Consider the following 128,596-nt stretch of genomic DNA (forward strand, 5'->3'; position numbering starts at 1 on the left):
TGGCTCCTCCTCCAGACACCCATGTAATGTGGATACAAAAATAAATTAAATGGATGAATATGGATTGAAAATACGATTGAATATGATGCACAGTGTAAGAATAAGTGAGTCTTGCACTCCAGTCTTGCAAAGTGCTTGGTGCAACATCATAAGTGTTCTCAGAAGTCTCTTTCCAAAGAAAATTGCAGAATATAAAAGCCCATCTTTCATACGATTGAAATAGCATAAATATTGCATTTTACATAAATATGAAATATGAAATCTTCCCATTTGGAAATCCTCAAGATTTCAAATGCTTTTCAATCATCTATTCAGCCTGTTTGATAAAAACCCCTCTTCAACAGTATGAATCACTAAGTAGTAGATTGCAGCACAACAGCAAAGTGTGATTATTGACCTTTTGCCTCGTGACTCAGATGTTACCATTTAAGTTTGGATTGGGAACCTGTAGATCAAACCAAGCAATGTGCCAAGCCATTCTCACACATTATGATTGATTGGCGTCAGAGCCCTGTGTGGAAGGTATTTTCTTTTACATAAAAATGAATAAGGTCTTTTTAATAGAAGCCCTCTATACATTACACCAGGCACGTTTTGTGTGTCACTGTATGTTATCTATGATATATTTCAGTTAATATTTTAGTTGTAGTGGAGCACAGCCATCTTGATGATTTAGATGATTCAGTTCCACTTCAGTACTGTTCAAAAACAGCAATCATCTACAAATGTGTTATACGTGTTATCAGCAAGTAAAACTAAATATGAGATACTGTTTTGCTGGAAAAATTACGGTATACAACTCGTATCAATAAATGAATGTCACCATTTCACTCTGGAAACATGATTACATAGTGCGTTATGAGCACCGTAATCATTTCTAATAATCGAGACAGTGATATTAGTTTAAAGCAATTCCAAAGTTATAATTATATAACCCCCATTTCCTCCCCACTGCCTTGCAAAGTAATTTAATTACACAACAATTATTGGGCTATTAAATATGGATATTACTGAAGTGACTCCCATTTAATGTATCTGTTTTTCTATGGCCTCTTTAATGATATCTTGTCCTTTGAATTAAAGCAAACAGTAAAAAGAATATTTTTCCTCATACACTCTCAGCCAACATCCCAACATCAAACAATTCTCCCTGTTCTTTTTTTTGTCAGCGCTGTGTAGAGCTTTATTAATATCTTATTCATTTAAGTCAGAAAAAAGCCTAGAGCAGAGCTTGCTGATAATTAGCCATCATAATTACACACAAAAAAGAAGACACATTTTCTCACCGGAGGCGGACCTGTGTCAAACAATAGAAAACAGGAGATGAGGACAAAAGGGAGCTGTTGGAAAAGAAAAGGAAGGGGATACATTAAACATCACATGCAGCAGGGTGTGTGCAGTAGACCTACATCGGTGAGAGCTTCTCCCCTCGTTCACGAGCTCCTCTCGGAGCCGTTGCTTAAAAGAATGGCTGCTTGAGGAGGTGATCATTAGCATCAGTATGATTGCAGTGCCAGAATACAGCCTCAGACTCACTGTTTCTCTTGTCATTGTTGCAAAAATACTCGTTTTACCTGTTTGTATATAATAGGTATATCACAGTAAAATATAGGGCCTTTTGACTGACAATCAGGCAAAAGTTTACTAATGTCATTTTACTTCAAGAACTGCAATAAGTCGCAAAACTGTTGCACTCAGATTGTCCCTGGCATGTTAAAATTGCATGCAATGTATGCATAGATATGGCATTCTAAAATGCTAAGCTTTTTTTCTTGACTTCTTGATGTATTTACTCTCTACTACTACTTTAGGTGTGTACATTCATGAGATATTAAATTTCACAATGACCATTTGCATAAGAGTGAGTAAGAGCTCTTTACTTTTTTTGTGAGCATTCACATTTAAATTTCAGTCCATAATATTCCAAAAGGTAAATAGGTTCAAAGAGAGGCCTTGCCTGTGCACATATAATGGCTGACCTACGACCTGATGTGTCTTTTCCTAATCCAAATCAAAGGGCAGATGTGTCTGCCTACACATGGCACAAGATCTCTGTATGTGTGTTCACCTATCTCTGGTGTCTCTGCTCTTATTCATACCCCATTTGACACCTTTGTTTACAAATTATTTCTGTAAGGAAAACTTCATAGAGCAAAAAAATAATAATCAGGTGGCATCAAAAGGTTCACCGTCTTTTTTTAAATTGTATGATTGGGTCGTTACATAGGTTCTCTGACACTGAGTGGAAGCCCCAGTTCTGGAAAATGCTTTTATAGCCCATTGTAGGATGGCCGGCCTCGCGGCGATGTAACAAAGAACTGGAGGCAGTGTCTCCGACGTGGTTTTGTAAAAATGGCAAATGTTTAATCCGTTTGTGGTTGGCCAACATGCCAGAATGGAGAAAAACATCTCGGTTATAGATATAACCTCGGTTCTCTGAGTTAGGGACCAGATGTGATTGACGGGAAATTACCTGTTCATTGACCAATCGAAGTACTTTCTATTCACGCCGGAAGGCCGAATTGCAGCAAATCACCACCCTGAGCCCACCCCCTCAGGTGCCTATATATTGAAGGTGACTTTGCCGCTTCCACCTCTGAAGACTCTGAGCCTTTGAGCCTCCAGAAGAAACACACGCACTGTGCACGCAACCTTATCACATCTGGTCCCTAACTCAGGGAACCGAGGTTATATCTATAACCGAGATGTTCCCTATCGCAGTGGGACTGCGATGTGATTGACGGGACCGTGTCTAATCCCGCGTGCAACAGTGTCGGCCAATATACATATACACACGCCAACCCATTCGCCTTACCCTCATAGAGGTTCATGTGGCGGCGGCAGTGTGTCTTATAATGGGAATGAATTCAATATAAGAGAAACGGGACCACCAGTCCCATGCTTATGAATACTTACACCCATCTGCGCCGTCCGCCTTTAATCCATAAAGGGAGACAGTTGTGCAGTTGATAATACATCGCATGTTGCATATGATCACAGATCACTCGCCTGCAACACACTCTGCAGGAAACCGGGCTCCGCCACATCCAACATGTAGTAATTAATAAAGGTGTGGCGAGAGCTCCAGCTTGCAGCTTTGCAAATGTCATCCACTGACACCCCATTAAACAGGGCCCAGGATGACGAAACCCCACGAGTAGAATGCGCAAGAAGCTTCTCCGGGGGTTCCAATGACAAACTTGTATAGGACAAAGTGATAGCCTCCACCAGCCACCGGGAGAGGCTGGACTTTGCCAGGGGTTTGCCTTTGGCGCTTGCACCAAAACATACGAATAACTGATCCGATTGCCTGAATAAACTTGTGCGCTCTACATAAAAACATAGAGCGCGCTCTGGGCAGAGCTTGTGCAAGCGCTCCTCCTCCGCTGAAGCGAAAGGAGGGGGCGAGAATACAGCCCGAAACGGAGTTGTCACTACTTTGGGTGTATATGCTGCTAGGCCGTAATACTACCCTGTCCCCGGCAATCGAAAACTGAATGCACGATGGGCTGACAGACAGCGCTTGCATGTCACCAACGCGCTTCGCTGACACTAGTGCCAGGAGCAGCATGGTCTTCAAGGAAGCAAACTTTAAGTCCACCGTTTCTAGGGGCTCGAACGGAGGACCCGTGAGCGCCCGTAACACCACTAGCAAATCCCAAGAAGGCAATAGGTGCCTGACAGGCACTCTAAGGCGCCTTATTCCAGCCATAAAGCGCGAAGCCAATGGATGATTACCCGGAGATTTGACGTTAATGCCAATATGGCAGGCGGAAATAGCAGCTAAATACACTTTGATAGTAGAAGCAGCTTTTCCTTCATCAAACAATTGTTGCAAGAATTCCAAGATGATGCCCAAGGCGCAATCAATAGGGTCGTGCTGACGCACAGCGCACCATCGCTCGAACATGCGCCACTTGAGCGTATACAGGGATCGGGTAGACGTCGCCCGAGCGTTCTGTATAGTATTCACCACAGAATCCGACAGGCCTGACGCTAAGAGCCTGTTCCTCTCAGGAGCCAGGCCCTGAGCTGCCACAGCTCCGGCCTGGGGTGCCAACCCATCCCGTGAGCCTGTGAGAGGAGATCCCTGCACAGAGGGAGCTCCCACGGAGGCTGCACTGACAGTCTGATTAGATCCGCCAACCATGGCCGATTGAGCCAATGGGGCGCCACTAATATCAACTCCAAACCCTCCTCTTCCACTCTGCGGATTACCTGATGTAGCAGAGGAATCGGAGGGAATGCGTAAAGACGCATGTTGGGCCATTGCTGGCTCAGCGCGTCTACGGCTAACGGAGGGTTGTCGCCTCCCAGCGAAAACCACAGAGGGCAGCAGGCGTTTTCTCTGTTCACGAACAGATCCACCTGTGCCCTGTAAAACCGAAGCAAAATCTGGTCGATCACCTGACGGTGAAGGCACCAGTCTGCTGCTTGAGGGTTGCCCCTCGACAGAAGGTCGGCTCCGTAGTTGAGATGACCTGGTATATGCACTGCTCTGAGAGAGCGAATGCGCTTCGCTGCCCACAGGAGTAGACGGCTCGCCCAATGATGAAGCGCAGGGGAGCGCACCCCTCCTTGGCGATTTATGTAGGCCATGGCGGACATGTTGTCTGTTCTGACGAGAACGTGACGCCCGCCCAGAATGTGAATGAAATGTCGAAGCGCTAGGAACACCGTTCGCAGTTCCAACACAATTAAATGTGACGTGGCTTGCGTTGATGACCAGAGCCCGTTCACAGAATATCCTTCGCATATCGCACCCCAGCCTGTAGTGAAGGCGTCTGTGGTGACGATAACGCGGCTCACTACTGCACCGAGCGGAGCTGCTTCCGAGAGGAAATGCGGGGATCGCCATACGGCCAAGGCCTGCCAGCATCTGCGATCCACCGTGATCAAGCGAAACTTGTCTCTGGCGGAGTCGAGTTTCAATGACAGATACCATGCCTGGAATGGATGCGCCTGAAGCATCCCGAGGGGGCGTGCCACTGCTGCGGCTGCCATCAGTCCCAAGAGCTTCTGACAGCGAAGGGATGAAACCTTCTGTCCTAGTCTGAACATCTGCACGCATTCCCTGATAGCCTCTATTCGTGCTGGCGACAGACACAACGTCATTGAAACAGAGTTTACTGTCATGCCCAGGAAAGGCACTGTCTGCTGAGGACGCAGCAAGCTTTTCTCTTTATTCAGAACAAATCCGAGGTGGTACAGGTGTGCCACCACAAGATGGCACTCCCGCACCGCCTCTGCTTCTGAGCGAGAAGCGAGAAGCCAATCGTCCAGGTAGTTGAATAAGCGAATGCCTATTTTTCTCAATGGAGCGATGGCAGCCTCTACGCACTTCGTGAATACTCTCGGAGCTAGGGAGAGACCGAATGGAAGTGCGTGGAACTGGTATGCTACTCCACCGAATGGGAATCTCAGATACCTGCGGTGTCTGGGATGAATCGGAACATGGAAGTACGCATCCTTGAGATCTAACGTGATCAGCCAATCGTTCGGCTTTATGAACTGAATCAGCCGGCGTGGAGTTAACATTTTGAACTTTAGCGGCATGAGAGACTTGTTCAGTATACGTAGATCTAATATAGGGCGATAATACCCGTCCTTCTTTGGGACGAGGAAATATTTGCTGTAATGCCCTAAGCTTTCATTCTCTGGCGACACTACGCTTATAGCCCTTTTCACGAGTAACGCATCTATCTCCTGTTGAAGGAAATGTGCAGATCTCGCGGCACCCGTGATTGAATTACACTCGTGAACCTGGGCGGAGGCCTGGCGAACTGAAGTGTGTAACCCTTTGAAATCGTTTTCAGCACCCAGGGTGAGACTGCGCATGCGCGCCAGCTCAAAACGCAGTCTGCCAGCCTGGGGCTTATATTGAATTTGTCGGCTACTAAGCCGCTCATCACCAATCTGTCTAAACCTTGATCTGACCCCACTCCTAGAGAGGAGGGTGAGATCTGGGGTTTCCCCCTCTTGGTTTGAATAAAAAATTGGTTTTGCGAATGCAACGGGTGGATCGTGGGAGGGGAAGAGCAAGCTTGTCTTGTGTCTGTGCCTAACCGGACAGTATCGAGAACATGGGAATGTAGTGCTTGTGGGAACATTTTCGTCGTGCTGGACATGGGGTTTACATGAGCGCATCTGGCGACTTTCCCAGGTGGTGGCGGGCACACCACCTCCCCACCCTTTCGCTTCAGGGGGCGGTGAACATCAGGGCACCTGCGGTCTGCCTCGCCCTCTCGTACCATGTCGTGTGGGTTTATGCGTGGCCCGGGAGCTTGTCTGTGCCGCTGGCTGCTGCTGCTGTTGCTGCTGTGGCTTAGCAGGCTGGGCCGGTGGGTGGAACGGGTTCTTGTTCCAGCCGCGGCGCGCGGCCACCAGCTGGAGGAGCTGGGGATCGGAACCCACTCCGCTTCACGCCCTGTGCCGGTGTGGTCTGTCCTGAAGAGGACATCGGCTCTGAGCTCCTCGACCGAGGCATCCACGACTGAAAAACCTCGCGGCTCTTCTGCTCAGCCTCGAACTTTTCGTTCATGGCCCCCACCGCATCTCTGAACACGCCCTTGATGCTGACCGGCGCTCTTGGTGGGTAGCACGGGTTTCAAGTCTCATCGTGAGGGAAGCAGGGGAGAGTTACCCTGCCACGGTGTCCTCCACCGGCGGAAAGGAGAGGTAGCCCTTCTCTTTCGCGCGGTCAACGCGGAGGTACTCCGCAAACCCCGGGACCGGAGCGCGCCCTGAATACAGCGCAGCCCATGAGGTCTCCAACTCCTCGTGTACCTCTTCAAAGAAGGGGATGTTTGAGGAAGCTGGCTGGGGTGGGTCACCATAGTACTCTACCTCATGTAGCTGGTGACCCAGGTTCCGGGAGAGTGCAGTGGGCTTTGTAGCCCTCGGCGCGTCACCCATCACCATGTCTGTGTCCTCAATCCGTCGACCTCGAACGAATCATCCAGCAGACTCTCTCCACCGGCGTCGACGTCCAACTCGTCGAGCTGGACGTCAAGCACAGACAGCGGCTCGGCGGCCTCCGCAGTCACCGCGACTGGGGCCACTGAGCGCGCTGAGGAAGAGCAGGAAGACCCAGCGGCTACCCGAAGGAAACCACCAGGTCCACTTCTGCTTCCAGGGCGAGGGGAGCCTGTAAGCAATAGTGAACTAGCAAGTCGAAGACGAGCGTGGTCACCTGCTAGACCGCAACTTGCTTAAGCGTAAAATATCCTTGCAGCACTCAGAGCTAGTAAGGAATAATCCAACTCACCAACTCGAAGAGTAATAATGCACACAAAGATAGAAAGGATACGCAAGCATGTAGAGTTCTTTGTCGATAGGCCGTGACCTCAAAGGCGAAGGGTCGAAAAGAGGTGGAAGCGGCATAGTCACCTTCAATATACTGTATAGGCACCTGAGGGGGCGGGCTCAGGGTGGTGATTTGCCGCAATTCGGCCTTCCGGCGTGAATAGAAAGTACTTCGATTGGTCAATAAACAGGTAATTTCCCGTCAATCACATCGCAGTCCCACTGCGATAGGGAACCTAAAGAAACAAAACTCCAAACAATAGCTCTCAATAAATAACTAAGTCCCTAAACAATTCAGCTTCAAACTGCACAAGTACACTCTCAATTATTCTGAGTAAACTTCACAAATTTGTCGCACTCCAATCTAAACAGTGAACCCCCAGTCGTAAGGGGTGGGAAGTTGTTCCCCTCTGACTCGTTGCTCTCAACTTCTGTTCTGTGCATTTTATGCAGCCAGCCTGAACCATTGCACGTATCGCAAAAATCAATAATAACAAATACTCACATTCCGACTAATTAACTTCTTAGACGGATTAACCCACAGACAATAATATATAATTACATAGCACTCTTTTTACCACACTAGTTAACACAGACACACCCCTCTTATTCCACCAACTTGGCGTGGGCACAGAGTTCAAAGGTTCTTTGCGACTTCCCATCGGGTCGGTCCTCTGTGCTGCATCTGGACGTCAACCTGCCAACGCACAGCAAGCACTCTGCCACCGTCCAGCCCTGTACAACACCTGCCACGCGTTGAAGGGAAGGCCTTTCAGTCTGGGTATGTTCAGTGTGTGGATCGCGGTGAAATATGTTGCTAGTGTTTGTGTGCCAATAAAACGTATCTTTGTACCCCACGCAGTCCAGTGTGTTCATTTCAGCCCAGGATTGTATCTCCGTAGCGGTAACCGGCAGCCGCACCGTTACACCCATGTGAAAAAGGATGATGTCTGATGATATGTGTTATTAAGTTACACCAAATGTTTCTCATACTTTGCCAGTCAATAACAGTGTGTTTGTGCAGTGTTCAGCCATTTAAATGAAATTACACGAAGGTTATTGCCTGGCAAAGGTTATTGCCTTTTCACTGAGGTGTATTTGAACCAGCATCTGTCCCTCATAATCATAAAGAGTCAGCATGACGGCCTCTAAATAGCTTGCAGTCCAGAGCAGTAACAACACATATTCAGCAGGATTCTCTCTCATCCAAGGTGGACTTGTTCAATGAGAGATACAAAGCTGTCTGTACCTGCAAGGCAAGGCCACATCTATTCTGCTTTCCCCTTACATCACTTCTCTCTCTCGCTCTCTCTCTCATTGAGAGGTTAGGTTTTCAGTTTTTGGTGATAAGTCTTGTTTGAAGCTAAACGTATTTTGGCCTAGCTGTGTGTGCCCCTGAACGATAGCGTGTGTCTGTGTGTTGCTATGTGAGTATGCATGGTCACAGCCATGCTTAATGTTTTCTTTTATGTGCTTTCAAGATGGCTCTGCATGTCCTCCGCCCTCATCACAACAACACTTTCAGCAGTTTTCCCTCTGGCAGCAAAGATGGAGGATGTGTACGGAAAACATGGATTTGCTAAAGCTGTTATTTCAGTGATACTTGAAAGCAGATATGCAGGACTCAGAGCAGGGGTCTTATAGTCTATGTTTCAGCTGTAAGCCCCTGTAGATTGGCAGCCAATGACATCAGGTCTTACCTTCACTCACAGAAACGGTCAATAGTAAAATGTACTACTCCTTGACAGTTCCTGAACAAGAACTGCATTTTCTTACATTTAGCTGACTTTTTACTTTCTTTCTTTTTTCTAAGTTACAGTTTTAGTGAAACTGCTTTTCTCATTCCTTTTATAAACTTTGACAGCTGATCTTTATGTATGTTAATCCTCCTTCTGCTATTCACAACAATATGTGAGGAATCAAAACAGAGTGAGGAAATGGCTCTGTTGGTTTAAAACAAAGGCAGAGCAGGTGTGTAGAATGTGATTGAGCTTTTAAAATGCTCCAGGTTTGATTGCAATTGCACTTCAAACAGAGAAATCTGTGGTTTCTTGTGAATATCCCCAAGCAAGGCCAAACCTCTGTAATTGCAAAATCAAAATATGGAGACAGAAAAATTGAAATGCATCCAATTTGAAAATAAATTATTGATATTCTTTCCCTTAGAAGAGTTAACTTTGGAGGCACTGGAGCTGCACAGTGCAAAAATGTATCCCTTTACATGAAGGTTCCCATAACTAACATTAGTTAGTGTGTTAATTGAAGAGAATAAACAGTGTACTTAAGTATTTATCGACCATAAGTAATGCAACATTCTGAAGTATATGGCTAATGAATTGTGCTTTTACACCCAAGATGTCTAACCAACATCATTTTTTGTTTACACACACAAACCTCTCTGTAATTAACAAAAATGAAAAGGACACAAAACTGGTGACTTGTGTTTGGACTGAGAGTTGGATAATGAACTCCAGGCTAGATCTACTTGCAATACTGTTTGCATAGCAACAGGGTAGGCATTATTGCCCCTTAATGTTTTCAAAAAGGACAAATATGATCAATAATACCCTCAGGGTGTAGCTTGCTAGAAATACCCCAACACATCCTTTTCCACCCAAGGCTATTCATTTCCACTCATGGGGGACTTGAGAATTATGGTGAGCTCACCACAGAGAGACACCAATCCCTGCAGGGGTGTTGTCAAGAATCTGGGGATCTGTGGGATGAATTTATGAGGTGTGCTTGTCTTTGCAAACGTAGGCATGTGACTACATGTGGTGAGATGAAACGCATCCAGACACCTGACAAGCAGGTGCACTTGGACTCTACAGATGCCTCTGCCTTGGGTGTGAGATGGACTTCGACCTCTTCCTAATTACCCCCACCATTAGCAATAAAAACACGCCTCACACCATTTCGCCATCAAACACACCGATCAAAGCGCACAGCACGTAGAGAGGAAAAGGTGATTCATTTTGTTTGATAAGTCCATTAAAGGAAAAAAATTATCAAACAACCTCCCTTTTGATATGCACCACACAGAGAGACTGGGGAAATGGGGGGAAACACTAATTAAATACATCTGCATAAAGGTGAAGCAAAGAGGGGAATACTCCCCCCTTCCCTTATAATGAGTTTACTCTTTTTTTCAGGCAGATTCTGCATTTGCAGCTTGATAACTATGGAAAGAGAGGATGATTGCGATAATGATGCTAAATATATGATAATGTGGGAGTGTTGAATGTTTTTTTTTGTTATTCCCTGAGCTGGGAAGCAGAACAATTACTCCCATTTAAACTGCTGAACTGATGAGCTTGTAATCAAGACTAGAACCCCCCCCCCCCCCCCCACCCCCCCCCCACCCCCACCCCATTATGCTACTAGCATTTCTGTCTAACCAAACCATGGTAATCATGCGAATGTGGTTTAATTGTGCAAATCTGTCAATGGGAAGCATACTTTAGGAGAGCAGTCCAGAAAGTATCCGTTTGTCAACGAGTGAAGACCAAAGAGCGAAGCTGAAGTGGCGCCGTCTGAGGACGAATGCACTCCTCATTTACATTTCAAGCTGTGCCACTGTGTCACTATATGTCAAGCCTCCATGGCAACAGCTGGCGCAAATCAAAGGAAATGTAATAGGCGTGCAGTATGGTAAATATGCCCTGAGAGATAGATAAAAAGAAAATGAGAAGAAAAAGCAATTTCACAAACACACAGTCGCAACAGGACTGCAGACCAAAATATGTGAGCCATAGGTGCTGTGTGCTTCTGATACAAGGAAAAAAACAACGGCATCAATCACTGTTAGAAACTGTGATAAGCAGAAAAGAAGAGAGATTTTACAGTTAGTCACTGAAACATCCTAGCATTGCAGAGTACAACAGCATTTGAATTGTGAATTGTGGCCATTTGAATAGGAAATCCTGACTGGAAACGCTTGAAATAAACTAATCTGAGTCAAATATGAAATGTATTTGCTGGAAGGGGGTGGATTAATTAATATTAGTTTGGATTTGTTGCAATTTGATTAGTGTGTTTCCATTAAATTTGCCCTGCCAATCTTAAGTTTTATCCAACAGCTGTTTTCAAGTCATCTTTTAATTAGGAGAGTATCCATTCATTTGTGTAACACAGCAGACTTGCATTGTCTTTAGCCACATTTTCATGAATACTTAAATATGCAAATAAGTTGAATAGAAACCCAGCTAATGAATGGCCATCCTGGTTTATGTTGTTGTTAGTAGTAGCATTAAAGGCACCCAGAGCAACTTTATATAAACATTCAATGAAAAATCGACATTCAAGGAGCAAAGATGAGACGTCGTTGTGTGGTGAGAACTGATAGAAAATCGTAAACAACAACAATCGCCGGTGGGGAGAGGCCATTTTTCCATTGACTGGAATCCTGCTTTATTTATTTTAGGTCACAAAAAATAAAGAAAATGGCGGCGCTTGTTGTTGTTATCGATTTTCTATCAGTTCTCACCACACAACGACGTCTCATCTTTGCTCCTTGAATGTCGATATGTAACGGTATGGAGTTATTGAAACGTACTACGTGTAAAAAAGACTAGAAATTGAATGTTTATTTTTAAGCCTCGAAAGTTGCACTGGGTGCCTTAACATTGTTGTCACTATTATCAACCAAAACTTGTGAGGCTCCTCACAATAGAATCCACCTGTGTGAGCGGCCTGATAGCTTGATCTTTGCTTCTAGCCAATGGGACTCTAAGGAGAAAAATAGGGGTTTCATTTCAAAGTTAAATTAGAATACTCAAACTGTCATGTAGCTCATTACAAACTAAAAAATATCACACCTCGAGCCACACTGTCTGATCAAAACTTTCCAATCCACTTTTTTCGAACACACAAATAACCTAATGGATTTGGTAATTAGAACTTTTAATGTATTAGTTATCATTGCCTGTGTCTACTGGGATAAAGCATTGAGCTCATTATTCAATAATTGCTCACAGTTTAAAGCTCCATTTCACAGCTGAGCAGGTTGCAAAGCTCTGCGACGTCGCTAGCCTCCTGTGTTGTTTGTGGCTTTACTGCTGACAAGTAGTGGGAAGGCAGCGGAGTCACCGATGAGGCTCATTACGGAGAGTTACGAGAGATTATGCCCATGACTGGATTTTACTACACAAGTTTTAACTGGGTTGGGTCAGCCTGTGATCAAGGCAAAATGCACTACCTGGAGGTGAAATGGTGCCAATTCATGGAGAGGAGAGGGGTGAGAGAACCTATGTGGCGAATCAAAATGGGCTCTTTTGCAACCCTTACATATGGTAAACAATAGGACTAAAAAAGCACTGAAAACAATAACACAGCGACTTGGAGATAATGCAATAAAATGTCAATTGGTGATTTGTGGGTTGTCAGGCCTCCGATCCATAGTTCAGAATCTTCTACACTATGTGGGGAAACAGAAAGTACTGATTGCAGACCAGAAGTACCTTGTGAATCACCACGCATGCTCATATATGCCTGTTTGTCAGACAATGTATGTATCTTACCCAAGAACACAATCAAAAACAGATACAATAATAATAATAATTTACAATATTTAATCATATCTAAGGGCACGTGCTGGCCAATATGGAAGGGGTTTTAGAGGAGGCACAAGACTGTCCAATCCAAGGAAAAACTCTTGACCAATTGAGGAATACATGTTGACCCACGGTGTGAAATGCACATTTCCCCTAGCAAACACTCCCAGGGGATTAGTCACCATGGCAACTAATGGCTCTAGGCAGGCCCCCAAACACGGTACATATGCAGGGGCATTCCAGTCTGTGCAACAGGACCGTAAACTCACAGATACATCTGATTATATGTGGAGTATACAGGACTTTCTAGTCCAGATACACTTCGGATACACGCTGTGTTGCAGGTCTCAAACTTTCCCCCATAAGATACACTATGGATTCCACCCATTTGATCCAGGGATTTCAATGGCTGCAGCCATTTCTGTCAACCGTTTTTCCTTCTCCACTCCATCATGGCAAAAATGGGAAGACACGTCAAAGAGACACTCTTACAACAAGAGAAACTGTTGACCAATGGAGCAGAAACAGAAGCAGCTGTCCTTGTATGCATAGTGGTTTGTTCCAGTGACTTCAAGGGGCTGCAGCCATTTCTGTACACCATTTTTCCTCCTCCACTCTATCATGGCACAAATGCAAAGACACGTCAAAGAGACACTCTCGCTCACTCACAGTCCTACAGAGCCGCGCCTTCCAAGGCCTCCCCGGTGTCTCCTCCATGCCTATCTACTCGCCAGAGATGTTCCTGTATCCGCTTTGCTGCTTTCTGTTTAGTGCTGGAGAGAGCTCACCTATTGGCTGCTGACAATAAATGCATGAGCCAAGACCTAAAACGGATGATGTTAAAGTCAGTTGTTTATCTCAGAACATCAAGACAAGAAAAAGACTGACCTGAGGTGGCCGGATGACCACTTTACACCAAATGATCGAGATCGCCACAACCCTATAGCAAAACTCTCATGATTTTATTCCGACATTGGAAATTTTACTGACAAGAAAATCACTTGAAAAGTCGTTAGGTAACAATGCTTTAAATATATTCGTATTTCTTTAATTTAAGTGTAACATTCTTTATTTGATTATTCCTAAGGTTACTTCTGAAATGTAACAGGGGAAAGGTGGTGCAAATTCAAACAAGAGAACTGCATACCTGTCAAGTGAACATGACTGAAATCCATGAGGTGAGTGATAGAAATGTCCCCCGCCCACACCAAGAACATAAAAGACAACATGTACAGAGATAACTGTACGGCAAGTTTAATGGTTCTATGCTATTGGGAGTGAAAATCTGTGAGATTTTGTGAAAGTTCAGTGAGGTGCAGTGTCATGTCCGTGAGACATGGGAAATGTTGAAAATCCACAAGTCTCACTGAGACTTCACAGGTATGGAACCCAATCAAAAACAACGCTCAAAATTATAAATTCATATCTTACCGATTTTCCTTTCTTTAGAATAAGGGGGATATGTTAAGGATATGCAATATGCAAAAGAACTGGTAGAAATCCAAGGTCAAGAACAATGTACCAGACGTGTCTTCAAACACTCCCATAACAAAGGCTACATTGGCTCTGGTCTTGTAATCCTTACAAATTGGATAGGTATAGTGGGAGGCTACAATATTGCAGCCAAGAAATGCAGCTCCCTTTGATACAGTTCACCCTTTGTTTCTCTCATCCAGCTGTACCTCACTCTGTGCCAGCCTACTGAAGTGAGAGGGGCAGGAAATTAAGCTTAGATTTTGGAATTAAATTAGATTTATTTAAAATGCAAATACTAGCAAACAATGACATCTATTAGGATCCATCAGTGCGTATCTCCAATCCATCAGTAAGTATCTCCAATATAACTCTTTGCACTTCTCTGAATTACACTTTTGTGGTCTGGAACACTCAACTTCCTTATTATTCTAGATTTCTCTTCTGATGCACTTCACTCCAAAGACCAAGGTCTTGGTTTTCCTAAATTAGTAGATTTTTCATCAATATTTTTTCTTTTTTTAATAAATGATGAAAACCACCACTGACAGGAGAAATTGACCTGGAATGTACTTCTTCACTTGAGCTTGGCTTGGTTATAATAGTAATAATAATAATTAAAATACATTTTCACAACAAACTAAAAGTAGTGATGCAACAATAATCATAATAAAGCAACAAAACAAAAAATGAGCAGGGTGCTATTAAGGAGAAGCAAACAGAATGGCTCGGGAGGGAAGGAGAGCGGCAACTGCAGTAGCTTCATTTGTGGGTGACCTGCCCAAAGTTAGAAGGAATTACAATTCTCCTTGAACGCCAACTGACTTCCAGAACCTCAATGCACTGACCTAGGCAGAGCCTCCCAGTCTCAATGCACTGACCTAGGCAGAGCCTTCCAATGCGCAGAGGTGGATGATGTCGTAGCCAAGATTGACTACTGTGGTAAAAATTCAGCTGCTGAACACTGTAGGATCTTAGTGGGTCAACCTGATAATGGGTCAACCTCCTCAGGTGTTTGTTGTTCGCAACGCAACATAAATTAAGATGGACCAGGATAATCAGTGGCATTACCCAATCAGCTTTAACAAACCCTCTTGCATCATTTTAATGTGACCCTCTACAGAAAGAGTGGGCAAATTCAAAAGAAGGAGAAGGAGTCATTCCCCTGTAAGCAAAATTACGTCCCCTCGACGTCCTGTAATGGTCTCTCTGAACGTTCTAAAAACGTAAATGTGTATGGTTCCCTTGACAACTCAAGGACGTTTTGCACGACGTTCCAAGACCGTCCCGAGGACGTTGCGGTGACAACTGGGAAACGTTTTCTATAGGTCCTGGGGACGTTATGCAGGACGTTGCAAGCACCTCCCGAGGGCATTGTGGTTACGTCTGGGGAACGTGTTTCCATAGGTCTTGGGGACGTTCTGCAGGAAGTTGCAAGAACGTCCTGAGGGCATTGTGGTGACTTCTGGGAAACGTGTTTTAGACGCATATAGACATATATATGTCTATGTTTTAGACGTCGTGGGGACGTAATTCAAGGACGCACCTCAGACGTAGCAGGTACGACCGTTTTTGCTGAGCTAAATGAAGAAAATAAAATAATAATAGATCGCAGAGCGGTCATTTTGCTTACAGGGTGCACACACACACAAGTTCAAGTTCATTTATATTACACATTTCATATGATATGCATAGACACACACACAGACACACACGCTTACAAACTTGATTACAGACATGGGAATTGAACCGTAAACCTTCCTATTACTGAACCACATCACTACCTACTGTACTTACGCTGTCTGATTACTATTGTGTCACTTTAACAAGTTTATCACAGTGTGAGACAGCCAACAAACTTAGTCATTTTTTTCCGAGGGTTTGAGGAAAAGCATATTGTAGCGATCTCAGTCACTATGCATTGAGTGTTTTCCTTAATGATTCCTTTTTTAATTAACATCCATGGCAGGTCACGGACGTGCGGGCAGGGAGGCAGAATAACTAGCCAAACTAAGAATAATGAAATAAAATAAATATGAATGCTTCTCTACTGATCTGTGCTATAAATGTAATGTCTGCATGATTCCAATACAATGCATACATAGGAAGGTATATCAAGTGTCTAGCTTTAACATTGAGCTTTCCGCAGGCCTTCAAAGATGCTGCAACAGAACGTAGGCTAGAGCTTACCGGTCAAATTGTCTGATTGGAATTTCTTAAAAATCCCGTCTAGCAAACACAATCTGGATTTGACAACAATCCTAATATTTAGGCCTATAAAGCAAACGTGCACTGCCCTTATTATGTTTTAAAGGAACAGGCTAATCTGCCGTTAGAAAATTATTTAACAACATGCATGCTGCATTTTAAATAAAGCGCAAACCCTCGGTTTCAAACGAGGAGCGAACTGAGTGACAAGGATCCAACATGGCCAAGCAGACTAGCCTTAAAAGCTTTTTTTCAGAGGCCAAACACAACTGATGAGGGTAAACCTTTTGACGAGGATGAACCTGTAATACCTGTAGTGTTGAGTCTGAATTGTATTATACTGTCTATGCCTGTGCGTGAGCGCCCCGAAGTTCGAGCCGAGAGTCAGAGATTTGGAAAAATTATAGCTCGCACTCGCAGCATATTGAAAATTAGAGCTGTGAACTTAGTTCAAAATTTTGAATTATGGACAATGAACTGAATTAGTTCATGTAGAAAGTGAACTTTCCAAACACTGAATAGCCTACCTGAAGCCCTAGATGTTCGAACAGCTTCACCAGAGAAAAAAGCCGAAATGTCGGGCGTTTCTGTCGTTATGGAGTGACAAGTTCTCTTGGCTAAGGTGCGGGGTAATTGATAGTCACAGTAAAATGTTCTGTTAGCACTGCGAAAAGGCGACGCAAAGGATTCACAAGAGGGTCGTATCATTTAAGAATCTCTTCTCTCATTGAACAGAGCAATGACCATGTTGCAGCGCTCATTTTAACGCCACAGCAGGTTGCGATTAAACGCCACTGATTGACACTCATCCGACATTAATGTTTTTGTTTCCCATTGTAAACTAAGGAAAATAAACATGTTGCTTTCTAAACTACCTGATTATGTTATAATTTAAGCTACGCAGGCCGTCAGTTTTCTTCAATAGGAGCAGAAATAGATATTTGCCCGGCTTATCATTAAAATGTCGGGCAAATGAAAAACATTTTTCTCTAGCGGAACCTCAGAGAGGACCATCAGAGGACGTCAAGGGGACGTTTTGGAAGGACCGAATGCGAACGTCCCGCAGAGGACCACAGGTAAAGGTTACGGGGACGTTTTTAAAGGACGTCCTGGGGAGGTATGCTGACAGACCAAATAAGATCGTTCCCTAAAAGTCTGTTTTAAGGCTCATGCGAACGTCCCGCAGTGGACCACAGGTAAAGGTAATGGGGACGTTTTTGAAGGACGTCCTGGGGACGTATGCTGAGAGACCAAATAAGAACATTCCCTAAAAGTCCGTTTTAAGGCTCATGCGAACGTCCCGCAGAGGACCTGCAGGTAAAGGTTATGGGGACGTTTTTAAAGGACGTCCTGGGGACTTGTGCTAACAGACCAAATTATAAGGTTCCCTAATAGTCCGTTTTAAGGCTCATGCGAACGTCACGCAGAGGACCTGCAGGTAAAGGTTATGGGGACGTTTTTAAAGGACGTCCTGGGGACTTGTGCTAACAGACCAAATTATAAGGTTCCCTAATAGTCCATTTTAAGGCTCATGCGAACGTCACGCAGAGGACCTGCAGGTTAAGGTTACGGGGACGTTTTTAAAGGACGTCCTGGGAACGTGTGCTGACAGACCAAATTATAAGGTTCCCTAAAAGTCCGTTTTAAGGCTCATGCGAACGTCACGCATGAGGACCACAGGTAAAGGTAACGGGGACGTTTTTGAGGGACGTCCTGGGGACGTGTGCTGAGAGACCAAATTATAATGTTCCCTAAAAGTCCGATTTAAGACTCATGCGAACGTCACAGAAGGATCAAACGTAGACTTGCTACAAACGTAACGGCCTCTAGCGAACGTTGTGACGGGGACCAATTGGGGACGATTGGGGACCTTGCCAATGTCCTGTTAACGTCCTGGGGACGTTCCCTGTTTGCGGGGTCATGACTTTCATTGGCAACAACTTTTCAGTTCTCTGTGGATTTTTTTTTTTTTATGTGGTAAGTGCACATACATGTCTCCGATATCCTGTCGACTGACCTTTGGTGACACCAGCAGGCAAAAACTCTGTGAGACTGTTTTTAATGGCCAGGACTGCAGCAGACAGTCACAGGAGGTTCACCACATGCCACGCAGCATGTCTCTCAACACAGCCCAGCAGTACGGCAACCGACCATTCAGCCACTGGAGGTAATGATCAGGAGTAGGAGGAATGTGTCCAGTCTTCCGACAGCTGAGCAGAACACCATCCACCATGGAGTCAGGAAGCCAAATAGTCGATGTTTGATATTGTCTTGAGCAGCGGGACATTAATAAATCGCCATATGTACTATTTTAGCTCTTCAGCCCAGTGCAGTTTCTCATGCAAAAATAAATAATGAAAGAACACCACTAAATGCAACAGTGTAACTAAATCACACTATTTAACACAAAACATCAAGACATATGTAAATAAGATCAGATTTTAAAATTAGGGCACAAAAACAACCTAGACAGCAGTGCCGGCGTCCTGTTACTAGGCAACTGGAAACAGAACAGTGCAAGTAATGTCTGTGCTACTAATAGACATTATCGACATCTGCACAAATGACAGGCAAAACAACAACACATAATACACACATAATGAAGAGAAGAAGATTGAAGGGCAGCCAAAATGTTGCCAATGATGGAAAACACCAGGCTAAAAGGTTTTATAGGTGTCTGAACCTTATAGGACAGTAGAGCATTAGAGTGATAAATACTGCAGAAAATACAAATAATCTGACTCCATTAAATGTTAAATTACCTACAACATTATCAAACAGTATGTACACTTATTGTGAGATCTTAATTAATGTTATGGCGATGCACAAGAGAAGTTATATGAATGGTTAATGAATTAACAGTTTACAGCATATGGTTAGGCTTAAATGTTACAAGTGTCAGTCCAACTGAATGTAATTTACAACCCAAATGAAGTACAACTGTAAACTGCAAGTGAATATACAAATTGGATGCCAATTAGACCAGATGCCCTTAATTTACCAAATGAACCTGAATACCTGAATACCCGAATAAACCTGAAATAAATGGGTGACACATATGGTAAGGATCAATTCAAGACCAAACATGAATATGTTACATTTGCATATACTTGGAAATCCCAAACTCTCACTATGGAGGTTAATCAAAAAGATCCAAACGGAATGCAGCATGTGGCAACTTTTGACCCCCTGTGAACACTGTGAATGATTGAATCCAGAAAATGGACATTGTCAGAGTGTATTTTGTCTTACAAGATTTTTTCACCAAAGCCTAAAACCAACACCAGGGCATGAGATTGACATGTTTAGTGTATGTGTATGGGATTTGTTTGTATAACTGTGTAGGAAGTGACAGGCCCAGGATCAATAATAACAGTGTGCCGAGGGTCTTAAAAGCTTCAGCTGTCGGAACTGGATGATATGGATTGCTTGTTCTATCTCTGGATATCTGAGCTTCTTTCTCCCATCATCCATAGACTGCCTTTGACAGCAATCATACCCCACGTCTTCAGAGTTCAGTTATGGTACTGAGTCACATCATTCTGTCATCACTAGCTTCAAAAACTCAGAAAATAAAATAGCATGCCATTCAATCCATACTGTGCTTCTGCTGCCGCATCCTCCAACAATCACACAGGCAAGGGTTACAGCAGATGTGTCATTCACCGATATCATCCAAAGCACAATGTGAAGCACTGGCTTTAGAGGTCTGTCAAACTCCAATTCTTTCCTTGGCGGATTCTGGTTCAGCTGATATAATCTCCAAGCACTTACAGGTCAAACAGTCATACAAACTCAGCATCTGTATCTTGTGCCATCAGGTAATTTAGGTGATTCGATCTCCTCCCTGTGTAGACAAGGCAAAGGCTTGCAGAGACAAGATAGCCAAAGAGAGCCAGACCTGTAAGATTCATCAATATGCCAAGGAGCTCCGATCTATAATGGCGTAGCTGAAAGTTTGTAACACAAACTCATGTTCTATGGTAGGTGATTTGACAAAAGTGCAATATGTACCTGCAACTCTGTAGGCACAATACATATGATGAACATTTCATACGGTTGTTCAATAGTTACCAGGTCACATTGAAAGTACCCACGAGAAAATAAAAAAATGAATGCATTCAGTTCTAATTAAAACTGAGACACGATATATGGTGGTCAGCAATGATACTGGACGAAAGCAGTCACTTAGACTCCTTTACATAATATGTCTCAGTCCACACCAATGGTCTTTGATTTTGGGAGAACCAGGATTAAGTAGAACACTATTTCCATCCTGGGAGAAGAAAGATACAAATACCTGGGTTCACCTTGACAACAGACTGGACTGGAAATGCAACACTGAGGCTGTCTACAAAAAAGGACAGAGCAGACTCTTCATGTTGAGGAAGCTTAGGTTCTTTAATGAATCTGACAAGATGTTGCATATCTAAAACCATCTGTTGGGGCAGTTGCATCGGAGCCAGTGACACTACGAAGTTAAACAGCCTGATTAACAAGGCTGGCTCTGTGTTAGGGACTTCCCTCGAGCTGGTTGTGGAGAGAATGATATTGCACAAATGGCTTAACATACTTCACAATACTGCACAACTCCTCTCCTCATACTGATCAGACAACAGGCAGTCAACAGTCGAAGGATCCTTAAGCTTTTTTAGAATAAATCATTCCTGCCCACAGCAATCACCCTGAAATAACTACCATCTGTGCCGAGTAAGAAGACTCCTTCTCTCTCTTGCTCTCTCTTTCTGTCTGTCTGTCTATCTATCGGGATTATCGGTAGACAGTGTGGTGCACGAAAGGGCCCATATGGACTATACCAACAAAAGAAAAAGGATTAGACTTGCCATTGGTTGGTATATCCAGATTGTGTTGTCTGCACTGATTTGATGTGATTGCAATCTGTAGCTACAGAGTGTTTAGAGTGTGTAGGCAGGAACATCTATGACTTTAAGAATGGGCTGGCACACTGATAACCCAGCATCATGAGTCTTGATTAGTGTTTTTCTCCCTCGCTCTCAGATCTCAAGGTTGGAAGTTTAATAGCAAAGAAATCTCAGCTAAAATTCATCTTCTTCTCCTGCCAGTATTACATTTCCTTATCTTCTTAAACCCTGCACTTAATGAGATTCAAGTGACACTAGGTTTAAATGGGGCCTAATATTCCATTAGCACTCCAACTAGCAGTCCAATCAGAATGAAATGGCCTCATGAAACCGCCGCTATCCGAATGACCTTGTCTAATTGACCCCGATCCAAACAAAAATGTAATTGTATTGAAATGGCTGGATTAAAACTCTAATATCCCATTTGAAAGGAAAATATTGGTGGTTAGTAGCCCTGTAAACCCACAACCCAAATGGCATTCTAAACAGAAATTAGTGATGCAATTTTTCGTGAACAAGAAGTACAGAACACCTCCCGACCACAGCCTTGAGTGTGATGAAATGTTGCCATTGTGTCAGATGGCGGGTTTTTATGAGTAAGAGTACCAGTACCTGAGCGCAGTATCGGTATGGGTGAAACGCTAAAAGAAATACAGGAGGAGCATGACGAAATTGTGTCAAACTCTGACACATGAGGGTTGCTCAAGGATTGGCATTTCCTTCGTGCTCACTCTCAAACCCACCACCTCCCCTTACGCCTCTCCTTTCCCTTGGTTAGGACTGGGAGGTGCACAAATCCATACTTGGCCCCTGCCTGCGCAGCAGTCTCCTGCAGGACCCATGTGATGTGATGTGTTTCAGGACCCTGGCTATAGACCTCACCAAACACACTTTCTTATGCTCGCTTCTCTTAGGGCAAATCTGATTACGCCATGCTGTGTGGGTTGTGCTGATGTTCAGAGCTGGTCTGTTTTTGAGTTTTTTAATTGACATTTGGAAAGAACTAGATGTTGATGGCAGGAAATCCTGAGACAGTTTAATTGTATTTAATTGTCATTTTAATTTAATTGTATCCTTGTTACAGAATGTTTTGGTACTGTTAGCTTTCTTTGCTTTGAGGTATGGAAGTGCTGTAGTTAGGTTAATAGGATTATGATGCAGTGAAAGTATAACCGTGCTAAGCAAACAATGCATCTCCATGATTTAGTTCCTGTCAGTTGAGTGTCAAGGAACTATTCTGTACACACCTGTGAAACTTGATCAGATCAAACCCATCCAAATGCAAACAGAACTTTGTTTCAGCTTTTAGACACACAAATACTCATGCTTACATATGCACATACAGTTTCACAAGATATATGTTTGATTTTATTTGTTTTATTTCATTTGATTTGAATTCATTCAGAGATCCAAGTGATAATTATCCTCTTGTGCCTCCCCTTGCTCAAGGGTGCGTAGCTGCAGATTGAATTAAAGGACCTGCAACTCACAGCTGTCTTCAAGACAGAATCTACACACACACACACACACACACACACACACACACACACACACACACACACACACACACACACACATGCACACAAACAGTCAGATTTATACACATAAAGACATACATAGATGTACAAGAAAATGCGCACACACACCCTCACCCAAATGTAAGCACACCTTTAGCCCCCAAGACCCAGAGAGAGAGATAGACAGCCTCCTGTAGGCACACACACACAGACAATTTATGCATGACTTAAACAACATCGATCTGGCCAAGGAGAAGTGCAATGTTTTCATCTGGTAAATGTTGCTTTCAGCGACAGGGGTGCACTGGGGGGAGGGGTTGGTGTGTGTGGGTTGCACCTTTGCCCAGGAGAAGATTACACTGGCCCAGAGCCAGTCAGGCTATCTGTTTATTAAAGAACAGAAGGAAAGAATGTCTATACCCTGCCACTTCATATGGTAATGGCAGGAACGCTGCGTCCTTATCGCATAGCCATCTATTGTGTTTCAGATGTTGTTTGTTTGTTGGCACTCAAGTCTGTCTAAGCATGAAATTGTGCTTGGAGCATGCTCTGGAGGAAACACATTATATCTGACTGTAAAAATAGACTGGGGGGCTTGGCATTGAATAAGGAGCAGACAAGCATTGTGGCGCTCGGGAAAAAAATGCTTCTCAGACAGTCACAGATTGTTGCCAGCAAGGGGGTGGGATGTTGCCGAGCGAGTGGGCATACAGGCTGATTTCATGATTGTGTCCTCAATGCTTGTGCGTTTGTGTGTGTGTGTGTGTGTGTGTGTGTGTGTGTGTGTGTGTGTGTGTGTGTGTGTGTGTGTGTGTGTGTGTGTGTGTGTGTGTGTGTGTGTGTGTGTGTGTGTGTGTGTGTGTGTGTGTGTGTGTGTGTTGTGTGGGTTTGTGTGTGTGTGTATTTGTGGCCCTGGGTGAGTGTGGAGGTAATGGTCTATCTGGAGTAGTCATGCAGATGGATCTGAAATCTCTCCTGGAATAGAGTGGTGGAGGAGGAAACGCTAGGCTGAGCGTTCTGAACACCTGCCTCCTGCAGAGACTCCAATATAACCAAAGAGGATTCCATTATCAGCACCATGAGAGCCAAAATGAGAGCGGGAGGGAGACAGGATGATGTTGTATCTGAGAAAGAAAACAAGGTGACAAACATGTAGAGGGCAGAGCACAGAAAAGTGAAAGAATGGAAGACAGAAAAAGAGCGTTCACTTTCGTTGGGCTTTTTGCACGACTACAGAGAGGTGTGATCCTCTGACGGCCTGTAGAACTCCAAAGCCGTGGAGTGTAACATTCTTACCTTAATTACCCATGAGAGGTTGCGTGTTTTATTTTAGCACACAAGAGGGAAAAGGACAGGAGAAAGAGGCACTTGTGTCTCCTCGTCTTTGGAGTAAAGCGATAATTAACGCAGCGAATCTGCACAAAGTCTGGGGGCAGCGAGCGACTGTCAAGCCCAGGTGCATCACCTACATGGCGCGCTCTCATTATCCTCGTGTCCTAGTCAGGAGCCGAGACCAAGACACAGCTGGCGGCCATGCCAGCAACACATTACAAATGGCAACACGCAGTAATAACTATGAAACCTAGGATGCACCATAAATCATTGTCACCTACAACATCATCCAAAATAAACTTCTCTTTACAGAGAGAGACGTGCACACACACACACACTCACACACTGAGAGAGCAAAAAGTACGAGAGCGATGCAAGGAATTATTCAGTTGCTTAAGTTTGTTGCAGTAGTTTCTTCAGTTATTCATGAAGCTAGGACTGCAGCTTCCAAGTACCTCAAACTATCTCTTGCCGAATGAAAAATGGTCCACATTGTAAGACTCTACGTTTCAGGCCGATAGCCTGTGGATCTTAAAACACAGATGGACTTCTAGTTTAAATTACTCTGCAGTAGTTAGCTGCCGGCCAGTTGTTTACAGAACATGCCGTTAAGAACATTCCAGGGTTGCATTGTTCCTCTAGGTTGACTTTTCTCACACCCCTCCTGACTCTCTGTTCCCCTGTGCTCTTCAACACAAAAGTTATTCAGGGTATCCAGTGTTGTATGGCTTTGTTAGATGATTTCTTTGTCATCTTTGTGGTTTTATTTGAAAGGTCTTAGTGTGAGTTGGGCAGTGATCTCAGTCCTGCAGTTGAATGTGTTTAGCCATCATCCTATGAGCAGCCAGGTATGTTCATATCCTCTGAATGTTTGCATGTTTAATATGTCTTTCTCTTAGGTACTTGTAACTTTACATTATTCACTTTAGATTAGTTTGAATGTGTAACTAACAGGTTGTGGGTATCCAGAAGGAATTGATTATTTAGGGTTTATAAAGATTGGATCCTTAAATAACATATTATACTGTATATCAGCAAAACACAGAGAGGCGAACACAGACATCTTCACCGTCTCCTAGTTCCGTCGCTGGCGTGGAAAGTGGTTCCTTACATTATTCAAAACCAAGAGTGTTTTACATGCTAATCATATTCTTTATTTCCATCTTCTTCCTCCAAACCTCCCACCTCTGTTCATAACCGCGAGGGGTGCAGGGCCTACATAGGGATCAGCCTGAGAGAGAGAGACATATTACCTCCCCGAAAAGAGGCCAAGTCTGTTTTAAGGTCGACACACTGTTTTAGAGCTGTATCCTGAAGCTGTGTTCCAGAAATCCTTGGGTGTCGAAATCCCTCTGCTTAGAAGGGAGAGAACATGGCTGCTCGGCAGCAGCGGGTATCATTTCATCGGGACTAGCGTGGAGAATCGGACTCCGCAGTGTTTTCTTTAATAATGGTATTTATCTGCTCTACTTACATTATGGAGTTCTTCACGCTGGAGATAAAGATGCCTGGCGGGTCTGATCATAGCGCTAAAATATGGGTTTTCCATTGGGAGGGAGCCCCAGCTCACTCCCCATCTTCATGATTCTCTCTCTCTCTCTCTCTCTCTCTCTTTCTCTCTCTCTCTCTCTCTCTCTCTCTCTCTCTTTCTCTCTCTCTCTCTCTCTCTCTCTCTCTTCTTCTTTGTCCCTTGCCCTCTCTGCTGTCCCTCCTCTTCCCTGTGTGTGCGTGAGAGTGAGAGAGAGAAATAGAGAGATAGAGACAATATATAGTGGTGGTGAAACTGTGTTTGTATCAGCTTTAAAGGGTGCATCCATAAATAATGTAAACACAGAGAGAGAGCTTCTACACCACTTTATAAAACAGAATGGAAACTCATGGTAAAACACAAGCTCTACTACATACCTGTACAACATGACCACTATCTTTGTCCATGCTCATGCTGACATCTTCAGGATACAAAACTTTTGTTTATACAAGGTATCTCTGTCTCTCTCTCACACACACACACACACACACACACACACACACACACACACACACACACACACACACACATACAGACACACATACACACAGATGGAAAGATACAAACACCATGGATGTCTAAAGCACTCTGATTTGCCGTAGAGCTGTGAAGGGAGCAACTCCTTGTTTTCCTTAATGAGGCAGAAAAGGTGAGAGCCAGACGCTGCTTTCTTTCCTTGAGGATGCTACAATCAGATGTGCATCTGCTCTCCTCTCTGCTCACCACTTGGTCCTGATGCTGCCGAGGTTCTGTCATACATAATCTTGATTTGGAAAGTCCCAACAGTTGCTGGCACCTTATAGATTACAGGTGTGTGTGTGTGTGTGTTTGTCTTTGGTGTGTTAGTCAGTGAGTTTGTGTATTCCAGCTGTATTACATTCCTGATGTAATCATTTCTGTGTCCAATGTACCCTGACATGTGAGTGTGTGTGTGACTGATATGTATCTATATAGACTCTATATAGATATATGTATCTATATAGACTCTGCTATGCACACGAAGTCTAGGGCCTCCGAATCGGATTTACTTTTCACACCAATCGAATCTTTTAATTTCGTAAATACGGAGGCTGGCAACGAGAGATTTGCGTAAACACGGAGGCAGCAGATTTTGGTGAACCGACTGTAGTACATACCCCACGCCTGTGGGTGGCGCTTTAGCGCTTTATTTACACAACTGAAAAAACGTGAAAAACCTAGAAGAAGAGACTCAAAAGCACAAGGTAAAGGAAGCAGCAAACGGATAAACACATTACACAAGACATTCAAGCTCCAATTAGCAACATTACATTATGGTGGTTAATAAAATCAGTGGTCAGACTAAAGGATATGCGAAAATGAATTATATTTTCTATTGATAATAAAGAGTTTGGAACAGTACAACATGACATGTCTGTCATCCCATTTCCCATGAGCCTTTGCTTCGGCCATTTTACATACATTTATGAATAAAAAAGCAATTAAATCGCTGGCCAATTTATATTTGTGGTCATGAAAGTTATGTTACGTCTGAATAAGAAGAATTAGATCAAGATAGGAGGCTAATTAAAAATCAGTAGGCTGGGTTAATGAGAGTGAATACGAGGCCTACCACGAGTGAGATTTTGAGGGAGAACAAGGGATATAAATAGTGGTTGGAGATCACAAATTGATCACGTGGGGCAGTGACGTCATCAGGTTGCGTGAAACCGTGCAGACGAACACCAGCCCCCGTACCGATTCAAATCTACTCACTTTCTACCCCGGACTGCGATCGTTGCGGAAACAAGGTGCGGATAGAGAGTGTTCGTATGTATGATAGGGCTATCTGTATTAGCTATCCGTATCAGATTGACAAACTAGGCTCCATGTAAACGACCTCTCAATGCTCTCATTGTTTGCTTTCCACTAGGCTGAAAAACACAGACATCTCTTCCTTTTCCTGCATGTTTTTTCAACTCAATTGTACAGCCTGCAATTAGCCCTGACCTTTACACCCAAGTTGTTGAGTTCATCCTGACCTTTTCACCTCCTCCTGCTTGTTATTATTTAAAAGCCAGATTCCACCTGTTTTAAAAGCCATATTTCACACTCTAAGGGCTGTGCAGTGAAGGTTGCTTAGAGGAAACATCCTATAACCCAGGTGCATTACTAGCTAACTGAAATGTGCCAGTTGTCAAAGGGACATAAGGGTGCTAAAAGTGTCTTTTTAGTTGCTGTCAGTCAAAGGCTGCATGTGAGGTTTGGTGGAAAAGGCACCGGTACAAATCTGTATTTAACCAAGACGTACAGTATGTCACCCAGGAGCTCCTAAATATTTCACAAAATTTAGCAAGCTTGCTTGTGAGGCACTGTGATGCACAAATAAGTCTTCTCTTTGGTCTTCTTTCATCTATCAGCACCAGGAAAATCCACTCCCCGTGCCGTGTGTCGAGCTGTTTCACGATTCGCTGTGGATCAGGATGCATTTCCCCCTTTGGCGCAAGAACAATGTTTCTCAATACGTGTAGAGCGTGGAGTGTGTGTGCGATTCTGAGCTTAGCAGACCCCCGCTCTCCCCACGCCGAGCATGCTGGGATTGGGGCGGTGCTGTTCATCTCCTGCTCAGTGATGCCCCACTCCGCCACTGCTGCATACAAACAGAGCACAGAATAGAAGAGGGATGCCACTTCCTGACCCCACATGTATTTTTTGCTATCCCTCTTTTTGAGACTTCCCTGCTCGCTCTGCGATATGATGGAAAAGTGTATTAAGGGAGGAACAAGAACCAAAGCGAGCCTCACACACATTATAAGCTCATGATGAACTCCCCTCCCCGGGGTGAGTGGGACACATTATCCAGCATTATTGTGAAGTACATGCCCCAGAGCAGTGTGCGCCCCAAAATCAAAATTGGGCTGGGAGTGGGGGGATAGGGATTGACGCAGAGGACGCAGATACTCTAGTCCAATAAAACATATATATGTTTCACTGTCAGGAGTCACACAGCTAATCAGTTATTATCACTCTTCATGCACAGCTAAATCGGTGAATGCATGGAGAGTCAGTGAAGCAAAGAGTGTAATTGTGTGGCTTCTCTGGATCCCTCATAGGCCTAACACTTTGGAGAAATTTTAGTTAATTTATTCAGACCATATTCAGGCTTGATATTTCACATTCTCTTTGCTATGAGTGAGGGCCACACAGTGAAATGTGGATGAAATAGCACAATTCCTCTTTTTTTTTAAATCATATGCTGAAATGATCCAATGAGGGGTTGCTGTTGTTTCAACAGGCTTGTTAAGGATTGCAGTACAACTATTTAGCATTCCCGTGTCATTTCTGCAATGCTGGGGAAATCACCTTGCCACCTGATATAGGTCTAGTTATAGCTCACATTAAATGTGCACAAGAGAATCACAGCAGTCCAAAACATGCACACCTTGTGATTAAAATGCCACTGCTCACAAACACACATACATAAACATGATCCAGAAGCATCCCAGATTCCACATCACAGCCTATGGCACAAACAAATAAACACCATAAAACCACATTCACCAGGCCAAAGGAAATGACATCAGTAGCCCAAAACCGCTTCCTGGCATATTAAAAACCTATCCAACTCGATACAACCCCATCCAACACACGCCCCTCATGCATGCATAATAATATCCTTCCTTTCAAGGAGAGTCGGCTGGTTCACAGAGTTCATGTTGCTTTTGCGGGTAAGGCCAAGACGGGGGTGGAGAGGAGGTGTGGATGTGGGGTTTGGAGCAGGCCTTTGAGGGCGACCATGGAAATGATACTGCAGAAAGGCAGTGGCTCCCCTGGCTCCGGGCACCCCAGCACAGAGCCAGCGCTGGAGGGGGGACTCTGCCTGGATTATCATTTCATTTCCAGCATGCCAATCACTCTAGGTAAACAGCAGGGCAGCAGAGGGTAAACCTGCGGGGCTTTAGCGAGGCTAAGTGGGAGGTGAGCCACAAGCCACATCCAGAGGGGTGTGGAGGAGAGGTGGGGGGGGGGGGGGGGGGCACAGAGCTGTCCTCTACCTGCTAGGATATGAAAGAAAACTTTTGTGACTGTAGGACACACACAAACACACCACACACACCACACACACCACACACGATTGAACATCAGACCTGGAACAAATGATGGATAATACCAGAGCCATACAACTCTGCCCCTCTCCCAAAGTAACACTACAGAGGCCTCTCTGTCTTTATCCTGGCGAGCATGAATACGTGCAGCGCTGGTCATTCTCCCCAGCATAATGGCATGAGTGCACATGGCTCCCCTGTCATTACTATCTAGGCCTGACATTTCCCTGAGAGGACCGAGAGGGAGGCTGCAATCACATCACACCACCTTACATTTACAACATGGACTATAATGAAGCAGAGTGGTCTCACATCAAAACAGATACTCCCTCTCTATCCCCCGTTCTTTCTCAATCACTAACACACGCTCACCCTTTTAGACACACACACACACACAGTTAAACACATGTACATAAACAAAAACATGTTCGGAGAGACAATTAAACAAACACAAAAATCTCTGGGGAGACACTATCTTACACACACACACACACACACACACACACACACACACACAAACACACACACACACACACAAACACACACACACACACACACACTTCAGGGGAAACCAAGCCCAATCAACAAGAAAGCAACCTTAGCCTCTCAATCAAGGGGACCACAGGTTGATAGACACCGTGCTCACCTAACAAAAAACGACTTGAAAGGAAATCTCCCTCTCCAGAGACCCTAACACAGAGCACCAGCGCCTCTCACACCTAACTGAATTGTTTAAGGTGTGATCTGAATGTATGAGCAGGGGAGGCTGGTGTGCCTGGAAGCCACTTGTCATTTCAAGTTATTCTCAAAAAGGACAGGGAGATTTTCTTTTTGTTGCTTTCAACTAGTTGAATATGCCTGCCAAGTCTGGCAGTTTGATGATCCTGAAGCCAGTGACTTAAGTTCATTGGGAATCGGACAGTGATCTAATACACTTTCAGGTGTACCATCGATACATAGAAAATAAACTGATGTGAACACAGGCTGAGCAAGTTCATGCGTGGTCCAGTTGACAGGGTTTCAAGGCTGGTGGTGATCGTAATTTGACATGACATCTGACATAAACTAAGTCATGTTGGAGAGAAATTGCACTGATGCCTGCTGTGATGCAGTGTCACAACACTCAAAAAGCAATCACTGATAAAGCACAAATACACTCACACATACACACACACACACACACACACACACAACCCTGCTGCATGATGACATTGCGGGAAAAAAAAATCCACTTTTGCTTCACTTCCAGTTATGTAAAACACTGTGTGACACACATCATAATTCAACAGGCTAGTATTCTATACGGCCCATTGCAGATTACCTTTGGTCAAGTAGGACCTTGTTCAGTGCAATCAACTTGCCTCAGGACATTGATCAAAACTCTGTCTGCCATTTAAGTCACATGTGAATTATCTGAAATGTAACTGAATCTCTTGCCCAAGGGTATTATGGAAACATAGAAGCCCAATAAATCCATATGTGTAGGATGATAAAGTGGGGAGGAGAGCACTTCATTAAAATGAATGCTCCAGTAATTAGATTATCATCAGCAGTGCAGCGCAACACCAATCCCTTTTATGCCAATGGCAAAGCATTAATGCATTGAGTATACGTATAGATGGAAGTAATCAACATGACTGTGCCTGCAGACTTCTCTGACCCCAATCTCCATTCGAAATAGCATCAACTACATATTGACGCAAGGACTGAGAAAAAATATTGTCAGTTCAAATGCAAACAGACGTATGATGATGCAATCATCCTTGTATGTGTGTTTTCCCGATGTGTTTTTGTTGGTGTGTGTGTGTGTGTGAAGGGAGGAAGAAGGAGGACACACTGATTCATAGATATGGCAGCAAGTCTCCTTGTCTTGGCAGTTTGCTTCCTGTTGGCCCCGATGGTGCGGCCGTGGCACCGCGGGCAGCTGTCAAAGTAGGCTTACGAAACCGGATGAAGCCACAACCAAGATAACAATGAGACCACGGAGCGGCAGGGCAAAGTGTGGCACGAGTAAGCAGGAAAGAGAAAACTTTTTTTGTTCTATCCCCCAGACCAAGGTCATTAGAATGGAGACATTACCATGGATTAAAATGAGGCTCGGAGCGGAGGTTTTCGTGTTTGCTCACTGACTTCGCTAGAGGCCAAGCACTTGGAGTCGCTTCATTATTTCTGCCTAGCTTTCTCATATACTGGTAAATGGTTGTAGGCCATGTGAAAATAAAACCAACATAAATGTGCTTCCTCCACAGGGTATTAGGGACCCATTGGGTTTTTTAAACATGCACAAAATACCTCTCGACTCCTTCTGGCTCTTCAGAGAACCAGGGTTCAAATGCAACTGCTGTTAGAGAGAAAGGGAGCCAGGGAGAACAGCAAGGACGGAAAGGGAAAGGGAGAGAGAGAAACAGGGCAAGAGGGACCGTAACTAAGAAAAGACAGAGAGAGAAAAAGAGAGAGAAAAAAACAGTGACTGGGGAAGGACAGAGAGAGATCACGTTAACACACACACACTCACTCCCCAGTCCAGCGGACCCTATTATAAGAATGATATGAACCACAGCAACAGACAGTGAGCCTCCCTCCACTGGGGCATGATGCCAGGAACCACACTGCCCCCAGCAGGACGTCCGTTTAAACTTCATGCCACTGCAAAGTGCCAACAGTGGCCCCCTACGGCCTAATCCACTCTGGAGTCATGCATGGTTGTTTGGACTCAGAATTAATATCCTCCCTGTCAGATTTGGTCAATATTATCTGCAGGTAATGGCGGAGGGGGGCAAAGCTTCCAACATGTGGGAGATCGATGCTTGATGGTGTTGTATCAACATAGCCGTTCAATAAGGAATTCAGGTCAGACTGTTGGCTCTCTGTTTGGTTTCCCCTCATGCAGACTTCCTTTAGCTGATGTCTAAAGACTTTAGAATGGTGATTCAAACCATCTTGAATCCCTTTTCACAGAATAACCTAGTAGGCCATGGGCTAGATACTGGGACTTCTCAATACAACTATGTTTTTTGAAGGGTGTAGATATGCTGAATATGATTTAGAATGTTAACATTGAAAACTTCGGGATGCACTACTTATAGTCTTGTGAATAAAATGTACTATGCTTATTCTGCTTGCAATCAATGATTGAAACCAACTTTATTTACATATTGTAGGTGATGACAGTGACATATGATATCTAACAACAGTGTTTGCATAAATCAGCTTTTCTCCAGATCCCCTCCGCTGTCTCTCCACCGTCGCCACAAAGTCACACAAGTAGCGTCTCAACCTTGAGAACCTTAGCTGACATGAACAAGAAGAGCAAAGTTATCCAATAAAAGCAGCAAGGGAACATTGCTTTCCAGTTTTTCATAAAGTCCTGTACCACTCAGCATAGGCACTGACTCCTGTACCACACAGCATAGGTACTGACACCTGTACCACAAAGCATAGGCAATTTCTACTGTACCACACACCACCAGCACTGTTGATGGGTTCTTGACCAAAGGTCAAAGTCATTTGCCTGCCTGTCAAAAGGAGTTAAGGATGCATCCACTGATGAGACACTTGTAATTCCTACATTTACTGCTTGGAGGAGGTTCCAGGCAACTTGAGGTTTGCAGCAGGTGTTTGGCATGATGCCAAAGCCAGGCAGCGTTGTGTTCAGCACAGCAAGCTACTTGCCCAACTCTGTGAAGGCAATGGGAGGACAGAGGAGGGGATGTGGAGAAAAGCTGATTAAAAAAGGTGAAAAAAAATCAAATATCTGCAGACTGGATACAGTTCCTAGCCGAAAATTTAAACAAGTAAGCAGCAGTTTATTGCACCGCTAACTCGACTCTGGAGCCAAGAGATCATCACCTGTATAGGGTCGGCATATAAGAGACGTTATGAGTCTCAAGGCTCAAGAGACAACGGATTTGTGAGTCATTCTCTACTGTGAATATGACAGGAGCAACCACTACAGCAATATCATGGTGAAGAGTCCAGACAGTGACATATTTTCATCTTGCTGCGCCATGCTCTGACAGACCTGAATATTATGTTTCACACAGGCACAGGGAACAAGAAGGGGCTCATTGATGCCAGTGAATTATCTTGTGGCTATTCCCAACAGCATCTGACAGCACTGAAAGCACTTCACGTGGACAGTTGTTGTGACACCATGAGTGCTTTCGACAGGGTCTCAAGCCTTACAAGGATGCAAAAGTTCTCACCAGGCTGTGAGTAACATGGAATGTTCCTGAGGAACCTTATGGGTAATCTCAACGAGTTGACCTGCGCAAAGTCTAAAAAAGTTGAAAGAGTGAGCAGTGCGCCAAAGATGATGAGCATCTCACCAACCTGGCTACTCATCCTCCACATAGGAAGGATTTGCAGCAGGGCATCAGGAGACTGAACTACCAGGTTGGGATATGGAAGAAGGCCCACTTTGCAGGCCCTGAGATCCCAGATGCTTGTGACTGACACAGTTGGGCACTTGTCAACAAAAAAACACTCTGGTATGAGGGGTGTGTTCTCCCACAGCAGTTGGCAGAAATGATATAGAAGATGATAGCATAGCAGAGGAACAGGAGTACTTACCTGGTGACAGCTCAGAGTCTGACCAAGATTGAAGAACATAGTTGAACCACTGGCAGTTGATATACATTAACAGAAACAATGGTATAATCAAATTTTAATATGAACATATATATCTTGAGATAAGTATATGACAGATGTACTGTGGTATTGGTTGGTATAAGGGACAATGCTGCAGACTGTTATTACCTGATATACTGTATGTGTAGTGGGTTGGAAATGGAGTGACTGTTCCTTTAAGCCCGAGGTGTGTTGTCACACCTGTCTGACGTCATTTGATGCGACGCTGAAGCACCAATTATTAGAGTGGGACTTCTTTAAAAGCACTGCGCTGGTGATAGCCAGGTAAGCGACAGGACTGATTTCGGATCGTCTATTGCGCTCTGTTCCGTTGTCCATACCCTCCGTACCTACCATCCTTAGTGTGAGTATGTAGGGTGTTCCGTTTTCCGATTTCCCATTTCCGCGTCGAAAAGAAGTATACCCAAATGACCCGTATCTGTACTCATAACGGTCAAAACGCTGAGTGTGGAACCAGGGTACACTTTCCACACTCAACGGCCGCCATCTTGTCAACGTAGCGGAAGAGGCGGACCCAGGCAGAGCCGCTCAGCTCGAAAAAGACGAACGCGGGGCTTGTCGCGATCATAATTTCCGGTAAGTGCACCACGGAGTATTAGATTTGGAACAGCACTCACCTGCTGAGAATCTGCGTACCTAGTGAGTGTGTACTGTGTACTGCGTATAAGTATAGGTACGGTAGGTACGGTAGGTAGGGAAAATGGAACATAGCGTTGGTGTCTGTCGTTTCGTATATCGTGGCATTATCCTTCGTGTGCAACCGCGAGAGTTGCAAGCCCAAGCCTGTGCGGCTGCTTTTCCCTGTTAACGGTACGTAGCTGCCTGCTTGGCTGGTTGTAGCTATTTAGGTGGCTCTGTTTTTATTCGTGTTACTTGCCCTCATTAGGCTGCTTGGTTGGTTTGTTAGTACATTCATCTTCGAGTGAAGATCCGGTTGATCCGGTTGATCCCTGGCTGTGGTAGGTCACTCTTTTAACTTTTGTTTTATAGTAGTTCAATTACAGATGCACTAATACTTGCCTCCCGTATTTTATGCTTCCATTAGATTGTCGGCTGACTGCAGTTGAGGCTGCCTTCTGTCACCAGCTGCTGTTTTGTTTCTACTGAAAGTTCCGTTTTTCGTTTATGTTTGTCCATGGATTCGTGACTATTGTTTCACTGCGTGCGTGCTGCCAGCTCATCTACACGGTAACCGCCGTCTGTGTGCGTGCGGGTGTTTATGAGTGTCGGTGGGGAGTTCATTTAATGTTTGTAAGTCTCCATTGTCTGCACGCTTTGTTGTTCGTTCCCTGTCCTCGTTGCCTTCTGTAAAGCCTCAACATTGGCGAACTTACCCCAGTGACTGGGCACATAACACTTTGGCTATTTGTATTTGCAGTGCTATAAGTTTAAGGTGCTTGAAGTGCCCATTTGGGTTTTGTTTTGCTGTTCTTAACTGCGTGCTACTACACACTATTTTACTGCCCATCAGTCCGACGGGGAAGGACGTCTATTTGTCTCCAGAGGCTTGATTTGTGTACTACGTGTGCGTTCTTTTGTGTTTGTTTTCTGGCTGTCCTTTGTGTTGCAGGAGTTGGGTACTGTCAGCAGGCAGGCCTGGCACTTGGTGGTGGGTATCCGCATGTGTGTCTGACCATCTTTACAGTGTAGGGTCACCCGGGTGTGCAGTGCAGTGTATTCACGTGTGGTCCCTTGGACCCCCCCTTCATAGACAGATTGCCCCCTCTGGTAAGCCCATCTCCTGCCTATGTTTTGTGGTGTCAATCCTGTCATTGCGTGTGTGATAACCAGTGGAGAACTTCTCCTGTTGCCAACAGAACTCCATGTAACCTAAATTATTCAATAAAAGAAATACATTATTTTTGTAATAGAAACCTGTCTCTGCTTCATCCTTGCACGAACCTGTGTTGCTTTGTATGAATAGGCTACTGAATGCTCATGTGCATTGAGGACTTTCAGTTAGCAATAGTCTCATTTAGTTCCTAAGGGAAGCATAACTCCTCTGGGTGGCGTAGTCGACAAGTGAAACTGATCATTACCCTGGCCCCTCTACATATGGATACAGTATAGTGGTGGTTTAAATTATTCAATTATTTATTTTCTGCCCCCAAATCATTCCCTCCGGTTGAAAATCCATTTTGAGACAGCATAGACTACAGCTGTTCCATGGATGTATAGCCAAAGAGACTGATCAGGATATCAATAAAAACACTTCACGCTTCAGCATCATGGACAATGAATTTCCTCACTTGATATCCAATCAGCATTCATCATTTTGGACAGCTTGAACATACACCGAGGAGTGAATGTTCCCGAGTAGTATCAATTTCAACCAAGCAATCCAAGTATTAAACACACACACACAATTTATTTATAGTCAGGGGAAAGTGGTAAATGTGTAGACAGCACCTACAGGCTCACCTCTGTTTGTAAACCTGCATTCAAGACTTGACCAAATGAAACCATGAAAGATTTAAGGCCACATTTGACTCCTCCAACAGAGCTCAAGGTGCCCTCACAGTAAAACATTTAAGAGTTATGACAACACACCTAACCTAAATGGAAATTTTGTACAAGAGCATGTCAGAATTGAAGAGGATTTGGTGTAAGTCAAATTAAATTGAAGTCGAGAGCAAAACTAACTGTCTGTAAATTCAAGTTATTGGTTTAGCTCCAAGATTTGGTCTAGACACACAGATTAATGCTGGATTACATAGGGTAGAACAGGGTAGGATCTTGGGAGTCAAGTATATAATTTGTGAGCGTGTGTGTGTGTGTGAGAGAGAGAGAGAGAGAATGTCTGTGTGTGTTTGTGTGTGACTGCCTCTTCCCCTATGAAATAATCTTAGGTCATGGCTTCGGTTGTGTCCCTCATGAACATAGATCTTTGCCTTATAATTAGGTAGACATATAAGCGGGAGCTTTTGGGGTAGTCAGGATGGATCAAGGGGATGAAGCTGGCCACTAATTAGAGTCTCGCTGGAGTAAAGTATAGCATCAAAGCTGAAGGCTATGAATAAATTACAGGGACAGAGTGGAGAATAGGCTTTAGGTTTGACAACCACAAGAGAGGGGAAATGACACAGCAGCGCTCCTGTTCTAATACACGCACGCACGCACACACGTATGTATGACACATGTACCACTGTTGCACTAATACACACGCACACACACACATGTATGTATGACACTTGTTCAACTAATACACTCTCACACACTGTTGCACTAATACACACGCACACACACACATGTATGTATGACACTTGTTCAACTAATACACTCTCACACACAGGCAGAGATTAGGAAAGATGTAAGTCTTGGTTAGGGACATAATATGTGAAGAGGGAAGGTGGAAACATATAAATTAGCCAAAACTAGACACAACAAAATCAACCAAACATGCTCACACAAACATACACACAAACAAACAAACAGAAAGCTATATAGTACTTAAGGAATAAAACAAACACATGTAGATTTCGAGTAGTCAAGTAGAAGTTGTATTTAAATCCAGTCCCATCCAAAACTGTTAAAGGGCTGAGTGAGGTCAGGGCAGAGAAAAGAGTCACTCTATCCATCCAAATTGCTGCTACTACAGTGAAGCTAAAAACCGAATCGAAAACCATTCCCATCCATTGAGCCTCATTATGGAATTAAAGAGATTGAACAAACCAAACTGCTTGTATTGCAGGTGCATATTTTCACCTGTTTTTTTTTACCAAACCACTAGTTTTTCTTTGGTGTGGTGGTATGAATAGCTAGCTGTTGGCCATCATTATTAAGTCAGCGCCATTTTTTAGAGTCTGAGTTTGAATTCCTGGAATTTGTGTGGAAGTTCACAATTTAAAACACATCAGAGCAAGAAAGTGCAAGTGATGTCAACACAGAATGTTTGCCCAAACCGATTTGAAAGCTGTGAATCTGGCCTTGAGAACAGTAGCCGGTTATAGCTAGCTGTGATCCTGGTCTTGAGAACAGTAACAGGTTATTGCTAGCATCAGCAGTGACTTGCAGAAGATTGGCTTAGGTGACATGACGCACAGAGTGTCTAATGTATTTGATTTTCTGGTCTGTTCCAAGAACAAAACTAGGCTTGCGTAACATGCTGAGATTGATGACACTGTAGGACATTGAAGGACACTCAAGGACAAAAGCATCTGGCAGAGGCCATCACATGTCACTGACCATACATGTGTTCATTAGGAGGGGGTGTCTATTAGGGATGCTTTCTTTTGAGCAGTGTGAAGCACTTTCAAGGATTATTATTACTATCCCTTTTTTGTGGGGGTCTATATCTGCTCTGTCAAGCTCATCTGAGCAGGTTTGATACAGAAAGGCATCTGTGATTGTCATTTTTAACTTAGACAGCACAACACTCGGGTTTAACAACATGTAGTAGGGTCAGAAAACTCAGTTCCGTGACCATCCAAGGCAGTCAGTGGAGTTTAGTCCACATCTTTGTTTACAACTAGTAGTTGCCGGAGGGAGCTGGCGCACAGATTTATGGGTAAAAGGCAGCTTTAAGGCGTCATCGATGCTACCTTTAAAAATGACCGTCACGCAAACAATTTTAAGGTATCTTTTAAACCCGGAAGAGACAGAATAACATTTTTCAAACAGTCTGTTCGAAAACCATTATTCTGTATCTTCAGGGTCAGTCTCTTCTGTCTCTTCAGGGTCAGGGTCATTCTGTCTCTTCAGGGTCGCATGGTCAGACTATGTCCACAAGCTAATATCTATCATCCTTGCCCGCCATGGTCGTGCTGATCATATCATCTGTGTCAATGACCCATACGATGCAGCAAACTCCACTAAAGATGATGAGGGGTAAGGCCCATATCCCCAATGCCTACATGAAATTGGATGATCCATTTCCATCTGCCAGAGCATTTACCACATTGCCTTGTAGTGCTAGTAACAAGGGGCTTCTACAAAAATTGATATGCAGCTACCTGACTGACATTGCACATACTGTTGATGCAGAGATAGTTTACTCTGTTGGCTCCCACTGTACTAACTTGTCAACCCAGCAACCGATGCAGAACTACTGCTTTTACCAGTCTGAGGCAGACACTATCCTGTTCTCTATTTACGCAGTGCTGTGAGAGTCAGACTATAGTGGGCCAGTTGTCATTGATTCTGCTGGTACTGATGCCTATGTCATAACAGCGTTTATCTCAAAGCAACTGCCTGGTATGCTCTACATCAAGAGAAAGCAGGAGACGGTAGTCTGCAGTGATCTGGTAACTGACGAGATGGCAGACTGCATTGTGCAGCTGCACTGTATGACAGGATGTGATGCTTACTCTGGATTCTATGGCAAGGGTAAGAAGTATGTATGACCAGGTGGCGAAGAGCCCAGTGGCACGACAACAGCCTTCACAGTGCGGAGATAGCCTTGACCTTGAGGAGGAGGTGTTACAGGATCTATTCAAGTTCACGCGACATGTCATCTATGATGACCACAAGAGTAGCACCATGGCTGAGGCCCGTGCAGTGAAGTAGAAGAGCATGAAAAATAAATCATTCATCAGTCTACCCCCAGATGAAGATAGCTTACGCCAACACTGCCTCCGTGGCCAACTACTTGGCCAATCTAGTATGCCATCCCTCCCTGAAGCACCACCCCTTGCCAATCGGACATGGATGGGAGTTGGTGGATGGTCATTGTCGCCCTGTCCGCTACACACAACCTGCTCTTCCAACTCTTCTACCTGCATCAAGGCCAGTTGAAAACAGCGAGGAAGATGAGAGCGAGTATGATTGGGATGAAAAGAAAAAGATAATGTTCAGAGTAGGCGATGGGAAACATCGGATAGTAGTGATTTAGAATGCTCTGATTTGGACTAATCTTATCTGATTGGGCTACATTTTTATAAAAGGTTTATAGAAGTCAAATCAGTCGTCAAAACAGCCAGAGGATGGTCACGGAACTGAGGTTTCTGACCCTACTTATGTGGCATTCAAATTGTTTTCCCTATTGACTGTTGTCTGTTCTCCAGAGAATGTGCCCTGAAGTGGGGCTTTTTCCTCATAGAGCATCTTTGAGTTGGAGCCCATCAGTGGACTACAGATGTGCCAACAAACCAAAAAATACTTGCAGCAGAAATACTCTTGCAGGAGAAATGCAAAGTTCAATTGGAGTTCATGGGGGGTAGTTTGGAAGCAATGTTTTGACCATAGAGGCACAAAAAAACAAACAAGAGCTCCACCTAGTGTGCACTACCTGAAAACATACACTTCCAATAAGGGAATGATATGTTGAGATATGAGTTTGATGGAGCTTAAATACCACAATTGCAAAGTCTGCTTATTCTCCTAATAACATTTCTCCTGGTGCTTTATGCTGATTCATTGCAGCATTTATCCAAATGTGAAAAGGAGGTTCTGTTCATGAACTCTGATATGGAGTCAGCATGCATGAGAGTGTCTGCTGAGCTTTGAGGTAATGCAGTGTAAATAATGCCCAAGGCTTTGAGGATTATCTCCTCATTTTATTTGGATTAAAACCCTCCGCTGCAAATCAACATCCCTGGATAGATGATAACTAAGCATTAAAGTGAGAATTTTTTTTAAGGAAAATCGAGGCGCCTTGATCCTAGTTCCTGCAATAATCATCCAAGGATGTTTCAATTAACTTAAATTTTATTATACAGCCCCAAAACAATAAAATTGCCACAAGGTGCTTGTTAAAGGTCGGGATAGCCTTCGCGCTTAGAGCCATGCTGTTGAACTCAAGGAGGACTCAGGAGGGAGAAGATTTTTTATTTTACCCAAATAAGGCATAAAGCAGTTAAAACAATGACAATACTAAATGAATATAAAGAATACGGTTTTCAATAAGGACAAATGCATAAGCATCAAAGGTACACACACATAAGCAATTCACAGTCGACTATGCATAAAATACCATATTAAACGGACAATGAGAGTTTGTAAGGCTTGCACCTTATTAAACACGAGCACTCGAGCAAAAGAAAAACAAGCGCAAGTAAAAGGACCATGGATCAAGTCCAGTGAGAGCACCTAAGACTAACGTCTTATTAAACAGGCCACTCTCTCGAACAAAAGCAAAAGGCGAGTTTAAGTAGCCTAGACACCACCTCCAATTGGCTCATGCCAATTAATGAACGGCAGGTGTGTCATCGGCCCAGGCACCAACACCTGTGGCTCATAGCAGCCATACTTAAATAAATACGGTCCCAAACAGCTGGGAAAAGAGACTACACTAACGTAGTATACAGGCTCGGTGACGACATAGCCACACATGATAAAGCAGCCACTAGAAACAAATGATTACGGATTTAAAGGAAATGCTTTATAGGAAATGCTAGCACAGAGTATTGTGTAGATTAAGTGCATGACAGCGTGGGGTGTGGGTAGGTGTAGGCCGAGGGTTTCTGGTTTCAGTTTTGAGAGGCTACAGCAGCATCCCATAGAAAAGATATTTTAGACTAGCCTAGACTGTTTCAGTCCCTTGTACATAGTTGTCACAGATATTCCTTGTTTATCATAATTCTTTTGAAGTCCCTTATTTTGTTCTGGGTTGTTTCTCCTCTGCATTCAGTATTTCAGAAACATTCCCACGAGACCCATTACATGTATAAGGTCAACACATCTTTCCTTGTGAAGGCAATGCATGCTGTCCCTGAAGTCTCTGCACTATGCAACTAACCCAGTCACTGCTCAATCCAACTAACCCAGGCACTGATCAGTCCAACTAACCCAGGCACTGCTCAGTCCAACTAACCCAGTCACTGCTCAGTCCAAAATAAAAACTGTAATCAAGGATACATTTGAACAGGATGAATCGATCATCTGATTTATGGTACTAGCGGGTTGGTCTGGTGGTCCTCTAACAGACACAGAAAAGACACAGCTAAATGTTTCCCACCATTTCTTCTCTCCACATGCTCTCAAAATAAATTTGAATGTTCAAAGACCAGAATTAAAAGGTGAACCATGACACTTGTCAAAGACAAGGACGCATAAAAAGCTTGACAATAAAAGGCTATCAAAGTTCACTTTAGACGTCAGTCATTTTGGTAGAAACCCACGAGTGCACACAAACAGTTTTTGCCATGTTTTGCTTTACACCTTTTTGGGGGTTGGAAGAGAATATTTGTCAAGCACATTTCGCCACTGACTAATAGTGACTGCTGTAGAGCAGCCCTCGTTTAGAGAGAAATACCGAGGCACCATTAGTCAGCGATGTCATTCACCTCAATTTGAATTCTGAGTTGCGCTGTTACCACAGAGTGCAAACCACTCTGACAGGTGTTTCACATGGGGATGTGCACTCTGACAAACTTTTTAAACTGTCAGCTTTGCCCCTGGCACAAATTGGAGGAACATCTGTGATTTGCTTTTCCTTGTTGAAGTATTTTACCTGCGGAGAGAAAGAGAAAAATGAAAAAGTCCTCCTAAAAAACTAAAACAAAACAAAAAAACAGGAAATACATGACCTAAGTGCATTTAGTTCTTTGTGACTTGGTTCACCTTTCTTCGCTAAAGACGATGGGTACCGACCGGGCCCTTTTGGTCCCTCGATGAGATTCCTGGATGGTTGAGTAGTCTGTGGCCCCTGGCCTGGACGTGAGTGAGAAGAGCTAGCTGTTATTAAGCTCCTTGTTGCAGGTTCCCCAGAAAGAGAATTGATTTGGACTGAAGGAGGGGCTGCTCCCTTGTGCCTCCAGCACGGCATGGGGCTGTCTGCTTCAGTAACTCCACTCTCTGGGCAGAAACATTGGGAGAGAGGAGAGAGTGATAGAAAGGGAAAAAAGCAAAGGAAAAAAGTTAGGCAGACAGAGAATGAGAGACGGAGAGATGCCTACTCTCATATTAACAGTTTGATTCCATGAATGTGTTTTCAAGTGTTTTGTGTTTTCATGTGTTTCAAAGGCAAAAGAGTGAAACGGGAAATAAAAGGTTTGTTTGCCATCTCCTGCTGCTTAACATCGTGTTGTGAGTAAGACTGGCAGTATCAAAGACATACTCTGCAAACACAGACACTAGCAGGTGGAGGGGGCACATATTCAGACATTCTGAGCAGGTTTATTACAGTTACATCACAAAATCCATTCTAAAAATAGTGTGCTGAATAGTCCATCAAACTCATCCAAGAACACATACACAATTTACTCTCTTTCTCTGAAGGATACCTCAAAACCCATTGGAGCCTATAGACTACAGTTTGGATACATCCCCTTCAATACCAATGTGTTTAAATGCATTGATGTATGGCATAATGACTCACAGCACATGTGGGGGCTATTTAATATGCTCATCTACAGATTTAATTTAATTTGAGAGTATTCCCCTCACTAGATCACTCTTCCATAAAAGTAGCAGTCTGATTCTAATCCAAAAACTTTAAGTCACATTGCAGTTGCTCCTCAGTGTCCTAGTTGGAATCCTAGCTGTCTGTTCTGTGTAAGCGCTAAAAATGTTTTTGTTTGTACACAGTTCTGGTTCTGTAAATGGGAAACAAACAACATGGCTGGGACCACACCATACACTTTTATATTCTATAATGTCTTCCTTACGGAGGAGGGTACATGGTGTCATTCACAGGAGGCCGTCTTTACTCTTGGTCTGCTGACTTCTTTAAGAGTTCTTCTCAGGTCAGAGCACATTCGCTACTTCATTTCCTGTTCAAGATGAGAATCTTCACCTGTGACCTGAAAGAAAACAGAAAAATACCCAATACTCTTTTTTAGATCTTACCAATGGAACATCCTCCAAGACAACAGACAGATTCTTGTGAGCATCCCATTTTTTTTTTAAATTTAGTTCATGAGGTGATTATCAGTTTCTGAATGTTTATTACCTATACTAGCAAATTAACGATTCCTTTCATTTTTAATAATGTATAACGTAAAAAGAATGGATGCATAGGCTTATGGGCTTCGTCAGCCTGCAATAAACCCACTGAGTAAATCTCTTCCTCAATGAGACAGCATTTGGAGGGTGACAATGTAGCAATGGACAATCTTAATGAAGTACTTTTGAAATGAAGTCAACGACTGTAGCAAGTCCAAATGATAAATAGCCTCTGGATAATGCCATTGGCTCTATTACTCTACCTACGGTGCCTGTTATACAAATCCCACTTTCCAAGCCAAAGCCCTCTGACGAGCAAGTATTCAGAAGGTTAATGGTGTGGGAAATACTTATGGACTTACGTTTACTCATGAAATGCTTTTCCATCAGGGAGTAATATGCCCCTCTGTAGAATATTTCATTTTTCCAGGAATAAGGCTTTAATAGGCCATTAAACTCCTTCAGTGTCATCATGATGAAGCAGTGGAGCAGGGGAGGTGTCCAGGTACAGTGGAGACCAGACTCAAAGCAGAAATAATTGAGTTTTTACCATCCACTGTAATTATTGATCCCTTCAGTGTGTTGTATCGTGCAAATGATGGCCGCCTCTGCAGAGAGTGTCTATTGAGAGCAGCTCATTAGAGAACCATGCCAGTGATGGGATAGAGAGAGTTGGGCCATGCTGTTGATATGATTTATATGGCATCTGTCATAACGTCCGATATTCATATTTAATAAGTGATGTCTGGTCCTAGGTCAAGAGGACACACACCAGGCAGTTTGAGTGTTTTTTTTTTTTGTTTTGTTTGGTGTGCCAGTACACCCGGTCAGGAAACAGGATGTGGGGGGTGTGGAGTAAAGAAAGCATGTGTATGTGTGTGTGTGTGTCAACAAGACAACAATAACAACAAGAATTTTGGAACAATTCATCCACACGCACATGGGTATGGGATCTTAGCCAGAGACATCACCCCTGCCCGTGTGCACCCCCAAAGTATTACACGATCAACAACTTTAAAGAGATTGAGCAGGCGCTGTGGACCACCTCTTTCCTCCTCACCCTGATGCTTGACAACATGGTTGTCATGCCAACAAAGACCACCTAACAGGCATTTAAGAGGCTGTGTTGTTTCTGCTGTGCAAAGAGCCGCATATTTATGAGAATATCAAATAGATTGCGTAACACCTGACTGCCAAGGCTGTGTACACAGAGGAGCTGTGCTGTCTGGCTCTGGGCCCGTGAAACAGCCAAACTTCCTCACTGATGAGGATATTGCGGATGCTTGAAACGTCTGGAGGTGGATTCGCTGGAGGTGGATTGTGCAGAACCTGAGCGTGATGATAAAGAGAACACACCCCCTGGAGCAGGGCCGCATGGCTGCGCACCGTTACAAAAGCAGCCGTCTGAAGAGATGTGCTGAGACGGCCACTCAAAAGCCAACTCCTCGTTGCATCATATCGCTGCTGAAGAAACGTGTTTGCCATGGGGGATGATGAGGGCTCTGAACCTTTTGTGCATGACGACAGCACTGCAGAGTCTGAGACTGAGACCAAGGATGAGACGTGTCAGAAAGGCACATGACGTAACTCTGCACTGGGGGCAATGTACACACAGTCTGCAGCGAGAGGGAGAGAAGCAAGTAGTGGAGTTTCACTTTGGCATTTATTATGGTTTCACACACTGTTTGTAGATGTAGCACACAACATAATAGTGTTTGTATTCCTATGGATGCATAGTATTCAGATAGAGCGTATATTGGATGATGTTCATGTATGTGCTCTTGAAGGCACTTATGCACATCTGCTTGTGGATCTAGCTGGAATGTTGTGAAAAAAAAAATATTTTCTCGAAACAATAACAAAATAGTCTCTACAACCAAAAAAACTGTGTTCTTGTCATAAACATGCTATGCCTTGAACTAAGCGTTTAATTTGTGTTAGGGGCCTGTGTAAAAAAAAAAAAGAGCTAAAGTCTTGTACAAAGAAAAGGGGTTAGCGTGTCTGTTTGTAAACCTATAATAACCTTTCAGACCTGGGTTCCTATGGGAGCAAAGAAAGGTTTGTCAGGGTGGTTGAACAGAAATTGGGAGAAAATATCTAAGGAAAAAGTAGATGAGAGGCTGTCTGTGCAAGATGCCCACACACTGCACATACCTGTACATGAACAGTTTCCATGGAACTGAGTGTTTGCCCCCAGTCCTCTGTACAGGTTTCAGGCAGATCTGAAAAATGAAAATTAATGACAGACATTATATACTTACAGTCATAGTTGTCTTTTCAAAAATGACTAAAACCCTGAAGTCACCAAAGCTTTCCCTTCAATCTTGCAGGAGAGTAAAATCCCCACGAAAGTACAGACCGACAGCAGAAAAGATTATTTTAATAAACATAAGAAATACCTGGACAGCATAATACATTTCAGCAGAGCAAGAGATTTAAAAGACTCAGTGGAGGAAAGACTCAATCGACCGCTGAAGACGGGCATGTGGAAGTATTTTACAGCTCAACACTCCAGCAGAGATACAGATATTCAACATGATTTGATCTCAAGCTCTAACCGCCACCAGCACAGAGGTATTAGTATGAGACCCATTGATGTAGGCCTTGATAACTTGATTCAAGTGTTTCTAAAATTGTATGGAACGATCTCTTTATGTCACATGAAAAGACTGGATTTTAAGTTTAAGAAGTGTGATACAGTGCGCATATCAAAACTATGAGGTCTTTTTGACAAAGAGTACGAGCACGGGTTTACTCACCGTAACTTTTTATGTCAAACACCTTGTCTGTCTGGTTTTTTATAATTTGCTATCTTAACTGCACTGTTTTGTCACACTGTTGTTAACCTTGTATGTCTATCTGTTTTTTACAATTAGTTTTCCTGACTGCACTGTTTTGTCAAACTGTTGCTTATCTTTTTTATTATTATTATTTATTTTAATTATATATTTTTTATTATTATTTCTTTCTTTCATTTCCATATCTCTCTGGCTGCCCAAGGGACAACGGATAAAAACTAGCATACCTAGCTAATCTGGTGCATTTACATTTTCTGGGAAATGTTTATCAATGTACACTGTCCCTTTTCAAATAAACGCATAAATAAATCAAAAACACTGATGAAATGTTTATCGTCACAGAGTGCGCACTCCGCTTTACTGCACTTTACAAGCTGAAAGATTGAGGGGAGCTTTCCTGAAGCAGAGTTACAGAAGGTGAAGGACTAAATATTTCATATGAAGAAAATTGTTAAAAGATCAGTCATAAATGGTATAAAGTACATGCAGGTGAAATATAAGAAATGGCCGCTGAAATTTAGCTCTTGGATTTTAGCCAGACTTGAAACACATTGCAGTTCCATTGCTTAAAAACACACAAACACAGAGGCGACATGTCTTTTCAACAAGTCTGGCAACAGACGCATATCTTGCTATGGAGGCTGAAAAGTTTCATGTGACTTTAGCCTCCAGCACGCCATTTGACGTACATCCGAAAAATACAATTTCGAAATACATTGTGAATTCAGCACAGCCAATAGAACTTGAGGGAGCATGGGAAACTACACATCCTTATTCATACAGACATATAGTGGTTATCATTTTTATTATTATTATTAGAACACTATATTTAAGAGGTTTCAGTTGTTTTTGTTGAATTGGCCATTAAAATACCCTTAAAATGAATGAAATATCTTCAAAGTCATCATTATGCTCTATAAACCATAGAATAGAGGCATCAAAAGGAGATTTAGGTCAATTTCCTTACAAAAACAAGTAGGCCTTTTTCACTGTCAATGTTACACAATCAGGTTCCTTCACAGAAGAAGCCAAATGCCTTGTGTAATCATTGTCAGGTATGATAAATTGATGGTGTTGCAAGAGTCTTATGAAACAGCTTGGTGATTCTTTTGAATGTACAAGGCCTATCCTGCTCATTAAGTGATTGGTAACATCAGGGTTTGGTCACTGAGGCCACGCCACCAATTGGTATAAATTCAAAGCCTCTAGAAGCAGTCTTGAAGCACACGTTGCTCTTTGAACATGGCTTAGGTGAAGAATGAGCTAACGAGTGAGCAACAGGTTCGAATAAAGGCCCTTTTTGATGCTAGCTAAAGTTACTGCCTCATACCCAAGGACTTGAGATGTAGTCCAAGCACTGTAAAGTACACTTTAGACCACCATGACACCAGGAGCGAAAGGGGAAAGGTTGAAAAAAGAAACTTTCAGACAGACAAGTGAAGCATCTCAAAATGATCAGTCATAAGGACTGAAGAAAGACTTTGTGTCGGAAACTGGGAGAAGAAGGACTTTTTGGCAGAATAGCAGCAAGGAAATATTACTGAAAGGGAAAAAAGAGTGAAACCCCTGAAATGTACAATAGAACACAAGAAATGGACAAAGAAAGATTGGTATAGTGTTGTGGACTGATGAGTCCAGGTTTGAATAGTTTAGCAACAAGCAAAGAGTGTATGTTCGACAAAGTGAGGGGGAGAGATATACAAATTAGTGTCTCTTGCCAACAGTTAAACAAGGAGGGGGTAGTAGTATGGTGTGGGTGCCATTTAAGTCCCAGGAACAGGTGACTTTGATGGCATCATGGATAAGAAAGTATACCACAACATTTTGGTGAGGCACGGAGTACCTTCTGGGAGTCGTCTTATTGGGCCTGGATTTATTTTCCAAGAGGACAATGACCCTAAACATTCTTCTAACTATAGCCGGAACTACCTACGACAGATTCTGAAATTAAATCATGATTTGAAGGCAAAAAAAAGGTAAATATTCTCAGATCTGTCAGGTAATTTTGGCCACCACTGTACATACTCTACAGACAAACAGGGACGGCAGTTTCTATAAAAACATGGATATGACTGAGGGTTCAATACTCTATTGAGATAAATACAGCTTTAGAAAAAGTGAAGAAGGTACGTTTGAAGTACTGTCCTGTTAGCAATAAGGTGAAGTTCTGGTGTACAACAATTTGGTTCAAAGGAACAACACCATAGCAACTTACGCTGTTGATAAAAAAAGCTAGATTTTACCGTTTACCATATCAAATCGTGGGGAGAGCTTCGTAACAGACCATGTATAGTCCGTCAATGTATTTTGTGGGATGTGGGCTACTGACGAGTTACCTATCGAGAAACACCATCTGTGACCTGCAGCTTTGGTTGTGAACACAGACCCAGAGGACAAGAGTGGTGGCCACTGACTCACTACCATGCTGACTGAAGCTGGAGCTGAATTTTTTGCTTCTCTGCGCTGCCCATCTTCTATTCTACATTTTTTTTTAAGAAGCCCAGATTGTCTACAATAACCGTCAGGCGCAGGAAGCTACTTCCTCAGCCTGCAACCATCATTGTAGTTTTAACCTGTATCAAAGAACCAGCAGTCTTAACTCTTTATGAAATCCTCCAACTATATTTAAATGACTTATTATATTATAAGAAAAAAATGGTTGTATGATGTAGAGTTTTGTGAAAAAATGTATTGTGCATACACACATCCCATCTCATGAAACTACAGTGCGTGCTCACAAGAGTTGTTCAGGTTAATTCACAACCCAGAATAGTCTCCAAGCACCTCAGTCACAACCATTGGCTCACTTTTTCAGCAGTTTCAGACAACTCCTTTAAAGCTCCTTTGAGAGACCATCCTTGAAAACCAAAATCCAACAGAAGTGATCTGGTTGATTTAGCTATATCTGGTCTATGTGTGCTTTTTCCTTTCAAGGACTTCCTCAATTGCATGTTCATCATTAACTCAATAAAGTTAACAATGCGCTCACACTTAGAATACAACATAATGTCTAGTCTCATAGCAGTCACAACAATACACTGTGGAAATTGAAGTCAGTCCCATGCTTTACCATATTTGCCAGTACTGTTTGTATGTGCCTCCTGCCCACTAGTCTGCTCCTCTCACACCAAAGAAACTAGTTACCATCTGCTTCCTCTCCGGTAATGTAGACGTACCCCATGATTTCTCACCTAGCCCAAACTTTGCTCTTCCACTCTTTACCTGCCCAATGATCTCTCAATGCTGTGATGTGCCTTGTGTCAAAAGCCCAAACTGCAAACACCACAATTTCTTCTCCTCTTCACAAGTGTTCTTGTCCTCTGGAATAAAAATACCACCTGCCCATCACCACATCCTCGCAGTTGTTCCTTTTTTCCATACAATCATTATGAGCTTCCATAGATATTTCAAAACTCCAGGCCCTGTTTTATAGACCCAACAAGGTACACCATTAGGGCCAGGAGCCGATATAGTCCTTGCACCTCTCACAACGCACAACCTCTTGCACATCGCTCCACCTTGGCCGGCCATCGTCCATTGGTGAACCCGTCTCTCCAGTTTGAGGAATGTCTGCCATTAACATGACATCCACATGTCCCTGATTGTTCATATGTAGCTGTTGAAGATACTCCTCTAGGTCCTTTCTTTTAACTCTCCAACTTTTTCTCTTTTCTCCGTTTTCTCTGTTGATTGAGTTAAAACTTCACAAACATAAATGGATCGTTGTAGAATGCAATCCTAGCTTGTTCTTTCTTCTTCCTTCTTTGTCTGAGGATCGCTTCCCTCCTTAACGTGGCCAGTCTACGCTTTACCTCTGCCTGCAGTACACTAATACCATCGCTCTGTTCACCATCTAACTGCAGAACACTAATACCATCTCTCTGTTCACCATCTGACTGCAGTACACTAATACCTTCTCTCTGTTCATCCTCTGACTGTAGTACACTAATACCTTCTCTCTGTTCACCATCTGACTGCAGTACACTAATACCTTCTCTCTGTTCACCATCTGACTGCAGTACACTAATACCTTCTCTCTGTTCATCCTCTGACTGTAGTACACTAATACCTTCTCTCTGTTCACCATCTGACTGCAGTACACTAATACCTTCTCTCTGTTCACCATCTGACTGCAGTACACTAATACCTTCTCTCTGTTCACCATCTGACTGCAGTACACTAATACCATCTCTCTGTTCACCATCTAACTGCAGAACACTAATACCATCTCTCTGTTCACCATCTGACTGCAGTACACTAATACCTTCTCTCTGTTCATCCTCTGACTGCAGTACACTAATACCTTCTCTCTGTTCACCATCTGACTGCAGTACACTAATACCTTCTCTCTGTTCACCATCTGACTGCAGTACACTAATACCTTCTCTCTGTTCACCATCTGACTGCAGTACACTAATACCTTCTCTCTGTTCACCATCTGACTGCAGTACACTAATACCTTCTCTCTGTTCATCCTCTGACTGTAGTACACTAATACCATCTCTCTGTTCACCATCTAACTGCAGAACACTAATACCATCACTCTGTTCATCCTCTGACTGTAGTACACTAATACCTTCTCTCTGTTCATCCTCTGACTGTAGTACACTAATACCTTCTCTCTGTTCATCCTCTGACTGTAGTACACTAATACCTTCTCTCTGTTCACCATCTGACTGCAGTACACTAATACCTTCTCTCTGTTCATCCTCTGACTGCAGTACACAAATAACTTCTCTCTGTTCACCATCTGACTGCAGTACACTAATACCTTCTCTCTGTTCCCCATCTGCTCATTTCCATTGCTTCTTCAGCTGCTTGCATTCTTAAATCAGCCTTTCTATTTGAACCTGCCGTCTTGACCTTGCTTTTCCTTCCTAGCTTGTGTCATAAATATAGATGACCTCACAGATGCGATTACATTTATTCTCTGTATCCCTCAAATCCTTCAATGCAAGTCAGGCACAGATTCACGGCCTACAACAAACTCATTTGTCATTCCAGGGGGCTTCCCTGCTGGCACTTTGCAATTTATGTAGAATATCTCTTCAATCACCTTGTCGCGTGGAACTGTTTTAGGCTCATCTTTTAACTTTGTCTCCTCCTCAGGAGGGACAGCCAGTCAGATCTCGCGACTCTCTGAAGCCCCTTGTTTGGTCAGATTGAACTTGATTGTAAAAGCTTGTTGTAAATTCTGAACTTTTCATAAGCGCTCAAATCAAAACTTCTTTCATCCACTCGTCTCGATTGATTTCAGCAGTCTCCCTATTTCCCCCTGTGTCTGACTGATGGATTTGTTTCATTTTCTGGTCCGATTTCATTCTTTCAGCTGGTTGACGTAGCTCTTTTTTCCTTCAGTTCAAAACATTTATTTTGTATTTGTTGCGTCTTAAATTGAGCAGGTGTGACTGTCACCTTGCCTTTTATTATATTCAAGGCAATTTTGCAGTGCCAGTAGGACGTCCGTGGAGAGACAAGCCAAAAGTCCTTTATTTACGATGTAATGTGTGTTAAGACTAATGGTACAGCTGTGCTTGACCTGGTGGAATAAAATACAGATGAATTCAATGCGTGGACTTTGTAAACAATCTTAACACTTCAGGGTGCTAAAACCACACCATCCAAAAGTATCATGTTTTTCTTGTTTTTCTTGTCAGTCAGGCTGTTAAGTATTCCTTCTAAAAATTGGATTTTTATTTTCTTACACAATTACTTAAACATAGGTTGATTAGACGTGTATATCTGTAGAATACTGATATCTGTAGAATTATCTCAAGTCAAATCTTGAACCTGTTTTGATTATTTCCTTATACACAGCCTGGCTTCGGATAAAGCCCTGTACCATCACCATCCATACTAGATTTTTCGTGAGATTGTGTGATACCCTTGTAGCCTGACGATGTCATACTCATAATTCTAGTCAGAATATGAGTCTGATACTGACCCATTGGGCTGTGATTATGGGCCGTGTTTCAACGAACCAGGAAACAAAATGCCTCTTCGCTCAATTGGATACCTAAAACTAATCAGAGCAACATATTATGACCATCTGATACATTCAAACTTTTACCGGATCCCGTAGGAAGGACGGCAAAAACATATTTTCGATCGCCAAATGCCTTGATCGCATTTCACTGTTCCTCTTTCAAAATGAATGCGCTGTCAATATCTGTGAGATATGCCTAGTCACGTACTTATTAGCAGCAAGGCTAGCTAGCTATTATGTGTTTCAATGGATTTTTTGTCTAAGCGTTAGTAATGACCTATCAATAATGGTCTAGAGCGCTTCAGTTTAGACCTCCAATCCTCTGCAACATTCGTGTTGCACATACACAACTAACCGAGTCAATGTAGACATAAGAAAGTCGTGTATATAGCTTAAATCACATAAAATATGTCCCACTAAGCTCCCGAGACACCGCCATCTTGGTTCAATTTATAATCTATCTATCTAATCAACTCAAGCGTTGGTTGGTCATCTGTCCATTGTATAAAGCCCGCCCTGACAATTTGATTGGTCCGACAGAATCCTACCTTCTGATAACGCTCCCCAATTTGCAAATGTACTTAAGGAATTTCCCATTTTAAGGGCATGTATTCTATCAAAAGCAGTATTAGTCTTCAATATTTCATCCTTTTACTTTATTTATTCATTCATTTCTCAATTTTCAATCAGTACTTATACTGAATCCTTATTCGATGTGCACTGAGGATATTCTTTCATTTATTTTTGCAGACAGTAAACCTTGGTAATATTCAAGGTTAGAATAAATCAGCATGGGCCTGTTCCAACATAAGTCATGAGTGCAATCCAGGAAAATAGGATGTGTGTTGGATGATCTCATCAGCCAGGCTCAGGCTACTCAGAAGCATGACTTACGATTGTATTCAATCACCTCAGAATACTCTGGTGTCATAAAAAAAGAGATGAATCACACATCAAAAGCAAGCTCACATTACCCATACGAACAAAAGCAAGATAAGGGAACATTCACATTTTTACAGTAAATGTAGAAATGCAGTAGAAATGCAATGTGAAAGTGTTAAATAACAATTGCATTGTTCTGCTTCTTCAGTTACAGACTGCAGGAATGGAAAATCAATGTGAAAGTCAGCTGTATTCACTATACAAGAAGAGGACCATAATGTTGCACTACTGTAGCACTACCAGACCAGCAAAAATTCACAACTCTCCAATTATTGGAGGCTTACAATCACAATATCCACCCATTAAGATCAATCGCAATTATAGCATTAGACTAAAAGGAATGAACCTGACTTCTATGTGCTTTTAAATTGGCAGTTATCATGTGCTTGTAAGCCCTTGGATCCAGCGCATTTAATATGCATGGTCTGTGCCTTTTCTCAATTCATACTCATTAAGAATTCATTATACATTAACATAAGACATTTATCAGCGATACATTTTCTTTATCAGTGTGCTTCCAATACCAACATAATTTCCCATGATATCCAGGTTTTTTATTAACATGCCTAACATCGTTGTGTTAATTAGGTGCCAAAAGTCGGACAAATTGACACAATACCGCCATCTCCTGGATAACCACAAAAGCGCATTTTTGTCAATCAGATGTCTATGATTTTTTACGTTCACAATTAGTTATTTTGTGTTAATGCTTTCTTACAAATCTTCGGTGTTTAACTTTTACAAGATTATTTATCTAATAAGCAAACGTTGTTTGAAATTCTCAACTTTGCCGGTTTCTTCAACCCCTGTTAGGCTACCTGATATATCAGGTGTGTGTCGTCGCCCCCGCCGCCTACTGACACATGCTGGCCTCACTTCGGTGTCTGATCGTGCCGTTTCCTTTGTACAATGATAGCAAGGTCTGACGGATTATAAAGCAAGCAACAGGTGCATAGCTTTTAACGCCCGTTTCGTGTTACCAGAATTATTTGAATAGGTTTTGCAATGAGGGACCGTTTAGCAGAGCTGAACTTGGTAAGTTCGATAATTTGTCGGTTTTTCTACCTATAATTCGGCTAACTGAAATGCATGGCAAACTAGCCTCGTAACCACAGCCAAATAACTAGAACGTAACCTAATCCATATTTTAAACGAAGCCTTGCATAAAGACTTTCTCTGTAAATTACCGTTTTCTTCTGTTATTTAGTGTTAAGCAACCATTTAGCTCGCAAGGTGCTCAGTAACTGTAATATTTTCGGCAGCCTACAATCCGTAGCAATGATTAAATGAATATGTTTCTATCGTTAAAACTTATACCAAAGCCTTTTAAATTATTCTTTTTTAGGGCTGTGTCCCCCCCACCCCACCGGGTTGTTGTTGTTCTTTCTTATGTTAAATCATTTCCTGTTTTAATGTTTGCCATGTCGTGGGCTAGGTTTATATGCATACATAAATATTTGAATCTCATAATCATTCATGCAATGTCATAAATCATCCTTTCTAAATCAATGTTGTGTCAATGTCTCTCCCCAGAACAATAATTTACCAGGTGATGCCACGGACACCGAAGAGAACACAACGTATATGGATGAGTTTTTTAAAAAGGTAAACGAAACTACGAGTTGCTCTGAACTAAATTTGTATAGACAAATGATCTGTTTACATTGAAAGTGGGGTAAGGATGGTTGTTACTGTAGTGATTGTGTTAAATAACGAGCACCTTGTGTGTGTTCTCAGGTGGGAGAGGTCCAGATGCTTATTGATAAAATCTCCTGTCAGGTTGAAGAGTTGAAAAGGGCGCACAACACTATCCTGTCTGCTCCCAACCCAGAACTAAGTGAGCCAATTTTAATGTAGCGTCATCTGTTTTTTGTGGTACTTCTACTATGATTACGAATGACGATTTGACCTTAAACACATGCTTCGTTTAGACATCTGAGCCATCTAAATATTACCATTGATCAAACGTGGATCGAACTATAAACACTTTGATATGGTTAGGGCAGTTAAGTAAAGTGGCCTTGTGCTTGCCTGTCGTTAGAAACTAGACTCTTCTTTCCATCCCCTCTTTTCCTACAGAGAATAAACAGGAGCTGGAGCAGCTTAATAATGAGATCAGGAGGCATGCCAGCTCAGTTCAAATTCAGCTCAAAAGTAAGTGACACTGCCAGGAAACAAACCTCTACTGTTCCAGCACAATGTGCTGTAGGTGTCTAAGGGAATTGCTCTTGCCTCTTCGCCTCAAGGTATATGACACAATTTTCTATTTATTGTAAATATAACTCATGAAGGGTTTATGATTTGTGCCTTACGATTGATAATTCTCCTCCATTACTTCTCTCTCTTTCTCTTTCTCTTTCTCTCTCTCTCTCTCTCTCTCTCTCTGTCTCTCTTCTGTCAGATAAATGCACTTCCCTCTTTTCAGTGGCCTACCCATCTCATTGCTAGAATGCATTTGACTTGCAAAGCAGGTTGAAGGGGGAGAGCTTCCCCTGCAAAGAGCTGCCACAGACACATACACTTTATCATACACTTTATGTTCCTCAGATCAGTTTCACTAGGCAGTCCAAACAGTTTCTCCATTATTCACAGGATAGTAGAACACTGTATTCATAAATATTAGGGACTTGCTTGTGCTATTGTGTCTTAAAAGGGGTCTGTAGAGTACATCTGAAAGAGTACTTCCGGTAAAGTAGAAATAAAACAGTTGAAGTCTAATTTAATTGATCAAATAAAATGTATTCTAACACAATACACTGAGTGGAACAGCAACTCCATAATCCTTCTTTCATTGATCACTGATTTACCACATCATTATTTTCTGATTTGTGTAGACATTCAGACGTGCCAGCCTGAGGATGAAAACGCCAATACTGCCTCCGTGTGCCATCGCATTCAGAAAACACAGGTCAGACCACAACACTGCACTTGAATTTGTACTGATTCTGTTTGGGCATAAGGGTTAAAGGTCGCCTCATGTATGACAAGCACTGCATTCTCTCTTACTCCCTTTTCTCTGTGGGTTTTCTCTCTTTTTCTCCGTAGCACACAATGCTAGCACGTAGGTTTGTGGAGGTCATGACCACGTACAGCGAAGCCCAGGTGTCTTTCAGGGACAAGAGCAAAAGCCGTATCCAGAGACAGCTCGAGATCAGTGAGTAACATGTTGACCTCCTGCCTGCGCACAAGACAAAACACTCGGACACAAAGGAGTAGCCTGCTCTTTTCTAGCGGACTAAAAGGGCAGCTGGTCACACTGCTCAGTGAGTGGCGGTGAGCCACAGCTGGGAGGGCAGTGTGTGCCTCCGGGGCTCAGTCAGGTGCTCACCACACCAGGGAGCAGACGGCAGGCCACAGGACACCTGCATCGCCCGTCACCATGGACACGGCACACAAGAGAGCCAGGCAACCAGGGAGTTAAGTGTTTGTTTTCTGGTCATGTGACCAGGGCTGTTCACTTTCTCTGCTCTGGTGAGGAGGTTTCTCCTGTGTCTGCCTGTGAGAAGGATTCAACCTTTCCAGCAGGTGTGGGTTTCAGATTTCCCCATCTCAAATAATGATGTGAACATTCTAAAGAGAAAGTGATTGCTTGGTTGTCCATTGTATTGTGGTGTTGAACAATGCAAAATGACATTGTAGTGTGGTAAAGACCTGGCTGACTGATGGATTTGTTGTAATATGTTCAGAGGAAGTATTTTGGGGTTGGGTAAAAGCTTTACCTCGTTTAAAGAAAAGAGGATGTAAACATATACAGTCATTTTCAAGCACAGAGCTTATTTTACAGCTCATTAGACCTAATGCTTACTCTTCATTCATAATTAATTTTCACTTTCCAACTAAATTGCCTCTGTAGTTACACTGAGGTATTGGTAGAGCTAGTAGAAGTTTTTGCTTGAGTTTCAACCCCCAAATCCCTTAATGGAATATTAAAGATGATGGACACTCTCGCTCCTGGTATGTGGACACTCGTCCTATTTCCTGTGTTCAGGTGTTTCATCTATTGTTAGCAGGAGAATAAAAATCAAGCTCATAGCCATGCAATCTCCATTGACTAACCTTGGAAGTAGATTGGTATGTACTGTTCTGGAGAGCTCAGGGACTTTAAGCCTGGCATCGTCATAGGATGCAGACTTTGCCACAAGTCAGTTCGTGAAATTTCTGCCCTGCCAGATCTGCCTCAGTTAACTGCCGTTATTGTGAAGTGGAAGAGCCCATGAAGCGGCAGACCGCACAAACTTCCAGAGTGGCGCCTAAGTGCTGAAGGGCGTAGCACGTGAAAACGGCCTGTCCTCACTCACTTCAGAGTTCCAAACTGCCTCTGGCTGCAGCATCAGCACCAGAACTGTGCGCTGGGAGCTCCATGAAATGGGTTTCCATGGCCAACAGCTGCACTCAAGCCTGACATCGCTATCCACAATGCCAAGCGGCGGCTGTAGGGGTTCAAAGCATGCCTCCACTGGACCGTGGAGCAGTGGAAACGTGTTCTCTGGGGTGACGAATCAAGCTTCACTATCTGGCAGTTTGATGGACGAATCTTGGTTTGGCCAGGAGAGCGCTACCTACCAGAGACCGCTACCTACCGGATTGCCGGTGCCTTCTGTTTGGTGGAGCAGGTATAATAGTCTGGGGTTGTTCTGGGGGGAGAAGGGGTAATGGTCTGGGGCTGTTGGTTGTTCTGGGGCAGGGGCGAGGCCTCTTACTTCCTGTGAAGGGTAACGTTAATACTACATTTTAGACAATTGTGTGCTTTCAAATTTGTGGCAACAGTTTGGGGAAGGCCTTCTCCTGTACCAGCCTAACTGCTCCTGTGCACAAGCCAACACCCAAAAAGACCTGCACAGAGCCCTAACCTCAACCCTAGGTCTGTGCCTGGCCTCACAAATGCTCTTTTGGCTGAATGACGCATTCCAAAATCTTCATATTAATGCCCATGGTTTTGGAATGGGATGGTCAGGTGTCCACCATACAACATAGAGCCTGATGTATCTAACTTCAAGTGAGAAAAATACCAGACGTGTTTCTAGTAAGTAGTCCAATTACCACTGTATATACAGTACATATTTTACCTTGTGTCAAAACATCTCTTTGACTAGAAAAGCTATTTCAACTTGTCTCTGTCTCATCCATGTCTCTGCTATACACATTTAAAAAATTAACTTACACTTTTTTTCAACGGAGACATTCTTTTGTAAAAACCACTATGGATAATTTATATCATTGCACGGCCATTTTATGCCATGGACCAGTTGTTTAGAGTATTTCTATAACCTTCAGCTGGACGGGTGACCACAGATGAAGACCTGGAGGCCATGTTGCAAAGTGGAAACCCTGCTGTCTTCACATCTGATGTAAGTGCCAACTAAATAGCATAATTATGTTGGTGTCATGGAGCTTAGGGTCACTAGGTGGATAATTAATTTGCAGCTATCCTTCATTAAATCACTAATGATATTTAAACATTCACTTTACATGCCTCTTATTTGATTACAATGGATTAGGACAGGAAAAGGAGAAACTGATTTGAAATAAACATTTCTACACCGAACCACAGCTATCCACCATACATACAATGGTCTGCTATAGAGCTCACAGCTGACATTTTGCAAGTGCTCCATCCAGAAAAAGACACATGGACACCTCTTGAATTGAAACTCTTGATGTCAAAACAAACAGAGCTCATTGATCTTCTCACAGATCCTCTTAGATGCACAGATCACACGGAAGGCCATGAATGAGATTGAGTCACGGCATCAGGACATCCTTAAGCTAGAAGCTAGCATCAAAGAACTGCATGAGATGTTTATGGACATCGCTGTACTGGTGGAGACCCAGGTAAGATGGCATCTATTAAAAGCCTGCCATTTGCTGTGGCTTGGTGCGCTCATCTGACAGTTTTGCTTTACCTGCTTCTAACCACTAGGGGGAGATGATGAACAACATCGAGACGAACGTGAGCAGTGCATCAGAGTATGTGATTAGTGGGAAGATTGAGACCAAGAAAGCAGTGCGGTACCAGAAACAGGCTCGCAGGGTAAGGCTCTTCCCCAGTTTCCCCAGCCTTTTCAGAAGTAGTGTGGAGGAGCAGTAGCAACCGTTTCCAGGCGCCGACACTTATACTAATGTGATGATTAAAGGCCTGTAAGCCTAAAGAGGCCTTTTGTGATGAACTAAAAGATGAAAAGCTGTGAAGTTTCTGTAAGCTTGTGTTATAATTAGATGAATGACTGTAAATAAAAAAAAATATTTGTATCTGTATGCCTGTGATTTGCATTTTAAGTGTTTGTAAGAATTGTAATGCGACTAAAATAAACTATTGCTAAATATTTCTCAAATGGGGGTATATGAGTATGAGTGTGGACTGCAAGATTTATTTTGCTCAATGTGTTGTATGAATCCCTAACCCAGCTTGAATCTCTGCTTTTTGTTTTGACAGAAATATATCATAGTTGCCATTGTTGTGCTGGTCCTGCTTGCTGTTATCGCGCTAATCGTTGGTCTCTCTGTTGGACTGCCTAAGTCCTAATTTCATCTCATTGGCTCTCCATTTACTGGGGAAGACATCACCACAGTCCATCAGAGAAGACATTGGAAGCCCTCAAGTGTCAAGTGTCCCTTAACTTATAGCCCTTAAGTGTTAGACCTTACTTTCCCTATTCTTGCAGACACTCTAGTGAGATTCCAAATCCTAGCAGAATGATGAGACATCAGTAACAAATAGACATGAACATTCCTAACAACTTTATACAGACTGATTGATTGCATGTACATTCTGTTCGTCCTGCTTAGCAGTTATAATGAGTCAATTCAGGGCTCAGTCTTGGTTCAACCAGATCAGCACAGTAATGAAACAACTACCTCAGTTTGACAACAATGTGCATTTTCAGTTCCTAGTTTTCATTGTTCAGTCTGTAAAGACAAAAGACTTTGCACCTTACCTACGGAATATGCATCAAATTAAATAGTTGTGGTGATGACCTAGGTATGGCAAGCCAACCATTAAAATCTAGACTTTTTTAGACTCTCAGGATGGTTTCGCTCAAGGTGTCAACTTGTCTTATCCTGTTTACATTTCTATGTGGAATGTTTGCAAATGTCATCATTTGGCGACGGGCTCTTTCAATTATAGCAGTAATGTCAGTCGATATTTTCTTTTCTATCCTCACATTCAGTTGTGCCAAACATACTCATAATACGCAACCACTCCTCCATTTGTTAGTCTTTCTGCTTGGTGTTTAAACGCACTACAGTGATTCCGTCTTTGATATGATTAAGTTAGCTGTTATAGCATCTTCACATATTCCCATAGCAATGCTAAAGACCTTCTCATGGGTTTGGTAGTGATATTTGAAATATCCATTTTTCCTTAGATGGCAAACTTTCCTTACACATATCCTCCAAAAGAGGCATTGTTAATGACTGAAAATGAAACATGCCAGATAAGATCTGCTTTTTAACATTACGAAGCATGGGGCACAGCTTGTTGTGTACCTTGCGCTTTTGTGACTGTTATGGAAGTGATCCAGCTGAATGCTTGTATTGGTAAGACAACTTTGACAGTCCTTACACAATAGGATCCACAGCTTGTGTATATAGTTTGTGAAGATCTATACAAACGATGTGAATTTCATGAAAAAATAAAAAAGGTGTCCTTTTTGTTCAATGCAGTCAGCACACTCTTTGTTCTCACATCATTTCTTATATTCTCAGCTCTTGCACAGTTGCTATGGCTACTATGGTGATACTTCAGCCTCTTCCAGTGAACATGATAATGAGCTTTACAATGCATTGCAAAAATGGAGAGAGACAGAAGAAACCAGAACAAAAATCTTCTCCTACAACAACACGTGCTTCACCTGTACTTCCTCGATCTGGCATACTGGCAAATCCGGTGTCACTCTAGCTCTGACTCCACCCACGCAGGAAGTGGGTTTATTTATGGTGTCCCAGCCTGGGCATGGAGAGCAGGGCCGGTGAGAGACCTACTGGAGCTCTCCAGCCCCTCTATTTATACCTGCCGGCACAGCACACCTGGGCACTGGCCCAATTCAGCAGCATCCACCTTTCCTTTTTTTTTGCCAGTGTGCTTGGCTGACAAGAATGTGCTTTCAGTCATGCAAATCTGCTACCAGACTCATCAATCACATCTAAGTAGCTTTTCCCAGTGGAGTTTGTGATTAAATGAATTTACAAAGGAGTTAGAACAATATGGGGTTGATGGTGCATAAACAACCTTTGTGTTCTTTTTTAGCATCCTAAACAGCTTAGTTCAGTGCCCTGGGCGCTGTCAGATCAATCGGTGCCACCCAGAACTCCACTGTCTGCGCCCACGTCTAACGCAATCAATCCTGATTCTGGTTATGCTCTCCTGTTATAATCAATAACTGCTATGTGCATAGCATCAATTAATCATGTGCTATTTGTGTTTTCCTAATCCAAAGTTATTCTTACCATTGTGATTTGCATGGATTGTAAAAGCTTTGATACGTCATCAGTGCTAGAGATGACACAGCATGGTGTGACTTAACATTTCTACAGTGGGAGTTACTGGCAAGGCCTTGTTTACGTCTGCTGTTTTCTGCCATTCTTGCTCTCTGTCCATCTTTCCTTTCGCCCCACGCTCCCATATGGCCACACAGCAAGCAGCACCTGATGGAAGAGCGGCAGGAGAAAGAGGGATGAGTACAGAGAGAGAAAAAACAGAGGGAGAGATCAAGAACGACTTGCTCACTCACTATTTCCACTGTGTTGTGGCGAGATAAAAACAGACGCATACATACACACACACACACACAAATGAGAGCTGCAGCAGTCTGCATAAACACTCCTGCACCAGAACCATGGCGATGGAACTCACGGCGATGCCTCTGGAGGCACGACACACTCGCTCTCACTCTCATCTCGCTCCAGACTGGGACAAAGGGAAAAACACGCACATGGTTGATCTCTCCTTTTCCTCCCACTGCTCTTAACAGTGCCCTTCTTAGCATTTAGCAGCAAGACAGAAGAGGCCAGAAAACCTCTACGATACCTACAGTCCCTCGCAGAGAAAGAGAGGAGAGCAAAGAGTGCAGAAGAACCTGGCGCAAAGGTAAGGCATAGACAGGCCATAACATTAAATCTACATAAAAGGAAGAATTAGAAGAGTATAAAAGGGTGTATTAGTGGTGGTATTTCATCATTGTAAACATAACCTATTTTTGTTTACAGAAGATGTTCTGGCGCTTAGAGAACTGCCGTTGACAGACGAGTACCTCATGTTATTGAAAACACAAAAGGTAACATGGTGGTCAAAGGTGTAGATGACAGAACCATTGTGTATCTGGATTACACTACGAGTAATACAAAACCTGCTAAAATTGTGCAAGCTGAATTAGAGAAACACAAAAATGTCTTTTGTTGGCTTGGCAACTGTCAAGTTCCGCCAGAAATCTCTTCATTCGGTACATTTTGTTCACAAGTAAATGCTTTACACTGTGCTAAGGCATACTTTGTTATGTAGGAAAATACTACCAACCTGGTTTGCCTCTTACTGGATTTCCATGTCATTCTGAAATGAAAAATCTGAAATACTTACTGATTATGACACATGTAGTGACGTGACCTATCATGCAAAAAAAATGTTTTTTTGTTTATACAGCATGTCACAGGTTTTTGGTGCATTGAAGTGCCTCAGGGTGTTCTCCCTCACTCTCTCTCTCCTCTCTCTCTCTCTCTCCTCTCTCTCTCTCTCTCTCTCTCTCTCTCTCTCTGTTGTTGGGTAGTTGTCACTCACAGGCAGATGCTGCTCCCCGCTGGGTCAGATGACATCGCTGTTGACTGGCCGGGCTCCGGGAGCAGTGGTACACTTTGGGCAGGTGCAATCTGAGGTGGGTAGTAAGCCGTGATGATCAGTCTCAGGGACACAAGAGGGATTCAGGGAGTAGTGCTGGAATTTGTAGTCTTTTTGTAATGTCAACAATCTGCTCTAAATTGTGTTTTTGCTTCATTTAGAGATGTTTTCTTGTTTAAAAAGAACTATTATCAAAATGACCATGACTTAACATATGTATATGCTAATATGAATATGAAAAATACAGTATATAAACGGCACCAATGGCATTATAATGCCATCTGCTGTTCTGTTAGAGGCAGGGTACAGTTGCTAAGTAATGTATAAAAGCATTTTAATTTACTTGTCAACTTGCCAGAATTGAAAGTGTTATTTTTCCTAAACAAACCCAAATGGCTACAGTATAGCCCAGTTGTAGACACAAAGCAGTTAGGCAGAAGGGAAGATGAAAAATTTGCTCCAGGTAATTAACCAGTTTAAGACGCTCCTGGTTGACTGATTTGCTTCCATTTTTATGGGTCATTGGTTTTTCTGTTTTGCCCATTGGTTTGTCTCTTCATGTTCACCAGAGCTTCACCAACAGTTTCCCAGAAGCCGGCTGTCACCTAAGCACTTGTTTAGTGGATGCTGTCTCTTCTAATGCTGCATGATTGTGAGGGGATTGTGGAATGGGATTTTGTTTGCTCTGCATTTGAATCAGCAGAAAGAAGCTGATCCAACAGCCCTTCCTGTCTTTGTAGTACTCTGACAATTTAATCCGCCGCTCGCCCTCTTATGTAAGGGAGTAGCTCACATATTGATAATCCCAGGTCATAGTTGGCTGCCACCGCTCTCAAAGTACCAGTCTCGTAGACCTCTGGCACTGCGCAGCAGGACAATGCTGACACGCAGTCCATGAACACAGCTAGGTACACTGCATGGCGCCATGGAGGTTGATGTCTAAAGAGCTCTAAAAGGTGGGTGGAAGGGAAGGACTATGGCTAGATGTTTTTTTTTGCTGTTTTTTAAAACTGTTTTTGTTGTTGTTGTTTGTTTGTTTGTTTGTTTGTGTGTATGTGTGTCTGTGTGTAAAGATTGTGATGAAGGGCCGGGGTCAGAGGTCCGTTGATGTAGAGGAGCTGCTTCGGCAGTCTCAGGGCGAGTTGCTGTGGATACAGAGACAGCTGTCAATCATCTCAGCCAGAAATGCTCGGCACACGCGGGCTAAAGACAGGGTGAGTCTTTGAAAAGCATTTATCTTGGAGAATTCATCAGAAAAATGTTCATTGTAATACAGCATGGCAATAAAATGTATGATTCTGAGCAACACCATGGAACAATTTGCCACTTTTTGAAGTACATTTTATAGGCATCAAGTTTTGGTATGATCTTCAAATGAATTTTGACTATATTTGGTGATGTGAAGGACAAATAAACACACGTACCATTTCCACTAGCCATCCAGGATATGCACTATGTAATTCTGTGTTCCAGGCCAGCACTGCAAAAATGTAAGAAAAGCATTCACAGCACGGTATTGCCAACTGGGATGTTTGCAAGCAATTATCAGTGTCAACTGTGCTGTTGGAGGTGGTTTGTGAGGTTTTTACATGTCTTTCAGGTAGTTGGCTTGCTACTTTCAGACCAAACTCCTTACGGCTGTTTTAGTTTTAAATGGAGCATGTTTTTCATTGCCACGAAGATGTAATACACACACATGTGTAGTTTTGAACTTGTTCAGGAGAGGGCAGCCTTACACTCCATTCAAATCCTGTCACTAACATGTGTCTCTGTCCACCAATCACAGCTCGAAAACCCAAACATGGCTCATAAGCAAATCAGAGGGGGTGTGGTTAATTGGTGTTGTCAAATGACAACATGCCCCCTAAAACATATTTGCATTTTAAAGGGTGTGGCTGCAGCTCTTTGTCCAATCGGATTCTGATTGTGTGCTGACTGATCTGTGTCTCTAATAGAGGCACACAATTCCTTAAACAAACCCATGTATTTGTGGAAGACTGCTCGTGAAGAGCGGAGAGGGGTGGAGAGAAAGAGAGAGAGGGAGGGGGAGAGAGAGAGAGGGAGGGAAAACCAGCCACGGTTGCTAGGCAACAGAGCAAAGGAGAGGAGACTGTAACATGTTCTCTGTTGAGTGTATTTTCCCCTTTTAGTTATTTATTTATTTATTTATTTCATAAAGGTCTTTCTCTCTCTCCCTCCATCCCTCTCCCTCCCTCTCTCTCTGAAACACAGAACACACAGACTCTGGCAGCTGATGGCCAGTCCTGCACCTGCAGCCAGTCTTGTCTGTAATCCACCGTAATTCCACCCCACCATCTTTGAACCCTTGTTGCTCTGCTATTTCGCCTGCAATGCAGCTGTAGGCACAGGTGCCTGTGTCTAGTCAGTCCCCAGCCCCTCAGAGACGTTGCTCTTTTAAGAGGGGGGGGGGGGGGGGGAGGGCAGGGTGGCCGGGTCTGATGGCCTGAGCGATTGTTGAAGCACCAGGACGGAGGAGAAACAGGTTGAGAGGGTAATCAGCGTGGATGACAAAGGGTCATTATGGGATGGACTGGAGGTCAGGATTGGAGGGGGGGAAAGACAGGGAGCATGGTGAATTAGATGAAAGAGAGGGCAGGAGAGCCTCAGATGGGGATTGGCAAGAGGAGGCTGAAGGTTGGGTGTTGGTTAAGGGGAAACAAAAGGTAGTTTACCCCTGGCTGGTTTTGTCTTAGCAGTAATTGGGCTATGATGTTTTCGGCGTGTATATGTGTGGGTGTTTGTGTTTGAGCTGCATCAGGGGGGCTTGCAGGCAACATGTAATAAAAGGCGAAAAACTGAAGAAAAAAATGATTTACACATCAATGATATAAGAGCCAATGCACTCCAGTACGTTTTGTGAGTGTGTGTGTCAGATGGGGGTTGGGGTGGAGAGAGAGAGGGGGAGAGAAAGAGGGAGAGAGAGAGAGGGAGAGGGTGGGGGTGTCAGAGTGAGCAGGCATGAGCATATTACCGTAGGTGAAGAAGAGAGGAAGAGTGCGAGTGTGAGCATGCGCACGTGCATGGATGGATAGAGAGAGTGAGTGAAAGAGAGAGAGAGAGAGAGAGAGGAACCGTGAGAGAAGCAGAGAGGGACTTACTCTGTGGTAGTGCAGCAGTGCTCTCTCTGCTAGGAGGAAGAGAGAGCGAGCGTGAGCGTGAGGGAGAGAGCCCACTCTTCTGCTCCTCCGGCAGCCTGCTGCTGAGGGCTGAGTAGAGCGTTTTTAGTGCCGGCTCAGAACACACTCTCTGACTCTCGCACGGGCGCACACACACACACGCACACACACACCAACACACATGCACGCGCACGTACACACATCCACACGCACACACACACACACACACCACAGACGTGTCGTCACTGCCAGGCTATTTGCCACTCCTGCCAGCCGGTGAGAGTCGTCCTGGGAAACGGTCGTCCAGGGAAACGAACGAGGCAGCTCGCGAGGTATGGCACGCGCTCACCCACCTGTACTGTTTGTTTTAGCAGGATGTGTACATATGCTAAGTGAGGAACATATACAAACAGATCTTTATTTATAGGATGTTGCTGGGTTCCGTTCGTGCAGGGATGCATGGATATGTAACTCTAATTATGAACGATGCTGTCAGTGCAATGTCTTTGTGTGGGCGTGATGCTGTTCTCAGGTCAGCAAGAGCATCCCTGCCCCTCCTTGGCTCACAGCAAAGAGCCACCAGCTAACTCATGAAGGGAGAGTGAGGGAGCGTGATCCAGGGAAAGGCTCACATACCGAGCCAGGATAGGCTCAGACAGGCAGAGTAGGGAGAGGGAGAGGGAAAGAGCGAATGGATGTGTGTGTGTGTGTGTGTGTGTGTGTGTGTGTGTGTGTTCCATGATTGATTGGCTGGGTGAGCCGGCTGGATGGATGGCGCTGTAGATGGCAGCGTCGCATGAAGCCGCTGAGTGCATTTCTGTGTGTGAGGGCGAGAACATGTGAGGAGCTCGGCCCTAGCCCTAATGCCCTGAGGAGAGTAGTAGTGCTTTAAAGAGACAGCCCAAACCAAGAGGGGGGAGGAGACAGAGGAGAGGAATGAAGTGAGTGCGCTAGTGAGGGAGAGACAGAAGATAGTAGGAGAGAGAGATAGAGGGACTGAGAAAGTGCTTCAGAAAATGACGTACTTCAGGTGTGACTGTATTTGGTCAAGGTCATGGCCAGCATCTGTGGTGGTGTAATAAGCACAGTCATTTCACACATTGGGTTGTGCCAGTTGACAAGGGCCGTTTTTCACCAGCACTACAGCCTGTAGGCTCTTCGGCCAGTGAGTGTAAACCACAGGTGAATCAGTGTAGCCTGCATCCCTTTGAATGAAAACCTTGCTATTTACCAGCGCAGTAGAGGAAAATGACTAAAATGACAATCTATCACACAAAGGATGACTGACTGACTGCAGGTTTTGTGTGGAGTATTCTGACTGGTTTAATGTGTGGAGTATTCTTACTGGTTTAATGTGTGGATTATTCTTACTGGTTTGTAAAAGAGTGAGCTATTTGGAGTTTGGGTCAGACAGACATTAGTCTGTCAGAGGGCCAGGTTGGAGCAGGTTCTTTGGCGGTCTCACAGCTAGCTCTGCTAGGTTCGTGGGGTTCCTGGTTGTCTGGCTGAGGATTGGTCTATGTTTTTTTTTTTGGATTGCCCGGTGTGTCTGCCAGCTGGCCTGCTGACAAGCCAACAATTACAAGTATTAGAGGTTGGAGGAGCGGCATGTGTATCAGGATTATGTAATCATCTCATGGAGATCCTCTGCTAAGACCCTCATGCACACACACAGATACATATACACATATTCTCTCTCTCTCTCTCTCACTCACACACACACACACACACACACACACACACCCACACACACACACACACACACACACACACACACACACACACACACACACACACACACACACACACACACACACACCCACACACTTGCATACAAACAATGGTTTGGAGCATCAGGAACTATAAGACACCGGCTTTCCACTTAGTCACTAGAGATGAAACAGTTGCCTGACAGTTGGCAGCTTCTCTCTGTGTCTAAAGGGACTGAAAAACTGGAGGTGCAGCATCATATGCAGCAGAGAGAAGCAGCAGTGACAGCACAAAATGACTCAAATGTTGTCTAAAAATAGCTTTTCAAAAACATTTCTGTGACATTCAGTACTTCAGAGGTGCAAAATTCAAGTGGGTGTACTCGTGCCTGCATCAGGTAATCGCCTCGAGTAGCACCAGCTGGGGATGTTGACGGTGAAAATCTCACCGGGGGGACACCCCCCCCCCCCCATTTTTAGGGCCTCCTCCCATCCAGAGCCGGCGCTGGGTGTACTTTTCTTTAATATCTGTTATCTACAGAAGGGTAGGATCAGAAGGATATAATACACATCCATTAGCGTACATTTGCCTCAACACATACTGATATCACATTCTCAGATCTACACACATAAGACTGGGGCATCTGGTTTCATGGATCCTGTACAGTATTGAGCGGGATTCCCTTCTGTTCCCAGAAGCAAGCTCTCACTCTTAGCATTTGGTCTTAAAAGCTTTGAGTGGAGGCGGTGGTGGGGTGCGCCTCAGAACATTTTTGAGCTACATTTTAGACCGCATTTAATGAAAAAAAAAGAAAAGGATCTGAGAGACACTGGGGGAAAAAAGGGGGTGAGAGGAGGAGCAAGCCAAACGCTGTCTGGTACGACAGGAGAGATTGAAGCGCTCAGGGCCTGAGGATCACAGGCCGTTTTGGCTTCATCAAGGAGGGGAATGTCGCAGCTTCAGAGTGGCTGGCAGATACCGCAGTGCCTGGCATTTTCCCTGGGAATCCAATCACTGGCAGCGGCCCACCTGACTACAGAAGGCTCCAGTCCTTGTGGCGTGGACCGTGCTGTACCTTCCCAGCGAGTACCTCCGCCGCCTGTTTTGTTTTTTTCCCCCCGTTTATACTCCTCCTCAATCACTCTGAGGTCCCATCTCCACGGACAGCCTTCTAAACGGGAAGAGTCCTGCTTGTTTCATCGCTCCCCCAGGGAGCCGGGCAGTTTAAGCGGGACCACGGGAGACATGTCCAGTGAAGAGTGGCTAATGTCAGCAGGCAGCAATGGCTCCCCTGACTCAGCCTTGCTAGGATGAGCTGAATGCCAACTCGTCTCATTTTCTCTCTTTTTTAGGGGGGCTTTACTCCATCCATCCCACTCTTCACCCTCATTCAGTCTTTCATCCTCGGGCCTTGGCCACAGCAATCAGCCCAATGGCGGATTTCGCTGTCATCTGGAGGGCTTCCTGTTTGTGTGTCGTGGCAAAGGCAGACAGTCAGCCTGGGAGTGTCTGCTACTCCTGCGAGTCTTTGCGACAGGGAACCCATCCAGCCGAATCTGAGTAACTGTCCTCCCACTCGCTGGCTGTTCGTGTTCCGATATGGCAGTGGATTATCAGACAATGTTCCACCTCAGTTTTTCATTATCTCCAATAATACATGCCAACTCTGATGGAGCACATGGTAGGCTACTTGTTGTCTTAGGTATTAATATGCAAATCATTGTATTGCACACCAGTGTTTCATTTCTGTAGCGAAGCACAGAAAGGCTTCCGGTGAGGAAGGCTATGGATACTAGTTGTTAGGGAGAATGCTAAATGACTTTATTAGTGAATCAGCCAATGAGTTAGCTGATCAATAGCCATTAAAGAGGTACTGCACCCTACAATGTGTTTTTCTTTGAGCTGTAAAGTAAATTATTACTGAACTGTGATGAAACACATCAATGCTGTATTAACAAAACTAGTGCAGTGCCCGTAGGGGGTAACATCTATGACGACGACTGTTCTATGACTATGACATCATTCACAAAAAAGTGTCCCGATGTATCTGTTGTAATTCGTTTATACTTTGTTTTCTCATTATTGCAATATTATAAACCTCAGTCTGCATTTACCCTGGCTGGGAGAGGCTGTCATTCGGAAGATACTGTGTGTGATCGCCTTTGCTTTGTGTTCATTAAACCTGTCAGAGTGTATGAATAAAAGGCTGGGTGCCAATCAAAATCACAACGCAAGAGTGGAGTACTACACTGCTACAACGGTGACATGGGTTTGCACCATAGGCTACGGCAAACGGTAAAATACAAATATCTCGCGAACTATGAATTCAAAAATCTTCAAAATCAAGGATGCACAGGTTCATGACATGCGTAAGCTACATTACTTTGAAACTTAATATAAAGAAGCTTAAAAATAAACGAATAGATCAAATCAATCACTGTCTTAAGATTACCTGAGCAAAAGTCTGTATCTGTTCACCAAGAAGAATTTGAATGCGGACCTCACCTCCTCTATCCAACGGTATTCTGAACTTTGAGTGAAGGCAGGATAGTTACTACGCGTATATTGTTTGATTGTGACGTCACTACCCATAGTGCCGACGGGACGGGAAACGATAACCCATTGTTTCCTACGGGAAACGGTAAAATACAAAAATCTCGTGAACTATAAATTAAAAAATCTTCAAAATCAAGGATGCACAGGTTCATGACATGCGTAAGCTACATGCGAAATCTCATAACTAACGGAACTACCGTCAGGGAGATACGCCCTAGACAGACAGACAGACACACAGAGATTCCTGGATTTATAGATAGATGACCATTGTTGTATTTCATTTTATTGGTTGAAAATGACTCAGCATACCATCTACTGTCAAAAACACATTGAACCTTGCATGGCCAATGCTGACGTGGACTCTACCTTTTGGGACTTATCCACGTCATGAAATGGGCAACCCACCTTTCCCAGCCCCGCCCAAGAGTGTGAGTCTCATTTTCATTTGCTGATCGAGACCCATTCAAAGGAATTTACGCCCACCCAACCCCCCCATCCCCACATCCCCCTGCCCCCATCCACACACCACCCTCCTCTCAGTCTTTTAATAACATTTTTTAAAATGATGCAGTGGGTGGAGTTGGGCTCAGAGCTGGGGGTAAAGGTAAACCAATTTAAAGTGTAGCAGGAACCAGATCTCTTAAGACACTAATCACCGCAATTACATTTAATGGCTCAGTTTGTAAATCAGCCAGCTACTTTGTAGTCGCTGGGCCAGGATGAAGGCTTCACTTGACCGGCATGTAGATTTAGAATGCCAGCCAAATCAATAGAGGTTTGGAGGGGCCTCCAGAATAATTGAAAGCTACCTGCTCCAATGGCTTGAGGCCTGGCAAACACCGGCCCTTTCAGTGGGTGATCACATGAAACTGTGACAGGCTACTAAGTGTACATGTGTCACTGTGGCCCTTTGAAGGGCTCTCCAAGTGGCTAGGGGTCCCTCCATGAAGCTGCAGCGGTGGGATCATTGTAAAGCATACTGGCAGCGCTTGACACTGCCGCAGATAAAGCATGAATAAATCATTAGTGATGGACATGGGCAAGGAAAAGGGGGCTAGTTTCACCAGCAAAACATTCCTAGTGCAGAGGGAGTTTCATCACTGCAAGCATCTAGCCCTGAGGGTCTCTCTCTCTCGCTCTCTCCCTCTCTCTCTCTCTCTCTCTCTCTCTCTCTCCCTCTCTTTCTCTCCCTCTCCCTCTCTCTCTCTCTCTCTCTCTCTCTCTCTCTCTCTCTCTCTCTCTCTCTCTCTCTCTGTCTGCCTCATTGCTGCAGTGCTGGCCTCTCAAGGAAGCAGCAGCAAGGCCCTGGTACTCTGTTCTTGTTCGCTTCACTTCTAATATCTAGTTCAGTGTACAGTGTGAGTCACTTCAACCATGTCTTAAAGGCCCACTCCAGCCACCATTGCACCCTGATTTCCCCCTGAAAATGGGTTTGGTATTTCGGTGTGATTTGCCTTGGGTCCGTGCCGATACAGAGTAGCCAAGCAATGCTCATAGATGCAAGATTGTTGGAACGTGGACAAGGAGACTAACAAGAAAGATACTTGGACTATGAGGCTGTATTATGTCCATGTATAGCACTAAATGGACTTCATAACACTAAAAAGATCTAAAATGAAGTAGGCCTTAAAGCCCTTGTGAAGAGTGACTTGTCTTGTGACTGAGTGGCTTTTGACAAGTTGGTTGTTAAAACCTCTCCCAAGGACCCAGCCTAGGTTTTGGTATTAGTTTAAACATGAAGTCTCAAAAAAAGAATCCCAGCTATGGTCCCTCAAGAATTCAATTATTGACCCAATGGCTTGTACTGGTGATTGACTCCATCGCTGTACAGCCCATTTGACCAGTTGTAAAGTAGAGTTCTCTTCTCTTCTCTTCTCTTCTCTTCTCTTCTCTTCTCTTCTCTTCTCTTCTCTTCTCTTCTCTTCTCTTCTCCTCTGTCCTGCTGAAATCTACCTGTCCCATCCCTCACACAGCTGAGACATGAAGTGGCGCCGCAGCAGCAAGTCCCCACCCTCTCACCTCAGAATGTGAATCTCTGTCAGCTGCTTGAGGACAGAAACCGAGCCCTGAAGCGTGAGCTGGCCACCCTCAAGCAGGAGAAACAGCACTACAAGTCCCTGGTGAGTCCCAGCTCAGCATTCCTCTCTTATATGCACTCCTCTCTGTGGATCATGTTGCCGTAATCCACTTGCCAAAGAAAATGTTCAATTAACAGAAACAGAGTTTGTGGGGGCTGCTGAGTGGCTGTACTATGCGGGGAAAATGAACTGACAAGTGAGGAGGGCGAGTTCCTTCAGGGCCACACCAGGTCCCAAGACATAGCGATGCTGGAGCAGTTGTCCTGGCAACGAGCCCATGAGAGAGTGAGAAAGAGAGAGAGAGAGAGAGAGAGAGAGAGAGAGAGAGAGAGAGAGCAAGCAGGGGCCATGTCAAGCCCCCATTTTTTTTGTTTGTAGCAATGCTGTTTGGTCTAGATGTGAGCCAGGGAACAGAGAGGCACGATATCAGCAAAGCTTTGCTGCACTAATGCAAGCTGACTAGTCATCTGCATTAACAGGGCGTAAACCTAAGCCATGCACGGAGCTCCGGAGTGGCACGCTACACATTCCTGGCATACATCTTGGAAGATTATGGCCAACAGTTTTTTTCCCCCTGCATTCTACCTATCATCACAGAAATGTTTAGTTTCTGTGAAAGCAGGTCTAATCTACCTGTTTTATAAAAGCAAGATATTTCTTATGTATTCATTCTGAATGGTGAAAGAACAATGTGGCAATATGTAAATCCCTCATTTATAATGCAGGCAAAAACTTGTATTATTAATAAGCAGTCAGTGCATGTATGAGTGCCTGCCTGTGTATAGGTTAGGTACAGAGTGGGAGGAACGGCATGCCTCTCAGCTGCAAGTGTGCGTGAGTGTGCCGTAGTCATTCAGTTTGCATTTGGGAGTGCGCTCTTCCCTCCATGCATTTGTGATGTCATTCTTCTGACAAGAAAGAAAACTGATGAACTAACTACGATGCTGTAAGCATAGTAATGTTGATCAGGTTGATTTATTGTGTGCAATGGCAAAGACGTGGGCTCTGCAGTGTGTTTGAGATGCTGTGGATCCAACAGTGGTGCTCAGCCCCTCAGTCCTCCGGCTGGTTGCCAAGCGACCCTTGTGACGGACGGCTCCGGCGGCGCACCTGTGGTGAGGGATGACCTTCGGTGTTCCTCCAGGAAGACACTTGGTCCCCGAGCTCCATGAGCAAATGAGGAGGCAGGGCTGCTCCTCCACACACACACACACACACACACACAAACACACACAGAGAGAGACCTCCCTCCTGCCATACAGTCTCCATGGCAACACCTCTGTTTTCAGTCTGTACTCACTGTGGCCAGCCCCTTCACCGCTCCTCCGTAACAGATATTGCACACGCCGAATACCCTGAGAGCAATGACTGTACGAGCTAATTAATAAAGCGGCTGGTAATGTTGTCGAGTTAAACGCCCACCGTCTGCATGGGACCCGTCCGTGCAGTTATTTAGCACGATGACACGCATGGCAGGAGGAAGCTCAAGTGGAGGCGGATGCGAATGTGGACGCGGATGCAGACGATGGCAACAGCGTTGGGTGACGGCGATGTCCCTCTTTGCGGAGGGGGGAGAGTCACGGCTCGGTGGGGATGGCTTCATTTCAGCATTGCGGCCCGGCGGATGGGGGGCTGGGGCTGCCAGTGTTGCTGGGCCGTAATAGAATTAGACTCAGACAGCGGCTGGCTCTGCTCCTCTAACTCCATTATCTGGCCTTATCCTTCCTGCGTCTGCCTGCACACACACACGCGTGCTGACTGGAAGAGGCCCTTTAAAGACACAGGGTCAGTCCCACTGCACTGGGCCTGCGGTCGGGAAGGCGTTTCTGGAACCAGAGCAGTGCGTGCGCTTCAGCTCGCTCACACACACTCCGCCTGGACTCCCCCAGGAAGAACAATCTGTCTGGCTACCAGTGATAATCAAGTCAGAGATTGGGTAAAGCTAACATAATAGACTATCAACAGCTAAGGTTAGGTAACCACAATTTATGGTGGTCTACACGTGGTCTAAGGTAGCCAGTTTACTGAATTGAATTGATTATTTATATCAGATTTGATACTGTTAAATGTGTATGTTTCTGACTTTTTATAGTGTCACCCAGCCACAGATCATAGACATGAAATAGCACAGGCCTCCTGTTTGTCCTCAGGACCATAGTCTGTGTGTAGAGCTCAGAACCATAGTCTGTGTGTAGAGCTCAGAACCATAGTCTGTGTGTAGAGTGTGTGTAAATTTCATTTAGCTGTGAAATGACCCGAGACCAGATATAATTATATCAGACCAAGCAGCAAAGAGGTGGGAAGTCAGCAATGGGGACTTTGTAGTGTGTGAGTGTGTGTGTGTGTGTGTGTGTGTGTGTGTGTTTGTGATGATGTGTTTGCTTGTGTGTCTTTGTGTTTACATTCTCCTATTCTTTGCATGCTTGCTTTTGTGTGTGTGTGTGTGTGTGTGTGTGTGTTTGTGTGTGTGTGTGTGTGTGTGTGTGTGTGTGTGTGTGTGTGTGTGTGTGTGTGTGTGTTTGTGTTTGTGTTTGTGTGTGTGTGTGTGTGTGTGTATGTTTGCATACCTCTATTCTTAGTCTAATTGAATTCGTATCACAAAAAGGTTAATCCAAAACCCACATGCAATCATGCATCAATATTCATGCATCAATTTTCACTGAATAAGGCTGGGCTACAGCAAAATGACCAGACACAACATTTCTTTATCAAACTATCTACAGTCTGAGACAGTGCTTGAGCCACATGCAATTCCAACAAATGCTTACCTGTTGTTTTTCTGTCCATCCATTAATTGAGGAAGACATATAAGTGTCACGTGTGAATGGATTGATCCCCAGTGTGAACTCAGCCCTGCGGGATCAATAAGGAATTAGTCCGTGCACATCTGACCATGATGAGACCGCTCCCAAAAGCGTCGACTTTTATTGAGACAAGAAATGCCACACTTTGAATTTCACATCAGATCCTTTAAGCTTTGAACAGAATGGCCATGTCTCAGTGTCTCTTTGGTCTAGCTTGTATTATCATGCACCCATGGTTTGAAATGATTTAATGATTGTTGATCAGGTTTAATTTAGGATTAAAGTAGTAAGGATGACAGGCACTGTGTTCTTTCCCTTCTAAGTGCTAAACATTTCATAATGTGTGGGAAGTTGACGGTGTGGGAATTAGTTCGACGGTGGCTTTTCATACGCTGACTTACCATATTGCAGGATCCTCTCCATCATCAAATGGTTAAGGGCTTCCTGCTGTGTGGTACATGGGCTAGTCCACACTTTGGATCAAAGACTAGAACAAATATTCCACAGATAAAAGGAGTTGTGCACATACACCTCAGGAAACAGCACGGAAAAAAAACCACATTGTAAAGTGGGTCAAATGGTTGTTGTTCGCTACTTTGTTCTGGTTTGGGGTATTTGACGACATGGGGCAGAGACTGGGGCAAAAACAATATTTGATCATTTAGAATTTTGTTCAATATCACTCTTTCTCCTCTCACTCCTATTCCACCATTCTAATAATTATACACATCCCACATCCACACACATCCACATTCCACACAATCCTGATGTGCAGGCTTGAACTCCTGCATTAGGTCCAATCTAGTACAGCACACAAATCTATCATTTACTGCAGGTGAACTGGGGTCCACCAGCACCCTTAAGCGAAATATTGCACTCAAAAGTTAAGTTAATTGAATGTTCTTGCTGTTGTTGTGTATTTGAGGGGGATCATTTATTTGAATGACACCTCTTGCCCCGGGGTCATAGACATCGTATAATGTGTTTGTCATTTCCACTGCAATTCTGATAATTGGGTGACTATTTAACCTTTCACTCTCTTCAGTGAGTTAGGCAAAGGCGCTTCTTCTGTGGAGCTGGCTGTTATGGAACGGGAAGTCATTCTGCTTCATGGTAAACTATCGCCTTAGCCTTATTGGATAATTATACCCTCCAGTTGAAAACCTACGCTTCTTAGTCACTCTGCATAATTCCTTACCCTCCCATCCAGTGCAGTGCAAGCCCACACACATGAACGCACAAGACATGCATGTACACTCCCCTTTAACCCTATAACAGAGCTGAGAATCATGTCATGGAACAGGGTGACTGTGTGCACTTCACTCATATTCTTTAAGCGATCAAATTGAATTGATAAAGAGACAGTGTTATGACTAGCAGTATTTTTGGTAAAAGCGCACACAGAGTTACAGGAGGAACACATTTTGTATTCCCAAAGAAAAGGTCTCTGCTGGTATGATGTGAAGGCTTGGGGCCTGCAGCCGTGGTGCCTAATGTATGTTTCATGTTGGGTGAGGAGGGTACTGGGTCAGGAGGCAGGATTGGTGCACTGCCTTGTCCCCCGATGGGCTGCCGAGTCGCTTATGTGCGCCTGGCAACCCAGGGAAGCGATGCGTTTCTATGGCAATGTGCTGAGGGGTATGTTTGCTGTGCTGTGATTCTCTGTGAGAGGGACAGGGACAGAGAGAGAGAGAGAGAGAGAGAGAGAGGGCGAGAGAGAGAGAGAGAGAGAGAGAGAGAGAGAGAGAGAGAGTGTGTGTGTATGCCAAATGTTCTGATTTAATGCCATGTCTCCTGTGGAGCGCGAGAGCGTGAGAGAGAGAGAGAGCGAGAGAGAGAGAGAGAGAGAGAGAGAGAGAGAGAGAGACATTAATCAACCTCTTTGCCTAATTAGCTGCTTTCCTCTCTACAGCACCCACCTCACATCTGCAAATGGGGTGCGCTGGAGGGGAGGGGTCAAGATTAAAAGAGACCCCACCCCTCCAGAACATGCTCTCTCTCTTTCTCTCCCTCCCTCTCTCTCGCTCTCCCTCTCTCTCTCTCTCCCTCTCCCTCCCTCTGACTCTGCTCTCTCAGGCATCAGTATGTGGATGAGGGCTGAGCTGTAGCATGTGGTTGGGGGGAGTTCTTCTCTGCGTCGCAGATTCTGCATCGTGCAGCACGCTTACTAGACCGAGAGAAAAAGAGGCAGAAAAGACAGAGAGAGAGAGGGGAGGGGGCTAAGGAGAGAGGGAGAATGAGCGAGTGAGTGAGCAAGGGAGCGAGAGATACGCAGGCCCAATGAATGACGCTGCCGTAGCCGCTTGACATTTACACACCCAGGGGAGCCGAGAGGAAGGAGGAGAGGAGAGGAGAGCAGAGCAGAGGATAGGAGAGGAGAGGAGAGGAGAGGAGAGGAGAGGAGAGGAGAGGAGAGCAGAGGAGTGGGCCTACTTCCATCCTCAATCAGCATGCAGCGGAGCTAAGTGCCCGAGCCGGTAATGTTGCTGCTTGCTGGCTGTTTCTCCTGCAGTGTCTCGTGCTGTTTGTCTGTATGTCTGTCTGGCATTATCTATAGCTGTGCTGTTCTCCTGCAGCCTCATTGCCTCTGTCTTTTAGTGCTGGTGCACACACATATATGTAAAGCAATATCTCTCTTTCTCTCTCTCTCTCTCTTTTCTCTCTCTTTTCCTGTCATGCATTTTGTGTACATATGCAGGGTGCTAATTGCTGAACATCATGTCCAATGTGTAAATGTGTCATGGTTGGGATGCCTGTTAGGCTCCCAGTGAATTGGTAATTATTGCTTTGTATTGATCACACATTTCTACAAGACAATGCTCTCAAGTTATCGGTTGGTCATTGTTCTGAAAGGCTCGAGCTAGAGATAGCCAGCTGTCATCTTGTCTCAAACAGGGAGGGATTGTCACCTCATTTGCTGCTATGGCGATTGCTGTGTGTCAGACTGTGGGTGAGGTTTTTTGTTTGCAACCTGAGCAGCATGCCTCAGCTGGAGCGTTGCCATGGCTCTGGAGGGAAAGCCCACTCCTGGCTGAGTGACACGCTGACACTCGCCTTCCAAAGAGAGATCAATACCCCATCTTCCACCACCCTCCCTGTCCCCCTCCTCCACTCCCCCCCCCCCCCCTCCAGCTGACTCCTGTGTCAAACACATCCTGTCTCTCTCTGCTCTCCTGCCTCCCTGCTCCTGGGCAGACTTCCCACCTCACCCTGGGTGTGAACTGGCACTCTCTAACTCTGTCACATTTTCTTTAAAAAAACAACAACAACCAAAACAACCATAAAACTACAAATCCCAGGAATAAGCCTTTGGTGTGCTTGTTGACCTGCTAGTTGACTGAAATGTTTACCCTACCACACCGCTAACTTCCATGGGACGTTCAGTCAGTGGTATGGCTCTCTTCCAGTAGCTGACTCACCTCAGGAGAGCACAGACAGGAACGTGCATCACCGTTGAGCCGTGAGCCATGTTATATTTTGATAGCACAGAGTGTGCCATGAAAGCGAGTATGTTAGCAGTTTGTAAACAGTAAATCCTGGCACTGCATGTCTTTTTTTGAGCTAACACTCCCGATTGCTTTCAGTGGGAAAACTATCTGTTGATCCAACCTTTACTCTGTGTGCGGCATGAGACGTTTTAATGTCTTGGTAATTATTATAGATTGCCTTCTGATTGAGTATTTTCAGTATAGATCTGTCCTGTATCAACTTAATGTTAGTGACATTTAGGGTGTGGTTAGCGCAAGCTCTGAATCTAATAGCAGTTGCACATAGTAAAAGGCTTTCTATACCTTTCTAAACCTTTTAGTAACACTGGCTAGAATGTTCATCTGCACAGAGCCCAATTAAAAAGGGAGCAGGCCACACTCTTTGAGGTTATGAGACAGCGCTTCCTTTTGGAGCTGCACCCGTGCGTGTGCTACATGCTGAGACTGCTCCACAAGTGGCATGGCGGATGCATGTATATGTATGGGCAAGGCTGAGGTGGGGCTTGGTGTTACTGCGTGCAACAAGTGCTATCATCTTAGCCTGTTCTGTGCTGTAGCCTGTGCACTTATTTCCATGATAGTGATTACGTTAAAGAGCTTTTCTGCGTTTGTTTTGGGACTTCAGGTCCTCACACCTATATATAATCATAACTCATAACTATATATAAACCTTTTGCATTGGTCTGGTAGGAATAATGGCTGTTTCACTGATTGTCATGTCTTTATATAGCCTAGATCTTTAGACATGAAATATTGTCATTTCTGCTTAAGCTGAAGGCCTGAATTATGGGCATGTGAGTGCTGCCTTCAATAAAATGCAATAAGCCCCACAATGCACTAAACTGCATGTATACTAATAATGCCTGAATCCATGTTCCTGTAGATTGTGGTCTACTGAGGACAGGTGGTGATATCTGACTCGGACTGGGGTGGTTTTATCCTGATGTATGCTTACTGCAGTGTTTGTGTGGGGGTCTTTTCTGATGTACAGCATTAGTGGTACTCTAATCCTTTGGCAGCATAATACCCATTGTCATCGTGCCCGATATAGAAGAGGCCAATCTCTACCTCATCCGAGAGACAGGGATACAAGGAGAGATACAGCTGTGATTGCCCTAGACTTTTACTTCACAATTGGAATTTAAAAAAGTATAGATAGCATAATGTATACGTAGCAAAAACATATACTGTAGAAATAATTTTCTCTCCATTACAACCCACACTTTCTCTCTCTCTTTCCCTCTTCCTCACCCTGTCTCTCTCTCCCTCTCTATATCTCTTTCCCTGTGCTTGGGTTGTTCTGCTAGAGTAGAGAAGAGGAGTAGAGTGAGCTTGAGGGGAGGGGAGGGAAGCCAAGGCAAGGCGAGCCCAGCAGAGAGCGGCTTAAATCAATCACTGCATTGACAACTGCAGCACAGCATTATTGGCAGCACACACCATACATATTTTATATGAGTCAGAGAAGCTTGGAGAATGACTGTCTCCCAAACAACCTGTGTGTGTGTGTGTGTGTGTGTGTGTGTGTGTGTGTGTGTGTGTGTGTGTGTGTGTGTGTGTGTGTGTGTGTGTGTGTGTGTGTGTGTTGTGTCTGTGTGTGTGTTGGTCATATGTGTAGGCTAATTGTGAGAGAGATGAAAACGAGAAAGGAGAGAAGCAGACTGATATTCAAGAGACAATAGGAAGCTATAAAGGAGGGACTTGGTTTGAAGTTCAATCTCCCACTCTGCAGCACAGCATTTTGGCAATGCAGTTTGTCTCTCTCTCTCTCTCTCTCTCTCTTTTCCCCTCTCTCTTCACCCCCCTCTCTTTCTCTTTTCATCTTTAGCTCTCTCTATCTCCTCCTCTTCTTCAACTCTCTCTCTCTCTCTCTCTCTCTCTCTCTGTTTCGGGGTGTGGGGTTTCTGACAGCAGCTGCAGCAGAAGTGAGACCCCCTGAGAGCAGTTCCTCTTCTCTCTCCTCCTCTCCTCTCCTCTCCTCTCTCATCCTTTCCTATTTCTTCTCCTTCCCATTTTCATTTTTCATCTCTTTCTCACCTACCCCATTCCCACCTTCCTCGCAAATCCTCACCAATGCAACTCTCCTTCCGTGTTGTTTTCTTCTCCTCCTCTGCTGTTCTGCGCATTTTCAAATTCCTAATTTTTCTTCCTCTTTTGCTTCATTTTGCTTTTTAACCTGTTAGCTTCCCTTTAACCATTCTAGTAGCTGAATTCGGCTGAGATCTGTGTGTGTGTGTGTGTGTGTGTGTGTGTGTGTGTGTGTGTGTGTGTGTGTGTGTGTAAGTGGGCGAGAGGAGGGGCTTTGGGAGCCTATCCCTTTATGTTCACTCCCAGAATGCACTGCACCAATTCTCCTGAGATCAGCAGTGAAGTGGTCTATGAACTGACAGCCATGGCTGATTTCAATGCACCTGAGGAGATGAAAGCAAATCTCACTCCACCCCCATTTCTGTTGCTCTCTCTCTTTCTCTCTGTATCTCCCTATCTCTCTCTCACTCTCTCTATCGCTCTCAATCTGGTCCAATTACAATCATACATATATGCATGCTTGCATTGCTAAAAAAAAGATATTACATCATCAGTATGTTAAGCGACACTCACCAGGTGATTGCACAGCAGTACATGCATGTATGGATTTAAACCATGTGCCTTGAAGACATTATTGATTTAAGTCCGTACCATTTCTACTGTTTGATCTTTGTCTTAAAAAATCCCCATATTCAATACCACGAGAGAGAGAGATAGAGAGAGAGAGAGAGAGAGGGAGAGAGAGAGAGAGAGAGAGAGAGAGAGAGAGAGACTGACCGACCGACTGAGCGACCTGTGGGACCTGTGGCATGCACTGTAAAGCACAGATGAGCTGAAATCACATCAGTTTTTTTACAGTTCCCTGTCTACCTGGAAGGGTGTTTCTATAGCAACTATGTGCCTCCCCTCCCCCTGAATTTCTCCATGTACAGTATGCTGGGCTAATCCATCTGCCCCTGTCTTACAAACTCCCACTGGCACAGCGATGTGAGATAACTTTAAAACAGTGAGGGTCAGTGATTCATCATTCAGCTGGTTCTTAGATATTATGTAGAGTTATTCTAGTCATAGAAACAAACATTTTTACTCCGATTAAGATCTACAAATTAAATTAACACAAGATATTTCCATCCCCATGATAACACTTCTTGGCTCATAGAACATGTTTATCTTTGTTTTGGGCTTCACAAGTGGGCTGGGAAGACAACAATCAACACGGATGCTTACACCTTCTGGTGTGATTTATCAAATGCCACAGGTAGAGGCAGATCATCATCTCAAAACTAGACATGTTTTTAAGCAACAAAACAAGAAAATGTAACACAAGAAGACATCATTTCTTATGCCAAATGAGAGGTGACTGTGGGGCAAAAGCAGGAAATGAAACATTTACAGTGTTTTCAGCATCACTGTTTGAGGAAACAATACCAGATTGGAATGAACTTGTTCTTACTGCCTGTCAGGTTGAAATGGTGGCCAGAAATCAACCTGATTAGTGTGGAACAGGTTTTGAGAGGTGTGGGTAAAATCAATTTGTAGGGAGCCCAGCTGTTTTTGCTTTGGGGACCCAGACGAATCCTGTTCCATTTCCACTTTAGTGAGCGTCAGTTCCCAGCTGTCTGTGCCCACCCTTATATCATCCCCTCTGTCCCCAGAGCCCCAACATCACACATGGCTGCTCTCCGCAACTCCTAAACTCTCCTTATGCAAACACATGCTTAAACTCAAACACATAAACAACACACACAAACACGTTCACGTGACCAGAATACAGACCAGCTTGCACATGTCCACGCATGAACATACACGCATATCCTCAACATGGACATACGCAGAAATACACACATGCTATTATATATCACATGTCCCTATTCATATGGTTAGCTTTTACTTTGCTGCCATGACAGTCTGCCTGTTTAGTGTTCGAGATAGAGAGTAGACCAATAGCAGGCGCAAAGGTCTGCTGTTTTCAACGTTCAGAAATCATCATCTGAGGGTGCACAGCTCATGCACCATTTATTGAGCCTATGGCTTTTCCCCTTTTGTGAAGGATTCGACAGCCCCTTCTGTAAAAATAGCACCGCACGGTGAGATGTGGTTTTCTGATAACTAAGCGTACTGTACAACATCTTGTTTACAAGAGCATTACTTAGCATATGTTTTAGTATATTTTGTCCAAACAGTCATCGCTGGAGCATACAGCATTACTGGACGATCCTGAAGATATTAGTCAATATTCCTGCCAGTATTTTCTCCTCACTGTCCAGTCCATACATTCCCATAGAAGGTTAATTGAAACATTTGGATATTTTTTCAATGTCCGAACAAGACTTTAGCATAGTGCTGGATAGTGTTCTGCCGTGAATGCCCGCATTGGCATCATGGCGCAGTTCAATGACACACTTGATCTTTTTGCCCTAAAGAGAGAGAAATAAAAATGAGGAGAGCAAGAGTGAGAGAGAGAAGGATGGAAGATGGTTGCTGACATAGAAACATGTAGTGCATACTTCCACTGCACACTCACACAGTGGCAGTGTTTACCCTGAGGCACTGAGTATCGAGAACGTTTTTTCTTTCTTTCCTGAACTTCAGTGAACAGAACTCGGGGGGCTAGGAATGGCTGGAGCGAGGGATAATGCTCTGTTCTCTGCTTTTCCCCCCAGGAAGCAGAGGTCAGAGAAAGAGGGGCCAAGTGCCGAGCGCTAGAGAAGGAAGTGAAGAATAAATGCCTTACATGTCAGACTTTGGTAAGTTTGGGAAGACAACAGTGTTTGTGTACATGTTTAAGATTGAGCCATGAGACTGCATCACAACAATCAAATGACCTATAATAACACTGAAGAACAGTACAACTTATACTATACACTGTGTGAGAGTCATGTCTTGAAAAAAGGAGAGTAAAGAAATTGATGTAGAGACAGTGACAGGTAAACATAAAACAATAATGACTTATTTCATAACAATATTACCATATTAGCAACAAATAATAGAACCCATTACACATACAATCTGGGTAAAATTGGGTAAAAGTTACTATGTCATGTTTCTTTCAAAGTCTGATTAGGTGGTTGTTTTCCCAGGCTTTTATCCCCTGATTCCCCTTGTTTTCAGTGTTTTAAGCTCAAGTTTATAAGACTGATTGTAGCTTCTTGGGACAGAGTCAGACTGTAGGCCATGTACAGTGCATTGATAAGTTGTGTATGGATTTGATCTCTCTCTCTCCTTGAACCCAGTGTAGTAGTGATACAAAGGTTGAACCACAGGTACTATTTTGCTTAAGTTCACTGTTGAGAGATGTTAGAAATGTAAAAGGATATGCATTTGTGTGCGTATGTGTGTGTACATGAGAGAGAGAGAGAGAGTTGGGTCTTAAATCAAGGGTTACTTGTTTTGTTACTATACAACAATACAGTACACCGTTTGGAACAGTTTGTAAATATATTAAGTAGCCTAGACCCAGATGCTATTAGGCTGGGACACAATAGGCCTTACCTAGCAATCAATGTATTATTATACTCACGTTTGCTGTAACCTAGCAATCAGTGGTGACTTGTGCGAGACCTTGTTATCGTAGCTGGTTTCGGTAATGCATTTTTTGGATACTGTCCAGTCCTTTTTGAAACATGCACCTAATAAGAAACCATTATCTCTTACTACATGATATGGGGGCCATGGGTGCCATCAGTTCTAATTAAAGTTAGTGGTTTGCGCGTCGGGTTCGATCGGGTCGGGTCGTGTTTGGGTGATTGATTAACATATGTTTGCAGGTTGGCCGGTGTGGAGTGTATACTTTAGACTGTGTTTAGATATGAAGATAAGTGTAATCCTACATCCTTGATCAGTCACAGCAATTCTGTCTATTACTTATTTTAGTATCAACGTTTGGTGGGAATAATTTCATTAAAAAAAACATGGACGTTTGTGAATGATTTGTGTTTCATACTAGCAGACATAACGGTTTGATGAAAAAGCGGTTGTGGCAATTGTCGATATTCCTTTTAATTTACCCTCCATGGATTACTCCAGTGCTTTGCTTATTCATTTAAGCTTGTCCTATTTCATATGCTTCCCAAGTGAAAGTGATATTGCAACATATCCTATTACTTAAGTTTGCAATGATAACTAATATGCCATTTATTACATCTTACAAAGTAGCCCAACCAAGACTGCTGATAGGATTATCATAGCAAAGCATATCTTTATGCATCTGAAAATGTACCTCTATTGCTACCATTCCAAACCACTCACTTCTCATCAGTCTAAGTGTACACTGTCTCTCCCTCCCTTTGGAGGGGCACAGTTTATGTCCCAAGTTTGAGGGCTCCTGCATGGATCTCTGTAAATGGGGGTCACATGTCCCTGCAGCCCCTGGGAGCTCCACACCCGCCACGTGCTACGCCCCTGGGGCCTGTGTAGGGGGGAGAGGGAAGCCACATCTCCTGGAAATGTTAATCTAATCTGACTGCAACACCGGTTTCCCCTTCGCCAAGCCTTCCTTCCATAGCCTCGGAGATCTGTGGGATTCTCATCCCTGCTTAGTGAACAGGCCTTTTAATGTTCAACCACCATTGTGTTTGGGTTTAAAATAGCCTGTACTGGGGAACAGTCATTTTTCTTTGTGGTTAAGACATTTTGTGGAATTAAAATAAGTCAGGGATTTGGTAAGAAGCAAGGAGAGTTGAATTGTTAAAGGCATGAGACCTGCAGACTCGAAAAATAACACATAATTTATGATGTAATATTAATAATAATAGCCCATCCTGAAAAGTTTGGGGAAGAAAACAACTTTATTGTTAGTGAGGTTTATAAAAGTACAAAAAGTGACTTGTTGTTTTGTGTTGTATGTCTAGCTTAATGCGGTGGAAATGAAAAAAAGGTCTGGGAGCCCTCTCCATCTGGTGCTCCAAACAAGTCCAGTCATGCGCTATAGTCAAAAAAGCACATTTGAAAGAAGGGAAGAAGCCTGAATCATCCTCAAGAGCACCCAGATCAGCTACAGCCTTGTGACTCAGCTCCCCGCCCAGGCTGCGGCTACATGGGGCCTCTATGTGCTGGCGAAGTGTGCAGTCAACTGGTTCTGGGGTGTCTTCCCTGAAAGTGGTGATGAACAACTACCATAGTTAAATGATGGTTTAAGTATTTAGCAGACGTTTTGTCCAAAGCGACTCACAAAGCATAAAAAAAGACATAAGAAAACAGATAATTATGAAAAAAAAAGAGTAGGCCTCAAGCTAATTAAATAAATGACTGATGATCTAGGAAGCACTAGGTAGGTCATTCCACCACCGAGGTGCCACGAACGAAAAGAGTCTTAACTGTGATCTCTTGCTGTGAAGAGACAGCAAAGACAGGTAACGCACATGTGGTCAAGAGGGGGAATAGAGTTGAATCATAGCATTTAACTAAGCAGGTACCGATCCAGTGGCTGTCCTATAAGCCAGAGTGAGGGATTTAAATGTAATTCTAGCTGCTACAGGGAGCCAGTGGAGGGTGACCAGCAGAGGAGTTTCATGTGTCCTCTTTGGCTGATCGAAGACCAAATGTACCACAGCATTCTGAATCATCTGCAACGGTCTCACTTAACATGCAATCACGCCTGTTAAAATCGCATTGCAATAGTCTAGTTTTGACATAACCAGGGCCTGCACAATACGTTGTGTAGCATATTATGTGAGATAGGGTTTTATCTTCTGAATATTATAGAGTGTGTGTAGACAGAAGCTGTATATTTAGTTGGGGTCAATGAAGATGAACTGAGCTGCATGTTAATATTTTGTGGGATAGCTGGGTTGGCTGGGAATACGAGGAGGTCAGTTATTGTGGAGTTGTCATCATGGGGTAAAGACAAATACAGTTACGTGTCATCTGCATAACAATGATAGGAGAACCCATGGGAACAAATGATCTCACCTAAGGAAGAGGTGTAAATAGATAAAAGGAGGGGTCCAGGTACTGATCCTTGAGGTACACCAGTGGAGAGTTGGTGACATTTTGGTACTTGTCCCTGCCATGACATTCTGAATGATCGTCCACTGAGGTACGATTCAGTTCAGACAGCGTAGAGAGGATGATGTTATAGTTCACTGTGTCAAAGGCTGCTTGGAGTCTATTAGAATCAGAACTGTTGACTGAGCAGAGGCCGTTGCTACTCTTAATGCTTCAGTCACGGATAAGAGGAGTTTCAGTAGAATGACCACTCTTAAAACCAGACTGCTAAGTGTGTAGCAAATTATTCAGAGACAGGAAATCAGAAAATAGCTTGAAGACAACCTTTTCAAGAATCTTTGACAAAAAAAGAAGGGAAACAGGTCTACAACAAACTTTCTTTGGCAAAGGTGTAACCCAGGCCTGTTTGAATGATGTAGGAAAGTTTCCCAAACTGAGTGACGCGTTGACTACTGTACATGTATGATGGCAGGTAAAATTGTAGGAGAGATAGACAGGGAAGGGTGGTTGGAATGGGGTCCAGGAGACATGTTGTAGGATGACTCCATTTCAGGAGCATAGAGACTGCCTCCTCATGGAGAGGGGAGAATGAATCCAACGATGCTCCAATGTCCAGATAAGGTCAAACCTGTTTAGGAGGATTGGAGAATTGCGCACTGGTGGTGGCAACATTTTCAGTAAAGAATAATACAAAATAATCAGCAGAGTGGGAGAAGACTGATGGCGGAGGTGGATGGTTAAGGAGATTCTTCAAGGTAGAAAAAAGTTTCCTACTGTCTGTGGCATTGTCAACCTTTTACTTGTAGAATGCCTTTTTAGCAGCTGTGACTGTAGAAGAAACGGCATATAGCAGAAACTGATAGTTATGAAGTTCACTGGCATCTCTGGATTTACACCACTTTCTCTCAGCAGTTCTTTATGTGCTTCACGAATACTATCAGTAAAGTGATGGCTGACGGCGTTTCGTATGAGCAGGTCTTGCGGATAGAGAACATACGTTATCCAGACAAGAGCTCTGTGTAGAGCAAAGAGTCTCCATAGCATCATTAACCTCTAGTGATGAGAATGAACTTTGAGTAGGTAGATTAGATGCAACCAAGGAGGAGAACTCACTGCTTGAGAGACTTCTGAGGTTATGACGAAATAAAGCCACAGGAGGAGGCACAGTAGGATGTTCCAGGAGACACACAGAGAATCTAATAAAGTAACAGAATCATGTAGTGGAGAGATCAGCTTTTCTGAAGTACAATTGCACAACAGAAAAAGATCTAGATTCTTACCAGTCTTATGAGTAGGAAGGCTGTGAACACGTTTTGGGATTAAATGATCGAGTAGGGACAAGAAGTCTTCTGAATGCGAATTGTCTGTATAAATATTCATATCCCAGAGAACTAGTAACGGTGAGACATTCATTTTGAACACTCTCTCTCCATGGTTTCCACAGTGGTTGCTCAACTACGCCTTCGGGACAGACAGTCCTGGGCAGGGCCTGGATAGTGTGAGCCTGTGGCTCAAATGACGATCAGGAAAGTCAGTACAGCTGGTTCCTCCTCTGGGTTTCTCCTGTATGGTTTACGGTGTCCACAGAACAGCGGGGCAAATGAGTTCCACTCTATTACTCTCTCATTGATTTCAGCAGTATCATAATGGGAATGATGGCTACACAATGACACTGGCGACTGCAGGAGAGTGATGCAGAGTCTCCTTGTCTGGGTTTAAATATGAGGCATGTCTATCATGTGGAGCTATGGCAGGCATACAGTGAGAGCCTGCCCATTGTTTCACAGACTGTGTTATGTCACGGGCAGGCATTAGCATTTCTGGCCCTTTATGTGCCATTTAAGGCCCTGAGTTTTCATTGTTTGATCATTCACCTTTATTCATTCATTCATCTTTTTTCCTTTACCCTCTGGGGCAATTAGAAGGTAACAAACAGAGTTTAGATATGTTCTAAAAATTACAGCCTGACAGCTCTTTCCCCCTACTTTTACTCATTAAGTTATGTTTTTAAATCTTTTGTAAGTTAAATATACAGTACACATTAGTGACGCATGGCAGGAATGGAGGAAGTGCTGAATGCCTGTCCAGCCATGCTTCTATAACTTCTGCAAAGTTTTGGGAGGAAGAAACATATGGGAGGCACTTGGAGTGACAGGCACATACAGTATATCCCCTAACATTCATCATGAGACATTAACAGAAGGTCATGGCTGTGGGGCAAAGTGCTGCGGAAGGTCAGGTCTGTGACGCGTGCAGGCCGTCACTAATCCAATCAAACGTGCCAGTAAGACATCATGGCTGTGTCCTCACCACTCATCTAAACAAGGCACTCCCAGCATGGAGCGTGATTACCACAGACCCTCACAGGACTTTTCAAAAGAAACCACAGGAAATGTGTGTGCGTGTGTGTGCCTGTATGTGTGTGCGTGTGTGTCTCACATACAACCACCACAAATCTACACCACTGTGCATAACCAAACACACAGAACATTTTTTCCCTCTCCATTCAAGATGCCTTTATTCTTTTTTTCTCTTTTGCTATGTCAATTTAGCGCTATCTGTGATTCTGCTGAGGTTGTTTAATTATGCTTTGTTACATAAGAGTCCCTGCCAGGCTGATATTAGCCATATTTACCCATTCCAAGGCTTATGCCCAACTCTAGAGAGCTCAGACAGTGGGGAGGCTCAGTGCTGTTACAGGAGAATCTCCCATTACTCAGTGGCGCTCTGATGGTGCCAGAGCACCGGGGGGGGGGGGGGGGGTAATAGGTGGAATTTGGAAAATGCTGAGAGTGTAATCTGCTGTCGATGTGTTGGAAAAGGAGTTGGTTTCGAGGAATCACATTCCACATTTGTAGAGTTGCGCTTGCACAATCTCAAAAGCCATTATTAATGAATCAGTCACGCAGTAACTGCTATACACAGGGCTCAAATATAAGTCAAATAGTCAGTAGGGGGCACCTATAAACAGATGGTCCACAGGAGACTTGGCGTCACCAATGGGTTTGTATGCTTGTCTTGCTTAATCATAGTTTCACATTTAGACTCCACCTTGACAGGAAGGGGACCTATTCAAAAAGCTGCCAGGCCGGCATATTGTGACATTCATATTGTGACAGTGCTCTGACAGGCTGAGGGAACAGGTTTGTTTTTTTCTATCGCTCTCTCTCTCTCCTCTGCAGAGCACTGCTTTCTGCAGGCAAAGGAGGGGACAGGCTGTCATAGCAACCACCTGCTCTGAAAGACGCAGAGAGAGAGCGAGAGAGAGAGAGAGTGAGAGAAAGAGGAGGTGCAGCGTATTCAGCCCAGGATCTGAGGTTAAGCTCCTGTTTGTGTAGTGCTGGAGAGATGCAGGCCTGACGCTGAGATGTCTGATGCTGATGCTCCCACAGATGCCTAGGTCTGAGTGGCCTCACTGACCCCCAAGCTCCAGGTGCCCTGTGTCACTGTGCTCATGGCCAAGTTCACACCGTGGCCATGAAACAAGCGGTTGAGACCTATGAGTTATGACGCAGACGGAGAATAGTGCTTTTAGAGATTTAAAAGATGTTAGAGAATCTGGCTTGAGTTTCGGGTTGGTGGTTTTGTTTTCTGTGTTCCTAAGATTCCTACATATTTTTTCTCTCTCGTTTTGTCATTTATTGTAATCTTGCTCTTTTGGTTTACAGTAGCTTGCATAACGACATCTCTTTATGATCACATAGAACCGCACACAACACAAACACTTACACACACAGAAACACGTGAGCACACACAAACACACACACACACACACAAACACACGACAGAGAGAGTGTTGTGTGCTGTGGGTGTGCAGTGGTACGAGAAACACTGCGCTTTTCCATGCGTAGTTGTGAGCGGGGCAGAGTCCCTGGTGCAAGAGCAGATGCTGCCCCACAGGCCAGACTTGGGGGAGGGGGAGCAGGCAGCCATGTCAGCCCAAATTAGTCCCTCTCCCTATTGATGGCTCCCTGTCTGTTTCTCTTTTTGGCATTATCTCTCCTCTTCCTCATCTCTCTATCTCTTCCTCTTCATTTCCCGCAGTCTCTCATATTTGATTTCTCTCATATTTGATTTCCTGTCAATGAACTCTCAGCATCTGTACATCTGAATGTTATCATCTGACCATGTTTCAATCATGCAGGGCTTTAAGCCCAGTATTGACATTTTTAATTGCAGTGATGCGGCCTGGCATCCTGAGGTTAGAGAAAATAGGTGCAAAGAACCCTGAATATCCTCATCAGTAGAGCAGTCCTTTGTGTATCTATACCAGTTTCTTTCATCTCACATCTGCAGAGCACAATTTCCGTTGGTTGACTATGCGGTGTCATGCCCCTCAATTGCAACATCCTACATTAATCGCATAAATATTGCTTCGCTACCGAGGGAGATTTTGTGCAGCTATCATAGAATGAGTACCCATCAGAAGAATATGTTGCTTGATGAAGCATTAAGTGCCACCACTGAACACGCTATTGCCTGAATGATTCTTTCAGATTATGAGGAGGCAACCATTTTTTTCCAGGTTGGCTGTGTCCAGTGTTTGTGTGTGTGTGTGTGTGTGTATGTGTACAAATTATACATGTGCAGTACATTGCTTACAGAGTATATCTGAGAGGACTGATGGTCAATGTATGGTAAAAACCTATGGGCCCTAATTTGATAGATGCACAACAAAGAAAGGCATCACATAAAGCTATTTTGAGTGCACATTCTTTTGGTATTTCGTTTGGTGTGTCTGATCAAAAAGGTAGGCGTTGCATGGTTTTGAGAAAGGTGTTCTGCCAGTTCCTTCTTTGAAATGTTACCTGCATCTTGGGTTTCAAAGTCTGGCAGAGGCATCTAATCAATCCTCTACACAGTTTCACAGCACCTTACGGATGGCTCTTGGTACACAATAATGTATAACCTCACAACAATTACGCAGGCAACAACTCACACAGCAAATACAGCCTAATTATACATTGCCACGAGCACTGCTAGTCATACATGAACCTCTGCCACACACCATAAAAACACACAGGTAGCATGAATTATTACTAAATTCACCTGGATTTTTGGTTTATCAATTAAAAAGGGCATATACAGTACAGCGTGTTCGTTTTCTCCAGCGGTAACAGGACTTTTTTCACTTAAAAAATTAGGCATCCCTACTAATCTCTTCTTCTATTAAATCATGTGAAGACCAATAATTACCCTTTGGTGGCTTTAACTGTGCTGGGCTTTTATCAATTTAACACGACATATTTAATCATTTCACAATGACAATTTAACACTTTAAATATTTTAGTATGTCGGACTTAAACCAAACAATTGACAAGTGACTTTATAACAGCACATGTCAGAACGGGCGTCGCAAAAGGGGGGAGCAGTCCCCGAGCTGTAAGGAGCCCCCAAAGAAAGCTGATTACGTTAGACCACAGCAACAACAATGCCGTGAGAAAACCCTTGAAATCCATGATCTCGTGCAGGAGACTACAATGTCCAGAAAGCCCCTATGCTAGGAGCTTCATAAATAGGCTACAGCGCGGAAACATCGTGAAACGCAACTACCTGACACAGTTCTACTCGAAAACAACAGCAAGAGACAAGAGCAGAGAAAGTGGTTAGTGAAAAATCTGTTACGTTGACTGAAGTAAGTATGTCAACGGTTTAATTTACCCCTGCAGATAAATGGGTCGTCAATTTTAACAAAAACTAGAAAATGCATTTCCTGAGGGAAATACCAGTGCATGAAATGCAAAAGTTAAGAAAGGAAGAAGAAATGAAAGAAGAAAAGAAAGAAGAGTAAAAGAAGGGAAGAAGTGTGGAAGAAAGGAAAGAAGAAAAGAAAGTAGAGTGAAGAAAGTAGAGAAGAGTGGAAGAAGGAAAGAAGAAAGGAAAGAAGTAAAGAAAGAAGAGTGAAGAAAGTAAAGAAGAGTGGAAGAAGGAAAGAAGAAAAGAAAGAAGAGTGAAGAAAGTAGAGAAGAGTGGAAGAAGGAAAAAAAGAAAGGAAAGAAGAAAAGAAAGAAGCGTGAAAGAAGAAAGGAAAGAATAGTGGAAGAAGGAAAGAAGAAAAGAAAGAAGAGAGAAAGAAGGAAAGAAGAGTGGAAGAAGGAAAGGAGAAAGGAAAGACGAGTGAAGAAAGGAAAGGAGAAAGGAAAGAAGAGTGAAGACAGGAAAGAAGAGTGGAAGAAGGAAAGAAGAGAGGAAAGAAGAGTGGAAGAAGGAAAGAAGAGAGGAAAGAAGAGTGGAAGAAGGAAAGAAGAGTGGAAGAAAGAAAGAAGAAAGGAAAGAGTGAGCAAGAGTGGCTCTGGATAAAGACAGTAAAGAGAGAGTGAAGAGGGAAAATATTGAAAGAAGGAGAGAAAAAAGAGTGAAGCAGAGAGATGGATTGTGAGAGAAAGTAGAGTGAGAGGGATAGAGAGAAAGAAGGGGAGAGAAAAAAAGTAGAGTATGGAAGGTGTCTTAATATTCCTAGTTATACAGTTATATGGAGAGGGACAGAGAAAAAAGGAGCCTTGGAACATTGGCACAGGTGTCAGTGAAGCACAGGTGCAAGCCAGTTTAATGACCCTATTATGATGTCATAATGGCCCAATGTAAGTCAATGGGAAAATTTAGATTTGTTTTTCTTTAATATCTTATAAAGTATAAAGTTCAGAAAAATGACAATTACATAGCATAATTGTCCTTTACAAGACCTACGCAGCAAAGTTTGAACGAAGTTTCTAAGTTAAGCAGTTGGAGCTGAATTAATCGCAGAAGTTCGGTAAACGGAATAATAATAAGAAGAAAAAGCCTAGGAATAACAACAGATGCTAGACAGTAACTTATTGAGTGTATGCTTTGCTTGCTGAGTGGTTTGAAAGAAGTTTACGTTAAAGTTCTGATGCTACGGTTAATTCCTACACGGTCATCTGTTTATAACATATAAACCTACTGTAATGCTTAAATGACATATATTGTACATAAGATGGTTGCTCAGGTCTGAAAGAAAAGCCAATTGGTGTGTGTGTGTGTGTGTGTGTGTGTGTGTGTGTGTGTGTGTGTTTGTGTTTGTATGAATGTCTTGAAACATCAGGCAGACAAGTTGATCAGAGAAAAGGGTCCTTTACGTCATGGTCGCACTGAGAGATGGAGAGGGAGAGAGGGTAAGATGTAGAAGGGAGTTAGTGACAAGGAGGTATGAGTCAGAGTGTGTGTGAATCACATCAGTTGAAAAACTTGTAGGTCAGTTCACACGTGTGATGAGAGCGCCCCCCCCCCCCCCCCACACACATCCACTCTCACACAAACCAGCTCTGACACAGCGGAGCTTTATCACCCCCAAAACATCACTGCAGTGTCTGAAACTGAATGGAGAGTTTCAGGTATCATTTCACAAATAGATTTCTATTTCAAATAGTAGGATTCCCGTGCCAGGCTGGAGTACAGTCAGGCAGTAGCTCTACTCATCTATAATGGCATCTCCAGTTTCTCTCACATACTTAATCAGCAAAGGAGGCAATGACGATGCTCCCAATCCCATTACAAGGGCAATGTAGCAACAAATTGAGTCCTGCTCTGTAGTAGAGGCCGTCTGTTGTCTTCTGCTGTCATTTGTCTTTTGTCTTTGTTATGGTCTCCATCTTACCCTGCTCCTTCTGTGATGTTTAGGCTACATTAATACATTTTTTTGTGATACGTTTTTTGCTGCAGTGTCTATCGGGTTAATATGTGGAGTGTGGATTTTTTCCTGTATGGCCTGCAGTGTCATGAGCCCTCTATCTGTGGAAGCCTACAGTGTCCCTGCCTCTGCTTCATGGCTCTTACAGTAGTAATATATAGTGCCAGCGCAGTGTGTATTCACTCTTGTGTGAATGATCTGGGTCCTGCATGTTATGTAAAAGCCTTTCTCAGGCTGTCACTCTTTATCTGATGGTTAAATGTGATGGTTAATTGGATTATGTAAATTGTGTGAAACATACATTTTATTATTCTGTCTTTTTATCTTTTACCACCCCTCTCTCTTCCTTGTCTCTCCTTCATTCCTTTCTCTGTTACCATTAACCACCTTTTATTTCACCTTCTCTCTCTTTCCTTCTTTCCTCTCTCTTCCTTTTGTGTCTGTATTCTTTACCTGCGTGCTCTTTGAAATCTCCTCTATCACACTTCTCTCTCTCTTCATCTGTATGCATTCTGTGTTCTCGCTCATCTCATCTCTTTACTCACTCCTCTCCTTTTCTCCTCTTCACAACTCTTACTTACTTTCAATCATTCATGCTGTTCTCTCTGTCCTCTTATATTCTTTCTTTCTTTCTTTCCTCCTTTCTTTTTTTCTTACTGTCTCCTTCCATTTCCTCTATCTCTTCCTTCCATACAGAAAAGCGAACTGCATGATGCCTTGCAGGAGAGGAACCGTCTCAATCTGCAGTTGCTCAGTCGCAGTCTGAAGGCTGCGCAGTATGACCAGGTGAGTGGACAGCCCTGCCCAGCAGCCCTGACATCACCACTGCCAGCGCCAGCAGATCAATGAGTATGCATCAGCCGCATCAGGCACCCACTGCAGTTTGTAAATCAGCCCTCCTAATCTACACACATCAGTTCAATATCTGCCAGAATCCACGCTTGATATCAGCAGATATCAAGTGTGTTTCATGGCGTTTTTGTAGTGTGAGAGCACCCCACAGATGTCCCTCCTCAGGACTAAAACCATCAATGGTGTTGTTTGAATCAGAAAGTAATGAATTAATGAAGTGGTCACATACTGTGGGGATTAAAATGCCACTGACAGTAGTGTCATCTCGACGCCCTTCCCTGCCACTTCCCCCTTAAAGACACAACCTTTTGAACCAACCACCTGTCATTTGTAACATGCAAACTGCTGCGAAGGGGTGGTCTGCGGTAACCGGAGCTAATGATGCCGTTTGACTGGTGGCCGGTGCCAAACGTCCAGGGCCCTGGCTTGGCAGAGGCGTATCGTAATCCCCTCTACTGCTCCTCTTGCCCAGGAACAAAAAGGCGCCATCTGTCTCTTGCTGAGAGGAGCCGCCACATAAAAGGCGCCTGCCTAATCAGGTGACCGACCACTCTGTCGGCCTGGGGCTTCGGCGTGATCAAAGCCTCGATTCGCCCATCTTGAGTCGCGGAGCTGGATGAGATGTTAATGAGAGGAGAGAGAGAGAGAAGGGAGGTAAATAACCCCGAGAGACAGCGTCTGTTTCTTTCTCTCGTTCTCTTTCTCTCTCCAACACCCACGCCATTCCTCATGTACCACCGATCGATGGCAGAGATGCGAATCTCCCCCTCCGCCTTTTTCTGGGGACAGACAGGGAGTGGAGATACTTCCAGGATAGATGAGAGTGCGAGCGAGGTGACAAGGGAGAGAGACAGGGAGTGGTGTCTGCTTCTATTGATTTTAGTCACTGTCTTCATGAGATTGGGAATGCAATTTGCCATCTACGCCACTTTTATGTCTTTCTTTTTATTTGCATGTTTCCATTTAGAGCTCCCTCTTCAAAGCCAAAGGCCTATTCGGGGGTATAAGTACCAAAAAGTGTCAGAGATTCAGAGCTCAATACATTTTTAAAGGGACAATCTTTCTAAGTCTGTAATTTAGGCCCAGGCAGTTGTTGCCCATTTCTACAATCTAATCAAAGTAAATTATATTTCAAAATGTCTTAAATACGTCACTTTTATCCAGAGCAAACTTTGAAGTTTGAAGGGCAGACATAGCAGCAGTATTTAGATTATAGAGTATTCACCATTGTATTGCTAGTGTCCTCCTTAACCATATTTATGACAGGAGCTCTAGCACAGGCCTGTGAAGACAGCTCACAGGTATTCATTGTTAGAACTCCAAGTAGCCTAACACTGTCCTTTGGATGAGTAATGTGTTGAACTTAATAAGGAGTGATAGTTATGTACAACTAACAAAGTGGGGTGTCCATATGTTCAGGTAGAGCCCATGACTCATCAGAAACCAGCCGCAGAACTTTGAAATGCCGTCAGCAGTTTCCACAGTTTTGCCACATCTTTGTTTTAGAAGCTAGATAAACTTCTATTTTCCTCCCTCAGGAACAGTACTCCATGAACTTCCTGCAACCTCTCCATTGCATAATCGTTATTATTCATGCCATTTCGAGATGGAAGTGTTCAAAATTATTCGAGGGAAGATGAATTAATCCGCCTCCTCCTTGCTCCTCATAAGGCATCTCGTCTTACTCTGTGTGTCTGTCGCTCTCTCTCTCTGTGAAGGTTAAGTCAGACTATGAGCAACTCAGAGAGACCTTTGGTACTGTGACTCAGGAGCGAGACTTGGCACGCCAGGAGAAGATCCAGCTCCGAGGCCAACTAGAGAACCTTGAGCAGGTCCTAAAGGTAAGGAGCACCATCCACCCACATCTCTTCTGTCGGCTTAAACTGCCAGACTTAAAGACAAACACCCACAAAGCTACCATCATTATCATTATCTCTTCAGTGCTTTTGCACTTGACCTTGAGTATGTACAACAGCCAACTCATCTTAATCTGTCTCATCACCTTTTGTCTACATCAGCCCTCTTCTGATGTGTCCTTCGAGGTCATGCGGTAGTTATACAGAAAATAGCAATTCCACATCATGAAAAATGTGAACATACATTATCTGGGTTTTCGTTGGCGTAAATATTTTTTTATTTAAAGGCATAATATGCAGGATTCCCTTGGAGCTCCCCCTAAAGGTTTTTACTAGTATTAACGTTTACTCCAGTGTCGTAAAAACACATTCACTTGTATACCGGTGAGTGGAGTCAGTGAAGACGTGATCAGAAAACAGCGAATATGTCAACCGAGGTAAGAATATTCAAAGATTTTACAGAAATATGACTGCAGAGTTTTATTCATTGTGGTATCGGAGATGAATGCTAATTCAACCAAAAGAATGACAACATTTAGTTTAGAAGAAATACCGATCGTGTTTTGAGCCTACAATGTTTTCTAAGTGTTTGAATGTGGAGTCGCCTACGTGCGATCTAATACAATATTGTAACACCAAAAAGCTACAAATTCAGAATTTACAATAGAAAGTGTAATGACATTGGAACGTATAATTTATTATTAGCTAGCCAGAAAGCAGGTCGAACTACTTCTGCCCGAGCGGCGGGCATCGCCAAGAAAGTTACATAGCGTAGTAATTTGAGTACAGACCCCCGATGGCAGTGAAGGAGGCGGAAATCGCCCTATTAAAAGTCATTGTAGCGACACAATTTTTTTCAAGCTGTTATTTTAAGGTACAATTGTTACATACGGTACCTTTAAAGTAAGTAAAATAACAATAACCAGTCACTTGACAGTAACGACTTTTCATTGTTTGGCCAGTGCACATTATCCTAAGAATAAAATGCTTATTGGGCTTGAATACAACGTTGCTTTCAAGTGTATATACTATGGATGTGATGAAATGCTCAGATTAACCTAATTCTGCACGTATGTCATCATTGACTTTTCACTGACCGAAAGAGCTTGTCATTTTATTTAATTATAGAGACAACCTCAGTGTCCATCTCCCGCTAGTCTCTTCATGAGAATCATTGCAGTTAGTTCTTAGATAGACAGCACCCAAAGGATCTTATAAATCCTGTTGAGTGGTCTGTCCTGTCACAGAAAGCCAGCTTGCAAAAATGGCTTCTCGTCTGTCAGACTGGATCGAGGCAGACACAGCTGGAATCCTTGCAACTTGCATATGAAAAATGGGGAGCTTTTATGGTTGTTATATAACTGTAATGAAAATATCACTTAAAAGTGAATAAAGGTCTATAAGAATAATCCAGACCTGCACATTAAGATAGGAGCCACTGAGTTCAGGAGAACAAAGTAAATTCTCTCCCAGATGATGAATGACATGCATTCACACAGGAAAGTATACAATGACAAAAAGTGCATGTTGATGCACAAGTTGTGAGTTGTGTGTGCGTATGGAAATTAAAGTCTCATTGATGAATGAAAAATGACCTTGCTATACAATTTAGCAATGGTTTTATTGACTATTTGTCAGAGGCATTTCATAAAGAAAAAAATGGTACCGTAACAAGCAATCGACCCTGCACCTCTCTAAAATGAATGCAGCACGTTGCAGTCCTCTATTAGATATTGATTGTGACATTAAAAAGAAAAAAACTGGAGGGATAAAATATGAGGAGATAAATGTAGAAAAATGAACGGACCATGAGAGGAGGAGAGACTGCTTCAAGAAAGACTTTCCCTTACCTAAAATGCCCGCTCAACTTTTGTCTGTTTTTTTCTGACAATTGCGACTAAACTTATTTTTTTCCCACCATTGCATAACCATTTTAAGTTATCTCACTCCTCTGGAAAAGACATAAAATGTAGGATAGAGGGTTTCATGTGTTACGTTTCGGCCACTGAGTTGCATCTTTGAAGCTAAAGGAAAATATTTGAGGAGGGAAGGCAGAGAGATTGGCTGCGGGAGATTTCATTTATTTTCTTATCAAAGGGTTTTTAGTGCAGCCACTGCTGCATTAAATCAGCAGCCTATACATACAGTAGATCAACCAGGCACCACCACATAACCCCTCCTTCGCTAACTGGTCTAGCAGTAGCTTGATCTAGAATGTCTTGTATTAAATTGCAGGGGGAAAAAACACAATGATCTTAAACCAGTAGCTTTCTTCACAGTTTAGCATACAACACCACATATTGAAGATTTGAGGAAAAGTAAATGCCACTATCAAAAGGATTGATTATCTTCACTGGCATAATGAATTACTTACAACAACAGGGCTCACTAAATGCCAATAGCAGCCTGAATGATTTATTTTGTTTAATGGGGACATATCACTGTCACACATATTTTCAAACCTATGCTAGTTGAAAGATGTGCTACTATATTTGGAGAAATAAGAGGTGATATTTCTGAGGTTGGGGACTAAGCTTTCTCCTCTTAGTCTCCAGTTGACAGCTCAGCATAAACCCAATCGTGATTATGTAGAAGGCTTGCTTTGCTTCTCCGAGTCACATGGGGAAGGAAACGGATGTCAGCCCTCATAAGCGGCTTTATGTATCTATGTCTGTTCTTAACTCCTGCTCCTCAGTTTAACCCCAGCATTGTAATGCAACGCCAGTTGAATAAAGCTGGAAAGAACATCATCAGCCCTTAATATTATGCTGAGATTGATGTGAAGATGCTCTCCCCTTCACTATGTCAAACATACACACAGATGCTATGCTTTCAACTGAAATGATCCATATTAGATGAATGACAGTGAAGTAAGACATTTGCGGCCCTAATTTCATTGACGGGTAATTTGGCAATGAGCAACGAGTAAAGTCTGACGAGCATGAGCTTAAGCTAGTTTAATAACTTAATAATTTAACACCATGTGCAAGATCCTAAACGCAAAAACATTTGGTGGATCAACGCATTGTGCCCACACCCAACATGTTAGCTTTAGTCTAGGCACTTACCTTGTTGCCCAATCAATGAAATTAAGGCCAGTGGTATGTAAGCTGTAATAGAAAAAACGTGCTCCAATAATGTGGATCAAAAATGTATATATGCACTGTGAAGTGCTTTTAAATATTGACCATCTTAACATGAAGATGCTTCCCCTGGGTGTTGACAGCTGAAACATACATGAGAGAGTGGTTTTAGCACAGCTTGCTGAATCAGGAGGGAGGAGGTTTGTAGTGTTTCAGCCAATCCGGAGTCCTTATTTTGTGAAGAGGAATGTAGAACCACCAGCATTAGTCATCAGATTGTCTACCTGTTATTCCTTAACAAAGAATGGCATGTATTCAGCATCTCCTGTGGTTTCCCAAATGACAGATGTGCAAATAACTGAACTGACTGAGAGAGTGTCAAATATTTATAATTCTCTAAGAAATATAAGGGCCCTAGTTTGTGTTGGATACCTGTGTCAAGGCTGGAATCTCTCTCTCTCTCTCTCTGATCTGTTGTTATGTCTCTTCTTCTCTTGTTTCTTTCTGTCTCATAGCATATGCGAGAAGCTGCTGACCGTACGCAGCAGTTGGAGGCGGAGCATGAACAAGCCCTGGCTGTCCTCAGCACCAAGCAGCAGGAGATCAACCTTCTGCAGAAGGTTAGAGTCTTTTCATACCTGCCCACAGACCCTACCCTATCCACAACCATCTGTATCAATAAACCTTACCCTGTCAGCAGCCCTCTATGGGCACAGACATCACCCTATCATCAACCTCCTCCATCCAAACACCCTACCCCGCCAACAACCCTCTCAAGCTACAGACCTCCCCCTTTCAACAGCCCTTGCTGTCTACAAATCTCTCCCCTCCTCCCTGCTCTGTTCAGTTCATTAGCTGTCTTATTTGACTGACATACTGGAGGTCCGATCCCTAACTTGGATTTTCTCTAATCTTCTGGTTGATTGAATGCTGAGAATTGCTAAGCAACTTCAGAGGGGAATATTGCTGTAATGCTGCCAAGGATGTTGAACAGACTTCCCTTAGGGGACCCAAGTCAACATTAAAGTATGCCTTTGAGCTAATTTAAAACAGATATATACAATGACATGCTAGAGCTTGAATGCTTGAATGCTGAGATAACAAAAGAAAGAACAAAGGTCTTCCATTCTCCTGACCTCAGTGTGCTGCATAAGCACAGTGACCTGCCAAAAGCTTTTAAGCTCACATGGATCGGCCACATCGCCCCCCCTGCACTCCTATGGCCACACAAATGTGCCAATGAAACCGGTATGCTCCCGACAAAGACATGTGGCTCACCTGATGCGATTGAACAGTTGTAAACGCCACTGTGGTAGGTTGGAGTTGAGAAGCGTTTAGCTTTTAAATCTCTGAGGTTTACATTTCCATTACTTGAAGAAAACCTCATATTTTTCCCTGAAATGGAATAATAGCATTGTCTGTTGTTGCATCTCTTTTTGAGTCTTTCCCCAAATAGTCTGAGTGTGCGAGGTGAGATAAGACATCCTGTCGGAGTCATTTAATAGGACATGTGTAATTTGATCTCCTGCAGACTTGTATGTTTGCGTTTTGCCACCGTGTACCTGTTCAAAGATGAGCTGCCACAGACAAACACAACAATTAGAGCTGACAGCAAATACAGCAGAGCAGTCTATCAACACTTCACATGCCCCCTAGGGAGGGAGGGAGGTCCCTGCTGAGCCGAAGTCTCAGAGGCTCTAAAAGTCGACAGAGGCATGACGCTCGGGCGTCACTCATCCCTTTCGTCTGTGTGCGTGCGTGCGTGCATGCTTGCCTGTCTGTTTGCGTTCTCTTTGTGGGGATCTGTCTGGTTGGCATAGCGAAGATGGACAGTCTCGTCTCATCCTTCCATTTTGTCCCAGACCAATTGGCCTTGTTTCTTCGCTTTGTTTGGTGTGTGAATGTATTCAATTAGGTGTCTAACAGATGCTATCGCAGCTGAGTGCAACTCAGGTCCATCCAACAGATGCATGGAATGGAAGTGGCTTTGTTTTGAGGGGTTCTGGATGGTTGTTTTGACTGGGGTACCTTGAACTTGGACACTGACACAAACGACCCTATGTTGACAGATTCCCATGAACTTACTGGTTTCTCTCTCTCTCTCTCTCTCTCTCTCTCTCTCTCTCGCGCGCTCTCTATCTCTCTCTCTCTCTCTCTCTCTGTGTGGTCAATGTTGCATTGCAGGCTCAGGTTGAGGCTGAGAGGGAACACGAAGGAGCGGTCCATGTGCTAGAGGTAAGAAAAGACCATTCAATGCCTCCAGTATCTGTTTATTGTATATTTCTTAATTAAATATTGTTTCACTGTGCTGAATGATGAAAACACAGGTTGAGGATAGCAGAACCAATAAACAATGATTCCTTCTATAAGATGACATCAAAATGAATAATGTCACAGATATGTGTGATATATCCCACTAATAATGCAATGCTAAGTGCAATAGTCCAGAATAGGTCCCCTCTGTGGTTTTGAAGAAGGCTTTTCAATTACAACTTTCTCTGATCAAAGTTGTGAAATTCTTGTTATCATCATGAGTCAGTGTCATGACACCAGACTCAGTGAGTATAGTTTTCAAGAAGAGGAAAAAACATTTAATTCTGCAGCAAGCCAAGCAGACGATCAAACACTCATATGAAAGGAGTAAGGTCTGCCAAGTTGGAAAGCAGTTATACAGAAAGTGGAAACATTTCCTGACAGTTTTGTAGGAGCGAGGATGCTTAGATTTGTAGAGGGCTCTGTCTGAAAGCCTCTAACGCAAACACACACACACACACACACACACACACACACGTATGCACATCCACAGTTATGGGGATGACTGAGGAAGGAACACACTCTGATGCACAATTGGCGTGCACAACTGGCACTGACTCAACACAACAACAATCTCAGCTCGAACAGAAAAGAGAATCACAGTTCCTTTCACAGCTCATCAATTCAAAAGACTTGACAGATTTCATTTTGTCATGTTGTCAAAAACACTTTTTTACCCTTGGTTGCTATTTATCCACATGTAAATTCTTCAGCTTTTCAGATGTTTCACCACTCTTGTTTCTGTTTGGTTAATCTCAATCCTCATTTCTTTTGTGCTCAAACAGAACCATTGGGACAGAATGCAGGTATATATTTTATGAGAAGATCCCATACTCCATACTAATGCAGCCTAACCTTTTTAAAACCAAAGCTTTGTTTTTATTAACAACTTAGATGCATTAAATGTAAGCATCATACATTATTATGCATGGCTATTTTAATGGGCTGTGTTGCTCAGGAATAGTGTTCACTATCTGATCTAAAGACAATAAATACTTCCATGATTCCTGTTTTGTTGAGTCATAAGAAGCCCTGTCATCATAATGTATGCTTTCACACTCTGAAATGGATAGTTGCATAAAGACAGCTGTCATGATTCCGTAATGGAATAGTGTAAGACAGAGAGATATGTGATTCTATTAGAATTTCATGTTATGCACTACATTATCTGAGACAGAAGTACCCAAACATGATGAGAAATATACTGTTTTCCATTTACTGTTCCTTACACCATTCAGCCATTTCACCCACAACCCCTCAAATCCGTCCTGTCACTCTGTGTTTTTAATTGGCTCTGTGTTTTTAATTTAGCTTCTTATAACCCCAATACCTATACCCCCTTACCACAAAGCGTTGAGTTTTAATTATATTTTTGTTTACCTATCACTTCGGGCTCTCCGACACCTAAATAAAGCAAGCAATGCCCAGTCAAACGCAGCACTGATGCAGCCAAGTGTACAGCGCATGGCCCCAGAACCCAGGTTAATTGTTGGCCAAAAGAAACTTTCCCCATGGTGATGACTCAGCTCATGCTTATCATCTGCTAGGCAGGCACTGGTGTTAAAGCTATGTTGGTTTCTCTAAACTAATGGCCCATGAAATTATGGCTTTTATTATCATCATGGTATTTCTAGATAAGGTCCTGAATATATATTGTCAGTTCATAAGCTTCTGAAACCATGGTGGGCTTTGTTATCAAAGCATGGTAATGTTTTCTATTTTCCTTTTTTATACTTTGATCATGGCATGGAGATTAAGATATGCATTCTCTGCCCCAAGTGAGTTCTTGAGAAAGTAATTGGTTCCCTTTATGATTTATGTTAACAGATAACAGACTCCTAACCGAGTTATACAGTATAATAAACTGACCCTACAGTAAACACATGTAACAAAATGTAACGTGATCTTTCTTAACTTCTTCTTCTTCTTCTTCTTTTTCTTCCACCTCTGCTCTCTCTTCTTGTTCAACTCTCTCGTCATCTTCTTTTTTTCTTCTTTCTTTTCACCTTTGTCTCTGTCTTCTTCTTTGTCTTCTCCTTTAAAAGGTCAAAGTTCGCAACCTGGAACAGAAATGCAGGTCTCAGAGTGAGCATTTCACCCTTCTGTCTAAAGAGCTTCATAAATTCCAAGTTGAGGCTGACACCGTGGACATCCTGAACCCCAACCCTTGTCCTGTGTCAAAGGCCGCCCATCTCCCAGGAAAAACCCTCTCCCATACTAGCAACGACCGAACCTCTCAGCCTTGGAAAGGTGAGTGCAAAAAAAGAGGGTTAACTTGTAAAGCCGACTGTATGTAATGACAAAAACACAATTGTTGATTGATTGACAGATCATGAAAAACAATATGGTACAATCATAACAGCATGCATTTTATGCTTGACATCGATATTATTTTCACAAAATCACTCAAAGTGAGCTATAGTTCAAATAGTTATCAGAGAATTTCGGTACATAGCTCTCATGAATGAATGTCCCCTGTAACATAGCTTCCTGTAATGTAAAAATAGAGAACAAATGGCTGTTGGTCTGCAGTTCATCCTGTGTACATGTTGTTCTGTCTGAGTTAAGTAATTGCAGAGAGGCAGTGAGTGACGCAGATGGCTGGCTGATGTGCTATGTCTGTAACTGTTGTGGAAATGGCTGCCTCCAGGCAATGAAAGACCTGCGGGCAGTCCGCTGAACGCTGAGGCCCCTCACCCCCTGCCCACCACCGCTGCTGCTGCCCGAAACAAGCCCGAGTCGTTGTCCGTCAAGCCCACCATCCTGACCAGAAGCAGGCCCACCAGCCCGCAGCGGGCGGCCCCGTCAGAGGTGTGTCACGCAGGGGAATGCCAACGAAAACATCTTTACCCACACGCATGTTCAAAGATCACACAAACCTCTTCCTATATGCTAATACATATATCAATATGTCCTTAAAAGAATATGTCATATAAAATATGCTCACATATTCCACACAATCCCCACTCAGCCTAACAAAAGCATATAAGCATACATGAATCTTTTTCTCCTTCACTGCTCTGTCATGCTTTTCCTTCTGCAGTGGGAGTTACCTCATCTTCATGTGCTTTGGTATTTAGGTCATTATAATCATGTCCACAAACATGCACCACACAGGCTGTCAGGCCTGGGGCCTTCGGGGGCTGCCCATGAGAATTTGTTTTCCACTACTTACGTGATTGGCAGCCTGATAAACAGGAGATAACGATCACGCTGAGTGCGTGGACTCCTAAGTGTGCTGCACTGCATTGCTGCTCTGGTGCAGAAGATGCGCTGAGAACGACGTGGGGTTATCTTCGCTTTTGTACTGTGTGTGGCTGAAAAATCAGTGAGGTCCAATGTGGCTGGAATTCACTGGCTGAGACACAGAATGATACAACATGGGGCTGAAAAACACTGCTTTATGTCTAGGCATAGGCATAAGCCTATAATATGATCTGACTGTGACGTGCTCAGATATTGAGAGTCTTTCTAATCCAATCCCCAGAGGGCCTTTAGACATCACAGTGGGGCTAATTCCAACCACGAAGTGTAATGCTTTATTAAACTGATCAATTCACTGATCCACTGCTTCATTTAGTGGAGGGAGAGTCTACCTGTAGCTCATGCTGAAATGTGACTGGCTAATGTTATTGCTGACAGCCTGTGGTTTGTGACTGGTTTTGTCCACGCAGATGGAGGATGAGGTGACTCCATCTCCCAGGTCCAAACCACGCTACACCGGACAGGTCCGTCTCTGCACTGCCCGCTATAGGTAAGCACACAGGAGTATAGGCCTTGTTCATTAACCATATCACTGTATCGATCTTTATACACAGGAGCGTTTATCTCCGCTTCACTGTCCTCTGTTACTTCTTCTTGTCCTTACCAGCTATAACCCTTATGATGGACCTAATGAGCATCCAGAGGCAGAGCTCCCCCTGGTGGCTGGGAAGTACCTGTATGTCTACGGGACCATGGATGATGATGGTTTCTATGAAGGTTTGCTTCAGTTTCGCACTTAGAGGGATTATATCCCATGCTATATGTTGTAATGTGTATAACGCCAGTAGCTAATTGCTTTCCTATACATTGAGGTTTGAAAGTAATATCTGTGTAAATGCACTCCATTACCACAGAATTAATGTGATACCTACTTGATAGGAATGAGGTAAAATCCATTGCGTAATCAGTTGAGTAATATGATATTCTGCCAGTACACACCAAGAATGAATCTTTTATTGTTGAATTACTATTTTTGGCAAACACAAATAATCTGACAGGGTAACACAATCAGCCATATTTCACAGTTTCATTTTTTATATCAATTTGAGGAATGGTGGTCAAATCATTTGGTCCCTCGCGACTTCCCTTGCCACTATTTCATGACCAGTCAGAAGAATCAGCATGATAGCCTGCTGTACGGCAGACAACCCCAGAGAGCCGCGTGTGAGATGAGTTCTGTGAAGGTAGCACTGCTGACTGATGCAGCTTTTGCTTGTCTTCTGATGCCTAATCCAGCGTGACTCTGAGTAATCACCAGCATGTTCATCTGCTGACGGGTCCCTGTCCCTGTGCACACCCCCACCCCTGCCCCTGCCCCCACCCACATGTGCACGAATACACACACACACACACACACACACACAAACACACACACACACACACACACACACACACACACACACACACACACACACACACACACACACACACACACACACACACACACACACACACACACACACACAAATACACACTTGCACACACACAAACACACACCCTCATGGACAAACACATACAATACACCCAAATGCACATAAACACATACAAACACCCACATGCACATATACACACACACATACACGTACACAAACAGACACACGGACATACAGATACATAGAGCCACATGCACATAGACACACACAAAACACACACACACACACACACACACACACACACACACACACAAATACACACAAATACACACACACACACACACACACACACACACACACACACATACATATTCGTCATGTGTCCTCGAGTGAGACACACGCCCTGGACTGAGTTGCCCATTGAGTCATTCTCTTTTTTCCCCTTTGTTTTTTCTTCATCTTAGAGCTTTCTACTTTACTAATTAGTTTTTCTTCTATTTTTAGATATACTTGCAGCTGGCATCATTAGGAGCCTAAGCACTAAATTGTTTCTATCCTCTGACGGCTATGATTACTGTCAATATCTAAGAGCCACCCCCACACTCTCTCCCTCTCCCTCTCTCTCTCTCTCTCTCTCTCTCTCTCTCTCTCTCTCTCTCTCTCTCTCTCTCTTGTTTTCCTGGAATGTGTCCCATGAAGACAAATTGAATTAATAAAGCAGAAACATCAAAGAGGCAGTGAGTGTTACAAACACCCACTCGCAGTGGCAGGAACATCCATGTTTGTCCAGAAAAGTGCACTTCAGTGAATGCTGGCTGACTTGTTTATTTTTATGCTTTTAGGGGTTGTGTAAAGTAAGTTATTGGATTATGTGAGAGGATAAACACAAAGGAGTATTTCTTGTAAAAGAATGAAACGATGTTTAGTGTATGTTATTGCTTTCTCTGGGCGTAGTTTAAATATTGTGTCCCTTTCCTCCCTCAGGAGAGCTGCTGGATGGGCAGCGTGGCCTCGTCCCCTCCAACTTTGTGGAGTTCATCCAGGACAAGGAGAAGCCCCCGGCAGAGGGAGGGGAGGAGCTGGGCCCTCTGGACCGCAGCCGCCTGGGTCTCACCTTGGGCGACGGCGCTGGGAGCCTGGGGGGGCCCTTAGACGGCCTGGGCCTGTGTGACGCGCTGGGGCCCTGCAGCAACGGCACAGGAGGCCCGCAGGAAGGAGACGAGCTGGGCGACAATGTGGTGCCTTACCCGCGGCGGATCACCCTGATCAAGCAGCTGGGGCGCAGCGTGATCGTGGCCTGGGAGCCGCCGCTGGTGCCCCTCTGCTGGGGCTCGGCCGCGGTCAGCGGCTACAACGTGCTGGTGGACGGCGAGGTGCGCTCCAGCGTGCCCTTTGGGGGCCGCACCAAGCTGCTGCTGGAGAAGCTGGACCTGGGCGCCGTTACCTACCGCGTGTCCGTGCAGAGCGTGACGGAGCGGGGGCCCTCGGACGAGCTGCGCTGCTCGCTGCTGGTTGGCTGCGGCGTCACCGTGGCGCCGTGCGGCCTGCGTGTGGACAACATCCTGAGGGACTCGGCAGAGCTCTCGTGGTTGCCCAGCAACAGCAACTATGCGCACATGGTTTACCTGGACGGGGTGGAGCAGGCCGTGATAAGGCCGTGCTGCTACCGGTACCGTTTCGGAGGCCTGAAGGCCATGACTGTGTATAAGGTCAGGGTGATGGCCAAGCCCCACCAGATGCCCTGGCAATTGCCACTGGAGCAGAGGGAGAAGAAAGAGGTTGGGGTGGAGTTCTGCACGCAGGCGGCAGCTCAGACATGTCAAGGTGCAGATACATGCATACACACACACACACACACACACACACACACACACACACACACACACACACACATACACTGTTCATTCATGAATCTTATACTGTTAGGGCGGTATTATGTCACATTGCACTGTTAATATTGGGTGAAACAAACCACAATACAAATAGTGCATTACACTCTGCCAAGTCGGCAACATTTTCTAAAATATTAAACTCGCCTACATTCTGTCATCTTTCAGGAAAATGTGTGCTCTGAGCAAAATCTTGACTTTGGACAGAAACAACCCTTCAGGGGTCAGGGTCAATCTTTATTTCTTGAACAAAATATAACATATAAATATCTCTGCTTGTATTTGCATGGGTATCATATAGTGAAAGGGAGATTACCTTGTGACTAAATCTAACATAAATGAACAAGTAATTTCCATTACATTCGGCTTCCTGAAAGTGTATATTCCTGTATTTCTACACAGTATAGTATTCAGTCTATAGACAGCATCTCTCTTACCTCTGTTCATTTTTTTATTTAGAGGTTTATCATCAAATTCATAGACATGAGCTTAGACAGCTAGCAATATAATTTACCTCTTGCTATTTATGGTCTGTGTAACAATGCAGGATTAGGCATCTATGTAATTGTGGCAACCAATAAACCCTGATTAGTCTCATTCTACGCAGTAGTGAGTGGATGAAAAATATCATTGAATTTACAGGGATAAAAAAGAAAGGATGGGTAACTTCCCTATTTTCTTAGGGGGAGACGTGTGTGTGTGTGTGTGTGTGTGCATGCTTATATGCGTGTTCTGGTGTGTGTATGTGTGGATTGGTGTTTGCCTGTTGAGGAAGATTGTGGGTGTTGTGAATGTGTAGGTTTAAACATGGCACTCAATCACACAATATCAGCCATATTCAGTATGCACACAATCATTCTTAGGCCACTCCAAGCACATTCTTTTCCTGTTTCATGCCAGTAAAATTCAAATTTGCACAGCTGAAACTTGAGTACAATTGGTGTTAAGCGCTGTGTAGTTGTGTGTAGGTGTCTAGTGTAGATATGTTGGTGTTTAGTGTAGGTATGTTGGTGTTTAACACTGTGTAGTTGTGTGCATGTGTTTTGTGTAGGTATGTGGATGTTTAGTGTAGGTATTGTTGGTGTTTAGCACTGTGTAGTTGTGTGCAGGTGTAAGTGTAGGTATATTGGTGTTAAGCGCTGTGTAGTTATTGGCAAGTGTTTAGTGTAGGTATGCTGGTGTTTAGCGCTGTGCAGTTGTGTGCAGTTGTCTAGTGTAGATATGTTTGTATTTAGTGTAGGTATGTTGGTGTTTAGCTCTGTGTAGTTGTGTGCAGGTGTTTAGTGTTGGCATGTTGCTGTCTGTATCCTAAGGTCCCCCAATGCCCCCACAAGAGGTGCAGGTCCAGTGTGGTCCAGGCCCTGGAGTCCTGCAGGTCTGCTGGAAACCCCCACTTCTCACACCTATGGGGACCTCCAATGGGGCCAATGTCATTGGCTACGCTGTGTGCACCAAGGGCCAGAAGGTGAGTGCACCAGTGTGTCTAATGTGAAGGCATTCAACTATGTGTGTATGCCCTAGTCTTAGTGTATGACCTCTCTTAGTCTTCAACTATGTGTGTATGCCCTAGTCTTACTCTTCAGCTATGTGTGTATGCCCTCTCTTAGTCTTCAGCTATGTGTGTATGCCCTCTCTTAGTCTTCAGCTATGTGTGTATGCCCTCTCTTAGTCTTCAGCTATGTGTGTATGCCCTCTCTTAGTCTTCAGCTATGTGTGTATGCCCTCTCTTAGTCTTCAGTTATGAGTGATTGACCCCTCTTAGTCCTGGTGATGTAATAACGACAGCTCCTAATACTGAAGCCCATAAGCTTTGAATCTCACATTAATTTTCCAATGCAGAAAGGAGCTTATAGGTGTTGTCTAATACTGTGGTGCTCTCTGCTGGACGACGTAGGCATTACATTGTTGCACATTCCTATTATAGAATGCAACCGGTAGCTCATATTTAAGCAAATCAAGGGTCTCTTCGTATTCATTGCAATACGGTATGATTACCATCTGGCAGTTTAATATACTGTTGGGATACTGCTATAGTTGTGCCATGCATTTGAAAGATCAAGGGAAAGGAAATAATATTGTGGCTGTACAGCCTTTTCTCACAGATTTGTAATCACAATAATTCTTCTGATTCACCCAGTTTATAGAATGTGAGTTTGAAGTAACTGGTTTCCCTTTGTTCATTCAGTTTATTTGAAATGCAGATGTGAAGCTGTGCACAGACAAACATGATGAATGATTTAAAATGCTATGGAGCAACCTGCCTTACAGAGCAGAGCAGATTAACTAAAAATGACAGAGATAGGTTCAGGTCCTCATAACCAATCTGATGCGCGACAGAGAAACGACCAGAGAAGGCCATATATGGTTACAAAAGCAATATTAACAGTTATTTTTGATCAAATAAACACTATATATACTGGGTGATAAGGGATTTCATTTTGTGAGTCTGCAGATAGCTGAGGTGATGTTTCCACTGGCGGACTACGTCACCGTGGAGCTGAACCGCATCCAATGTCTGGAGGCGCGCGAGGTCGTCGTCCGGACCCTGTCAGCACAAGGAGAGTCGCAAGATTCGTCCGCCGCAACCATTCCAAACAACCTGCTGCCTCCCCCCGGTGCCCCCCACGCCCACGCCCACGCCCACGCCCACGCCCACGCGCCTCCGCCCCACCTCCAGTCCCCGCTCCGCCCTCAACCTCAACCTCTCCCCCCTCACCCGGCCCCCCAACCTCACCCTCAGATCCAGCCCCACCCTCCCCACCAGATCCCTCAGCCCACCCCCAGCCACTTCCGGCCCTTACCCCAGCAACCTCCCAGACACTTACCCCCACACCCTCCACACCCGCACCCGCAGCCTCCCCCGCACCTCCACCCGCTGCCCCCTCACCCAGGCCCACAGCCCCAGCCTCACATCCCCATGCCCCAGCCTCACATCCCGCAGCTGGCCCACCCAGCCCCGGGGCAGCCACAGAGACCACTAAGTGCCAGAGAGCTGGAAACCAAAGAGCCCGGACCTCCTGGGCAGGGCGGCGGCCACCACGGACCTCCGGGCAGCCAGCCGTGGGAGCCCCTGCGCTCGCCGTCGGGCATGCCCCGCGGGCCCATGCACGGCCACACGCTGGAGGCTCCCCCCCACCCCAACCGCCGCTCGCCCTCACCACAGAGGATCCTGCCACAGCCGCGGGGCACACTTATACCCGACACGGTGGCCAAGGCAATCGCCAGAGAGGCGGCGCAGAGGGTGGCAGCTGAGAGTGGACGGGTGAGTACTGTAGGGTGGAACTTAGCTGTGTTATTGTTTGGTTTGAAGTTGGTGGGGTTTGCATATTTTTTTGGTTTTGGTTTAACTAGGTTTGTTTTGGTTTGATTTGTGTTGTGTTGAGATGTAGTTTGGTGTGTTATGATGTTTTTGACACTTGTTGTTGACTGGGTTTGGATAAGTTTGGTTTGAGATGAGAGCAGTGGACTTGGGGGGTGGAGACAGATTGGACAACAGTTTGTTTCTTTAATATGTTCAAACTCCAAGAGTTATGAAGATGTCCTAAAACAAGCAAAACAAGTAAAAGCTTAATGTTAAATATTTGTACTAAGTATAAGGCTCTAAGAGGATTAGATGGTGTGAAAATAAATAGAAGATTATAGCGTCATGCACTCAAAAACACAGAAAATATTTAGACAGCTTTCCCTAGGCAGATAACTCCTCTTCTGAATGTCAGTTATGCCTTACCACTTTTCATGTTAAAAGCACTTCTTAACTTGTATTAAAAAATCAGCCTACCCTTATTTTGGTCCCATATAAAGGCAAACACACATTATATACAATAATACACAGAATACCAATAAGAACTGCTGAGATTTCAGGGTTTCATTACCTACAAGTTGCTTTACCAGAGCAAGCTAGACATTGTAATCCACAACATAGGATTATCATTCGAATATAAATTGAAATCAGATATAAAAAAAAAAAATCAGGGATTTGGGCTGTAGGGAAAAATTTGAGAAAGAGGATAATATCATTGCACCTCAGGAGCAGAGCCCATCATATCACAGGATTATTATTATTATTATTCGAACAAGCTCACTCCAGGTGGAAGGGTGTTGCATCACCAGGTGCTATTGCGGATGCCGTGTCATCATGTTCCAGATGACATTCTCTGCTGACAATTCTCACTCTTTCTCTCTTTTTCTCTCTCTCTCTTTTTTTTCTCTCTCTCTCTCTCTCTCCCTCTCGCTCTCAGATGGAGAGGAGGAGCCAGCCTTTCCAGCAGCAGGGCTCTGATGAAGAAGAGGATGAGGAAGGCTACGACCAGGGCCGACGTAGAGGGGCATCTGTGGATGACTTCCTTCGTGGCTCAGAGCTGGGCAGACAGGTGGGGCACCATTTAATGTCATTTTACTGAAGACCATGTCCTTCTCCAGGTGACCTGTTCAATCTCATGCCATGTCCTTCTCCTGTGAACCATGTCCCTTTTCAAGACCATGTCATGTTCCTCAATGACTTCAAGTAGAATTCAAGACTATGGGCCTCATTCTCGACAGCAGTTGGGAAGACTTTCCGAAGGATTTCAGAAGGAACTCCACTTCGGAAACATTTATGAAAACATTTGCATTCTCGTTATTTTTTTCTTCTGTGCTTTCTTCTGAACTTCAGACAACTTTCAGAACTCGAAATAGCAGTTGTAACTCTACCGGAATCTTCTCAAATGGGATTCCACGGGCCATCTTGTGGTTATTTGAGGAATCGCGTTGAGGAATGACATTTGAAAAAACTCCGTATTACAGTAAAAGGGTTAACGGGCGAATTTGTGAGAACCCGTTGGTGATTGCGTTCACGTCAACTCTACAGACATCCTCGGATTAAAATAATTATGATAATTATAAATACGAGAATATTTGTATCATTAACAATTACGTTTCACATTTATAGTCATAATTTGACGAGGTAGTGTTTATTGTAACACTAGGTCTATATGGCTCGTAGCTTGACTGTTCTCTCCCTTGTACGTCACTTTGGATAAAGGCTGCGTCTGCTAAGAGACTGATGGTGAATGACATGAACACTGCAAATGTAAGTGAATAAATAAATAAACACTAAGCTCAATCTCTCAGAAATAAGGAATGAATTCATTGCAATTTATACTACTACTGGTGGCCAGTCTTCACCCCTATGGTGGCCGAACGACAGGACGGACTACAATTTATACTCGTACTTGGGACCGGTCTTCACGCCTGTGCCTATTTTTCGATTTAAAAAAAAAAAAGTGACTACTTAAATGTGTTTTACGGACTTCGGGCGTTATACAATATCTCCACCTTATTAATGAACACCTGTTACGAGGTGGATTCGGGAGATTGCGACAGCACACGTTTCTAAAATTGCGTCTCCTAATAAGGAGCTGGCAGGGCGTGTATGTATGCAAATCCACTTTCACGAGAACGCGCATCAATCTAAGAAGCTAATCAGAAGGAACCCAGCTGAGAAGACTTCGGCTGCTTATGAACACATTTTCAAGCGTGCGGGAATGCAGCGGAAGCGTTTCTCTTACGTTGTTTTTGCGAAGTCGTGTAAGAAACATTTCTGAAGAATTACAGAAAAAGGTCGAGAATGAGGCCCTATGTGTTTATCTTCTTGTCATTGTAGTTGCCATAATCTGTGTGTATGTTTTTAGCACTTGCAAAGCCTAAGCTGTGTGTGTGTGTGTGTGTGTGTGTGTGTGTGTTTGTGTGTGTGTGTGTTTGTGTGTGTGTTTGTGTGTGTGTGTGTGTGTGTGTGTGTGTGTGTGTTTATGCAGCCTCAGTACAGCCAAAATGAGGAATACCAAACAGAAAGCAGCCGTGGCTCTGACCTGTCTGACATCATGGAGGAGGACGAGGAGGAGCTCTACTCTGAGATGCAGCTGGAGGAAGGCCGCAGGCGCAACTCTCACAGCACACAGAAGGTGCCTACACACCTACAGCACAGCAGCTCATTCTCTCCATCTAGCATTAGATTCTTCAGCCATAGGGTATAGATATGGATATTGTATACATATGGATTGTATACTGCATGTTTTCTGTGTGCTGGAGGATGTAATGTACAGAACAGATCATCATGGTGTTAGTGGTTAGAGTCACTGCTCTGTAAGTGGCTGACCTGGGTCCAGTTCCTGATTGCTGCAGGTTGACTGTAAGTTGCTTTGGATAAAAGTGTCTGCTAGATACTGTACCTTAATCTGCGTCTGTTACGTCAGGGGTCTCCTTCGTCCGGGCGCATGGAGCGTGGTGACAATCGACGGTCGGCTCAAGGTGGACCTCAACCCCCGCGCCGGCCCCTCATGGTTCCCTCAATTGGTCAGTGCTGTCATTCTCACGAAAAAGCGGGATTCTGGGAAATCCTTAATTTTGTGTGTGTGTGTTTCTGTGGTCAAGTGTTTTGTCTGTTCCCTGTATCCTGTAAGCATTCTGGCCACTATCCCACCCCACAGTAGGAGTTCTACCATAGGCTCTTCATGAGCTTCTCAGTGTCTGCCAGTCACTCTCTGTGTTGTTTTATCATGTCCATGTGTTCTTGCAGTGTGAGTAGTCTTTAATATGACACATACACTCTGATTCAGATGTTGCAGGGTTTAGGCAATATAGTACTATATTTAATATAGTATCAATATAGTTGAAATGACCAAACACTCATATTAGTGAACATTTTCAGCACAAAAGCACAAACTTAAACTACACACAATTACACACACACCTCGAAAGCAACCAATCACCAAAGATGCCTGTGGTGACCACCTTTAGCTCCAAACAGTAATGACTAATTAACACCATTTGAACGTATTATCAGCCCAGACTCTTTTTTTTTTTTTTACCATTTTACCACCCATAGACTGATACGAAGATATTAAGATGCAGAGAGGAATGACAGTTATACAGGAGGACAGCTGCTGTTTGTAACACTTGTAGCTATTCAGCATGCTATCTTGTAATGATTTTTTATAGATAGCTATATGTCATGACTTTTTGTAAAAAAAACACATACAAAAACCCTTGTCACAGTACCAAACAGCAACCTGATTTTAGATAAGTGTCTGATGACTAGAGAGAATGTGGTAAATTAAGTAAAGATTGAACATCGAATATGTTGATTGTCGATTGCATTTGAGGTAAGTGGCAGATTTGCCTTAATTTGAGTGTTTATCAAAGTAGTACTCCATTAATTGTTTTCTGATGAGAACATTAAGCCCATAGTTCTCCTTTTGTAAGGATATAGACTTGTTCCTCAGTGATGCCCCTTTCCCACCTCCCCTACTTCTGTCCACTCCAGCCCCTCCCCCTGTGACCTGTGCATGGTAACAACCCACCCTCTGATTGGTGTTTCCATAGAGATAACCACAGAGAGTAACAGTGAGGGGAACCTCTCTCCGGTCATGGAGGATGTTTACTATGGCAGTGTAGCGCGGCACAGGACACGGTCCTCTCGACGTGGGGGGCCATGGCCTTCCTATGGTACGTGTTCGAGGAGAAAGGTAGAGAGAGAGAGAGAGAGAGCGAAAGAGAGACACAGAGAACGAGAGAGAGAGAGAGAGAGATCCCTGAAAGCGAGCCTCTCTTCCACCCTAATCGCATGAGCTGCTGGCCTGCCTGCACTGGAGAGACAGTGCCATGAGTGTCTGACTGACTGACTGCATAAAGCACTGGGGACGCCCACGTCAGCCGTGCCCGTGGGGGATGTGATGCACCACATGTGGCAGACCTTGTATGCTGCTGAGACTGCTCCAAGAGAATGCCCAGACCCCTGACACCCCTCTTACCCCTCTCTCCCCCACCACCCCCTCACTCACAACTCCTCCTTTGCACTGACTGCCATGAACTGCCTGCCCCTACACCCCCTCCCCTCCTCCTCCCCCCAGCCCGCTCCTCCGTCCCCCTTCTCAGACATGATCGCACCCAGACTACTTTTACTCCTCCCATGCATGAGCACATGGTAAAAGTCATGGGTGCTGGAGTGCCTTTAACCTCCCAAAGGAACGATGCTGTCTCCTTGGGTTATTCTCACCACCAAACACGTATCTCTTTCACATTCACACACATTTACACAGGCATTACATAAATGTTTGCCTAAAGATCAGAAAGACCAAAGCAAAAAAGGTTTGGACATGTAAAGTCACAAGGAAAGCTCTATATCACTTACTTTCATCGCAGTGTGCCGTTAGCATTAGCATTAGCATTCTGACCAGAACAAGCTTCCACTGATTTCTGAATTCTTATCCATAAGCCAAAAAATAAATGATCTAAGCAAAAAGCTGCACATTCTAAAGTATGTGTTTGCATAGTGTCATACAATATATTTACTATGTCTGAATCTATGGCCATCTTTCTTAAACAGAATAGTTATAGGTAGCTCTGAGATTAGCAACACACAGGGTTCAGGATAAGACCCTTCCTCAGATAAGACGCCTACCCAAATAAGTCGCCTACCCAGGTTCAGCTCCATGCATGACTCCACAGCACAGCAGTTGTGAAACTGTCTGTGAATGTCCTTGTTCTGTGCCATGTTCAGTTGCAGTCTGTGTTGGTCATCATGGGTGTCTGGCTTGCTCACCATCTGTATGTGTGTGTGTGTAGTGTTTTTTGTGGGTCACTCACACCCTCGCACAGCATTCTGCCTGTACTGTACGAGTCCATGGCCTGCGTTGGTTGTTCCACTGGTGACCTGCAGAGGGTGCTAAATGGATTGATAACTGCAGAGCGAATAGGAAATGAGATGTGATGGCTGGATCAGCTCAATCCATTGTGGTATTTTAGTTTTGAGTGCTGCATGGTCATCTGAACCTACATTTGCACCATGTGATTCCTGTCTCAGTTTCTGTGTATGTTTGTCAGTGTGTGTGTAACATACTTACAAGATAAAATAATGGTACTCAGAAAAGCAAGTGTTATAATTTACAATTAAAATGATCAGCACAGACTAACATTTCTCATTTAAAAGCAACATAATGTATTATCCATCAATGGAAATCCCTTATTTAAATCTTAACTACACATATTATGAATACTCTATTCTCTGTCTGCGCACTTGTCTAACTTTCTTTCTACCATAGATGGGTACAGGGACCGAGGCCGGCGGTCACCTCCCTATTACGACGAGTCCGAGCCCGAGGAGCAGGGTCGAATCTTTGTGGCGCTATTCGACTACGACCCCCTCTCCATGTCACCCAACCCGGACGCGGCCGAGGAGGAGCTCCCGTTCAAAGAGGGCCAAATCATCCAGGTGGGTGAAGCATCTGGAGCTGTCACACTTTTTATCTTGTCTAATTTTCGAATGTTCTTATAAACATTGTTACTGCTCCTATAAATGTTAATGCCCGCCATTATCGTCGTTAGCATGTGCCGCGGGGTGTGCGGCTTCCGAGCGGTGATTTGAAAAAGGCTGTTAAAGGACTTAAAGGTCTTAGGATATTGCAAAGTCATTAAAAGCTCCCCTTGTGTCCTTCTGTGCTCTCTCTTGCTCTCGTCATCACACATCCATCTCTGTCTCTATAAACTAGGTGTATGGCGATAAGGACACAGACGGCTTTTATCGGGGGGAAATCCGTGAGCACTCTGGCCTGATCCCCTGCAACATGGTGTCAGAGATCCGTGCAGAAGATGAAGAAACAAGAGAACAGCTCCTCAAACAAGGCTACTTGTCTCTGAACACACCAGTGGACAAAATAGGTACCTAAAGCATCTCTTATGTGCCTATTCAGAGGGACAAATCTGTCCCTCCTGCCATTTTTTATGTCTTCAAGTTCTCTTTTTATAAGATTATATGCATTCATCTCTAGATAGTAGTCTAGTGCCTCTTGGTTTAATGCCCCTGTAGTAGTCTAGTGCCTCTTGGTTTAATGCCCCTGAGATATCTTCATCATCAATCTTTTTGGTCGCTTCATACCTTGGGACTTCACTTTTTGTTGCTTATCACTCTTCATCCTTTCCTCTCTGTCTACAGAACAGAACAGGAGAGGAGGGAGGCACGCTGTAGCCACCAGGAGGATGGTGGCTCTGTACGACTACGACCCCAGAGAAAGCTCCCCAAACGTGGATGTAGAGGTGCACATTCAGCCCGCCCCTCGCTTTCTCCTAGCCAAGCCATACCAGTCATCCTAAACCATTGACACCTTGCCTTTGTTAATGTATCACAGAGGTCATTTCCATTCATTTCATTCAGACATTTCACATGAGCTAAATCTTTTGAGCTTCACCATATGTTTTTGCTTTGCACACACATGCACACACACACACACACACACACACACACTCTCACACACACACACACACACACACACACACACACACACACACACACACACACACACACAGTGCTTTACTAGAGTATAGTACACTCAGTTAAGTTTTTACCTCAATTCAACTCATGATAATGTTGTGTTTAGCATACATGAGCGAAAACAACAATTAAGGGGAATTGGCAGAAGCTCCAAGCCCATTCACATACACACACACACATGCAAACACACACTCACATACACAAACTCACTCACACACAAACACACACACACACGCACACTCACACACTCACACGCTCACACACACTCCCATCATGCCCTGCTGACTGGGCAGCAGCTTAAGAAGCTGAGTGTGTATTTTCTCACGCAGGGCGAGCTGACGTTCTGTGCTGGCGACATCATCGCCGTGTTTGGGGAGATTGATGAAGATGGATTTTATTATGTAAGTAATTTTTTTTTGCAAACTTTGTGCTGACCCCTCACATTAGATGTCTGGTGCGCTGTCTCCAGGCAGCCTGACCAGCACTGACCTCATGCTGAGCGCACAGCCGCCAGACGGGACTGTCAGACCGGTTCCTCCACCCGGCAGTCATTTAGTGCCAGCAGGATAGAGTGCAGAATCTGCACCGAGACGAGAGAGGTGTTTAACTGCAGGCTGGCTCTCAACTTGAAAGGAGTTTAAAGTAAAAACTGCAACAACAACCGAACAACAAAAGTAAACAACAACTGTAATCTGAATTCAGCAGTTTTGTTTTACAGCAGGTATATGAAATCAAGGAGTGAAATCAGCAGTTATGTCTGACAGTAGATAATTCAAATCAAGGAGTGAAATCAGCTACAGTAGATGAATTTGCAATACTGCGTTCAATGCTCTATTTTTGTATTCCTTATTCTGTGTGTCTTGTGTTAAGCATTGTGCCATTGTCAAATATGTAATGTCTCTTGAGCATTGAGCAGAATGGCGCACGCTATGTCATGCAAGATATCAAAGTTCAAATGTATTATCCATGAAAAAAAACAAGATGATTTTGATCCAGAAGACTTTCATTCATTTGGCTGTGGCTCCATATGCTTCACGTTAGACACAGGCTCCTGGTTGGTCCTTCACCGTGCCTCTCCTATCTGCCCCCCCCCCTCTGCACTCCTCCCTCTAGGGTGAGATGAATGGCCACCGGGGCCTGGTCCCCTCCAACTTTCTCGAAGAAGTGCCTGACGACGTGGAGGTCTACCTGACGGACACGCCTCCTCGCGGCGGGCCGCAGGGCGAGCCGGAGGTGGAAGCGGCGCCACAGGCCGAGGCTAAACGGGTACACCCCTCCTCCTCCTCCCACCGCCGCTGTCAGCGCTAGGCCCTGTGTCCATCCATCCTCCGTTTGAGTTGCTCGTCTTTCGCCGTCTGTGCTGGGTTTTTTTTTTTTTTCCTTTTTCAGTTTTTTTCTTTTTTTTCTTTATTTCTTGTGAGTGGTCTGTGGGTTAGTTCAGTGGTTGTTTTGTTTGGTTGGTTGTTTGCCTGATTGTTTGTTGGTTTGTTTGTTTGTTTGTGGCCGTGGTGATGATGCTGGTGGTGACTTTTGGGAGTCCAAGCCCTTTCTGATGTCTTTGGAAAGGAAGAAGCAAAGCCTGTGATGAAATGCGAGAGCACACAGACACAGACGGCCAACAGACTCATGTTGGGGGGCCACACAAGGGGGAGATATGCGTAGGGCCCTTTCAAAACTCAGAACTGTGGGCGAGCATAAAAGAAAATGAAACTAACAAAAAATTGTCATACCTACACTGACAACTTTAAAAAAAATGCCAATGTTTTGCACTGAAACACAAAATCTCTATGTGGATACTGTGTGTGGTATAAACTCATAAGTGCTTTATGAACTTGTCTAAAGGGTACCTGGTTGGAATTATTTGTTACCTAGAAAAAAACAACAAAAGACGAAGTGACTTCATGTAGGTTGCCATGGTTTAGCAAAGCATGCCTTTTTCAACAATAATCTTGATACCTTTTTCTATATTAAATATGACCGCGTACATTGGCCTAACTGTTGTATTTCTTTAAATAGGCTTTGGTTCTTTTGTATATTGCACACTCATATAAGATAAAAACTCTATTTTTCAGACCAGACTCTGAAAGCAAAGAGACACGGCACAGTGGTCTCTTTACAAAGTTGATTGGTACAATCCAAGACTGTAACGGTAAAGTGAAGAAATAAATGACTAATTACAAAAATCAACATGTTTCCTGAGGAAGATGTTTTGGTGGTCCTCTGTGCTTATGTGTGTATTTTTTTGTCGTTTCCCCTTTTCATTTCTTGTGACTTTCTCATATGTGTGGAGTGTGTTTTTATTGAAACGGTTTCATTGCATCATTTTTGGTTTTTGTTTCAATTCCTTTGTTTTTCTTCCTCACCTGCTTGGCCCAAAAAAATGGAGAGAAACAGAAGGAGCTTACTCATTTTTCATTTTGGCAGACTCTTTATCAGCTGTTCCAATGAGCAATTGGGGAAGTCGGTTATTGTATTTAAGTAGGAAGGGGACAGCTGTGCAAAAACCCAACTGCTGAGTAAACATTGTGGTAATTACAAATCATCAGTAAGAGCTTGCTGAGGAGCGCTAATGTGATCAAAATAACCCAAAGGAAGTGTTAGTTAAACACGGAAGGCTGACAAATTTGGTGGTCTTTAATATAATTATGTAATTTAAACTATATCATAGGGTGTGTGAGTTGGCTTGCACCCACAAACACCACTCTCCGAGCAGTCTATTTTTGGCAGGTATTCATCTTTTTAAAAGCCTGTTTGAGTAGCTCTCTCTCCTCAGTTTGTTGTTGGGTGAAGCCTTGGATGTTTATAGCGCTTTGAAGGCCCCCAGGGCATCTGTCAAGAGAGGGCTTAAGTTAAGGAGCCTGGAGATTCTGCTCCTAACTTTATTCAAGCTTTTATAACAGAATCATCAGAACAATTATGAAGTGCTATATGCAAGAGCCTGGTGTTCTGTGGCATGACTTTTACATAAACGTCCTGTTTCTGCAAAGTTTCATGTACAGTTGCCTCAACTGCAGCAGCCTCATGCAAAGCACTTTGCCTGAGTTTGAAAGCAAACATGGCCTTGCAATTACTGCCCCCCCCTGAGCACTGTAGCGCTCATTAAAATGGGTTTGTGTGGGCTGTGTTCTGTATTCTGTGTTCTGTATTCAGACCTATGTATTCACATAAATGTACAATAGCAGAAGAAATCCAACTCAACTGAGAAAACATCGTTTCCAGTTGAGTTACTGTACTTACGGATGCGGTCAGCACAATACACACAACATTACTGCCACTATGATGTGCTCAGCTGTTTTTAAAAAGAACGATGATTAAGTTTGTAGAAAGTCATCCCTACATTCTTGACAAGTATATCTTTGACTACACTTCTTCCTCTCAGCTCTGATTTAATGTCTTGACCTAAATATTCATAAGAAAATGGCCACCATCAGCTTGTCTTTGTAATTTATTCTAATATTTTAATTTCATTGGCACTGGTATTAGGACAAATATATCAGATATCAATGTCTCATCAGTTTGATACTTACCAGGATACCTCCGGTTTTCAAGTAAACAGATAAAAATGCCCGGTTTTACCCAGGCACTTTAAGCTTCCACATTCCACATCAGAAAATGTCATTAGATTCTCATGTGGCTGCTTGCTTGCTTCAAGGATAGTTTGACATATTCCACAACACAGTTTTACACAAGAGCACAGTTCTTCTATGCCCAAAAGTACATATATATTTGCCTGTGTTACTTGTGCCCAAGAGTTGGGTATAGATAGATAGATAGATTGATTGATAGATTGATTGATTGAATGATCGCCAAAGGGAAATTGAATTGCAGCAGTAATTCACATGCATCACAAAACCTACCAATATATATATATTCATACACAACGTATGGATTAACTACTGGATAAAATCAATTAAATGAAATTAAAATTGAAGGCATAGCTTTGAATGTGCAAATATAATGTAGAATGTGCATATTGTGTAAGACTGACTGTGAGACACAGAGGGGAGTCATTATAGGTTTTATTGTGGTGGGCAGGAATACTGTATCGGTCCTAATTGCAGAGGAGCCGAAGGAGTCTCTGCCTCAAAAAACTCTCCTTTATGACCAGTAGATCATGTAGGGGACGTGACCTGTTGTCCATTATGTTGAGCAGTTTGTGCAACATCCTTCCCTCAACAACCAATTCTAGGGGTTCCAGAGCAGTCCCCAGCACAGAACAGTCCCCAGCACAGAGCAGTCCCCAGCACAGAGCCAGCCTTCTTCATCAGTCTGTTCAGTTTCTTAGTGTCACAGACTCTGATGCCGCTGCCCCAACAGATGGCTGCAAAGAATATTGCACTAGCAGCAACAGACTGGTAGAACAAAAGCAGCATCTTGCTGTAAACATTAAAGGACCTCAGCTTCCTCAAAAAGTAGAATCTACTCCGTCTTTTTTGTGATCATTCCTTTCCTTTATAAGTAAACCCTGTCAGAGATTTTTACGTTAGCAACAACAATTGCTAGCAATCCAGGTCATCTCTGGACATCTAGCTCCAGAAATGTCTTCCCAAAACCTCAGTGACTCATAGTATGAGCCTAAGGCAACGCTGATAAATAGACACATACACACGCGTGCACACACACACACACACACACACACACACACACACACACACACACACACACACACACCCAGTCAATCAGAGGAGTCTTCATCTTCTAGAGCCAATAGACTTGCTGTTGTGTAATCCACCTGTTACCATCCCCCACCTCTGTCCTCCCCACGGATCTCTCAACAGGTACTCGTGGACACATCGCCCTCGCTTGGACGCCCTGCCTCCCCCATCGTGCGCCCATCGTTTATCCCCACCCCTGCCAGACCCCTAAGCCCCATACGGGGGCCACAAGACCTGGCCTCAAAAAAGAAAAAAGGACTGCTTTCAAAAGGGAAGAAGCTGCTGAAAAAGTTCTCTGCAAAATAGATTTTTTTTGTCATTCCCAGTCAGGTCATAAGTATGCTGGTACTGACCATGGAGGATGAGATCAGGGCGCACTTAACCAACATTGGAATCAGCGTCAAATGATCTCGTTGCCATGTAGTGTTGACTGTGTGATTGAAACGGGTCAGTTCCTTAAAAGTTCATTGCTTTCAATAAGAATGTGTGTTGATGGGAGAAAGCAATGACCAGTCGTTGATTCAGTCTTTTTTTCATGCAGTACATACTGAAAAGAGTTCAGTGCCAGGATTTACAGAGCATATCCTCACAATACCTTGGTTTTAAACTGCAGGGATCTTCATGATTTGCGATTGACAAGGGCAAACGTGCAGCATATACACAGTGCACACACGCACACTTGTGTGGTCATGTTGAGAGGATGGGGGGGATGTCCTGAAATTGTGCATCAGGGTATGGAAAGATCCATGGAAGCAAATGGAAAAGGCCACATGGATTAAAAAAATAATGGATGAAAATAACAAAGTATATATATAATATATTATCAATACTTCCTCATATTCTTATCTACTTACCTTCAGTGCAATATACAGCAAAACGTTTGCGTTCGTTCAGAACAATACATTTTACAGCAGGTGTATGAAACTTGACTTTGTAAGAGAGAAGGCGTTTTGTGCTATAGTGTTTAGACAGGGTGCTTCAAAGAGGTCTAGAGCTTGAATGAGTAATATATGCTCTGGCTTAGCTGAGCATGAACTCTCTCACCATCTCAGTGGCCTTCATCCAAACAAAAAAAAACACCAATGACCAAGATGCTCTTCTGCTGTGACTGCTGTGCTCTCTCCGACTCGTGTTCTCCTCCCATCAGTCTTTGCCAAGTAACCTGCTCTGGACTGCGTATCTGTGGGACTGGCCACTTTTCAGTGGGCCATGAGACATTCGGTTGAATCCAGCCTCTTGTGTTTTGCCTTTTTCAAATGCACAATTGTTCGTGTTTCATCCAGTGAGTGGAGAGCGACTGGTGTTTGTTTGGTTGTGTGAGTGTGGGTGTGGATGTGATGGTATGTACTGTATGTGTGTGCCCATGTGTGTGTGAATCACTGTCTTTTGTGTGTTCATGTTTGTAAATCCGTTCGACAAAAAGAAACAGATATAAAAAACTGAACTAGAAAAAAAAGAGTATCAAGTCACGTGATCATGTGCTGTGCTGCTAACCTTCATAGTGTCACATTTTTGTTCACTGTCGCCAGGTTATGGTTGATCTTTCACACTCAGTAGAAAATATATATATAATCAAAGATGTCTAGGTGTTCAGTACCTTCTGATTTTACAGCGTTTACTTGTTTACATAGTTGCCCTTCTGTGCCAACAGAAGTGGAGCTCCTGTGCAAATCTGTGAAAGGATGATGTTGGTAAATACTTTGGGAACGTGTAGGATCCCTGAACATTAGCTTGTTCAATCAATGATTTATCCCATCCAAATGGATGGTATGACATGACTTCTATATTGAAGTTAACTAGTTTCAGTGGCATGTTTCTTTGAAAGTCACAGGGCAAAAATGATGAGAAGTCACTGGAACACAATTTAAACCATTTAAACAATTGATCAGGTTTTGTTTTCTTCCCAACAGAATCAGTTAATTAATTACTGGGCCCAGTACCAATGCACCCCAACCACTCATCTAATCTGTTAAAAAAGACTGCCCAGGGTTTTGCCAACACTCAAGGTCTCTCTGTTCCCTGTGTTAAAGCCAGTGTGGGTATTGTACTGAAAGAGACCTTACACAATCAGCAAGGGTATTATGACCAATGTAATGATTCTTTTGATGTAATGCATATACAGTTTTGTAAATGTTTGTATGTAAATGAGACATATGTTGAATAAATGGATGACTGCCAAAATATGTATGAAGCATTCAGCTGCCAGTATAGCTTGCACCAATATTCCTTTGGCCAAATCATTTTATCATTTACTTATTAATGGTAAAGAGGGAAAGACAAACTTGATAATGATACTGATCTGAGATCTGACTTTATAGTCCATCTGTGGCTGGCAATGGTAACTTTACTGTCTGGGTGGCTGTTGGTCTTTTGTACTTTTACTCATTTGTAGATAATTTATTATTAATGTTTATACTTGATTTTTCAGATAGCATTTTTAGTGCATCGGGATGTATTACTCAACAGTGCAAGCAGTATTCATGGTGTCCTCAAGAAAAGTCTTAATCTGTTGCTCGCCCTGTGAATCTAAAGAATACCAGATGAAATCAGTGGAATGTGTCTATGAGTATCATATGCTGTGTGGCTGTGCATGTGTTAATCATACATTTTCTAATGAAAATAAATTTGATATTTTTCAAGTTGTCATTTTTTTTTGTGGCAAATGACTGCATATCCAGGCTAGAATGACATTGCTTGACATGTCCTTTGGGTGGCATAAGCGAGCAGCAGTGAGTGGAGTGCCAGCGAAGGTTTAACTGAGGCGAACAGTGACGCTTGTGTGGCATCCCGCTCTGCTGTGCCTGACAGAGACAAATGCTTAACAGTAAAATGACTAATTAGCCAGATTGTACCAGTGAGCTAATATTACATTCTCTTTTGACACAGATTTATGTCACTGAAGACTCTCTCTCCTCCAGGATGTATATCCGCGCTTAATCCATCACGCTATGTGTCTTGACAGAGTAAGACAGAGCAAGAGAAAAAGCTAAATTTAATATCAACGAGTGGCTCCATGGTTGAGTGCTAGAGTGATTCAGAGAAAGTCTCATTCAGCCCTCCCCTCAATGATTAGCTCGTGACTGTCAAAACCACAACCCATATTTCTCCTGATTAAGGGATTTAGACTAAATGAAATTAAGAAATGGAAATGTCACAATGCATTTATTTTCAAGAATCTATCTATATTCTGTTGTAATATTTAAAATGCATATTCACCTCATGTCAATCTACTGACAATTTTCATGAGGCACAGTAAGTGGGAGCGCACCAAATTCTGAGTAGATTCATGATAAGAATGAATGTAGAATTGTACACTATATAATGCAAATGGAAGTGTGATGAACTGACACCAAGGGGGGATTGAAGCCCCGTGCACACGGAGTCTAGGTTGCTTGAACCCGGATTCATTATTCACACGGATCCACTTTTTAATCATGTGCACGCGGAGCAGGGTCACGAGAAATGTGCGTGCACATGAACCCAGCGGATCGGATTGAATCCGCTGTAGTACATCCCCCAGGCCTGTTGGTGGAGTTTTAATGGTGCAACAGACAACTGAAGAAAACAGAGAATAGAATAAACGGTGATAGATTAAAGGCCGGAATGTGGCGCTTTTATCCTGCCTTACCATTCTGTATAATAGGTGTGAACACGGAATGGGTCATTGTTGTTCTGGCTTAAGTGGAGGTAGTCACAGAGCCAGGTCAACATCTGTGTAAATGGGGAG

At 43.7% G+C, this 128,596-nt stretch overlaps 2 protein-coding genes across 2 annotated transcripts; both read left to right on the plus strand.

The window, feature by feature from the left end:
• Nucleotides 1–55,065: 55,065 nt before the first annotated feature.
• Nucleotides 55,066–60,583, plus strand: LOC308371956 (syntaxin-2-like; the record flags this gene model as incomplete). Its single annotated transcript, XM_080847026.1, has 10 exons — nt 55,066–55,095; nt 55,594–55,665; nt 55,798–55,897; nt 56,140–56,214; nt 56,895–56,968; nt 57,106–57,214; nt 59,335–59,408; nt 59,755–59,892; nt 59,981–60,091; nt 60,494–60,583. 10 exons carry the CDS (start codon nt 55,066–55,068, stop codon nt 60,581–60,583), a joined length of 873 nt encoding a protein of 290 aa, XP_080703152.1.
• A 4,320-nt stretch (nt 60,584–64,903) lies between these two features.
• On the plus strand, nt 64,904–121,522 carry rimbp2a (RIMS binding protein 2a; the record flags this gene model as incomplete). Its single annotated transcript, XM_080848132.1, has 23 exons — nt 64,904–65,103; nt 73,266–73,412; nt 84,351–84,434; nt 95,978–96,067; nt 97,852–97,974; nt 101,588–101,692; nt 103,257–103,307; nt 104,171–104,191; nt 105,431–105,635; nt 106,036–106,196; nt 107,060–107,139; nt 107,257–107,366; nt 109,007–109,846; nt 111,225–111,376; nt 112,364–113,173; nt 114,150–114,281; nt 115,704–115,850; nt 116,142–116,241; nt 118,989–119,158; nt 119,436–119,604; nt 119,879–119,979; nt 120,544–120,615; nt 121,328–121,522. The coding sequence occupies exons 1-23, from the start codon at nt 64,969–64,971 to the stop codon at nt 121,520–121,522; spliced, it is 4,200 nt and encodes a 1,399-aa protein (XP_080704258.1). The 5' UTR covers nt 64,904–64,968.
• Between the last annotated feature and the right edge of the window lie 7,074 nt (nt 121,523–128,596).

This window comes from Sprattus sprattus (assembly GCF_963457725.1).
Source record: "Sprattus sprattus genome assembly, chromosome: 11".
NCBI lineage: Eukaryota > Metazoa > Chordata > Actinopteri > Clupeiformes > Clupeidae > Sprattus > Sprattus sprattus.